Source organism: Lytechinus pictus, chromosome 16 (genome assembly GCF_037042905.1).
Source record: "Lytechinus pictus isolate F3 Inbred chromosome 16, Lp3.0, whole genome shotgun sequence".
Taxonomy (NCBI): domain Eukaryota; kingdom Metazoa; phylum Echinodermata; class Echinoidea; order Temnopleuroida; family Toxopneustidae; genus Lytechinus; species Lytechinus pictus.
In genome coordinates this window covers 25,827,603-25,971,781 of record NC_087260.1, presented here as the reverse complement: position 1 = coordinate 25,971,781, position 144,179 = coordinate 25,827,603, and the positions used below count along the sequence as shown (strand labels likewise).

The 144,179-nt window shown below is 35.4% G+C and overlaps 4 protein-coding genes and 1 long non-coding RNA gene across 5 annotated transcripts in view; 3 read left to right on the top strand and 2 right to left on the bottom strand.

Moving 5' to 3' along the window:
- The window catches only part of LOC135157031 (uncharacterized), a 7,544-nt gene extending 4,289 nt beyond the window's left edge, over positions 1–3,255 (top strand). Inside the window, exon 2 of the long non-coding RNA XR_010296113.1 lies at positions 1–3,255. This exon is cut by the window's left edge and continues 1,797 nt beyond it. This is a non-coding gene — a long non-coding RNA (uncharacterized LOC135157031).
- A 32,008-nt stretch (positions 3,256–35,263) lies between these two features.
- Positions 35,264–60,262, top strand: LOC129278622 (uncharacterized). Its single transcript, XM_054914768.2, has 7 exons — positions 35,264–35,684; positions 40,380–40,465; positions 44,243–44,422; positions 44,937–45,035; positions 47,325–47,517; positions 51,959–52,181; positions 52,611–60,262. The coding sequence occupies exons 1-7, from the start codon at positions 35,300–35,302 to the stop codon at positions 54,265–54,267; spliced, it is 2,823 nt and encodes a 940-aa protein (XP_054770743.2). The 5' UTR covers positions 35,264–35,299; the 3' UTR covers positions 54,268–60,262.
- A 6,248-nt stretch (positions 60,263–66,510) lies between these two features.
- LOC129279263 (proline-, glutamic acid- and leucine-rich protein 1-like) lies at positions 66,511–99,093 on the bottom strand. The gene is made up of 16 exons (XM_064111277.1): positions 98,908–99,093; positions 90,087–90,151; positions 89,332–89,437; positions 88,701–88,856; positions 87,273–87,404; positions 86,596–86,746; positions 84,261–84,393; positions 83,561–83,648; positions 82,926–83,020; positions 77,536–77,628; positions 76,139–76,280; positions 74,682–74,829; positions 73,982–74,037; positions 71,362–71,571; positions 68,997–69,548; positions 66,511–67,296 (listed from the first exon to the last, which is right to left on the bottom strand). The coding sequence occupies exons 1-16, from the start codon at positions 99,043–99,045 to the stop codon at positions 67,222–67,224; spliced, it is 2,340 nt and encodes a 779-aa protein (XP_063967347.1). The 5' UTR covers positions 99,046–99,093; the 3' UTR covers positions 66,511–67,221.
- LOC129272111 (piggyBac transposable element-derived protein 4-like) lies at positions 93,862–98,136 on the top strand. The gene has a single exon (XM_054909343.2). It carries the CDS (start codon positions 93,939–93,941, stop codon positions 95,250–95,252), a length of 1,314 nt encoding a protein of 437 aa, XP_054765318.2. The 5' UTR covers positions 93,862–93,938; the 3' UTR covers positions 95,253–98,136.
- A 5,375-nt stretch (positions 99,094–104,468) lies between the features above and the next one.
- LOC129279472 (regulator of nonsense transcripts 3B-like) lies at positions 104,469–124,312 on the bottom strand. The gene is made up of 11 exons (XM_064110976.1): positions 124,277–124,312; positions 114,868–114,974; positions 114,097–114,203; positions 111,845–111,943; positions 111,339–111,443; positions 110,947–111,002; positions 109,502–109,714; positions 108,055–108,323; positions 106,681–106,881; positions 105,940–106,366; positions 104,469–105,358 (listed from the first exon to the last, which is right to left on the bottom strand). Exons 1-11 carry the CDS (start codon positions 124,310–124,312, stop codon positions 104,849–104,851), a joined length of 2,130 nt encoding a protein of 709 aa, XP_063967046.1. The 3' UTR covers positions 104,469–104,848.
- Between the last annotated feature and the right edge of the window lie 19,867 nt (positions 124,313–144,179).

Sequence of the window (144,179 nt, the reverse complement as noted above, 5' to 3'; positions counted from 1 at the left end):
GTATTATTATACGATAAAATGCACAAAATAGAATTCTCATACTAGTATAATGGCGACATTATTGAAGTACGAGTATAATTACATGACAAAAGAAGATGACGCTCATAGTATATATTTTGGTCCTAGTGCAGAGGACAAGGGAGAGAGAGCATAATGTATGGGTTTCCGAAACCATGAGTTGCAACCAGGAAACCAGACGCGATGGTTTGGGAGGGATGGCCTTGACATGAAGGGACTCCCAAAATCCAATAGTGTTTGCCAAGTGTCACGGCAAAAAAAAAAAAAAAAAAAAAAAAAAAAAAATGATTATTTGGGGCTTTCGCTTTTTTGTGGGTATTTTTTCTTATATCGGTCAAATTTCAACACCAGGGGGAGGCACTGTATACTAATTATGTCAAGAAAATCGGGACAGGGGAACCCAACTTTCCAAAGTCTCCTGGTTTGGAAGTCCGGCTGGATGTCTTCCGGCAGGTTCCCCTTCCAAGAATTCACGTTCTGGTCTTGAAGCCTCTCCCCCAATTTTATTTCACACATGAGATAATCTTGTATTGAATAGATGATAAATGTAAAGAGGGGAATCCGCACCCCAGGAAATACCTGTCCTGGGATCCCGTTGGATCTCTTCCTTCTGGGAGGTCACGTGACCCGGTTTCCCCCTTAAAATCTGGTTGATTGTGGCTTGATGAATATTGTTTAGAAACTGTGTACTTGTTAAAATATTGTAAATGTCGTTTTAATGATTCTGGTAAAATCCCCCAGAGGCAATAAAGTTGAGAAACGGCAATTTCATGTTCGATCTGTATTTATTCTCGCAATAAGATTATTCGAATAAGCGAAGAAGATAGTTTGCGAGAGAAGACAGGTCTTCTCAAAAAACCAATTATTGGCAAGCCATACACGGCCCGCGAAAACAAAGCGCGCCCCTGCGATTCCGCGGGAATTCTCCAAGGACACGCCCCCAGCAAAATGTCTGTGATTGGCTGGGCATGTCATAGATGGCGCCGTTACACAGCGCCCTTGGTGACAGCCAGGCAACGGCAACGGGGGCACAGCCTCTACGCTAAAAAGAACCAATGAAATGCATTGAAAGAATTCAGGGACGTGCGCAATACGCGACAGATTTGGAAGCACATGTTCATTCTCAACTAAGCTCTGGGGGATGCAAGACGTTAATTTGCCCTCCCTCCCGCCCATTTAATAATGGTTGTGAGTGGTTGGCTATAATATTGTCAGGGTCGGAGGGTATTGTTTCTGCCTCCAAAAATGTGGTACACATGTTATGAAAAAAGATTGGATGATATAATACATGGTTGTTAATAATTCTGTCGTGATTTTTGTTTATACTCAAATCTGTCAAAGGCGATTGTGCTAATTAATCTAAATGTGGTAATAGCGAATTTTAAAGACGGGGCTCGAGATTGCTCAATGAGCCTGTTTAAGTGCAAGTTGTGCCGGTTACAGTTGATTGAAATAACCTTATATTTTGGTTGGTTATACTGTTGATAGATAACATGGATTTATTTTGGTTGGTTGGCTGGGCATGTGTTTGGATAGAATTGCATTGGTTGCATAGGCTTGTATTAGTTGACTGGATGGGCTTGATTGGCTTGTTGGTCGGATAGACTTGCATTGGTTGGTTGGGCGATATGTTTGGTTGTTTATTATCATAAGGATCCACGCTCTACAAGCAAGGCTTTTAGTGGATCCCCTCATTTCCAAACAAGTTCTTGTTAATACAATTGCCCAAATTTTCATAATTTGTCTATAGTTGATTTGTAATTACAATTGTTGTGTATTTGTGTTTATGCATTAAGTGCATATTTGATTTGTACCGTGATTTTTTTTTTTATGATGTACATGACGGAAGTTCAAAATGAACTCGTTTTTATTCGGTTGGATGTGCTTGCGCTGGTTGGGTGGATGGGCTTGCTATCATTGGTTGGTTGGTTATAATGATCATAGGGATTCACGCTCTCCAAGTAGTTATTTTAGTGGATCCCCTCATTTCCAACCAAGCTATTAATACTTTTGTACAAATTTTAAAATTTTGTCTGTAGTGGACCGGCAATTACAATTTATATGTATTTGCAAATTGTTTATGCGCACTATGATGCATATTTAATTCGTGTTTGTATTTGGTAATGATGTACGAGATGAACTGAAATTTGTTTGGTGGCTTTATATGGTTGGTTGGCTGGGCTTGTTCTGGTTGACTACAATTGCACAAATTTTCATAATTTGCAGTTGATTTGGAATTATAATTGATGTGTATTTGTGTTAATGCATTTGATGCATATTGATTGGTACCGTAATTTTTTGTGATGTACATGACGGAAGTTCAAAAGGAACTTGTTTTGTTTGGTTGGATGGGCTAACATTGGTTGGATGTTTGGGCTTGTTATGATTAGTTGATTGGTTATGATCATATCGATCCACGCTCTATCAGCAGATCCTTTAGAAAGATCCCCTCAGTTTCAACCAAGCTGATAATACTATTGTACAAATATTGAAATTGTGTCCGTAGTTGACTTGTAATTACAATGGATATGTATTGTCATTGTTTATGCATCATATCATTTATAATTGATTTATGTTTGTATGTGGTAATGATGTACAAGGTGAACTTAAACTCGTTTGGCTAGTTAGATTGGCTTTACATGGTTGGATGGTTGGATGGGCTTGTTATGGTTGGTTGGTCGGGCTTGTTATGGTTGGTTGGTCGGGCTTGATATGGTTGGTTGGATGGGCTTGTTTTGGCTGGTGGGATGGGCTTGTTTTGGTGTTTGGCCTGATTACTGAGTATTTTTTCTTATATCGGTCAAATTTCAACACCAGGGGGAGGCACTGTATACTAATTATGTCAAGAAAATCGGGACAGGGGAACCCAACTTTCCAAAGTCTCCTGGTTTGGAAGTCCGGCTGGATGTCTTCCGGCAGGTTCCCCTTCCAAGAATTCACGTTCTGGTCTTGAAGCCTCTCCCCCAATTTTATTTCACACATGAGATAATCTTGTATTGAATAGATGATAAATGTAAAGAGGGGAATCCGCACCCCAGGAAATACCTGTCCTGGGATCCCGTTGGATCTCTTCCTTCTGGGAGGTCACGTGACCCGGTTTCCCCCTTAAAATCTGGTTGATTGTGGCTTGATGAATATTGTTTAGAAACTGTGTACTTGTTAAAATATTGTAAATGTCGTTTTAATGATTCTGGTAAAATCCCCCAGAGGCAATAAAGTTGAGAAACGGCAATTTCATGTTCGATCTGTATTTATTCTCGCAATGAGAGTAAAAAATGGCTCAGAATTCATATAAAATACAGCGTTTTTCTTGTTTGCAAAACCACAAATGAAAATAAAAAAACACTATAGCTCGCTTTTTTATGAAAATGGTCTTTTTTAGAAGTAAAGCTATCCAAAAACAATTATAGTTCGGGACATTAGAAATATCTTCATAGATTAAAAGCCCTAAGTTTTTTAAAAGATAATGTTAGAACTTTGAAAACATAAATATAAATGAAAACAACTCCACAAAATTTAGATTTGCCACCGAAATGTTTTTTTTAATAACTGAAGTTATATGAAAATCATAATTTCAGATAAAGACATTCAAAATTGGGTTCAAAGATTAGGGCTCCGACTTACAAAGAACTCTGGAAATCTCATATTATCTTATGAAATACATTTATACAATATTTATTTCTGCAGTTTTGACCGCAAGGAAGCATCTGTATTGAATCTCAATAGGTTGCAGAAATGACATGCAATTCCTAGTTTTTTTTTTCTTCATATAATGAGAGTAAAAAATGGCTCAGAATTCATATAAAATACAGCGTTTTTCTTGTTTGCAAAACCACAAATGAAAATAAAAAAACACTATAGCTTGCTTTTTTATGAAAATTGTCTTTTTTTAGAAGTAAAGCTATCCAAAAACAATTATAGTTCGGGACATTAGAAATATCTTCATAGATTCAAAGCCCTAAGTTTTTTAAAACATAATGTTAGAACTTTGAAAACATAAATATAAATGAAAACAACTCCACAAAATTTAGATTTGCCACCGAAATTTTTTTTTTTTTATAACTGAAGTTATATGAAAATCATAATTTCAGATAAAGACATTCAAAATTAGGTTCAAAGATCAGGGCTCTGACTTACAAAGAGTTACGATTGAATTGAATCGTAACTCTATGGAAATCCATCAGTGTCATAATGTTTTCTACCAAAAATTTGCACAATGTCTTTTGTATACAAAGGAGAACACACCAAATTGTCAAGAAATTAGGAATTTATGGAAATACATTTATATCTAGAATTTTTTTTTAACAACATGCATTTCTTATGTTGATGTTGCTGGCTGTCCAAATTGATGAATTTTACTTATGTCAAAGACGGAGCCCAGAAGTATAAACACTCTGAACCGAAAGCCAAAATACCGGCATCAAGTCATGTTATTCGAAAAGCAAAGGTTTTATATGTCACGTGACCTTTTAAAAATGAACTCATCTTGGAGATATTCATTCGGTACCGTCAGTTTATAATTCATTGATAAATGACTTTCATTTGTAAGGTTTATAGCATAAACAATGGCCAAAATATATGTGGAGGCTTGTGCAAAAACACACAAATTGATGAATTTTAATTATGTCAAAGCAGTGATTTTGAGGCAACGTTAACTTGGCCAGGTGGGGTACCAGCGGATGGTGCCACTGGCATGGCTTGGGCTTAAATCATGAGAATAGCTATTTCAAATGTCATGTATTTATTAAATTTGCTGATAAGCTTGATATCAGCAAATAATTATGGGTGAGGGTCACGACCGTCCCAAATAATTCATGGTTCAAAGGGTTAAGGCTATCAAAAAAATAATTTTAGTTCAGGGCATTAAAAAATAACTTCATAGATTAAATGCTTCAAGTTAAAAAAAATGTTTGAAAACATTAATAAAAATGAAAAGCAAATCCACAAGATATTGCTTTGTCACTATTTTTTGTTTTCATAACTGAAGCTATCTTAAATCATCACATTTCAGGACATTCAAAAATTAGATTCTTTGAACAGGATCTTCCAGTTTTCTAAAAACTCAATGATTGAAAACATGAACAAAATTGAAGAACAACCCCACAAACTTTAGCTTTGTCACCAAAATGTTTTTTTTCTTGATAAATGAGCTTATTTGTAAATTATAATTTTCGTTCAAGACTTTTTATTCTTTTTTAATTTAGATTAGATACCTCAAGTCTTATTAAAATGCAATGTTTGAAAACAACAATTTTTTTTTTACGAACTTGCTTAGTCACCAAAATGGTCTTTTTAGAACTCTGGCTATAAAACAAATGTATTAATTATAACAAGGCTAAAGAAGTTATTCATTGCAGATAATGGTACTAGCTACTATTCCTCATATTGGGTGCTCAACAGATGCCTGATGAAGTGTAGCAGTAATGCACAAAAGTCATGATCACCATATCATTGTGGACCACCCATTGATAGACAAACAAGAATAGTAGCATGTAAAATAATCATAGTTCAGCACATTAAAAAGTTAGCATCATAGAGTAAAAAATTCAAGTTTTATATTAAAAAGCATAATGTTAAAAAATGTAACTATTTAAAAATGAAAAACAATACAACAAAATTTTTCATGCCCCGCAGATGAAGTCTGGAGGGGGCATGTCAAATTTCTAGGTTTACTTTGTCATCAAAATAGTCTTTTTCATAAATGAGGCTACCAAAAAATCATAATTGTAGTACATGCAGGGCCCCATTGTATAAAAGTTCCTATCATGGTAACTTTGCCATCCAATGGTATCTACCATGGTTACGCTGATCAACAGCCAATCACAATCAGGGATTCCATGATGCAAATTACCATTGGATGGCAAAGTTACCATAATGGTAACTTTTATGCAATGGGTCCCAGGACATTCAAAAATTAACTTTATAGATTAAAAGCTTCATATTTAATAAAGCACAAGGTTTTGAAAACACAACCAAATTTACAAACCTACTGTCACAAAATTTAGCTTGTCATCAGATCCCCGTCTTACAAAGAGTTAATTGATCTGATCAATCGCAACTATGGACGGCCAGCAATGTCAACATCTTTTATGCATGATTGTTCAAAATATTTTCTAGCTATTATGTATGTTCATGCATTCATTGTTTTCTTGAAAATTCTTAGCACTTCTTTTTGCATACAAAGGACATTGTGCGAATTTTTCTTTAAAAAAATTATGACATGTCACTGATGGACTTCCATAGAGTTATGATTGTTAGGATCAATTGTAACTATTTGTAAGACGGGGTCCAAAATGGTCTTATTCATTTTACTTTGTCACTAGCGTCTTTCAGAACTAAGGCTATCCAAACTATAATAATAAATCATGACTTTCAAAAATTAACTTCACGGATTAAAAGCTGCAAGTTTTATAAAGAAGAAAAAATGTTTGGAAACAAAACCAAATTTGTTTTGTTTGTCACAAAAATGGTCGTTCTCATAAATGGCCATTTTGGTGACAAACAAATCTGTTAATCATAAAAACTATAGTTTAGGACATTCAATTTTTTCATAGATTAAATTCATGTTTGAAAAAGTTTAAAAATATGAAAAACAACCCCATTAGATTTTGCTTTGTCACCAGAATGGTCTTATTATACTCCCACCAAAAGAAGTTTGAAGGGTAGGAATCTGTGTATGGTCAATCGGCCATTTCTGTTCCTCTTATGACATTAGAAACAAGACATATTTTCCGCATGTGTCGTAAATTGTGTTGCCATGGTCACAATATATTGTAAAAATTAGGTAAAAATCTTGCTTTAACTCAGTTTTTAACCAATACTGATAAAATTAACATGCCCATTGATGTAAAGATGTGCAAGACTTCTTTATGTGTGTTGGATGTTGTGTTGCCATGGTAACAGTATATAGGGTGAAAATTAAGGAATAATCTTGTGGTTCAAACCACTTCATCAGTTTTCAACAGCTTATGAAATTGGGCACAAACATTGGTTTTGAAGTAAATATGTTGCGAGACATATTTTGTGTGTCTCGGAAATTGTGTTGCCATGGTAACAACATATAAAGCCAAAAGTTAGGTAAAAATCTTGTAGTTTAAACTACTTCATCAGTTTTTAAATAATTCTCATGAAATTTGGCTTACTCATTTGTTGTGAGCTAAAGATGTGCAGTACATATTTTGCATTTGTCCAAAGAAAAAAAAAAAGGTTTCACCACATATGGTAACCACATATTGCCCAAAACCGGGAAACCTTATTTAGGATCCCTTTTGTATTTTTTTTGCTAGTGCTCATGAAAGTTGCCATATACATTCATCTTGGGGTGAAGACAAGATTGATTTCTAAACATGTGGGAAACCATGGAAATGGCATAGGGCATGGGTATTAATCACTTTCAATGATACTTATATATTATAACTAAATCTAGCCAAAAATCATAATTCTAATTCAGGACATTAAACATTAATTTCATAAATTGAAAATGCTTAAAGATCTATTAAAACAATTTTGAAAAAAACATAATTTTAAAATGGAAAGCAACCCCTTAAATATTGCTTTGTCACCAAAATGGTCTTTTTCTTCACTGAAGCTATCCGTAAATTGATCTTTCAATCTAAAAGGGGTGTGCATCCCCACCCCCACCTGAATCGACCAGTGTAAGATCATGTTTGTCCCGATTCTCTTGATTTTGCCCCCCCCCCCTGAAAAAAATCCTTCGGTTCTGTTGACAGTAGACCTCTGGTCCATATTCACACTTCATATCACCCTCATGCCCCTATGGGTTACTGGGCTTAAAATTTTTCTCTTTTCTTCTACTCCATCAGGGCAATCTCTGGCATTTCATGTGAAGATGATGCAGAATGTATTCTGTTTTTGAGGTCATCAATTACTCTCCTGGACCCTGCTTGTCACCTAGACTGTGAGGACCCAGGCATCAGGTTTCGACACTGGATGGATGAGAAGCAAATTTCATTGGATTAGGGTGGTAAGATAGTCATGTTTAAAAGCATTTGCCAGTATTTTTTATGGGATTTTTAGGGTTGGCCAAAAAATGTAGAATACACCCTTTTTGTGTCATGACTTCTGTAACATGGCAATATTTGGCAAGGCTGTACTTAAAATAAATTATCCAAATGGTATTCTACATACCTAGAGTAGGTTATTGGGGCTTTGTGGACTTCAGGGCTAAACGTGAGTATGCACTTGTTTTAACAAATTATTTTTAAAGCTTGCTCTAGGATTCTTAAATAAATTGCATGTTTGACAAAATTATTGAAATGTGCAGGGATCATACAATTATTCCACACACCTTCATGGCCGGGATAGTTTATGTTGTTATGATTTATGAGGAAGTTGGTGAATAACAAAGTTTTGGGGATGTTCTTTGTAGGAGTGGACTATATACAGAGGTGCATATGTCTTATCATTTTGATTAGTGGTCTGCATTTACATTACTTTAGTACCTGCTAGGTTAGGTTCTTAACTTGCATGCCTACCTGAAGAATGAACACAATCTTTGAGGCGTCACTTGCACCCTATCAGTTATCTTCCCATCAGCAGAATGAGACACCATTTATTCCTTTCCATTCTCCATCCACCATCAGATACCATACTGACATGCAGCCAGGTTTTCTTTTAAATTGGTTGTAATTCTGTCTTGATATTGAATAGTTTTGTCAGTAACCTTTTCCTTCCTAGGCTTTATAGTATTTAGGTTTAGGTTCCTTATTTTGACCATTCTATGGTTCAGAGAAAATGTTAAGTCATTATTTTCCTTTACTTTATCTGGTATGTTTCCAGACCTCCTTGATGCCGGGTTGGGCATTGGCTTTGTTACTATCTTCTTGATGCTATTGCCTTTTATTTTGTCTTAGTTTATTAATTAGTCTTCAGCTTCTTTCATCTAAATTGTTTAGTTTGCATTTTTGCATGTTATTTGCCCTTGACCTTTTGCATATTAATGAATTAGTTTGTATGTTTGCATGATTAACAAAAAGAATTGACATACATGAACATTTTCCAATTTGTATATAAATTAATTTGCATATTCAAAATTGCATATATATTTTGATTTTTGGGCCTTCTTTGTCAGTTGTCCACTTACCATTGGATCTGAATAAGGAGTCGAACTGTGGAAAGGCAGCATTGGTCCCTATCAGACAAAATTGCATCCGGCTTTGAGTGTGATAGTTTGACTTGTGTTCCAGCTCGACCAGCCCATTCCGATTGCTCGGATATGACCCAGGCAGATTCTGCCTTGGCCCTTTTATTCCAAGCTGGCTATGTCCTGGAGGAGGGGACTTTCAAGCCGAGAGAAGTCTTCCCACATTTCTGTCAATTATTGCCAAAGTTAGTTTGAAGGAGTATATAGCAATAGCAACTAGTGTTTGGTCAGGTGGCTGGTTTGGTAGTTGGTCCATTTCAAATCTTGCAGATCAAAGTACTCCCTCAGGTTTTAACCAATGCTCAGGAAATTTGACCCAAACAATGGTCATGAGGTAATTCAAAGACAAATTTTTGGAATAAATGTATGTCAAAAATTGTTTTGCATGGTAACATGTTATGGCTAAAAGAATTACCATAGTTTAATGACATGTAGGTATGATTATTGGGGATCATGAAATGTGGCACACATAGTTTTGAGGAAGACACATTTTTTTGCATGTGAAAATATTTTAGTATGAAAAACTTCCTCAATTTTTCACCAGTACTTCTGATATTTGGCAAAAAGTTTGGCCTTGTGGTAAAGATGGGCAACATTTTGTTTCTCCATATGTTAGAAATTGTGAGAACTGAAATGAAAGAGGACAAGGCACCCTTCCCCCTATATATTGGTGAGCTCTTTTCACAGGTGAATGGAAAGATGAGTGATAACTTGTGTTATTACATTAATGGTCAATTCCTGTGTGTCCGGATCCTGGTGTCTTAAAAGCCCTATTTTGACCTCATGCCACAGCTAAGCAGAATCCTTTATGGTCATGAGTCCATCGCTCCTGAACCGCTGTTTGTTTTGGTCACATCTCCTTGTAGGCCTTGTCTGCTATCTTGGTCCCGACTGAGTTGTGTAGACCCTTATCATGCCTTTCCAAACCTGGCCACCCTCAGATTTCCTGCCATGGAGGAGACAGGTGGCTTGAGCTCTCCGCCATACTGTAAAGATGAGGGGCAGCTGGATGGTCCATCTGATGACGATTCCATCTCAGATGTCATTGCTGGTAGACTTCCCCCTAATGGATGAAGAGGATGATTCATTAATTAGTGAGGAACCAAAAATGATTTTCCAATATCCCATTGCTTACTGGAACTGGGTGGTCCCTGTACATTGCCGTTGTGAATCATAGAATTTAGAAGTCAATGGTCTAACCGGAGCCTCCCCTTTTCAAGGCAGAGGTATTTACTACCCCATCCCCTCCCCACAACAATACACAACAGAATCTTTGTGCATGACTATTTTTCGGCTGGTAAGACACACACATTTTCTTCCGTTTGGACAGGGTTAGATTTAGGAAGGAGAGCTCTTCTATGGGCAAGGTTTACCCTGCAGATGAATTCCTGAGCTCTGTATACATGTATATTGGAGCTTGGCACCCACACTCACCACTCTCCTTTAGGCCTTTTGCCTAGGTTGGATGATTCTCAGGCATTCTTAGTTTTTGAGTGAAGCCTTGCTCTCCCAAACTGACTCACTCTGGTTACAACCTCTTCTTACTACCCAGCTCAGACCACTATTACATCGAAGAAATGTGGCTTATTTCTCCTCTCAGAGAGACTCCCCCTCCCGGTTGGGCAGTGTCCAGTCAATACGATGAGATTACTGGATGCAAGTAGACAAATTAGGCTCTTTGCAGCTATGGCTCTAAGACTATCCAGACAACTGACTTCAGCAAGTCAGCTTGAGCTGCTATGTACAAGATCTAGGACAGAAGAATGCCCATACCAGCTCATTTTGAGGGCTCTTTTTAATGATCTAGATTTCCTAGCCTTTGTCTCTGTAATTTCTGCCCCGTTTGAGACAGGCAGTTTATGACTGGGTGTAATTTATCTAGTTGAAGCACATGTAATTGTAATAGAAAGAGGGAGAGAATGTTTCCTTGTCTTTAGCTGTCAGAAATACAACTCATTCCTGAAACTTGTCTCAGTTTATAGCACTGTTTTGCCCAATATTCCCTCTCATGTACTGATCATCATTGGCTGTTAACTGGCCGTGACCCTACTACTCTTATCACAATTTTCTGATCAGGTGCTCTCATCTTGCAAATGCTCAATTCTATTTTAGTTGAACCCTGCTCCATTCTTACCTGCTCTCTCGCTGGCCCTGTCTTCTCGATCATACCCTCGCTTGAAGGCAGCAGCCATGCCTAGTTCGACATGTTTCTTGTGCCTCTCCGGCCCAGACACTCTGAGGGAAAAGGCTGTTAGCTTGGTCCTACTCCCACACTAGGTGAATGAGGAATGATTTGTGGCTATATATATATATATATATATATATATATATATATATATATATATATATAGCCACAAATCATTCCTCATGATTTGTGGAATCTGGGGGCCCGGGCCCAAAGCTGGGGGCCCGGGTTCGATTCCCGGCAGAGACATTTTTTCGGCATCACCAATTTTTCCAAAGGGTAGATAGCTCTGGGGAACCTTGATTTAAGCTACGCCTACCATCGTTCTCTTCATCCATTTCTTTCACACAATATTTAAATAAAAGAGTTGCCAAAGCTGTTGTACATGTATAACTTTACACATTTGTATACTTTCTCCCATACGTGTACTGTATCAAAGCAATAGCTTTGATCCAGCTGAAGCATGGCGGCTTGTCATTGTTCGAAACCCACCTTCACCCGACAAAGGAAATTATAATTGGTATAGTGTCGAAAATCTGTCTATCTGACGGTCAATCGGATCGGGGTCGCCCTAGCCACTAACCCGTCTCTGTGGTCTAGTGGTTAAGGCACCGGCGTTCAAAGCTGGGGGCCCGGGTTCGATTCCCGGCAGAGACATTTTTTCGGCATCACCAATTTTTCCAAAGGGTAGATAGCTCTGGGGAACCTTGATTTAAGCTACGCCTACCATTGTTCTCTTCATCCATTTCTTTACAATATTTAAATAAAAGAGTTGCCAAAGCTGTTGTACATGTATAACTTTACACATTTATATATACATGTATATATATATTTAATGGTTTTTAGCCAAAAAAAACCCCAATAATAATAGCTGGATTTATATAGCTTTTGTTCCTGAGGATACAAAAGCGCTTGCTATATTACTCCAGCATTAGCTCAATCTGCCATCACTGGCTCTCAGTGCATTCCCCTCTCCTGGGTCAAATGCAGTACAGTGTGGACAAATTTCTTGCTGAAGGAATAATAATAATAATCCGTTTTTTATATAGCGCTTAATACATCGGAACGACGTGTCTAAGCGCTTTACAGATATATTATTACCCCGGTCATCGGATTCAATCAGTCATTCCCGCACACAATGTGTGCACATCCTCCACTCCCTGGGGAGTATTCCAGTCAGTCGCCGGTGAGGCGCACACAGTACTGGACAAGCTACAATGACTTTCACATCCTACCGGGTACCCATTTAGCACCTGGGTCGAGAGTGGCAAAGTGTGGATTAACGCCTTGCCAAAGGACGCCAGGAAAGGAAAGGAAAACACACCTTGTCTAGGATTCAAATCCACGACCCTCTGTTTGATAGGAAAGAGTCAGAACCACTAGACCATGATGCGCCCACAGAATGTGCGGATGAAGGACACTCATCTTGTCTTTTAGGGTTCTTGCTTTTCCTAAGTGGTCAATTTTTGCAATTTTGGTGTCTTTTCTGTAGCTTGATAGTGATAGTATAGGACATAGTGTCTTACCACCTGTAATAGTTCCCCTTAGTTACTGACATCAGTGGTTTCTAGCCCCTTCCCTTCCATGGCGTAGACACCACTCAGTCTCAACTTGGTATCTCGGGGGGTATTTCATTAAAGATGTAAGCACTGACTAAATTGTCAGTGCTGGGCACTCGTCTAGGGGATCTCCCTTGTTGAATTTCTTGGATGCTATGTCACTTCCTCCTTGTAGTTTACTAGAGGGATATGCTTCTGCCCAAGACAGATTGCCTTTTTTGCCCTCGAGTCAGTAGTCTCTGCCGCCAGTTTTCATAAGCTCTTTCCTTTTGAGGACTGGTCGGCAAATGAATACTGGTACTCCATGCTGGTCTGGCATAACAGATAAATACATTGATATAAGTCAGAAAAAACAAAACTGATTTAATTATTTACATGATAGTTGGATATATCTACCAGTGCCCTTCCCCTGTCTTCTCTCTTTGTGTAGCAATATGTCCTAGATTTCTGATGGTAGCTATGTGTCTCACACTGGTGGGAAAGTAATTGATGAGGGAACATGGGATGTACAAACGTCTGTGTACATAGTTTAGTTAAGTGTGGAAAGTATGCAATTAACAGGTAAAAACATCTGAAGGGAAAACTGCTTAATTTTTTGAAAACAATCCTACTTATTATGGCAAAATAACTGTTCATAGCTAAAATGGCATCACAATTTTTTTGTTGCATTGGCAGTCCCCGTACAAGAGTATAATAACACTTATAAAAAGACCACATGAAATAAAGTTAACATGTAAATACTTGTCTACCATTTAACAAAGTTCAGTTGACTTCCATACCTCTTCTGGGAGCTCAACTGCTTCCAAGAAAGTCAAAGAATTTAATTTAAGATGTTGTTAGTTTAATCGGTCAGGCTCCAAACTACATAACAAATGTAATCAAACTTAAATCCACATAGAATTCAAAGCCTGCAGAATTCCAGATGTTGTTCTACATCTCCATTTCACCAAAAAAAATGCAAGGACAATGCATATCTATCTGGAGAAGTACTCTACATGAAAACGAGGGGGAATATCCATCTGGAGATGAACTCTATATGTAAGGACAATTCATATTCATCCACAGATGAAATCTATGTGCAAGGACATTGCATATCTATCTTGAGAAGAATTCAATATGAAAGGAGGGGGAATATCTTGAATTGAACTCCATGTGCACTAACCATGGAAACAAAAATCGAGATTTCAGACCTAAAATCGGGACACTCTACTTATGTTTTGTAAATCAGGAAAAGTATGGGTAATTGGGTATCTTCCTACATTATCCAGTGTATAGAAAAGCAATATAGGAGTACTTGTGCTATCAATTCCACTAAGATTAAAACTGATGTTAGCCGACATAAGATGATAATGATTCGTGTGCATTTTTCTTAGAATCACTTATTTTGAGTGAGATATGTTGATTCACTGTGGTCATTAGTTTGATCTTATAATATAAAGGAAATAGGAAACATGTTTAATGTAGAGGTTAATCATTTTGGGAAGAAATGGAGGCGTTGAGTATAGGGCAAGGAATTAGAGATAATGTAGTAGTTGGGAGACTTGGTTTAGAGGTTGACTGAGGGTAGAATAGCACGGGAAGAGGGATGAAGTTTGTGAAGGAGGAGCATACTGGAAGTTGGTAAGTATACTTTGTAGATTTTTATTCAATTTTTTCTTTCTTTTTTTTTAGTGTAGGGATTGATTTTACGGTACTGAAATTAGGGCCAAAAGGGGGCAAATGCATTTTTACATGACTATTTTACAACCTTGGTTCATTGAAGTTTGCATCATCCATCCAGTGTCTAACCTTTTGTTTGGGTCTTATCAGTTGTAGGCCATAAGCAAGATACAGGAGAGCATTTGTTGGTTTCAAATGCAGACTGCCTTCTGTGTCATTCGATCATGGATTGTCAGAGACTGTCCTTATGGAGTAGAAGTACAGGAGGAGGATATGGTTCCAGTAACCTGAAAGGTGTGTGTGAGGGTGAGAGCCCCAGCAAACATTGCATGATCTCATCACAACCTGATTTTGGGAGAAATACCAAAGTATGAACAGGCTAATCTTCCTTACCAAGGATTTTGCTTTTCTTGCAGTGTAAAATTTGAAGTCTTGATGAGGAAGATTTGACATAAGATATTAAAGGGGAATCCAACCCAAATAAAATCTTGTTTTTAGACAATTTGATAGCTGAAAGTTTATACAGTATCAGATAAATCATAAGGAAGTTATGAATTTTTAAAAGTTATAAATATTGGTAACCACTATACCCGTGGAGACTTCAAATTGGCCGCATATGTGATGAAATAGCGATGTAAGGCAAAGACTGCTCTTCCATGTACTCCAATACATAAAATGGCTTTAAAAAAACAAAATTCACAACTTTTATTTCAAACTATTTCTTTTTTCTTATTGCCCCAGGTGAATGGTTACATGAGAGAAAACCACAAATCCCTGATAATTAAGTACTGGCCTATGGGAAAGTTGTCCCCTTGTCATAATTTACTTACCCAGTTGCCAATTTGAAGAAATAAAGGAATATTCGTTTGATATTGACAAGATTATACTTAAAATCTAAAAGGAAATAAATTTAAAGGTTAGTTTTGAGGGAAGCTTTGAGTGATTCAAATGACGGGCATCCCTCGATTCTATGGGAAGGTCATTCCAAAGCCCTTTATGTATTCTTCCACAATCAGGTTGGTATGAGATCGTGTAGTGTTGGCTGGGGAAGTGTAAATGGTGAATGGGCTATGTCAGAGGAACTGATCTGAGAAGGAGGGGGGGGGGGATCAAGAAGGATGTTACCCATAGTGGGGAATTATTCAGTTTCAATTGTTCTTCAAATTTATCAAATTCACGTTCTAATTACAAGTCTTAATACTACGGAGACGAAACAAAATTTTAAAGGGGTATACATGCAGGAATCAGGGGGTAGGTTGGTTGACCCTTTACAAATATTACTGACTGAACTGCTTCCTTAGCTTTTGGCCAATTCTCACAAAATTTAGCACACACATTGGTCTTGAGAAAAAGATGAGAGTTACACATTTCCTGTCTGTGTTGAAAACTGTATTGCCTTGACAATATGATATGGCAAAAATTAGATAAAAACCTGAAAATTTGATAACTTCCTCAGTCTTTAACCTCTAGTTAATTTTGCAATAATGCTGCCACACAAGGTTTTGTACTGCACTGCTCAACAGCATTTTACTTTCAAGTCTTGTTTATCTTTTGAGACCTATTTTTTTTAAAGAAAATCGAACACACATCTACAAATTCTTATAATTGTATTACAACTCTAAAATTACTAAAAAAAAACAATTGTTTTTTCAACCAAAAATGATAAGTGTAGGATTATTTCTAAGTATGTTTGCTTGTTTAAATGGAATTATTTTGAGCTGCAAAGGGTCACTGAAAAAGTTAATTGTAGAACAAAGGTTTTTAATAAGAAACAAACAAATACATGCAAAATTCAGCAAGCAATAAACTGCATAGGAAATTGATACTGTTTTGGCATATTCTTTTCAGATATTTGTTAGAAATGGCAAAAAAAAAACCAGCAATAATCAGCATCTACTAGCTTTTGTAATGTGAGTTAAAGTTGAAATTGGCATATTACAACAATAAATTGTACAAAACTTACAGATCACACTACTTTTTTTCAGTTTATAACCTATTTTCATGAAATTAACACACTCATTGGTCTTAATGTGCAAGATACAGTTTTTTGTATGTGTCAGAAATTGTATTTCTTTGTTAGCAGCTTATTATGACACTATACTCAAGAAAACACATTGACGATTGAAGTACTTCCTCAGTTTGTGACAACTGCTCATGAAATTTGGCCAAAATATTCGTCTTTGGGACATGCAAGATTGATTTCCTAATCATGTTGGAAAGTTAATTGCCAAAGTAATGACATGAGGTAGCAGGTAGTAATCACCTTTAGGAATATTTCTATATTGGATTAAATTAATTCAAGGTTTGACATAACAGATACATGATTTATATTGAAAATATCACAATACTGAAATAGGAATGCCCATGGAAATGGAGATGCCTTATGTTCATTGAGTCCTTACCAAAGTCACTGGTGACAAAGTACACTTATTAAATTAAGAAGACAGTTAACAGGGGTGTCGTCAAATTGACCCTCCTCTGCAATTTTGGGTGTGATTTTTTTACAAAATTTGCGGTACCAAAAGTACTTAGCATTTTTGTAAGTGCATGTTTAACCCCAAATGGCTCAAAAGTGATTTCTTGTACAAAGTCAAAGCAAATTGTGTTATGTGAGATTATTCTTTTGCTGGTTTAAGTTGATTCATTTTATTCTATTAATGTTTGATCCCTGACAAAGCTTATTGAAAAAACAAACAACAAAAGTTCTACAAAACAAAGAAATACTTAAGAAATTGACTATATTTTGGCAATATTTTTGGAGATATATAATTTAACACAAAAGAAAGAAATACGGTTTAACTTAAAAGAACAAAAGTACAGTTTAACTTTTAAAAAAGCATTTCAACATTTAAGAAAAAAGTACTATTTAACTTTAAAAAAAAATCCACATTGACGAAAACAAAGATATTAACATGTATAGATGAAAAAAATGCAATTAAACATAATAGAAAAATACAATTTAACAAAGGAAAAAACAACAATTTAACATAAAAGAAAAAGTACAATAAAAAAAAAACGTTTAGCCTTAAAGAAAAAACGACATATTTAAAGAAAAAAGAGAACACTTAAATGAAAAGAAAGGAGATACAATACTTCAATAATTAGATATATCTAATTATGAAAAAAAAATACAATTCAACAAAAATTTGATATGTCTTATTTAAAAACAATACAATTAAAAAAAACCAAATTAACATGAAAGAAAAAGTACAATTTATAGAAAAAAAACTAAAAACATTTAATCTTAAAAAAAAAAAATTCCGGAAAAAAGAAGTACATTACTTTAATAATTAGATATATCTACTTACAAAAAAATATATATATAACTCAACAAAATTTGATATACCGGGTATCTAATTTAAAAAATATTATTTAGCAAAATAAAAAACAATTTAACATAAAAGAAAAAGTACAATTAAAAAAAACTAAAACATTTAGCCTGAAAGAAAAAAATATATATATTTAAAAAAAAAAAGAACACTTGAATGAAAAGAAAAGAAGTACAATACTTCAATAATGAAATATATCTAATTATGAAAAAAAATACAATTCAACAAAAATTTGAAATATCTGATTTAAAAAAGAATACAACTCAACAAAGGAAAAAAAACAATTTAACATAAAAGAATAAGTAAAATTTATAGAAAAAAAAAACATATAACCTTAAAGAGAAAAAGGAAATTTAAGGACAAAAGAACAAAAAAACATCTACTTACCAAAAAACATAATTAATAAAATATATTAGTTAGCAAAAGAAAAAACAATTCAACAAAAAAGAAAAAGTACCATTTATTAAAAAAAATACTTACTTTATTAAAAAAATACTTAACCTTGAAGAAAAAGTAAATTTTAAGATAAAAAGAAAAAGTACCATTTATTAAAAAAAATACTTACTTTATTAAAAAAATACTTAACCTTGAAGAAAAAGTAAATTTTAAGATAAAAAGAAAAAGTTAAAAAAATGAACCTTTAAGAAAAAAATAAACTTTGAGATAAAATAAAAAAAGTAACACTTAAAAGAAAAGAAGTACAGTACTTCATTAATTAGATATATCTACTTACAAAAAAGTACAATTCAACAAAAAATTTATATATAAAAAAGTACAATTTAACAAAGGAAAAAAAAAATTTAACATAAAAGAAAAATTGCAATTTATCAAAGAAAATATTTAACCTTAAAGAGAAAAAGGAAATGTAAGGTAAAAAGAACAAAAAAACGAAGTACAATACTTCAATAATTAGATGTATCTACTTACCAGAAAACATAATTAAAAAAATATATTAGTTAGCAAAAGAAAAAACAATTTAACATAAAAGAAAAAGTACCATTTATTAAAAAAAATACTTACTTTATTAAAAAAATACTTAACCTTGAAGAAAAAGTAGATTTTAAGATAAAAAGAAAAAAAATAACACAGAAAAAGAAGAAGTAAAAAAAAATTGAACCTTTAAGAAAAAAAAAAAAAAAATACTTACTTTATTAAAAAAAATACTTAACCTTGAAGAAAAAGTAGATTTTAAGATAAAAAGAAAAAAAATAACACAGAGAAAGAAGAAGTAAAAAAAAATTGAACCTTTAAGAAAAAATAAACTTTGAGATAAAATAAAAAAAGTAACACTTAAAAGAAAAGAAGTACAGTACTTCATTAATTAGATATATCTACTTACAAAAAAGTACAATTCAACAAAAATTTTATATATAAAAAAGTACAATTTAACAAAGGAAAAAGCAATTTAACATAAAAGAAAAATTGCAATTTATCAAAGAAAATATTTAACCTTAAAGAAAAAAAATATTAAGATTTCAAGAAAAAATAACACTTAAATGAAAAGAAAAGAAGTACATACTTCAATAATTAGATATATCTAATAAGAGAAAGAAAAAGTAAAATAAAAAAAACTATCCTTTATCCAATACTTCATTAATTAGATATATCTAGGTACAGAAAAAATACAAGTCAACAAAAATTTTATATATAAAAAAGTACAATTTAACAAAGGAAAAAAAAACAATTTAACATAAAAGAAAAATTGCAATTTATCAAAGAAAATATTTAACCTTAAAGAAAAAAATATTAAGATTTCAAGAAAAAATAACACTTAAATGAAAAGAAAAGAAGTACATTACTTTAATAATTAGATATATCTACTTACAAAAAAATATATATATAACTCAACAAAATTTGATATACCGGGTATCTAATTTAAAAAATATTATTTAGCAAAATAAAAAACAATTTAACATAAAAGAAAAAGTACAATTAAAAAAAACTAAAACATTTAGCCTGAAAGAAAAAAATATATATATTTAAAAAAAAAAAAGAACACTTGAATGAAAAGAAAAGAAGTACAATACTTCAATAATGAAATATATCTAATTATGAAAAAAAATACAATTCAACAAAAATTTGAAATATCTGATTTAAAAAAGAATACAACTCAACAAAGGAAAAAAAACAATTTAACATAAAAGAATAAGTAAAATTTATAGAAAAAAAAAAACATATAACCTTAAAGAGAAAAAGGAAATTTAAGGTAAAAAGAACAAAAAAACATCTACTTACCAAAAAACATAATTAATAAAATATATTAGTTAGCAAAAGAAAAAACAATTCAACATAAAAGAAAAAGTACCATTTATTTAAAAAAATACTTACTTTATTAAAAAAATACTTAACCTTGAAGAAAAAGTAAATTTTAAGATAAAAAGAAAAAGTTAAAAAAATGAACCTTTAAGAAAAAAATAAACTTTGAGATAAAATAAAAAAAGTAACTCTTAAAAGAAAAGAAGTACAGTACTTCATTAATTAGATATATCTACTTACAAAAAAGTACAATTCAACAAAAATGTTATATATAAAAAAGTACAATTTAACAAAGGAAAAAAAAAATTTAACATACAAGAAAAATTGCAATTTATCAAAGAAAATATTTAACCTTAAAGAGAAAAAGGAAATGTAAGGTAAAAAGAACAAAAAAACGAAGTACAATACTTCAATAATTAGATGTATCTACTTACCAAAAAACATAATTAAAAAAATATATTAGTTAGCAAAAGAAAAAACAATTTAACATAAAAGAAAAAGTACCATTTATTAAAAAAATACTTACTTTATTAAAAAAATACTTAACCTTGAAGAAAAAGTAGATTTTAAGATAAAAAGAAAAAAAATAACACAGAAAAAGAAGAAGTAAAAAAAAATTGAACCTTTAAGAAAAAAAAAAAAAAAAAAATACTTACTTTATTAAAAAAAATACTTAACCTTGAAGAAAAAGTAGATTTTAAGATAAAAAGAAAAAAAATAACACAGAGAAAGAAGAAGTAAAAAAAAATTGAACCTTTAAGAAAAAATAAACTTTGAGATAAAATAAAAAAAGTAACACTTAAAAGAAAAGAAGTACAGTACTTCATTAATTAGATATATCTACTTACAAAAAAGTACAATTCAACAAAAATTTTATATATAAAAAAGTACAATTTAACAAAGGAAAAAAGCAATTTAACATAAAAGAAAAATTGCAATTTATCAAAGAAAATATTTAACCTTAAAGAAAAAAAATATTAAGATTTCAAGAAAAAATAACACTTAAATGAAAAGAAAAGAAGTACATACTTCAATAATTAGATATATCTAATAAGAGAAAGAAAAAGTAAAATAAAAAAAAACTATCCTTTATCCAATACTTCATTAATTAGATATATCTAGGTACAGAAAAAATACAAGTCAACAAAAAATTGATATATGTGGCTAGTTAAAAAAAAATACAATTAAAAAAACACATTATCAAAAAGTACAATTTATAAAAGAAAACATTTAACCTTTAAGAAAAATTAAATTTAAGATAAAAGATAACACTTAAAAGAAAGAAGTGCATTACTTTGATAATTAGATGTATCTACTTTTCATGCTTGTTCATCATTGAGTAAGCTGATTGCATATACCTAAAATGAATTCTCAGTGCCCACGTATGTCCATTGATGACCATGTGTCCCTCGCCATAGTAATATTACTCTCAATTCATTGGAGCTGTTGTGTACTGGGCGTGTTTGTGATTATCAGTACACTCCCGGCAATTGCCTTTGAATATTGCATTTTTGTTTTGTATTTTGCCCTTTCTACTTTCTACCTTTCTACTTTTTCATTATTTAGGTGTTAGGTACCCATGTGTCTGCCAAGTGCCTTGGTGCTATTATAAGCGAGATCTCGTGACTTGCATACCGTTGCTTCAAACAAAACCTGGCCTCCCCCCCCTCGCCTGGTGCTCCCGAACCGGCCATCACCAGCCAACTGCCCCCCCCCCCCACTTCTTTGAAGGCTTGGCTCGAAGGGAACCCCTGTACCCAGTGCGGCGGAGGCTGTGTTAGAGGTGGGTTTTGTATACCATCTCTAATCTGGGCCTGCCGATGTTTGAAAGTTTGTTTTCCCCAGGGCTCCCTTCCTCCTTTGGATCTAGTTAAAATCTAGGAGGATAAGGAATGGAATCTTTGCCAGGGCCCTGGTGATTTTCATCGGCCCTGTCCTGGTTGGTCAGAGAGCTCCTTCATTAGTAGTCTATCCTCGATTGAGGAGGCCAGGATTTTGTTGCCCAAGTCCTGGCTGGGAGCTTTTCCCATTGGTTTGGCAAACCTAACTTGCTTGTGTTGTTAGCTCTCTCAGCATATTACTATGGCATAGGATGCGCCATGTGGGCGCTGTGCTCAAAGAATTTGTGTATAAATATTCTTTCTGCTTAGTTCATGAATGAATTAACATAACGGGTAGATACATTGAATTATCTCGTAAATCATAAAATCAGGTTACGGTACATTTTTCTGACTCTTTAGTTATCCTATGTAATGTTATTAAAAAGAGATCCTCTTAATACAATTCACGTAAAGGTAAAGTCGACCCAAACTTAAGTTGATTTGAATAAGATTTGAATAGGATTACAAAAATAAGATGTACAAATATGGACAAACATAATATGTCATGTTGGGGGAATCAACATCAAAATCAAAACCTCTCAAGTTTTTGAACTGTCATCATAACTAAGAGAAAGTATATGGAGCTAGTTCACAAAACTTTGACAAAATAGTAATCAAGTATCACTGAATATTCCATGCAAGTGTCAGATCACATAAAATCAAGTTGTATTTTTCTGACTCTTTAGTTATCCTTTATAATATAATATAGCGACGCTCTACAATTCACTTAAAGGTAAAGTCTATCCAAACAAAAGTTGATTTGAATAAATGGATTGAATAAAAACAGAAATAAGGTGAATATATAGGATTACAAAAATAAGATATACAAAATATGGACAAACAAAATATGGCATGTTGGGGGAGTCAACATCAAATTCATAACCTAAGCTCAAGTTTTTGAAATGTCATTATATATGGAGCAAGTCCATAAAGCTTGGACATAATAGTAATCAAGTATCACTGAACATTCGATGCAAGTTTCAGGTCACATAAAATCAGGTTACCGGGTATATTTTTTCAGACTATTTAGTTATCCTACATGTATATAATATAAAAAAGAGACGCTCTTAATACAATTCACGTAAAGGTAAAGTCGACCCAAACTTAAATTGATTTGAATAATTGGATTGAATGAAAACAAAAGTAAGGTAATTATTTAGGATTACAAAAACAACATATACAAACAAAATATCATGTCATGTTGGGGGAATCAACATCAAAATCTTAACCTAAAGTTAAGTTTTTGAAATGTCATCATAACTTAGAAAGTATATAGAGCTAGTGCACAAAACTTGGACAAAATAGTAATCAAGTATCACTGAACATTCCATGCAAGTTTCAGGTCACATAAAATCAAGTTGTATTTTTCTGACTCTTTAGTTATCCTATATCATATGATATAATATAGAGATGCTCGCTCTACAATTCATTTAAAGGTAAAGTCTACCTAAACAAAAGTTGATTTGAATAAATGGATTGAATAAAAACAAAAATAAGGTGAATATATAGGATTACAAAAATAAGATATACAAATATTGACAAACAAAATATGGCATGTTGGGGGAATCAACGTCAAAATCTTAACCTTAATCTTAATCTTAAGTTTTTAAAATGTCATTACAACTTAGAAAGTATATGGAGCAAGTCCATAGAGTAATCAAGCATCACTGATCATTCGATGCAAGTTTCAAGTCACATAAAATCAGGTTATATTTTTCTGACTCCTAAGTTATCATTTATGATATAAAAAAGAGACGCTCTTAATACAATTCACTTAAAGGTAAAGTCTACCCAAACAAAAGTTGACTTGAATAATTGGATTGAATAAAAACAAAAATAAGGTAAATATGTAGGATTACTAAAGTAAGATGTACAAATATGGACAAACAAAATGTCATGTGGGGGAATCAACATTGAAATCTTAACCTCAGCTCAAGTTTTCAAAAAGTCATCATAATTTAAAAAGTATTTTACTTTGGCCTATTTGGGGGTAATTGTTGAATTGTTGAATTGCCATCTTTACTTTGAAAGTTTATGGATAAAATTAATGAAATGTGGACATAGGGGTAATCAAATATCATTGGATCAAGTTCCTAAAACTTGGACATAAGAGTAATCAAGTATCACCGAACATTCCATGCAAGTGTCACATCACATGACTAAGGTCAAAGGTCATTTAAAGTCAATAAACTTTGGTCTATTGAGAGGTAATTGTTGAATTGCCATCTTAACTTTGAAAGTTTATGGATAAAGTTAATGAAATGTGGATATAGGGGTAATCGAATATCATTGGATCAAGTTCCTAAAACTTGGACATAAGAGTAATCAAGTATCACCGAACATTCCATGCAAGTGTCACATCACATGACTAAGGTCAAAGGTCATTTAAAGTCAATAAACTTTGGTCTATTGAGAGGTAATTGTTGAATAGCCATCTTAACTTTGAAAGTTTATGGATAAAGTTAATGAAATGTGGACATAGGGGTAATCAAATATCATTGCTTGTCTTGGACAAGACTTGGGTCACTCGATCAAGGTCAAATGTCATTTAGGGTCAATGAATATCATACGAATGGTGTTTTTGTGAATAATTATTTTATAGTCGTTTCCAAAGGCACTGCTGCTATATTAAATTGCGTAATGCAGGCGAGACCATCAGAGAAGATCCACTTGTTAATGTTATATATAATTTTTAATGTTTTTTATACTTTTTTATTTTCATACATTTTTTTAAAATTTTACCTATTTTTATTTTCTTAGATTCACTTTAATTTTTTTAAATCAAATTCATGTTCTTACTTTCTCTGTTCAGTATTTCTGAAAAAACAGTATCTACCAAGGAAATATTTAGGCGAAAATTAGCTCATTGGTAAGACATGAAGATTGTCTTGGTCTAAGCCCGGAGGGGGGGGGGCATTCATTCCATTGACAAGTGGACACCATGCGTGACCAAATTTATATATTTTTTTCATTATTTTAGTGTTTTGACACCCTTATTACATTACGTACGTAAATTGTAAACGTAAATCTTGAAATAGAGATTCTTTTTACATCTTTTTTGGTCATGCATGGTATCCACTCGTCAATGGAAGTGCCCCCCCCCCGGGATTCAGGCAATGCACAGCCCCAGGGAGGGGGGGGGGCACTCGACCAAAAAGTAGTAGGTATGTGCCGCGGGCGAGACAAAAAACGGGGGCCTTGGAGCGGGCTTATAGTAAAAAGGAGGGTCCTTAGAACGGGCTTTGGAACTACAAATGTTTGTGAAAATTGGGGTCCTTGGAACGGGTCACCTGCGTGTGAGTGTGTATGCACCCCTATGAAACGTGCATGCAGCTAGCCCGGCGGCATGGGTGCCGGGAGCTCTAGGGCAGAGGCGTTGGTCGGACAGCGCTCTGCGGCCATTTTTCACCAAAATTGCGGCTCATTGTAACAGATCAATACGGCCGGAACAGCGTATTGGAAAATATGCGAAGCTTTGGAGCGGATTTTTTTTTTTTTTCTCGATATGAAGAAAATGCTATGCTTTGGAGCATAGCATTGGGGTCCCCTCCGCGGCACATACCCACTATGCATTTTATACTTAGTGCCCCCCCCCCCCCTCGGTGCACAGCTAAGCCCAAAATGCTAAGGTGTGAGTTTGTGAATATTGACTCTAACACCATTACCAACCCAGGGTGCAGAGCAGGCATTTTATGAGACATAATGGCAGAGTTTGTATATATACCTAAATCTCAAAAGCAACCCTCATATATAATTCTGACTGACCATTCCTAATCGAGATGAGGTAATACACAGTGTCATTTGGATCACACAGTGATCAGAGTACATAGTAATCCTCTATGATCATAAAGGATTTTAAATCTGGGCTTGATGGTTATCTGTGAATCCATCCTTGATGTTAAAAGCCCTTGTATATATGATGGATATAATGAATGTTTCGACCATCTCTCACATTATGGAAATGTTAATATATTTAGGCTTATTTTGGTAGCCTACAATCTTGTCAACAATATGCAATTGTTATTATGCATAAGATAAGATAATATATATGTTATCGTTATGAAGAGTGACGTCTCCATGGTTATACCCAGCATCCATATGGAGAGATGTCTTTTTACATGATGGATATAATGTATATTTAGTCCATCCCTCACACAATGTAGACCTTGATATTTCTAGGCTTATTATGTTTAATAACCTACAAGCTTGTCAACAATATGCAACTATGCATATTTAAGATAAGATAAGCATTTATATGAGGGTTATACCCCAAATCCATATACATGTAGTGTCATTTTTTTCATGATGGATATAATCCATCTCAGACAGTAAAGACCTGATACGTGTATTTTCCGGCTAAAATTTATGTTAGCCTGCAATCTTGTCAACATGCACTAATGCTATGAGAATTATACCGAAAATCCATTTGTGTTAGTAATAGTCTTTTTCCCCCAAGACAGAATCGCATGTTTAAACCATCTTTCACACAGTGGATATGTTAATATTTGAAAGCTTATTATGTTATCATAATACAGCAAATAGCAAATATTGAGAAAAAATATGATGATATTAGCACATTTTATATACATGTAAAGTGCATGCATGTGTTTTTTTAATGCTTAAATCAGTGACATATCTGGTGACATATCACTGTATCAGGTCTCTACGTATTACCAAACAGGTATATTCTTAAATTATTTTTCTCACCAAAGTGGTGGAGATCGACACTGTGCATTACCTTTAACCTAGTTGGATGAAACTTTTCATAAAGGTTTTCCTGTTATTGTTTTTATTGCTATTATTGTTACTATAATTATTTCTATTGTTGCTGTCATTTTTTGACATTATTATGTGACTTATTATTAGTCCCATATTATTTTATTTGTTTGAATTGTTATTTCCAATATGTTATTATTATTGAATCTATTATAATTATTGTCTCTTATTTATTTATTGTGTGTCTGTTGTCCATCAAAATTTATTTTCAAATTTTTTGTGGCTTTTTTCGGTGTGTTATTTAAATACTGACTTAAATTTTGCAGAACGTTGCTATTATTACATTATTATTGAGAATGTAGGATGATTTTGTTATTCCAGATATTGTTTATTGTGGCATTATTATTTTGTTATAGTGGCATTGTTATTTTCACCTTTTATATGTGGAATTATTACTCAGATATTATTGGCATTATTTTTTGCAATAGTGGCATTTTTTTGTTATAGTGGCATTGTTATTTCCACATTTTATATTTTGCATTATTACTCGGATATTTTTTGCATTATTTTTGCAAAAAGTGGATTATTATTTTTTGGAGGGTATTGTTAGCATGTCAGATTGCCTGATGTAGTGGTTATTACTTTATTACTTTATTATGTTTTTTTATTATTGTTGGGAATTTTATTTTCATGGTACTATTGTGATTATTATCAATATTTTCAAATTTCCCACGATGGGTGCGTTGTGGTGTAAGGTTTCCGACTCTCATCTTTCAACCAGAGGGTCGTGGGTTAGAATCCTAGCCAAGGAATGTTTCCTTTTAGCAAGCACACTGTGCTGCACTTCACCCAGGTTAGGTGAATGAGTACCTGAAAAGGAGGATTTTGATTTTCCCATGATGGGTGCGCTGTGGTGCGGTGGTTCTGACTCTCGTCTTTCAACCAGAGGGTCGTGGGTTAGAATCCTAGCCATGGCATGTTTTCCTTCAGCAAGCACACTGTGCTGCACTTCACCCACGTTAGGTGAATGAGTATCTGCATGGCAGGATTATTTTCTTCCTTACACTGCAGCCCGGGGCTGCAGCACTTCAGCTATTTGGTATTACTGGTTTCATTATTATTGTTTATCCACTGTTATTACTTTATTGTGTTTTATTATTATTGTTGGGTTTTTTATTTGGTTTTATTATTATTGTTTGGGTTTTTATTTTGTTTTATTATTATTGTTTGGGTTTTTATTTGGTTTTATTATTATTGTTGGGGTTTTTATTTTGTGTTATTATTATTGTTGGGGTTTTTATTTGGTATTATTATTTTTTCACTATTGTAACTATTTTCATTATTATTAATATTGCCACTGTTATTACATTTTTTTTTCTGATGAGTAAAAGATGATCTCATGACATTGTTACCACTCCTGTCTGATTGCCTGTGTGTAGAGCAGTTATGGTGCGATTTATCCCTAAGCAATCGATGACGCAGGGAACATGGGAGGCGCCCGGTTTGGGAAACTTTTCAGCCCCTGTCATTTGTCAGTTTACTGGCAAGTGACACGGGCTGATTGCGACTCAGATCGGGCGTTCTTGCGTCATCGTTTGCTTGGAGATATAATCACACCATGACTTGTCTATACACAAGCAATCAGGTAGGAGTGGTAATTATGTGATGAATTAATCTTTTATCTCTAATTTTTTTTTACTCCAGAAACAGTTGCTCACATGGGTATATATTATTGTATTGTTTGTTATTATTTATTTATATTTCATTGTAGTTAAGTCTGAGTATGTTAGTAAGTAGGTCTCTGTATGTAAGTAAGTCTTGGTATGTAAGTAGGTATGGGTATGTAAGTAAGTCTGGGTATGTAGGTATAAGTCTGTAAGTAATTTTTATTACTGACATATTTATTTTATACACTGTATCAGTGATTTGTTACGTTATGGAGGCATTTATTGATGTTATTTTTATATTATGGTTTTATTAGTTTTGTTGCAATATTATCATGGTTAATTATTGGCATTTTTTGTGACATCGTCACCACTCCTATCTGATTGCCTTTGTGTAGAGCAGTCATGGTGCGATTTATCCTTAAGCAATCGATGATGCAGGGAACGTGGGAGGCGCCCGGTTTGGGAAACTTTTTAGCCCCTGTTATTTGTCAGTTTACTGGCAAGTGACAGGGGCTGATTGCGACTCAGACCGGGCGTTCTTGCATCATCGTTTGCTTGGAGATATAATCACGCCATGACTTGTCTATACACAAGCAATCAGGTGGGAGTGGTAACAATAAAACAATTAATTCCTTATTATTACTTTATCATTATTAAAAGCCCCTGTCATTTTGTGGTATTGTTACTACTCCTGTCTGATTGCCTGTGTGTAGAGCCGTCATGGTGCGATTTATCCCTAAGCAATTGATGACGCAGGGAACGTGGGAGGCGCCCGGTTTGGGAAACTTTTTAGCCCCTGTCATTTGTCAGTTTACTGGCAAGTGATAGGGGCTGATTGCGACTCAGACCGGGCGTTCTTGCGTCATCGTTTGCTTGGAGATATAATCATGCCATGACTTGTCTATACACAAGCAATCAGGTAGGAGTGGTAACAATAAAACGAATTGAATCTTTATTACTCATTGTTGTTATTATGAACATTTTTTTGCATTACCATGATTATTGTTTATCCACTATTATTAATTTGTTTTCTTATTGTTGTTATTGCTATTATTTCAATATTCTTAATATTGTATTATTTGTTATTCATTATTCAACATTATTTTATTATTCATTCTTATTATATCCTGTTATTTTTTGTTTATTTCTTTTATAGGGGCCATTGACACATAAAAAAATATTATTAAGCCTCTCAAAAACTATGTCTCGTGTCTTTATTCTCAAAAGGTGTATAATGAAGCAGATAAAAAGAAAAAAGAGACTTGGGAGATGAAAGCGACAAACTTGTGAAAGACATCTGAAAAAAAATGGTTGGTGAATATTAAATTTGCGTGAGAAGGGCTGTGGAAGTTTAGACATTGGGGTTTGATTTTTATTGGCAAGATGTGATATGAGCCCGGGGGGGGGGGGCACTCGACCAAAAAAAGTAGTGGGTATGTGCCGCGGGCGAGACAAAAAACGGGGGCCTTGGAGCGGTCTTATTGTAAAAAGGAGGGTCCTCGGAACGGGCTTCGGAACTACAAATGTTTGTGAAAACGGGGGTCCTTGGAACGGGTCGCCTGTGAGTGAGTGCGTTTTCATCCCTATGGAACGGGCATAGGTGCATGCAGCTATCCCGGTGGCACAGGCGCCGGGTGCACTAACGCAGATGCGATGGTCGGTCAGCGCTCTGCGGCCGCTTTTCACCAAAATTGCGGCTCATTGTAGCAGATCAATTGATACGGCTGGAACGGCGTAACGGAAAATTTTCGAAGCTTTGGAGCGGATTTCTTCTTTTTTCTCGTTAGAAGAAAATGCTATGCTTTGTTCGAAGCGGCTTTCTTTGTTCTTTTTCTCAATAAGACAAAAATGCTATGCCTTGGAACGGAAATTTGAGTGTAAAAATGGGGGTCCCCTCCGCGGCACATACCCACTATGCATTATATACTGAGTGCCCCCCCCCCCCCGCGGATATGAGTTGCAAGGAAGAGATGCGTGAAACCTACATACATGACAAGATATTTTACATTGATGGTATATGCACGCACAATTATCTATGATTATGGGCTTTGCATCATGGAATAAAAAAAAGGATTTTCAAATCACAAGAGGATCATGAAAGATCATGGGTTTTTAGAATTATGTCTGCATGGGCAAAAGGGAAATCAACCAGTTCAAAAATCAATTTTGAAATTTCTATTTTTACTGCATATGTGTGAATTGATATGGACTGAAGTATAATTTCATATTAAATAATTGAGGTCAGTAGGCATGCTTAAAACAATAATAGTGGAATCTGACATATTACTCATTTTAATCAGATATGGCACTACTGGCATTACCTAGCACTTACTTAGCACATACCTCACCCTTCGCACAGCTGCCAGTAAACTTCTATTGTAGTTCAAGGGGAAAAAATAGGTACTCAGTCCTTGGGGGCCAGTCAAATGTATTGCTGTACACATGCGTTACTAAATTATTTCCAAACACCCCCGAAACAAATTTTTCTCTCTGTGCAAAATAACCCCCTAAGCAAGTTTTTCGCGGGCTTTATTAACACATTTTGGCCCCTAAACAAGTTGTCGTCAGAATATGACCCCGGGGAAAAACGTGCCCTAAACACGTTTGGCTAGTCTGTGGAAAGCTTTGGAAAAAAATTGTTTAAATACGTTTGACCCTACGATTGACCATTGACCAGTCTTTCAAAACCACCTTTTTTTTTAATCCGTGTTTTTGATACCCTTAACGAGTGCACACACGGCCTGCGTCCAAAACTGAAAAAAAAAACCTTTAAACACATTTTTTTGGGTCACACATGTGTACAGCAATATATTAGACTGCCCCCCCTGAGGTAGTCCAGTAGAAATTGTCTGTACTAGCTAAGGTTGTTTAATACTTGGTGTTTTGTTTAATTGTAAATGGATATTGCATTAAATTCAGTTTGGATGGTACTTTGGCAACCTTGGGTATTTAAATTGGCATACTCATATAGCATAGTGTTGCTTGTATTGAATATTAAATCCTGAAAACATAAATAATACATCTTCTCTAATGTTTACAACTGTATGATGAGGAATTCTTTAATAACAGTTTTTAGTTTTCAGTGAATCAACTGTAAATAGCAAAATTGGCACTATGAGCTATAATTAGCACTAGATCTATGTATGACATGAAATTTTTTTTTAATTAAAAAAATGTTAGATACAGATGAGTGGTAGCCTAATCAAATTTGCATTTATTTTACATAATTATGGTATTGATGCTTGCATAAAAATAATTTCACAAAATTAGAAAGCCTTAAAAAAAGAGCTCAGTTTTTACTAGTTCAATATTAAAGCGTAATGAAATTATGTTGATTACGACAATTGTATTTATGAAAAATAAAACTAGGGTCATGAATGAATTGTAATGGAAATCCTTAGGAAAATTGTATGATTTATCTTTCCAGGCTTTAGTAATTGATTACATGTGCCATAATATCAGTGGTGCAATGAGCCTAATTTTTTGAGGGGGCTTAATATGGCATATCACGTAAAATATATATTGAAAAAAATTGCAAGGAGCGATCGAAGCAAGCGAGCAAAAAATTTGACTTTTTTATGACAAAAATCAAATTTTGTAATGGATTTGACATATGTTATTCAGAAAATAATATCATATTGCACCATTCTGTATTTCCTTTACTCTTTTCTTTTCCTGATCCTGAAAATTTTTGGGGGACAGAGGGCCCCCCCCCCCCCCCCCCATTTGTAAGCCAATGAACAAGATGGTTATGCTTTTTAGGCCAATGAAGAAAAATTACCCAAAGTTGCGAAGTTGGCCAATCTTAAAATATACCTTTTGAGGCAATAAGAAGTTTTTGCAACCACTATGCAGATGCTTTCAGGAACATTGAGACTCGATTGTCAGAAGCCCTAATGACCAAGCAGCCTTTGTCAAAAATCCTGTGAATCAAAACAGTATTGTGTTTCTGGACTCTTGACAAAAGATATAATTTTTTGTCAACTCTGAATCAGAGGAAGATTTGCTGTCCTTGTTCACCCATTTTCGACAATGACCTCTAGGCTGTTCATTGTGATTTCACAAGCATTTCCAATAGATTCTCAACATTCCAGAGAGCGTTTGCGTAGTGATGGTGATAAAGAATGGCAGGAACATTTGTTCTTGGAAATTGTTTGTCAGGATTGTAGCTAGGATAAAAACAATGTAATACTCTGCAATTTGCAGTGGGAGGCTCACAAGGCAGAGTGTTACAAACGTTTGCCTACATCAAAAGATTTTCCGCTCAATATAAACTGAAATATATTACTCTCGAAAACATCATTTTACGGTACAATTTCAGGGTATGTTTTGAGAATGAAAGCAAGGTTTATAAGATAAGGCTAAGCAGGAAATGATTTTGATGTAGAGCCTTGTGGGAAGACTCCACTCTGCAGAGTAGAGTATAGGTGCATTGTTTTGTTAATTTCTTAATTAAAAATGGAATTAAGAGAGAGTGCGTGAAAGGTAGAGTAAAATTTACAAGAGGAATCTATTACCTTTAAATATTCAATTTTAAAAACAAACTGCAATATCAGTAACATATTTAACGAGGATGGTTATGGGTCAATTGTTAGGCCCCTAGAAAAGAGGGATGGGGTACATCATCGATGGGCCCAAGAGTACCAGATGCGGGGGGAATAGGGGCACCCCAAATAAAATGAGGTGGGGGATTTTTTTTGCCCCTTGTTCCCCCTTAAATTTAGATGGAGATGCTTTGGACGGTGAGGTAGAGGAGTGGGAGGATGAAGCAGATAAGCTGGATACCAGGATGCAGTATCTGTCAATAACCCCAGGATCAATTGGTAAGCTTTGTTTTAGGTGGCCCTGATAAAGTTAAAGGCCGGTCCCAATAGCAACGAATTGGTTTGAATGAATAGAGAAAACAAGCCTGAAAACTTCATCAAAATTTCACTGAACTCTGATTGAAGTAATGATTTGACATAGAGTTTGGCTTATTTTCACAAATAACAGTTATATGTGTGGGTTATATGAAAATGCAAGGACTGATTATACCATACACTATTTTTTGCAGTATTTTATAAAATGAAAAGCATATACTTCCTATTGGACAGTAAGGTAGGTCTGTATTAAATCACAATTGGTTGTTTTAACAAGAATTCTACATATTCCCAGAAGAAATGTTGTATATTTAAAGGACAAGTCCAACCCAACAAAAAGTTGATTTGAATAAAAAGAGAAAAATCCAACAAGCATAACTCTGAAAATTTCATCAAAATTGAATGTGAATTAAGAAAGTTATGACATTGTTAAGTTTCGCTTAATTTCACAAAATAGTTGTATGCACATTCTGGTTGGTATGCAAATGAAGGGACTAATGACATCACTATATTTCTTTTGTATTTTATTATATGAGAATATGAAATATTCAAATTTTCTCATTGTCCTGTCGTGAAACAAATTTTCATTCCTCCCTGAACATATGGCATTACCACTGTTATAACATTTTATGGTTCAGTTAAGTTGGTCCTTAATGTCAAATTGACTAAAATGAAATATTGTATAATAAAAAGAACAAAGGAAATAGTGGTTGACATCAACTCTCTCATTTGTGCATACAACTGTTTTGTGAAAAATAAGCAGAACATTGATAACTTTCTTATTTTACATCAAATTTTTGATCATATTGTCAGCATTATGCTTGTTTGGTTTTTCTCTATTTATTCGCACAAACATTTTTTGGGGATGAACTTGACCTTTAAAGAAGACTTCAAAGAAAAAGTAAGTCGGCATTGATGGATGTTGATCAGTTCTTTCGTTTGCATACCACCCTTGTGCGTATATAACAGTTTAGTTTGTAAAATGACATTGCTTTTTCTTTTTACACCCAATTGAAATTTTCAGCATTATGCTCATTCAAGTTTTCTCTTTTTATTCATATCAAGTCCGTGCCAGGGTAATGGACTATCTATATAAGAATGAGAGAGACAGGGGTAGAGAAGTGTTGATATAGAGAGAGATTAATAGAGATAGAGAGATAATAATAATAGGAAATTATACAACGCCATCTGTCTAGAAATATTCTATTCCGAGGCGCGTTATTATTATTACCACCCCTGCTGTAGCTCGAGCTGCCTTTCAGCACTCGTGCATTCAAGGAATTAATCCTGCCGGGTACCCATTCACCTCACCTGGGTTGAGTGCGGGGTCGAGTGCAGCACAATGTGGATAAATTTCTTGCTAAAGGAAATTACGCCATGGCTGGGATTAATATAAAGAGAGAGAGAATTAAAAAAAAACTAGAGAGGGAGAGCTGGGGGGGGGGGGTCAAGAAGGGATGTATAAAGAGAGTGAGGGAGGGAGATCGAGACAGTTTGACCATGGACCTACTACAACATTAGGTCCATGGTTTGACAGACAAAACTATTTGTATTTTTGCCTCAGTATGACCTAGTTGTACATAGTTGCAACCTTTCAGAAACTGAAGGGGAATATAGGCCTACTTACTTTGGCAATGATCTGTACTTCGACGACATATATGCTTTTATATAATTCCTATCTTTTCAATTTTATTCTACAGAAAATAATTCCTTCCAATAACTCCCCCCCCCCAAAAAAAAATGTCATCCCTATTTTGACGAGAAATTTGAGTTTCTGATTATCAGTTCTTTCGATCTTTAAAACCAATGACCCCCCCCCCCCCCCCCCCCCCCTCCCCCGAAAAAAAAAGAAGAAGTGAATTCCATGAAGACTGGATAATCTAGACTACTTTTCGGCAGACCCTGGAAAGAATTTTTATTCGCTGATCCATGTTTACAAAGTTGATGCATACGTAATTGTAGTCTATTCGATTTTTCCACAAGTGCTTGCAAAGTAACATGTTAGTGCATGTACGTTGTATGCGCGCTTCGTAGAAATGGCGACTTGTTGCGAAAGACCGTGATCAATCGGTTTCATGGGGATTTTCTAGGAAATAGGATCAAAATGGCGTCTTTGAAGTTGTCAGAATGCGTTTGCCCTATCTGCTTGTGCATTTTGATCGAGCCAGTCACGATGCCGTGTAACCATGAGCTTTGTATGCCATGTTTTCGGAAGAATGTGGAACAGGCCAACTTGACTTGCCCGATGTGCCGCCTGCGTATCAGCAACTGGGCCCGCAAACATTCGGGGCGATTGATAAACGAGGAGCGGTGGAGGAGTATCCGGGAAGCCTTCCCCGTGCTCTGCCAGAGACGAATGGAGACTGGAGATGAAGGCGATGATGATGTTTTAGGTAAGTGTCCAATCAGTTTTCAGTTAAATCCCTGCACTGCACTATTTTCCTGTCTCATTTAGAAACCTACATACAATATGTACCGGTAATGGTATACATTAATAATGGCTTAATGCAACTTTGCAAGTGCTGCCACTGTATCAAAAAAAGTCATAATGTCAATGAATTGAAAATTATCACTCATCATCAGTGATACTTTTAGTCAGACATCACTGACACCTCAACTCAAGCGATGTTCGTGCAGGCTCCACTTCACTACCGCTACACTGCGCTCCACCTACCCGAACATCAAGCCCGTGAACTCGCTCTGATACTCCCGTGTGACAAAGGTAGCCATGGCATGAGGACTCCTAGACAGGAATACCCGTCGTTTCTGGGGATTTATTCAACAATTTCTGACATTTTACTATAATCCCCATTCACCATGTATTGGTGAGTGAGCCAACGCAGTTCAGCGGAACAACCAAAATACAGAGACTGAAGCTTTTGGTCTAGAGGACTCCATGATGTTTTTTTTTTAATTATTTTGACATATACTTCTCCATCATGAAGCCTTGAACCGCCAGCCATATAATATATAAGAGACTGACCAAAACAAAGATGGATTTCCCTAGGAAATCCATCTTTTAAGATAAAAATCACTCAAATGGTGGTGATTTTATTTATTTATACATCTTCCTACGTCTAATGCGTAGGAAAGTTTCAAAAATTTGTTAATAAAAATGTTAAAAATTGAAGGTTTCTTACCATACCGATCTCGTGTAGATCCCTCGATCCGTTTGTCAACAAAGCAAATACAATACATGTAGGTCTGACCCTTGAACTGCTTCATTATGACGTACATTCGATTAGTGATGTTTCAAAATGCTGTTTTTAAGAACAATTTATAGATACAAATTTCCGAAAATGATTGCTCAAGGATTTTCCAAGAAAATCTATATTTCTTTGAATAATTTTTGAATGAAATATTTTGGTATATTTCCTCATAATAATATAACGAACATTATTTGAAAGTTCTTGTGAAATAAAAAGAAATTCATATTAAATCCGAAATCAAGTTGTTACTGTACATGTAGGTGCGCCGACTTGGGGACCACCATCATAATATTAAGAACAACTTCAAGTTAAACTTTTCATCTCCACACAAAGAAAAAATCTGATGGAAGGTTGCTGAGTTGAGGGAGGTTAAGGGTACAAACTTGTAGGTACAGTGTAGCAGCCAAAAATTTTGAGGTACCTGGTACGTGTAATTCTTCAGATTTTTTCTGTGTGGAGTTCAAAAGTTTAACTTGTTCTTAAAGAAACTCGTGACATCTTTGAATTTTTAAATTTTGAGTTTTTACTTTTGTTTTGAATGTGATTGTCACGTCTTCAGTGAGACAGATATTACATAGTATAGGGGTGTGCTTTTGTCTTGGCAAGCAACAATTTTAACTTGAAAATGAATTTCTTTTTATTGCACAAAAAATATTCAGTTGATATTGTTCCTTAGAATATGTATAATCTTTAGAGAAAGTGTGCCAAAAATCACAATGGAAAATGAGAGAAATGTATTTTCTCAGAAAAAGCCTTTTTCTTGGCGAGTCATTTTCAGATTGAAGAAAAAAAGGTGCCCCCTTGTCTGCACACCCATTCACTTTACACACAATCGCGATTCACGGCTTTCAATGTGAAAGGCTGCATATTTTAGGAGTGTCACATTAATTGCCTGATTTTTCCACATGTCTGACTCTTGAGTGATATTTTTAAAATTGATTGTTTAGAATCGTGAAGATATACACATGTCAAGGGGCACTGCGTAGACATGGGGCACCTATACAGAGCTGGGGCTCAGCTCAATTGATCAACAGCCTGATCAACACGGTCACTGAGGAAGACTGGACCCTCACAAGGCCAGGTCAAATGAGTTTAGCCTTGAGTTAAGAGTCGTGGGGTTGGGGAATAATTTATAGAAAATTAGGAGAAAAGTACAAGACGATTCCAATACATATATGTTGTGCACATGTTTTGATGTTTACAACCTAAACAAATCATGCAGTTAATGGAAATGTTCATGTTAAATGCCCATTATTTCTCTTGTATCCCTCGATGTGTCACTCATAATTATTAAAGTACACAATCAAAAACATATATCATTTCCATTGAGATTATTAAAAGGATAGGTCCAAGCTATTTGACTTGTGATGTAAAGTTGGTAAAGTTGTATAAAGTATAAAAAAGAAAAGCACAACAGAGAATCTTTTATGGATTTTGGAAGGCCAATTGCGACCTCTTTATTCAGTAAAAACATTGGTTATCTACAATTCCATTAATAATGTAATATTTTTATTAATACATGACATGCTTTATGACGTACAAGACCAGACAAAACTGATTTAAAAAAAAAAGTTTGTCATTGAAACTCTGTGAATTGGAATACGCTGGACTCTCTCATCATGCGTTCATCTTGAATCTTATCAAGTTTTATTAGCCATAAATGAAATGATAGAACTCATTGTTGTAATGCAATAGCTGAAAATGTAAATGTCCATGCTGTGATGTACAGGACATTTGTCCATGTGTAAAACGAATGTGGAATGTGAAATTTCGTCAAAATTTATAATTACCGGTAACTGGATGTAAACCAAAGTACGCTGTAAGTAAGTTTTACATGGATTATTATGATTGATAATTCAATTATAGTACATGTACATGATGAAACAAAACATAATAAACACTTCGTTATAGAATAATTATGTACATGTATGGAAGATTTAATTGATAACATAAAATAAAAAGTATGCTGATATACATGTATGCACCCTTGTTATTTATTACAAAATACGAATCATAACTTTATTGTCAGCCTTTGATCAATATTCAACCACTGATATAATATCTCAGTTTAATTTATCTTTGCTTCTAATTGAATAATAAGTACCCTAATTAGAATTACATAGAAATCCTATGTATAAAGTGTGGTGTGTCCTGTACATCACACATTCCTGTTTGTCATTGTCACAAAGCTTAAAGGTCAAGTCCACCCAAGAAAAATGTTGATTTGAATAGAGAAAAATCAAACTAGCATAATGCTGAAAATTTCTTCAAAATTGGATGTAAAATAAGAAAGTTATGGCATTTTGAAGTTCCGCTTATTTTTCACAAAACAGTGATGCACAACTCAGTGACATACAAATGAGTCAGTCGATGATGTCCATCACTCACTATTTCTTTTGTTTTTTTTATTTTTTGAATTATACAATATTTCATTTTTTTACATATATTTATGACATTGACAACCATGTAGTATTAAACAATGCTTATTTCACATGTTCAGGGAGGAATTAATCGTTGTTTAACTTGACAATGAGAAGAAAATTAGAATATTTCATATAATAAAATACAGAAGAAATAGTGGGTGGATGACGTCATCAATCTCCTCATTTGCATACCGACCTGAATGTGCATATAACTGTTTTGTGAAATTAAGCGAAACTGTAAAATGTCATATCTTTCTTATTTTACAACCGATTTTGATGAAACTTTCAAAGTTAAATGCTTGTTGGATTTTTCTCATTTTATTCAAATCAACGTTTTGTTGGGGTGGACTTGTCCTTTAATTAGCTGATATAATTAAACATGAAATTAATTAAGTAAATTCACTTCCATTTTTTGATGTACATGTATTGTAATATACCGGTAAATTAGAACTCTCCAAAGTGTGAAGAAAACTGTTCAACTTTCCTTTAAATTATAATCTAAATAACATAGGCTAAATTGGGACATACAAGACTAGGTTTTGGACACCAGGTATTAAATTAACATGATTAATTTTCAAAATCAATTTTTTTTTTCTCGAAAATTTGCATACTTAACACTACATGTCCCCACAGAAATATTTGAAAATATATATTGTGCATTACACAATGTATCTGCAGATAAAAAAATGTGATGTCCCGTATGTCATGCCAATTAATGATTTCTTTGAATCATGACCTTGGCAATTCAGAAGGAAAAAAAAATAGAGGGAAAAAAGTTTTATAATGACATACAATATATTAAATTTAGGCAAAGATTTAATTTTGGCTTCAGAGGGGACAACAGCTTTGACCTGCCCATAATCAAATTAAGAAAGTGGGTTTACTTTTTTAAATTGATGAAATCATTTAAAAATGTCTTTTTAAAACATGGTATTCCAATGACCACAGCTTCTGCTCTACTAGCATATAAAGAAGAATTCCGTCCGTCAATGCATTTCGATCAAGAATTGTACGTGCATGTATTGTTTTTTTTTATATCAAAGCCTGTCAGGTTATTTGGAATTTGAAGAACAAGGACTATCTCAATGTGATTTATCTTGATTTATGAGAATATCTGTCTTCTCTGATGATCCCTTTTACAGACCAGTGTATGAAATGCAAGGCCAAATTGACAACACAAAATAGATTAACATTGTAAGAATCATCGCAAGCATACTTTTATTGAAATTTATGATAAATAGGTGTTGAATATTACCAATAAAAATAAATGAATATAAATGTACTAATATAAATGAAAAAAAATAATCTATTTGATTTATAAGTTTTTGTACTGAAAATGTTTTTACTTGTTGGATTTGGTGCTTGGGTTTTGACTCGTTTCAGGGGGTAGATGCAATGACATTGAATACATGATTGCTTCATCAGATGACTGTTATACTTTTGTTTTGAATTTCAGATCTAATGACACAGCCCCCTCCCCCTGTCATACACGTCGCTCAACCAGGTGAGATTGGTGAAGAATTCAAGAAGGAATCAGAAAAGGTAAGTAAAACATAGCTTCTGTTTATTTGTTTGTTTTTGTAAGATTCACCCAAAATTCAGAAAATCAGTACAAGTAAATTATCATAATTCTCATGAAGTTTGTATTCTTGTCATCTATAGGCATAAACAGTGCAATAGTGATCAGTAAGCACTCTTGGGAAAAACGGATATTGGGAAATGTTCTTCCCCGCCCCCCCCCAAAAAAAAAAGTACAGCCATTCCATAGACACCTGGGGTGGTATTCTAGAACACTGTAGTAACTTTTGTCATTTCTCTCCGAGATGTGACACCGATATGATTGTCGCAAATCTGTATTCTGATCATTTTCTTTTCCCTGCCATATCTTTCTTAGTTCCCGCCCATCTTTTCGGAGGCAAACCAATCAAAATCACCGCTAGGTCCCAGTGGGAGCCCTTCTAACCAATAGGAAGGCCCGGACGGCACGTGGGCGTATCCTCAAATACAGTAGCTGGCATCGCGCAACTGCGCGTATATTGATGCGCTTACTTGCAAAGAGAGACAGGGAGCTGTTAGGAAATTTCAGAAGAGAGACAGAATGGAAATTTTAGAAGAGAGACAGAATTAATGGGAAAACAGAGAACAAAAGTAGGACTTGATATTAGGGCCTAATTGTAGCATGAAAAACATGTTTTTGAAAAAAATGGTCATGGATAATGAATGAAACAAACACCACAATTCAATCTGAATAATATCATTGTATGCTTGACGTTTAGTCTGCAGGGTATCGGGGTATTTGGTACTAAAAGATAAAATTTATGACTGCTACCCTGTCATAAATTTTGTCACATTTTTGCTTGTGTTGGGATTATGCGCATTTACATGTAAGAACTGCATATTTTTGGTGCGCGCTAAAGAGAAGTGACAAAATTGATGACAATTGTAATGACAAAATTTATGACATCTACCAGAATACTGATTTTGTCATATCTCTGAGAAATGACAAAATATAGAAAAAAGACAATGTTCAGAATACTGCTCAGGGTCTTAAAATTTCAAGTTGAACCAATAAAAAGAAAAGATTCATGTTTGGCTAGGTATGTGTCCAAACAGTGTAAGCCTGACTTTTTTCACTGCTTTTCACCTACTAAAAATTCCATGTGTAAACCCCTTCATTAAAAAAAACCAATAATTTCACACGAGTCACACTATTAGATTTCCAAGGGTTGTCACGCAAGTCACCATTTTAGAATTCTTCAAAAATATAGAAAATGATTGATTTTTTTAAGAATAATTTTTCCTTTCAAATAATTTATGTAGCTCTAATGATAACATTAGTGGTAATAATGCTTACGTATATTTGGTTAATCAAGATATATAATAACAATGTACATGTACATATTTGAACAGTCCTTTAAGCTTCTGATAAGCCATTCCATGCATCTAGACAACCTAGGATTCAAAATGTAAGCTTTACCAATGAATAAAGTATTCTTATTTTGGGCTAAGTGCTTGTCCAAAAGGTGCAAATTTGATTTTCACTGCCCTTCACCTTCAAATGACTGAGTGACACCATCCTAAAGAGTAGTCAAATTTGCATAAAAAGTATGCCTTTTTGCTGTTTTTGGGACACCAATACAATATGATAAAAAACTTGTTAGTTGTCTGTAAATACATAATATTTTGTTCTGTCTTATCCTATAACCATTATAAAGTTGGTTTTTAGCATAAATATATTAGAACCAATCTTAAAAAATATTCAATACTGGAAACTCCCTTGAAATGTGTCATGCGAGTCAAAAAATATATCAATATTTTAGTTTACTTTAATAAAAGTAGTAGGAAGTATAAATTGTAGTTGATAAAAGGAGCATAAAGTCCCCGATCATACCAGCGAAAAATATTGCCACCTGTAAATCAATTCATTTTGAAAAAAAACAAACCCCTAAATAACGTCATGTAAGGCACACTAATGTTCCTTAGGGTATGTCACTCCAGTCACATTTCACAAAACAACCAAATTTTTTAACAGGACAATGATTGGAATATTTGGTAAGATGGTCACATTAAATGTTAAAATTGTATTATTCGGCCAATAATGAAATATACATGCATTTTCACTTTTTTATACATGTAAATTTGTGGGGAATATTAAGAAATTTGATGGATTTCACCCCCCCCCCCTAACAGCTCGATAACTAGAGGATGTTCAACTATACTTCTGAATCTTGGCTTGCTGTTAGGACACTTAATGATTATTAACCCCTAAAAGTTTCCTACCTATATCCCTACTACTTTTTGAGATATCAATGTTTACGGATTCATACTGTACATGTAGGTTTGCATAAAGTATCTGTTTTTGTAAATTGTGTTGCTACAATACACAAGTCCATGGGAAAAACATTGTTTTGCATTAAATGTTCCAATATCAGAGCTTAACTTTTAAAAATTCCTTTGTTTTTCAGATGCATGGGATGCAACTGAGCATAAATGTTCTGTTTGAATAAAATTTGGCCCATTTTACTGTATAAAATCATGATAATTGGTTGAACTTTTAGTCCAAAATTACCCTTTTTACACAGGATTTTCTTAGCCCCGGACTATCGCTATTCCCGTACTATCCTTAACCCCGTACTATTTTTTTTTCCTTTTCACACATGCCAAATTGTTATTGCTAACCCCGGATAAGGAATGCTTGCTTTTCACACACGAAACTCGCTAACCCCGGACTAGTGGTAGCTCATGAATATTCACGAGCAATTTAATAACACGATTGATGTCGATGAAAGTATTGAAACACGAATTCCAACTCGCTGACTTATGGCGCGCGCTTTTTCTCATCGCCGTGTTTGCTGTTCATGAATATTCATTATACTTACCTCTGATTGGACAATAGGGCCGGCTCTGTTGCGGGGCATGAATGGGAGCGCTTTGCCCACTTTCGTTTTACACTAGCGATCTTAACCCCGTACTATCGCTCTTAGCACCACAATTGCTGGGATAACCCTGCTTTTTTGCAGGGCCAAATAATCCCGTACTAAAGGTGAGGTTAGCCCACTTTGCAAAAATGCTGTGTAAAAAGAAAGTGGGCTAAGCTTAACCCCATACTATAGGTGGGGCTAAATGGCAATTTAGCCGCACCTATAGTACGGGGGTTAAGGAAATTTTAGCGTGTGTAAAAAGGGTAAATGACACTGTCACGTGAGTCACACTCTTGTGTCATGCGAGTCACATTTTCAAATGGCAACTGATTCAAAATAAAAAGTCAGGAGTATTTCCCAGATATTTCAAAATGATCTCCAGAAAATTTGATCTAAATCTGATGAATATCTTCTTAGGAAATTCCAGTGAAATACCGAAAGTCAAGAATCTTCAAATTTGAATTTTTTTTTAACAATAATGACTGAAAATTCAAAATTTTTGTTTGGCAATGTGTATTGTCATTGCTATGATTGAAATAAATAGGAAAAACAGGTCTGCAATATAAAATTTTTAAGTAATTAGCCTTAGAAATTTAAATTTTGGGTGAATGTCACGTGAGTCACAATGGAATGGCTGAGAAGGCTTACAGTATACCCCCCTCTTTTTTTACCAAAAAGTTTGGAAGAGAAAATAGAGAAAAAAAAAATTCTTGGCCCTATTTACATCAAACATCATGCATTTAGGTTTATATGTACATGTAGACTAAGTCTTTATAAAGTAAACATTCATTGCTGATTTCTTCAATTGATAATTATTTTGTAACAATTCCAGCAAGAATTAACAAAATTAGGTAAAGCCAAGTTGATTGAGGTTTTCTTTTTATAATTCATCGCCTAGGTAAAAGAGGAATATCGACGAGAGTTAGAAGATGCAGTGAAGCGTAGCGAAGAATACATCAAGGAACTTCAGAAAGAGGAGGTGAAGAGATTTGAAGAGAGACAGGAAGAGTTGCTTAGTCAGGAGAAGCAGGATGCAGAGCTTGCTAGACAACTGGCCAAGGAGGAGCCTAATGAAATGGTGAGTAGAGAAAAATATATTGCTTGCTTTCTTAGCTGACTTGTGTGCAATAAAGTCGCAACTCCGTACTGCATGTAAGAAGGATTGATTCAAGGTCAAAGCTATGGAATAAATCGAAATAAATTAATCTGAATTTTACTGTATGTATGCATTGACTGATATTCTTGAAATATGACGTAAATGTCACGTAACACGTCAGTATACTAAATAGAAGTCAATCCTCTTCTTAGAATAGAGAGTTCATTTGAAAGAAATGGAAAAGATAATTCAGGGGATTTTGAGTACAATGGGACTCTCGACTTAATTTTTAAAAATGGTTTTGATTATTTATAATTTCTTATTCATTGGTTTGTGTGATGTATCAAACTAAAGCAAATATTGTATTAGGACATGAGGAGGGTTTGAACTCTCACCCGATGTTCCCATGCCCAATACTTATGTTTAAATAAAGACCAAAACACCTGTCATCACTCACATTTTAGTTCTTACATTTGTTTTGGGTTTTTTTTTCTAGATCTATCGTGGTGAGAGGGTTCATGTGATGAGAGAACAAGTCTTAAAAGACGAGGAGCTTGCCAGGAGAATTCAGATGACTGAACAGTCTTTGTCTAATGTAGGTATCTAGTTCTTCTTTGTTCATCTAATATACATGGGCAATTCCATTAAAAAAATCAACCTTTTTGTACGTCTGACCACCATTTTTCTCAAGTTTTAATTCACTTAAAAAACTGACCAAGTCATGGTAATTTTAGAGCATTAGAGACTGTCAAAAGAACAAGAAATCAGAGACAGAAAATTTCATGAAGGTCCCACATATAGGGTGTCGGACGTACATATTTTATAGAATTGCCCTTATGTTGATTGTATGGTGCATCCCAAGGACTGTAGCTCATGGATCTGGATGGGTATGGCTCAACTTTCCTGAACAGTATAATGAGTCGGCTGCATCTTGTGAAAATATGAAGTTAAAATGAGAATTTGGGCAATGGCTTTTTTTGTCACTCATTCAAGTAATAGTTTTAGGGAATGAATTATGTACATTGTAAAACCTGTATGAGGTGCACTATAAGTAAATCATATTATAAAAATTGCTTATATTGCGCATATCACTGATAACATCACGTGTCTATTCGCTTAAAGGCCACCGCACACCTTACGACCCGACTGGTCTGCGACTGGCTTGCGACTGAGTGAGGGGAGATGTGACGTCACAGCTCTTGTCAGCTTGAGCGTCGCAGACCCGTCAGAGACAAGTCGCAAGGAAAATCGTTCGGATTTGACATGTCGAATCCTTATGACTGGATCGCAAGCTCAATCCAACTTCCAGCCAATCAGACAGCAGAGTTGCACGACGCGTATATGATAAACAACGCGCATACGCAGTAGTATTAAAGCGTACTTTCTCAGTTGCTATGGCAAAAAGCGCATGCGTGAGTCGCAGATCGGATGGCAAGGTGTGCGGTGTCGAGGCTTATGACTTCCTTGCGATACATCTCCCTTCACTCGGTCGCAAGCCAGTCGGGTCGTAAGGTGTGCGGTGGCATTTAGAAGTAGAAAGGAAGAGAAGGACACACCTGATTACAGAGGAGCATATAATCAATGATGTACATGTATATCTTATCTTACAAGAAAGAATGTCTTCAAAAGGGACTTGAATAATTCTTCAGTATTAGCTTGTTTCACAATATCAGGCAAATTGTTCCATACTAGGCAGATGATATTTTGAAAGAACGAGGGCCATATACATGTAATTGAGTATCAATTTTTGGAATTCTCGCTACCCCAAATAGGAACAAAAATCTCATAATGCGCGAGACGAGATAATTCTCACTCCGTCGGGTCGTCATCACTACTTCCGGTTCAGAGTCATGCTCGCGCGAGGTTCGCGATACTGATTCCACCACGCTGAAATCGATGCCAATAAGCGTAATATGTACAGATTATAATACTTTTTATTTAATTTGGTCAGTTTTTATTCCATTTGAATTATAAATAAAAATAAAAAATATATTTTACGTGAAAATAATTTTGATTCATGTTTTTATTTGTTTATAAAAAAATTAAACAAAAAATGAATACCTTAAAATTTTGCATTTAGCGACCGGCCTGACATCACGATCGTTTTCGACTAGATGCTAAATATATACACTACAGCATTCATTCCGTTCAATTTTTCGTCGACCACAAAATGGATAAAAAATCAGTTTCGGAACTTAAAAAAATCTTAACTGACAGAGGAATACCGTGCAATGGAAAGCGTCGGGCAGAATTAGTGACTTTGGAAGAAAAGGCCGTTAAACTGTATCGTGAAAGAGAGGGTTGTGATCACGAACTTTCCGAGCGAAAGCGACGTTGTGTTGGTGTGGATGACGACACTGTTGATCTGAATGGCAAAACAGTGCATTGGACTTCCGAACAGGAAGTTGTAATACCGAAAAGCTATCCCATAATGCAATGCACGTTACAGGGATTTTTCCCGAATCTTGGCGAAATCGCTATTTGGGGTAGCGAGAATTACCAGTAAAGATTTCTTGTTTGATCTTTTGGGCACATCTTAATCAATGAGTTCTTTGGGATAAGATCGCGAGTAACCTTGCAAGCATTGGTATGTAAGGAGTAATATCTTGTATTCAATACAAGATTTTACAGGAAGCCAGTGTAATTTTTGTAGTAGTGGTGTTATGTGTACCCTGCGCAAATGAGCAAAAGTGACTTGTGATATGATTTAGACACCAGTTGTGTGTTGCATCATATGTTTCTTGTTATTGGCAATATTTTCATCTTCCCTGTATGTCTCTCTCCCCCCCCCCCCCCCCTCCCCATATTCGTTGTCTTTTGCATTGTCTCTGATGTTTTTCTTGTTCATGTGACTTTTCATTACTTTCATGATATCCAATCATAGACCCCTACACCTAAATCCCCTGACATCATCATCCTGCCCTCATCCGGAGGCTCTTCTCGCAAGAACAGCGCTTCATCATCGACCATCAAATGCCTTAGCATAGAGAAGTTCATGTCCCCAATGAGTAGGAAGAGTAGATCCCCTGAGGGAGCAGCCATTGAGGATCAGCCATCTACTTCAGCACATTCCCCAGGTGAGTGGGTCTTTGAAAACAGAAGATTTGCTGAAAATATTTTTTGCTATGTTTACACACAGGCCTGATGCAACTTCTAACATGGCAACCTATGCAAGTTGTACGCATCATTTGTATAAAATGCGTTTTTGATAATTTGTATAGAGCTCTTAATCAATTTACAACAACTTGTGTGTACATGCTACAGTCATGGACAGAAGTCTTGTTGCAGGTACTTCTGATGAAGTAAACCCTTTCTAACTTTACCAAAAATCCTCTGATCTTTGGTAAATATGTTTCAAATTAATTATAATGACTCAAATATATCAGGTAGCAGTGGTATAACATTTAATCTAACCTTCTGATAACAGTGACATGATAATGTCAAATAGGCCTATTTTCAGCTGGACAAAAGTCATGTCGCAATTTACACATTCAGACTGAATAAAAAAAACTTCATTTCTGACATCATATCAACATCAGACTGACTGCAACACTGACAATTAACACTTTAGTATCTGCTGTGACTTCCTTTGGCCTTGATAACAGTCTGCCATACGTCTTGGGAGGGAGTCGTACAAGTTGGTTGATGTAGGCATCAGGAATGGTATAAAAGATGGCCTCACAAGCGTTCCACAACTCCCCCATATTCTTTGGCTTCGTTTTACATGTGTTCTCCTTTATTCTGCTACATACGGGCTCAATAATGTATATGCCTGGACACTGTGCTGGCCAATTTTCAAGACATATGATCTTCTAGAGCTTAAGGAATTTCTTCGTGGAAGCTGAAGTGTGACAAGGAGCTGCCCTTTCTTTCAGGTGGGAATGTAGCTGGAGGTCAGAATCTGTTGATACTTTAATGCTGTCAATGTTCCCATCTACTCTGCAGATCTTTCTTGCACCATCAGATCTGATGTAGCCCCACACCATTATTTTCCCGCCTCCAAAATTTGACAGTCTTATGGGTGTACCTCGGATCGAGACGGGTGCCACTGGGTCTTGCTACAGTGGCAGATACAAATTTTGACCAATGCGAGTATGTGACATCACCATAATGCCAAAAAAATGTGTATTATGTTCTTTTGTCGATAGTTATCGATATCGGTAAGATATTTTTAACGATATATCGACAGAGAATTTTCTTAACGATAACAGCCCTAATTTATTTATGTGTTGATGATATAAAGTTGATAAGATCTTACTATTTTGAGGAAAAAAAACCTGCCACAAATTAAAAATGTGTTAACAATTTGTACATGTTTGGAAGTAATTTAAATCAATGATTTTTTTTTAAATCATAGAGAAAGTGGAGTAAGGGGCTAAGTGTTAACTGCTTATAGGCTACATCGCAAGATCAACCTGATTTTTATTGACATGATTTCAATTGTTTTGAGTAGATATGAAGGATTTATTCATGTTTTGATGATATAAAGTCTATAAGATATTTTCAAAATTCAATTTCAATTCAAATTCAATTTATTCTTGATAATAATAAAACATCATCAAATTGTACATTCGTATATAGAAATATCATTACAAGAAAAGGAGGGCAACAAAAAGTTTACACTTGAAAATAAGAAGCCTCCAAAGAATACAGTAATTAATATATGTACACATCAGATGAAGAGGGGGGGGGGGGGGAAGCGAAACATGCTCATTCACACACAGACACATCCACCGAGACACATCGTCATCATCACACACAAAAGCACACCCGAACATCCATCATCTTGGTTCATTCATTAACAAAAATAATACATATATAAATGAGGTGAGTTTGAATTCAAATTAGGAATAAGTACTAATAATGATCTTTTTGAGTTTGCATTTAAACGAAGAAACAGTTGAACATGAAAAAAGGCATACATTGAGATTATTCCAAATTCGTGGCCCGGTAAACTTAAAAGAGTTCAGAATTAAGGTTGAAGCTGTTTTAGGGTAATGAAAGCTATTAGCAGAGCGAGTATTGTATCGGTGAAAGTCGTAGTTATATTGAAAAAGATTGATGATATTAATAGGAGCATATCTATATCTAACTGCGTGCATAAGTGTAGCAATCTTAAATTTATGAATATCGTAGACTGTCATTGTTTTTAATCTAAAAAATAATGGCCCTGATGGTGTCAGATATGGAGAATTGGTGCAAATGCGTAGTGCTTTTTTCTGGAGTTTGTGGATACAATCCAATTTAGTTATTCCAACACTGGCCCATGTTATGTTGCAATATTGAATATAAGGTAGAATCAAAGAGTTATATAGCATAATCAAATTCTTTTCAGGTAATATGGATTTCAATTTACACAGTATTCCTACATTTTTGGATATTTTGTTACAAATATGTAAACGATGATTAGTAAATGTTAATTTATCATCTAAAATTATACCTAGAAATTTGACTGTTTTAGTTACATTCAGGATTGTCGAACCTAGTTTTAACTTAACAGCAGATATATTACACGAAATGTTTGGTTTACAAAAATACATAACATTGGTTTTATCATAATTTATTGTTAATTTATTGGCTCCAAACCAGTCTGTCACTTTGCATAACTCTTTCTTAGTTTCATTTAAAAGTTCATTAAAATTACTATGTGAAGAAATTATATTAGTGTCATCTGCGAAAAGTATAAAGCGAAAAAAAGAAGATACATAACATAAATCATTGACATACAAAATTAATAAAAGTGGCCCCAATATTGAACCTTGCGGTACTCCGCATTGAACTTTATAATAAGAAGATTGATAGTTATTAAAAAAGGTGAATTGATATCTATCGTTTAAGTAACTAAAAAACCAATCCCATGCTATGCCCCGAATACCAAAATGTTTTAATTTATACAGAAGAATTTTATGATCAATAACGTCGAATGCTTTGCTTAAATCAAGGAAAATGCCAAAAGAGTGTAGATTATTTTCAACGGAGTTAATAAGTACATTATGTAAATCAATAAGAGCATGTTCACATGAGTGTCCTGGTCTGAAACCATATTGGGCATTATTTAGTAATTCGTTTTTGTTTAAATAACAAAGTGTTCTATTGTATACAATCTTTTCCAATATTTTCGAAAAACAAGGTAGTAAAGTTATTGGTCTGTAATTCGAAAAGAGATGTTTATCACCTTTTTTGTGTACAGGGATTATTTTACCTATCTTCATTTTGTTAGGGACTTTACCGGAACAAAAAGACAAGTTTATGATATGAACTAGTGGATCAGCTATAAGTTGGATAACCTTTTTGACTAAATTAGTACAAACATCATCAAAACCTGTACTATTAGTACTTTTGAGCTTAGTTACAATATTTATTATTTCATTAGCATTTGTTGGATTTAAAAATAACGATTTACTACAAGGATTCTTTAAATATGAAGTAAATTTAGAAATGACTGATTTGTCCAACTTTGAACGAGCTAATAAAGCAATATTAGAAAAATATGTATTAAACTCTTCAACAATGTCTTCATCTCTATCTATTTTATTCCCATCTTTTATGAAGAATGAGGGGAAATCAGACTTTTTGCCCTTGCCAATTAAGTTGTTTAAAATTTTCCATACCTTAGAAAGATTATTTTTATTTGCTTGTAATAATTCGCAATAATATTGCTTACGGGCAAGCTTTAGTGTATTATTTAAGATATTACGATATCTTTTGAATTTAGTATGCGATTGAACATCACGTTTAATACAAAATATCTTATAAAGTCTATTTTTCTTATTAATACATCTTAGAATAGAAGGAGATACCCAAGGTTTCCTTGGAACATATTTCTTTTTACGACATTTCTTTTGACACTTTTTATCTACAGCTTCATTGAATTTATACAAGAATCGTTCATTTTTCTTTCGCAAAAAAAAAAAACCTGCCCAAATAAAAAAAATCTTCAATCATTTGTACACATTTCAATGGAAGTGATTAAAATCGCGATTTAAATCATGATTTAAATCAACTTGATTCAAATCAACCAACCCTGCTAAGAAGGTTAGGTAAAATGTTATATCACTGCTACCAAATAGTATTTGAATCATTAAAATTGATTTGAAACATATTCATCAAAGATCAGATGATTTTTGGTAAAGTCAGAAAGGGTTTACTTCATCAGAAGTAACTGCGTCAAGGCTTATGTCCACGACTGTATAATCTTTTGTTACTCTGTCAATTCTACCCAAATATCGCAAAACTTATAGAAAATAAAAATTGAATAATTGTAGACAACCCACGTACATGTAAGTACCATATTGTGTGATATTAACCTGGCATATTTAGGAGTAGTTTTATGAAAATGTATATACTAAGGAAATACGTGCTGCTTTTTGGCTTTGGAAGGAAAGATGACAGTGAACAGTCACATCCATGATGAATCAAATTTAGTTTTTGTATGCGCCTTGAGTGTTTCTAAGGATAGATGCTTTGCTCCATAGTCATTATCATTATGATTATTTTTTTTGCTATTAATTTTTACAGTAAATGCAAGTCCTAGGAAAGAAGAAAACTCCCCTTCTCCTTCCGGTAATGGAGCGTCCATCAAGCGACGTGGTGCCTTCTCTCCTGTTGTCCTGAAGGCACCACGATTGAAGGAACTTGATGACATCCACCTCAGGGCTCACAGTACAGATAGCAATGATAGCATCTCAGATGAGATGAATCATTTCAAACCTATTCATGTCTCACCAAGGACGGCTCGCAGGTAAGGAGGATCGCTTTGAAATCAATTTTGGAATATTGCATAGGATTACGTGAAGTCACTTTGTTTCTAAAAGAACAAAAACACGATTTTGAATTCTCTACTTTGACAATCAGAGTTCAAATTTCTTAGCCTATTGTTTATTTTCCCTCACCAATACAAAAATTAGGAAGCTTTAAATATCCCAATGTTATGAATGACTTAGAATCTCTTTGCTTCAAACTCCTTATTCATGCGCATAAAGGCTGATTCCCCCCCCCCCTAAAAAAACATCATGAATGAGAAATCTGTCGTAATAAAGGTGATATGTAAATCTGTCACTTTGTTTTCTTTGTCTCATAACATTTTGAAACAAAATTCACAATGCCCAGTTGCCTGGTACTTGTAGTCATATTTTACCCAAAGCCTCTAATTTCTGTGTTTTCTACCCAGGAAACTACCAGATGGCAGAGCGGAGTCACCACCCATAGTCTTCACAACCCCAAGGAATCTTCAAAGGATAGAAGATGATGCAGACACTGCAAAGGAGACCTCAATCAAGATGTCATCCTTGCTGAAAGCCCGCTGGAAGGACATGGAAGCAGAACGGACAAACCAGGTGAATGAAACCTCTAAGGCTACCATGACTAGTCTGGCAAGGCAACTGAAGAAACAGATGTGGAGGCAGCAGAGCAGCAAGCAAGTGAGACAAGGGGATCAAGGGAATCGACAGGGAGAGCCCCCTCAGAAGAAGGCCAAAGTTGAGATGTCAGGGGCAGGGGATGCATCCTTGAGAGCCAAAGATCCTTCAGCAAACAACCTCAGCAACAGTAGCCATACCCTGCTTCAGATGAGAGTTGAGGAAACTGGGAAATCAGACACAACCTTGATAGCTGACATTGATGACATCGGCGATGCAACTGATTATAATCATAACTGCAACAATAGCAGGATACTGGATGCAAAACTTAAGTTATCACCTCATGGGAAATGTGAACATTCTGGTGACAGGTTGTCCAGTTTGGATGGTAGTGACAATGGTAATGCCAACGCAAGGGTGCAGAGAATTTCAGGGAAAGGTGAGGATGAAGTCGATGGGAGTTCAAAGACTTATAAAAAGAAAGTGCACACTCCCATCAAAGAATATGCAATGAGGGAACATACAAAGCTGCAGACCAGGGTTACAAACAGCATCAAAGACTTGTTCAGCGCAAGACGTTCAAAGTCAAAGGCATCCAATGGAGATTGTGTCAAAAATGGTTCAGAGCCTCTTCTTCCTTCATTGCCTAAACCTGAAGATGGCTTGAACACAAAATTAGAAAAAAGTTTGCCAAATGGAAATTCAGGAGATACGGACTGTAGTAGATCAAAAGCTGAGTCATTGCAGCAGACAAAAACAGTATCTAGTCGACAGAACAAAGCCAAGAGTGCCAATGGCAGAGACTCTGCCTCTAGTAACCAAAGATGTAATTCAGGAGATGGGTCAAGGAGCAGTTCATCAAAGGTTGAAGTGTCTTACGAGGAATGGCTGAAGAGCAATGAGTGTGAAACAGATTCTATGCAAGCAAAGTCCAAGGGTACGGGTACGGGTAATGATAATGTCAGTGATTCATCCACATGTAACATATCCCAGAATTTCAATTCAGTCTCCAAACTTGACTCGGGTATTATTGCTGAGAATAGTACAGCACAATTGACAATCTGCGATGATAGCTTAACCACATCGGATGATCCAGTCTTGAAGATGGCAAGCCAAGATTCTGATGTGAGCATGGCAAGTGTTGATGACGAATCAGGACATTTGAGAAACAAAAGCAATGGCAATAGAAAGGACAAAAATCGCGGAAAGGTCAAACCCAGCAAGGGTAGAGGATCTTCTCGGAAGTCTCCAAGAAAATCTGAGGAGACAATCCTGCGATACATGGAGCTCCTGGACCAGGAGCAGAAGAGACTGACGCAGGAGGATGAGGATCATCTCCTGGCAGAGAGGCTCCAGAGAGAGTTTGACAAGGAGATGAGACAGAGGGATGCTGTTGATAGGTCTAAAGGTACTGATGATGCTTATGAGCTTAGGCAACAACAAAGGACACTCTACCGCTACATGGAATGATTTCATATCCAATTCATTAATGTATCATTGTGATTGTGGGTTTGTCTTATTCCCTACTCAGTTTGTGTTTTATCCGTCTTGTACTTGAAAGAATAATCAGGGGAGCGTTTCATCAGCATTTTCGTCTGACAAATTGTCAGATAGGACAACTGTTATTGATTTTTGATTGGCTGAGAAGCACTGTTCCTTGGTAACTGTAGATAGAACAGGACTTGTCAAAGGTTTGATCCGATAGTTACCACAAGAATTGTGCTTTTCGGTTAAACATTCCAACAACTTGTCAAACAACCAATGTTGATAAAATGCTCTCCTGAGCTCCAAATTGATTCAAATTTTTTATTACATGGCAAACCATTGCAACTATATGAAGTGAATAATTGTGCTGGATCAAAAGGTTCAGCACAAGTCATACCATTTAAAAAGATGCTAAATGAATATTCATTAAGGGCTTGATGATGTTGCAAGTTACAGGTCACTGATTTTGGCTGCTAAACCTATCTCAAAATAAGCAGAGAGTGAAATTTTTTTTGGTTTGGAGTAGAAAATCTGCCTTGACATCGAGTTGGTTTTAATATAGGCAAAAATATGAGAGAAGCATGTTTTTGAAAGTTTGACACAAAGATCATAGATTAAATAATTTTTAAAGCCTTGATTTTGTGATGTTAGATGCAAGCAGGTGCCCAATTTGTCATATAATGTGAATCACTTGCGTACAGATGGGGGGACGCTCTTGCCCCCCAAAACCAAGAAAATAAGATAAAAGGAAAGAGATAAGGGTGAAATATATACTTTTCTGAATGTTGTTTCAAATTCTATCACAAACTTGGATATTTAAAATAAAAATGTTGAAATTTTGGCTCATTCGCTTTGCTCGCTCGCAACTTTTTATTGATTTTACGCAAAATGTCATATCGAGCCCCTTCAAAATTTTTGGCTCATTACACCACTGATGTGAATTGCAATTTATTAGTCGTTTAGGATGACTGAAAGTGTTTTTCTCTTGAAATCAACTAGGAATATATTGAATGCACAGGAAAATTATTTTCTATTCTACGAGAAAATAGCATCTTATGGAAGTCATAACACATACCATATTGGGAAGCTGTGCTGCTCGCATGTGATGTCACAAAATTAAAACTGAGTAAATCTGCAACATGTTGTTGATGTTTTTCCCATTTGTCTGCTTTTATTGAACCCATCTTGACATCAGGGTGAACTTTCTCTCTCAGGATACTGTTCAAAAGAAATACAAGTATGGTTGACATGAAGTTTTATGATGATGATCTTTGAAAGTTTTCATGGTGGAGAGAAATATGGAAGTTTGCAGTAAACACCATAATCCTGAAAAGGACTGTTTGTTTATCTTTCTTGGGCTGTTTGATAACTCTTAAAAAGTCAGGGTTCCCACAGTTATGGAAAATTGTGGAAAAATTTGTGGTCATGGAAAGTCAGGGAATTTTGAAAATTTGTGAAAAGTCATGGATTTGCATTTACCTCTTGGCTGTGGCAGCTTTCCAGATTGTCATGTCTCGCAACTCTCATACTCTGTGATCATACTCTGCTATTATAATTGGTGTTCATGAATTCCATTTTTTCCAGTTTTGTGACATCCCAAATTCTACATAACTCCCAGGACGTCACAGGAAGTCATAAAAAGCAGCAATTTAGTCATGGACAAGTCATGAAAAAGTCATGGAATTCTGTTTTCAAATTTCTGTGGGAACTCGGAACTTTTTAGGAGCTATCATCAAGCAGCCAGGCAAGAGAAACAAACAGTCTGTCCTTTTCAGGATTATATACATGTACACGGTTGTGTGTCCCGCAAACTTCCATAAGAAGTTTTGTGAAATTATGAGAATGAGATATCCTTTGTAAAAATAAAACCTGTCTGTAGATTGTATCTCTGGTTATTATGGTATTGGTAAATATTATAAAGACAAGTTTTTAATGAAAATGTAATGTTCATTAAGAAATGGCACAGCCAGAAAGCTCAGCAACATTTTTGTGTTCAATATGAATAGGATATGAGGGTTTTTTTTTTTTTTTTTATTGCAGAGCCGACATTTGTTTGTGGCAAGGCAACATGAATTTGCATACCAGTGATATTCCCTTGAAAAGTTAGCACAATGTAAATTAATACGTCTTGAGTTGCATGGTTGAAAAAATCTTTGATGTCATAAGTAATAATAGCATCATGTAAGGTGAATCACAATTAAATCATTACAATATGATTGTGTGCAATTTTTGTCAATTGTTTAGACTTACAGCTCATTATCATCAGCATAAGTTGGGTGATTTATCTCGCCATGACTGAACAGTATTGAAAATTAAGTGACTAAGCTTTGTCGTACCATATCTTAACAAGATTGAAGTTCTCTTTAGTTTTGGACATGTCTCACTTCCTCTGAATTGATCATCAAAGCTTCATTTCACTAGCTTAAACTCGCAAAGTTTAAAACAATTTGGGGATCATTATGAACTATATGAAGTAAGTCTCCAAATTGAAACAAATTAACATGCTACTACATATTTTAGGAAAAATACTGGTAGATATTCGTAGTCTAGTTTTTGTTTTTTGTTTACTTCTTTCTTTTCTTACACAGCTCATGGTACATGTATGGAGTATCGAAGCGATGCCGTCAGTTGCCATGGTGTCATGGCGGCCTGGTTCTAAACAAATGATCCCAGAATGAAAGCGTGTGTTTCCTCATAGGAGAAAATGGCTGCTATCGGAATGATGGCTTGCAACCTATTTTTCAGACGAGCCAAAATGTGTACAGACTCTGTTTAGTACTATGACACCATGGCAACTTACGTCACACTTCGGTACTCTATTTCTTCTTCTTGTATGACTTGGTTGTAGTATGCTTGAATGATTGTGCCAGACTGACATCCTTATACACATTTATTAACAGAAAAAGTGAATGTTGACGCTACATTTGCCAGCTGAAAACGTGATCAAGTTTTATTCTGAGCTTTATCATAATTCTATCTTTGATGGAATTTTCAGTGGAATCCTGGAATTTGATTTGCTGTTCAGCTTAGTTGCCATGGAAGTTGTTACATGCATTCAAATGTATATTTCGTTCGTAAGACAACGTTGCAACATGGTATGGGAGAAGTGCGTTACAACTATGTATTCATTTTGATGTTTTTTCAAACTTATGCTGTTTTTATTTTACCCTAAATCCAGACCTGTCCATTATGGCAATTTCCATGAAATGAAGGTCAAAATAATTTGATAACATTAAAATATCTGTAAAATATCAATATCTTAGAAATATCTGCTTGAAAAAAGAAATTGTTTATACAGCAAATCCATTATGAGTCAAATTTCTTCATGCAAATTTTGTGTTAACTGACTACGTACAAATATGTGACTGTGTGTTCAGTTGAATAGCATGCATAACAACTTATTAACTGTTAAGAGGATGAAAATAATATAGACTTTATTTTTGTATAATTGTAAATCAATGTACATACATTGCAATTAGGATTACTGAAAAATGTATCTTGAGTTGGTGAAAGGTGGTGGTTGTCTTAGCTATTTGAAATTAACATTTTATGGGATGTAATAAATTTGAAATTTTGATAATCTATTTCCAGAAGGTCAGAAGGTAACAATTTTTACAAACAAAATTAAATTCTTGAAAAACTTTTAAATGAGTAATGAAATAAGGTTTTTATCTCATACACAAAACATTCCATAGTTATAGCAATTCACTACTTCTAAATATAGATTTGTGAATTCTTCTTTCTTTGTACAATGTATCTAATAGGAAATTATTACTTGCTGTCTGCTATCTACACCTCATACTGCCAGATATATTATTTGTGGCAAGCTTGTGAATATTCTGTATTGTACATGGATAAATGAATTGCTATCTTTTTACTTTGCTTATCATTTTCAAAAACATGTATAAAATGATGTTTGGCGAGTTGAATGCAGGTTTTGCAAGTTTTTTTTTTTACATATATTTTTACAATATAGCCAATGTATATTCTTTTTTTATCAGTATTCTGCATAAATGGGCAGTTCTATGATAACAATTGATACAAAATAGCATCTTTTCGTACATTGTTATTCATGAAAATCCACACACGGGTTTAACAAATCTTTGAAAGGTGTTATGAATATATAACATTTTGATAAATCACTTCCATAAAGCCCGGCTCACACTGTGATTTGTTGCGATCCAAATTTCAGAGAAATTGTGATAACATTTGATATGGACATTCCAACTAATAAAATCAGAATAGTGGTAGGACTACTTAAATCAAAATTCAGTCTAGTTCGAGCCTCCCTGAATGAATAGAAACAAATTAAATTCCAAATCGTAATGACGTCATCAACGGCTGCGAGTTGAAGCCGATTTGGGATTTACCCCAACCATAGTGTTTGCCGCAAAGTAAAGATATGATTTCAGTATTCCTAGCATCATGCAAAACTTTATATAAATAATTTTACTTCTTGGAACTTTTATATTTAATGCAAAATGTAATTTCTTGCACAATCACGTCACAATCGAATCGCATAGTGTGAGCCGGGCCTAAGTTGAAACTAGATTAAAATTCAGTCCAGGCTTTAGTTATGCCTAGAAATTTAGAATCTTATTTTTTTTTCCTCAGAATTTACACAAGATAATTCCTCCCTGAACATGTGTAATTGTCTTTGTTGCAACTTTTTGTGATCAAGTATAGAGCTTCCTTCCTGTCAAACAGCAAAAACTTAAATATTCTATATTTTATATAATAAAAAATAATTTCACATCTTCATGTCTCTCATTTTGATAGCACCAATGTGGTCCGTTTATCAGTTCTTTGATTAAAAACAAAATTTCAAATGCCATGAACTTCTCACGTTCCATGCAAGTATGGTGATATTTTTTTCAGCATAATCTTTGTTTGTCATGTCTGTTTTTCTCTTTTTATTCCAATCAATTATTTGTTAAGATGCACTTGACCTTTACAATGCATATTTCTTAACTGAAAGCAAGTATAATGCTAGTGGTTTTGAATTTTACCTTTTTCACACTTCTTAAAGGTCAAGTCCACTTCAGAAAAATGTTGATTTGAATAAATAGAGAAAAATCAAACTAGCATAACACTAAAATTTCAACGAAATTGGATATATAATAAGAAAGTTATGACATTTTAAAGTTTCTCTTATTTTTCACATATCAGTGATATGCACAACTCAGTGATATGCAAATTAGACAGACAATGATGTCCCTTACTATTTCTTATGTATTTTTATCGTTTGAATTATATATTTATTTTTTTACAGATTTGACAATAAGGACCAACTTGACTGAACCATATATTAAACAATGCTAATTCCACATGTTCAGGGAGGAATTAATTGTTGTTTCACTTGACAATGAGGAGAAAATTAGAATATTTCATTTTATAAAATACAAAAGAAATATATGACGTCATCAGTGTCTCTTCATTCGCATTCAGACCAGGATGTGCATATGATTGTTTTGTGAAATTAAGCATAACTTTAAATTGTAACAACTTTCTTTTTACATCCAATTTTGATGAAATCTTCAGTGTTATGCATGTTGGATATTTCCCTTTTTTATTAAAATCTACTTTTTGTTGTAGTGGACTTCTAAATTGGGAGGAGATAATCTGAATTGCTACCTTTCAGAGCTCTTGTTTAAAGGATTTTCCTATTTTTCATTTTTTCTGTAAACTTATATGGGGGAATGCATTTCTTTTCTATATTTTTTCCCCATAAAATCATCCCTATTTCCAATGAGAATGGATGGAACGCCTGTATTATAGAATTGCCCATGTACATTATTTTCTTGTGGTTGGATTTGTTATATAAACTATATATCCCTTGCCAAATGCTTTCTTACATCTTCCGCCGTCGTTATGATAGTTAATTGTGATCTATTTTTGAAATATTTTTGTATGATATGATCAGTTTTTATTGGTTCATATAGAATTCTTTGAAATGAATAAAACCAATTTAAGAAAAAATGCTCGATAACTGCTTTTGTTTTATTTCAAGAAGTTTTTAATTTTAAGTGTACCAGTCATCCCAAACATTGTCATTTGTGCAAGCACTCAACTCATGGTCCTGGATCGACCTCTTAAGGTGACTGCACGCGTTACGATTGGTCTGCGACCCGATTTCAGAATAAAATGTAGTAGAATTTGATGCTAACATTGAGACTTGGAATATCTTACTGTGTAATGTTCTAAATCATCGTTTGAATACCTATGATCAAATCTGTGACTATGCTATCATCCTTAAAATAAAAGCGACTTTAATATCTAGTCGTAATGACGTCATAGCAGTCGTACGATTGGCTATGTTTTGAAACTAATTTGGCCTTTACTCCGAAATAAAGGCTTGCAATCTTTCAAAATGGTTATATTTATTTCAATTAATTTAAACCTCAAATAAAATTATATGTTCCATTCACCTTTTCAGAAAATGAACTTGAAGAAGAGATAGAGCAGGAAGAAAAGTGTGATGAGCAAGAAGGGGGGAAGGATGAAAAAGGAGACGAAGAGGTAGAATAAGAAGGAAGAAAAGGGAGTGGAATACAAAGTTTTGTGAATAAGATAATACTGCATCATTGACATAATTTACTTCACAATAATCACCTACCCACTTATACATCCAAAAATTTGGTTCATAACAGTTCATCTTATATAGACTAAATGGTGTTATACCAAGTTGATATTAGATGAAAAAGGTAGAGCCCAATTAGAAATTAGACAAAAGGGCGATTCCATACGTGTCGGACGGGACATTTTGACAACAATATTTAGTCTCTTGGCTGATTGCTTGTGCAACAACAATTTTTTGTCAATGATAAAATTATAGTGGATAGTCGTGTGAAAAACTGATTATCCCCAAAAAATGTTTAAGGGTGAATTACAGGTGAAAATGTTGCGTGACATACGGGACTCAGAAATGTCTCCTACGACACGCAACATTTTCACTTCTAATTCACCCATGGACAACATTTTTGTTGGTTGTCATTCTTTTTTACATGCCTACCTACATGTAGTACAGGTAGTACTTTATCATTACCACAAAATACATTGAAGTTCCTTGTTTGTTTGGACAGTAGGTTGATAAATGTTGTGAAAATGGCTGATTTTTCTAGCATGGAATCGCCCAAATGGTTAATGGGCTGATTGGTAATTAAACTAAATGGTTAAAATTATAACATACTGCGGTACTTTCTCTATAAAAGTTATTGGAAGTGTTCATGGGCAGAAAAGTGTATTGTAAGCACACTCATGCTTCTGTTAAAGGGCCCAGCCATTGACAAATCATGGGGAAATTGAATCAATACGAAATTTGCAAAAGGCCAATTGACTTGCATAATATAATCCGTCCGTCATGAGCGCCCGTCAAAATAATGCGATAAATGTTCAGACAGCACAAATTTGACCGAACTCGTGATGGTTATTTACTTCGGATCATCGTAGTTCCAGTTTCCAACAATCCCAATTCCTAGACCCATAGCAGGTCTCTTGATTGCTAAACCAAAATGAATAACCTCTGAGAAGTTACATGTTTCTAAGTGAAAACACAGTTTACTTTTGGTTGGTTAGTCTACTAACTATTGCTCTCCTACAGACCTCCCCAACATGCCGGCGTCTATTACATAACACTCCCAGGCATGCAGCCGAGTGAAAGACTTGAATCCCTTCTCTGTTCTGAGATTGGCCTTGATTTCCCCATGATTTGTCAATGAAAGGTCGCTTTAATGTAAGGTCTCATGTGGTTAGAGGTCAGTCTCACTCTCATTCATTATCCGTCAAATGATTATCCTTCCATATCCTTCATACTCAGTCAGACCGCAGGTCCCTATGCTAATGAGCAAAAAGGCCAGATTCATCCAAATCATCTCGTGGCTGAATCCTCCTCCTTGCAAAATCTCGTGATTCGTGAGATTTTCTTTCTCTAAGAATTTACCTGTTTTAACCTCAAGTCAAATGAAATATTATTGCACCATCAGATAGAGTAAATGTTACTCTTTCATATTGGTCATTTATTTTGTATACAATATTTTGTTAAATAAGTAAATTTCTGGCCTGAAAATGTGCCTCAAAACTGAATTTTCTTCCTCTGTTTTCTTTTGCAAATTGTGCAAAACTTTTTATTTTGAGCCTCAATGATATCTATATCACCATAAAGCTGAACTTCTGTACTTTCTCACAATGCTACTCTTGATATGCGGCACCTTTTAATCGGGTCAAGATCACACTTTTCCCACCAAGGTACAAGACGAGATTTCTGAAATTTTGTACTTGCATGAAATCCAGAGTTCTGATTGGCTTGATAAGGTTCACAGAACAACAGGCGCGGGGTATTTGAGGAGATTACCACATGGGATGTGTGACCTTCCCATGAACCCAGGCACTGGAACCGTTGGAATTTGCAGTGTGGGGTCTCTTTGACCAATCAGAGTGCAGTATTCTTGTTTTCAAGCTGCTTTATGTACTTGGCAAATGAAAAGTGTGATCTTGACCCGATTAAACCAATTCTTATTTTGAAACCTATATCATTTTAAAGCATACATATTCAGCTTTATCATGATATAAAAATCATTTGGGCTCAAACAAAAATAAAGTGTGAAAATAGCAGCTTTTGTCAGGTGAAAATAATTATTTTGTAGCATATTTTAGATCAAAATTTTAACCTATATTACAAAATCTTTGAATAAATTCAAACACATGACCTGAAAGAATGATTCTTCTTCTTTACAATGATACCAAATTCATGAAATTCGATGCACAATTAGAGCAGCAATGACCGAATGAAAAGAGGTGTTTTGGTCCGCATCAAGCTCATTAAATATGCAAAACATCTCAAGTCATGAATATCACTTGGATGAAAGAAGCCACTTTCTTGGGACCTGCCGTCTGACTGTACTCCCACACTATTATCTTGAGAATGTCACTGTTCTTGGAAATTCAACTACATGTAAATCTTTTTCAACGTTCTTTGAGATGAAGGTACTCTTATAATCAAATTTTCTACACTTGGAAGAAAAGAAAAACACAAACTGCAATGTTTTTGTCTTATCATTTATTCAGTTTTAGAAAGTCTCATTTAAGTGACTTTGGATTACTACACATGAAGTAAAACTTAAATATTTAAATGAATATTTATAAGTTTTCCTACCTAAATGTGAAACTGCACAAGATTTAAAAAAAGTATTTTTCATCACATCATTCAGGGGCCCAGGGCCGCCTTTAGCCCCCCCAACTTTTTTTCAAAAACCATGTACAAAAACGTAAAAATTACCATACGATTGTGATTTTTTGCATGGTGAGCCCCCCCCCCCCCCCCACTTTGAAAACCGTTCCACAGCCCCTGTCATTTGTGTTCTTTTCTTGCTAAATACATGGAACTAGTCATAAATGAGAGCTCATACATTTCCCTTCTAAATGAGAATAAAAGTTAAAGAAAAATTAAACCTTTGGAACAAGATAGCTTGTGCGAAAACAGAAAAATCTAAGAAACGGATCAAAGAAAGTTTGAGAAAAAATGAATAAATAATAAAAAAGCTTTCAAAGTTAAGATCATTGCAATGTAGATCTTCCAATCACCAATGCGACAAAGATGTGTGATGTCACATGTGAACAACTTTCCCATTACGTTTGTATATAATTCACTCCAACTGCCTCTTTTATCACATCTATCAGTAGATCATGCATTCTTTCTATAGGAGGGCATGTAATACACATTTTCAAAGAATACATTATGGACAAAGAGTTGTTATCACCAGAAGAAAGAGCAAAAAGAGACATCTTGAGGGTATTTTAGCGTCCATCAAGGGAAAGTTGTTCACATGTGACCCTGCATGTGACATCACACATCTTTGTCTCATTGCCAATGGGAGGATCTCCAAAGCATTAGTCATCACAATATTGAAATGCTCATAACGAAATTAACATTTGTCTGATTTTTCTCAAACCTTCTTTGATTTTTCTGTTTACACACAAGGCTACTTCTTACAAAGGTTTCATTTCCCTTTAATCAAATCTGAGCAGCAACATGAATATTAATCTGAAATATTTTTATAAACCTATAAATTCAAATACACACCTTTACGATTCTTGCATTGTAACCCACATGCAGTAGTTGAAATACCAGGTTGGTCATTGGAACAAAACGTGATATTTGTTTCCATCTATTTAATAATAACTTCCATTTGAGTACACATGTATCTCTTTAGAAAATATTTTTTTCATATTTTACTTTATAATGATGAAATCAAGAGCGCAATAATGAGTAAAGTTGGACTGTTCATGCTTTCAAGTGCTGCACTCGTTTCACAAAATCCTAGAATTTTGTCGACAGTGCAATGTAATAAAGAACCTTTAAGGCAAGTATTGTCTACCCTGTTATCTTAAAGGGGAATGAAACCTTTAGAACAAGTGGGCTTGTGTTGAAACAGAAAAATCAAATAATAAGGTCAAAGAAAGTTTGAGTAAAATCAGACAAATAATGTGAAAGTTATGAGCATTTGAATATTGCAATCACTAATGCTATGATCCTTCAATTGGCAATGTGACAAAGATGTGTGATGTCACATGTGAACAACTTTCCCTTTGATGGACTATAAAATACCCCCAAAATGTCTCTTTTTGCTTTTTCTTATGGTGATACAAACTCTTTATCCACAATGTATTCTTTGAAAATCCATGAGAAGAATACATGATCTACTTAGATCTGATAAAAGAGGCAGTTGAAGTGAAACACATACCAAAGTAATGGCAAAGTTGTTCACATGTGACATCACACAACTTTGTCGCATTGCCAATGGGAGGATCTACATTAAAATAATTACTTAAACTTCAAATGCTCATAACTTTCTTATTATTTATTCAATTTTTTCAAACTTTTTTTATCTGTTTGTTTGATTTTTCTGTTTTCGCACAAGCTTTCTTAATCCAAAGGTTTCATTTTCCTTTAAGGCTTGGTCCCACTGCACTTACGGATGCAGAGAGGATGTAAAACTGAAAAGAATCTTTCCATCCGTTGGAAAACGTTATGTATCCCTTGTGTATTCTTTGCATACGTGTTTCATACGCTCTATATACATCAAGCATCCGTCCACTGTGATTTCATTGTTCGCCCATTTTGTCCATTGTCTGGAGCGGATGAAAATGGATGGAGCCACCCCAAAATTTTGCTTGACTGCTGTATCCGATATGAGTACGTTTTGTGTATGTCGGCCAGTGGGACCACGCATTTAGCCGGACCACCTGACATCCCTCTCATAATTTCTGGAGAAATCAGTGTCTTTCTGAAATGAGCAATATCTAAAGGCAACCGCACACCTTACGATTGGTCTGCGACCCGATTTCAGAATAAAATGTAGTAGAATTTGATGCTAATATTGAGACGTAGAATATCTTACTGTGTAATGTTCAAAATCATCGCACGAATACCTAAGTTCAAATCTGTGACTATGCTTTCATCATTTTTAGAATAAAAGCAAATTCAATATCTAGTCGTAATGACGTCATAGCAGTCGTACGATTGGCTACGATTTTAAACTAATTTGGCCTTTACTCCAAAATAAAGGCTTGCAATCTTTCAAAATTGTTAAATTAGTATTCTTTCAATTAATTTTAACCTCAAATAAAATGATATGTTCCATTCACATTTTCAGAAAATGAGCAAAATGCGACTTGTTCCAAAATCGGATCGCGAACAGTCATAAGGTGTGCGTTGGCCTGAACAGTCATTTTTATCCATGCTAGAAAATCGACCCCATTGTTCTCCTACATTCGATCCCACAGTGACCCAATTACTCTTGTCATACAAAGAGAACTCACATTGGGTGATTTCAAGTTCGGTGTTGACCTTATGGTGTTGGTGTTAGGTCAATTTTTACGTGAGTATATATATCACCAAACATAAAATGAAGATGGTCCTGAAAAGTCACTCCCTAGTTGAGGTGTCAATAATGTGATCTAGCTCAGTTTTACAAACTCAGAATAGTTTTTGGAGCTAGGGGGAGCAATCCATATTGTGCTTCCAACACCACTGCCAATACTGGACTTGAAATCACCCATTGTTTTAACAATTCTGATTGGTTACTGATACTTTTAACAAAAATTTGCATGCAGCGATAATCTTGCAAGGCTATTGCCATTTTTTTAATTATAATATAAAATTATTTCTTAAGTAAATATTAAATGTACTAAACTACCTACAGAAACCAATTAAACTGTTGGATGAAGTGTAAAAGGCATGTACAAATTTTAATTAAACAGGGACGAAAAAATGGGGGATTACAAATAAAATGTTAAGTTGGGGTTGTTTTCTCGCCAAAAACAAATTATGAATGTAAGAATGACCCAAGTCTATGACGATTTATTTTGAATAAATCAATAAAAATTAAATGACTTGAATGTTAGTCGGCTTTTCGTTCATTTTGGGCATTTCAAGGTAACTGTTGAATTTTAGGATATAAAAAAATGACACAAAAGATGGGCTCATGTATATTTATTTATTTTTGTGTTCTTTAAGACAGGATGGTCTCTTCATTACATAAAAACCGCTTGTCAAGAGAGCCCAATGTAGGCAACCATTTCTCATCTTTAGCCAATAGATGGACTTGTGTCATTCTTAAATTCATATACTCAACTATATATTTTATGTCAGTTGGCATAGATGTATGATGTACATGTACAGTTGTGCTCAAAAGTTAGTGAACCCCACCACGAAATGCACTCCTTCATGCTGAGTGTTGAACGTAGACAACAAAACTACAGTGTTCTGTGAACCCAGAGAAACAAACTTCATTAAATGTAATATTTTTATCACCTGATTTCACAACTAAATATCTTAAACATGGCAGAACATGAACACTTTAAGTATGTCCATTTTCTTAGGGTTCACTAACTTTTGAGCACCACTGTAAATATGCCTCTCCAACACAAAGTAATGATAAGTTAATCTTCATCTGGAGGAGCATCAATGAATGCAGACAGCATGGATTCAACCTCCTCAGTAGCTGGCTTCTTTACCTGATGAAGAAATAAAGAGAGAGGTACAGAGAGAAATAAGAGAGAGAGCAAGGAGAAAGTGACAAAGAAAGAATAGAGAGAGGGGGATGAAGAGAGAGAGACAGACAGAAAGTGATAAAGAGGGAGAGAGAGGATAAAAAATAGTCTTTCAATGCTACATCACAGTGTAAATCTTTTGAGACATCTGTTTGACACTTAAATGACACACATGATGATAGTGTTGTTCAAAACTAAACAATCAATTAATCAATCACTTACAATACTAAGGTAACCAGCATTATGATAGTATTTCTCTGAATTTTTTTTCAAATGTGTTTGCAACAATCCCCCATTACTACCATATTGTATATTGTTATTCTGTTCAATGACATCTATGTCACACACAACACATTATCATACAGTCAAAGAGAAGGCTATAACGTACTGAAAGTTTTGGCACGTTTGCTCATCAACTCCAGTATCGCAAATCAATGCAAATTAATACTTGTCTATTCATCCCACAAATCAGGGCGCGACAAACCCGCTTGCCCGGGGCAAGTGAAAATGACGTGCGGGCAAGCATTTCCCAGTCAATTGCCCAATCGGGCAAGTGGTTGTTTTGGATATAAAATGTAAGTAAATTTCAATATCTTTTGGATAATCACAACTATCTCATATAATGTCAAACCAGTCAAAAACAGTGGAAACTGATGTAAAATCAGTGCCAAATACAGATAATTTATCGCCAGGTACCCCGTTAGAAGAACCGTGCCATTGCATCTTATGTTCTATGTGCGCATGCACTACTATCTTGCGCAATTTGCCAATGCAACCCCCCCCCCCACAAAGAAAGGAACAAAAATTCACATTTTGCATCTTTAAATCCATGAAATGGCCATCTATTTTCCATATTACCTTGAAATTGTTTTGATTTTCCAACTAAAGAAAAAATGAAGAATATTCAGCTCTTTCTTGATTCTGATTTTGATGATGTAACACTCGGTAAATGTATTTTATTATTGTAGTCCCACATGTAGACTTTCATGGTGTTGACCAAGTGTACAACGATCAAAAACGATCAACAATCGTTTTCAGTTAATGTTGCACCACCATGAAAGTCTACATGTGGGACTACAATAAAAAAAAATTGACCGAGTGTAACAACATAAAACGATGAAGAAAAGACAAGAGAGAGCTGAATATTCCTCATTTTCTTGATAGTTTCCAAATAAATCAAAACAATTCCAAGGAAATATGACAAACAGATAACCATTTCATGGATTTAAAGATGCAAAATATGAAATATTAGCAACTTTTGGCAAAGATTTTTTTTTCAACCTTAAACGCCCATTTATAAATAGCAAAAAGTGTTTTCAAAATAAACATAATGACTCATGCCTACTTTGCTGCAAATCAACTTTTAAATGTGTGTTCTTTACTGTACATGATTCTCAATTGTTGTTGTTTTTGTATGACCTTCAAAAGTAAGAGCAGTACCGGTCATCATAAAAAAATAATGAAAAACATAGAAAATCATAAAACAAATTGGGCAAGCAGTTTTTTCTATCGGACAAGCAAAATGTTGGGCAAGTGATGAAAAAAAAATTGTAGAGGCCTGCATAAATAATGCTTGCCGTCTATTTAATTTTCAAAGATAATTCTTCCCCATATTAACAGTAAAACATGGAAAAAAACTAAATTCTTGGTGAAAATATAGTTACCTGTAGACTTGAAGATGTTTCCTGTTTTCTTTTTCGACTGGACGTTCCAAGTTTTTCCTCTACTTCCGCTCTCTTTCCTTCTGTCTTCTTACCATCATCCTTCTCCTCAACTTCCTCCTCTTCATTTTCATTCTCACTATCTGTTGTGACATCACTAGTCATTGACGCGGATGCCTTATCAGTTTTTCTGCTATCAGGTAAAGTATTGGATATTTCCCGATTGTGTTTGGCATCATCCTGTATTGAAACATGTCGATGCTCATCAGCGACAGTTTGTAAATCACTATCAAGCAATGGAGAAACTATCTGGACCTCACACTCTTTGGTGGAAGACACTATCCTTTCACTTGGATATGTTTTATCACCAGAGTCTTCAGTTTCCATGGCAACTTGTTCTTCCTGAAGGGTGGAAGTACCTGATGCAGAACTGGGCACAGCTTGGAGCACCAAGGAGGTGGGCGGGGCCTGGGATTTGGCGCAAGGTACGGGAGGTCTCCGGGGATGAATGATGGTGTCGCAGATAACGGCAGCTTCCCTGCACGCACTAGATACCTGAACACAAGAAGATCATAGAGGATGTGAGAACTACATGTACATGTACTTGTATTTACAAAACCTGTTTAGGTACCAAATTCACAAAGGCGGTTTCAATGGCCGCCAGTGTTTATACAGTGTCAGTGTATTATGTGCAATTCATATTCATCGTTATTACTTTAGATCATAGTTTATTATCAAATCATCCAAAATCAATCAAAATCTATCAAAATTTTGTTTACAATTATAATGTCTATATTTTGATGTTAATAGATGCTCTTTAGTGTTTTCTTTCAAATGCCTTTAGAAAAATAAGTTTTTTTTTCATGCTTAAGCGAACACGGAACATTTTTGTCAGGGGTTCAAAAAAAGGCTTGCGCCAAAATGGCAGAAAATGAGAAAATATTGATCATCAGGCTTCTTGCTAGTCAGCAGAATCCTCTTAAACTTTTCATTATCTTTGTCATAATTTTTGAATTATTCTGTCAAAATTCATTTGCATATCTATTGATTTACTTGAATTTTTTTGTTGGGATATCTTTTAGCACTGAATATTCCTTCATAAGGGGATGTGCTTTGTTAATGTTAGAGCTTGTAATTTACTAAAATCATTTCATTTTGTGCTACAAAGGTCATGGCACTTGAAAAACATGTTAAACAATACTGCCCTGTCAAGCACACAATTTAACTTTTTCAAGGAATTAATGGGATTCATGTCTTTCAAAGGCATGTTGCACATAATAAAATGATTTTTTTAATAATTTACAAGCTCTCCCCATTAACAATTCAAATCTCCTAGCTTGGTATGACAAAAAGTTTTTTTTCTTACTTATGAAGGAATATTCAATGCTAAAAGATAACCTGTTTGTATTAACACAAAACAATTCAGGTCAATGTAGGGAAAATATGAGGGCGATGGGCGGCGAAATCGCTCTAAAATGTGCAAAATGGAATGCTTTTGGGGCTTGAGGCGACGATCTTTTCTAAAGTTGCCGCAATATCTACCCCATCAATATTCAAGAAAATTAAGAAAATCAATATTCTACATACATCATAATAGTGAGATATGCTTTCAGAGCATAATTACTCATTGGGGAAATAGTACCTCTTGAAATTAAAGAAATGCCCCCAAAAATCATCCATCGCCCCAATATGGCAAAAATACCCCCTAAGAATAAAAATTCATTCCTTCCCTGATTCAAGTAAATCATCAATATATTCCCATTTTCCGCCAGTTGGCGCAAGCCTTTTTTTGAACCCCTGACAAAAATGTTTCGTGTTCGTTCAAAGCATGAACAAAACTTGTTTAGACAAGACTTAAGAGCATCTATTAACATAAAAAAATAGACATCATAATTTCAAACAAAATTTTGATAGACTTTTCAAACCTGTCCCATAAATCCAGTATATCCATTTGGCGAGTCGAGCACAGAGTTCATTATTTAGGTCCTCTCTGCACAAGAATCTGCATTTAGGACCTCTCTGCATCGTTCGTTTTATACACCCCCCTCTCCCATGTTACCGAGTTGCCCTGAATGCTATATTTGATCTAAATTCTAGATAATTCTAGATAATTCCAGACCTTGCATTATCCTGCTCTCTGAAATCAGAGTGCAGGATAGTACATATAGTATGACGTCAGAGCAGGACAGAGCATTTTGGGAGCCATAATGCAATTCGCAAAATATCATGTGATCCGATTTGGACCAATCAGATTACAGAACATTCTTGGGAGTTGTATAACATAAGATAGTTACCCGCAAGTCACGCGCCAAGCTAGCACTGATCAATGTGACAGGGCCTTAAAAAAGAAAAGAGATTGTACACCTACATCTATACTCCTGTCATTCTTTCCCTCTTTGAAGATAGCCACAGCCAGGTTGAGGGGTGAAGGGGCCTGGGGGTGGGGTACCAGTACCACTGATTGGAGTATCCCATACAGCTCCTTCCTACACTCACAGCAGGTGTACGGTGATGGAATGCTGGATGAATCACAGCTCTGGATCTTAGTCAAGAGAGGGATGATAAACTGGTAGACATCCTGTATTCAAGATTAACATTGAGAAATATTGAATATGTTATATTAAAATAATATCAAGTTCATGTACTAACTATCACAGATTCCTTAACCACAATTCAACATTATGATCATGTAGTATTTAATGTATGCCCCAAAGCAACATTTATACCAAATGTAAGGCCAAAGAAAAAAATTGTTGTATTGGAGTAACGGGTTACTGAATACTAGGGTAGGTAGAACGTTTTTTTTTTCTTCTTCCAATCTGCACATATACCACTATTTATACTAACACACACACACACGCCTAATAGTCACACTCATACATGTACATGCATTCATACAAACATAAACTCACTGAAGACTGGTTCATTTTGCTATAGATTTATTAAATGTTTCCCCATATAGACCCTAGCCTGAGATAAGCACTGCCTCCAACACACAACAGACCAAGGTACCAGCTAAATAGGGGCTATTTGCAAATTCGCAACACTAAACAGGATTTTAGGCCCTAGTGTGCCCTTGACCTTCACAGAGTAAGGCACCATGTTGACGTAAACAGCTCCCCAGCAAAGTACCTAGCGATATCCAGGCCATGGGCTAGGTGATAGGCTGCGGCTAGCCATCGGCTCCACTAGCTAGAGAGAGCTGCAGATACAGCGATACGGAGAAGGGGCTCTAGACAAGTCGCCCTCCGAAAGGTCGCTCTATTAAAAACGTACATGAGAGCATCTACTCTCACGAGTAGGGAAACAAGTCAAGTCACCCTCATGAACATGAGGGTGACTTGTCCTAGGCTGACCTCTCTTGAGGGCGAACTGCTCAAGATCCGGGCGTAGATATCGTCCCAATATTAAGCGGTATTGGGTGTGGCATGCTCATGAATACTAAATACATCTCTATGGTACTCATGAAGAATACTCTTGCCAAAGCCACTTGAAACAAATATTTTATGGCGGGAAAATAGCTATTCTGTCTGCAACACTTCCAGGTTTTCAACACGGCAAATTCAATCACAAAGTCAGCACGATACCCAATGTCGATAGCAATAGAAAAAAAAGAAAAAGTAAGGTCAGGGATATTTTTAGGGTAGGGCGAGTTACGCCAATACATTTTTTTTTGGGCGCGAGGAGCATGATAACAGTGTGATTCTAAGCATTACTGTTTTTCAACAGATCAAGTAGCCATAGTCTTTATCAGTATTATATTCACTTGGTCTAGCGGTTGGTTTTCTTGGACAGCCTACTATCACATGGCACAAACCCATTTGATTTACTATTTGATTTGGTCTAATTGCATTTTGGTCCATACTACACCTGGGCCCCGTAATGCAAAGGATAGCGATTAATCAGTAATTTGAGAGAAAAAGGATAGCGATTAATCAGTAATTTGAGAGAAAATTTATCATTTGTTCCTTATCAGGCTACAGAGCAGAATGTGCATGCAACAATGATCTTGATAGGCCGTTTTATTTTGCAATTAATCAACAACCTTTGTGTTACAGGCTCTGGGGGCCGTTTTATAAAGCTGTTCGTAAATTAAGAGCTACTTTAAGAAAGACTGGGGAACCTTTCTTGTGGTAAATGATATTCACCACCATCAAATGTCCATTGGTGATTATTTAGCATGTACGAAAGGGTCACCAGTCATTCATAAAGTCGCTCTTTACTTACGAAAAAGTTTTTGAAACACTCACCTGGTCTAATACACACTTGTCTTATTCATATTTATAATATGTATAATATTATTTTGCACGTTGTTTACATGTATATAAAAATATGATTTGATTCCCACACAGTTCATCCAATCATATTAAACTAAATGGTGTCAGACCAGATGGATATTCAATGAAATAGGTAATAATAATAATAATAATAATAATAATATAGGGTATTTATATTGCGCACATATCCACCTTGTTAGGTGCTCAAGGCGCTCCTATATTACCCGGCTAAGCTAGGCGTTCATAGCGCACACAACTTTTTAAGGAATTACTTCCTACCGGTACCCATTTACCTCACCTGGGTTGAGTGCAGCACATTGTGGATCAGTTTCTTGCCGAAGGAAATTACGCCATGGCTGGGATAATTAATTTCTAGTGAGGTAAAGCCTCACTAGAAATTTGACAAAATGGAAAAGGGGTAAGTGGCAATTAGACCAAATCGTTGGTAGACAAAATGGCTGTAGACATACTAAGATTAAACCATGCTGGATGCTCAAATGGAGATTTAATAGATGGAACAGGTGAAGACGTAAAGTGGCAATTCACATATCATACCAAATTTCACTGTTCCTTTTTTCTATTCTTCTATCAAAAAGGAATACTTATCAGGACTAATATTTTAGCAAAGGAGCCTATATATTTTCCGAGAGGACAGCCCCCATTTAAGGTATTTACATCTTCGTCAGTTATATTGAAAATTCTTTTACTTACTTGATGAAGGTTTGCTTTCAGTTTGACTCCACTTGTCAGCATCAACTGCCGTAATGCTGGAAAAAGAAAATAAATTATTAATCATCGTACAATCACTACATGATCAAGAATATTAAAGATCTGTGTTACAAGCTAAAGCTAATATAATCCTAGCGATAGCTTCACTTGAATTTCCTAAACTTGAACATAAAATAGAACTTCTGATTCACGAAGTTACATACAGTGACCTTCAGCTGATTCTAATTGGCATGATAATCTTGGTGAACAAAGTTCCCACTTATTTATTCTGTTTCCAACTCAATGGCCCGTATTCTGAAGTCAGGTTTAACGTAGACCAAGGTCTAACTCTGTGCTAAAATTATGGGAAGACAAAAGTGTCAAAATTTTTATTACTTTGTACGTTCTTATGTTTACTGTGCTCTTTCTGATTCATTGATGGTGAAGACAATCATCTATTAATACTTCCTGGACAATTATGAATGATTTGAGAGCCAAATGAGCTGAAAAAATATGATATCTGTACTGTTATTGATTTATGCAACAGTTTGCTGTCCATACGTAAACCACAACTGTAAACCTGAGTCTAAGTTAAACCCGACTTCAGAATACAGACCAATAAATCTACATTGATAGAAAATATTTTTGTCATCTATAATAATTTGACACACAAAAGTTGCTCCTATTCAAATCAGAATCTCACCTTGTAATGCTGTCAAACAGAGTACCCTGTCTAGGTACTGGTCAGATTGTTGACCTCTGGATGATAGGTCACTGCTCTGTGAACTCTGACCCTTGACCTTTACCTTGCCTCCTTTCTTCTCACTCTTCGCCTGCGCACCACTCGTCAACTGTAGAAAAAAAGACAAAAGTGAAATACAAAATAAAAACTGGGAATCTCTAAATTTCCATAATCAAACCTATGAATAAATAACAGGATGTTTGGCGTAGTAGGTTTCAAGGTACACCATGTATCTTTCTTAGGCAGGGTGTTTGGCTCTGCCTCTGAACATGTATTTTTCATGTAAAATCTCAAATATAATGATCTGTGTCTTAACATGTGTACATGTATAGTGAAGGCATTATTCTGAACTTGCCACTCTTCTCTGTACCGGGTCAGAAGTGGACATGTCCTTCTCCTCCTTCTAATCTTCCTCTTTTCCCCTTTCTCTTCTTTGTTTTCTATAATCATCACCATCATTATCATCATCTTAATCATCTTTAGGCTTGTTTTGGTTTAGTATTATCATGCACTGTGGTTGTGTAATTTTGCATCACATATTATTTAATGCCATAATTTTTTTATTATTATATATTGTATTTTGTGTGTACTAACAGCCAGACAATAATTTTTATGCCAATGTTAATTTATTTTACTTAAGCATGACAATAATAATAATAATAATAGGCATTTACATAGTGCCATAGTGCCATCTATCTAGAAATAATCTACTCCGAGGAGCATTGTTTATCATTATTTTTACCCCGGCCTTAGATCAAGATCGAGCTGCCTTTCAGCGCTCAGTGCATTCAAGGAATTAATCCTGCCGGGTACCCATTCACCTCACCTGGGTTGAGTGCAGCACAGTGTGGGTAAATTTCTTGCTGAAGGAAATTACGCCATGGCTGGGATTCGAACCCACGACCTAAGTTTCAAAGTCAGAAGACTAATCCACTGGGCCAAAATGCTCCACACAGTAAATTTTGAGTATCTGAATATCATCATTATCATCATGATTATGATCATTATCATCAACATCAACATCGTCGCCATTGTCGTCATCATCATCATTATGAAAATGATCATCGTCTTCATCATAACCATTATCACCACCACCATCACCATCAGCAGCGTCATCATCATTGTCACCATCATAATCATTACAGTCACCATAATGCCCATCATCATCCTCATCATTACCACCTTCATCATCATCTTCATCACCATCAGCAGCGTCATCATCACCATCATCATCATCATCACCATCATCATCATCATCATCATCATCACCATCTTCATCATCATCATCATCACCATCATCATCATCACCATCATCATCATCATCACCACCATCATCATCATCACCATCATCATCATCATCACCATCACCATCATCATCATCATCATCCTCATCATTACCACCTTCATCATCATCATACCTTTGTAGTGCTCACTGGTGGAGTAGCGTCTTGTATGCATTGATGTATCAGTTTTTCTCCTGCCATTGCAGCAAATCCAGACGATACCCCAGCAGTCTTGAGCCACGTCCCAATGGTCCGGTATACTTCAGCTCGTAGGTTTCTGGAGGAATATCAAACAAGATCAAACTGCAAGAATACAACTACCTATTACAAAAGCATTACTAGATCCATTCTACATGTAAACTAGTATAAAGTGTTCAGTGTAGATCATGGTAGCTCATACAGACTGTCTATTGACTCTGAACTACAATGTACAGTAACATGTTAGTTAAAAAACATATACAATGGACATTACTTCAGATTACTTCAAGTAGAAATGAATTTACTTCCCTCTCAAAAAAATTCCAAATTATCAACATTATCATCATTACTGATTACTTATATGGCCCTTTTCCCCATAATACCCAAAGTGCTTACAATGAAATAATTAAAAGGAATTATACAGTGCGTCCCACAAAAAACGAAACTGAGATTTAGCGATGATTTATCATAACTTAATCATAAATCATAAATAATATAGCCAAATGACCTACCATTGTAAAGCTTAGAATCTCTTCTTTCATCTGAAATTATTAAGATTATTTCTCATTTACGCATAACAAAGTTCTGGTTATTTGAAATAAGGCTTGAATTTCAATAATTTCATAAAATTAAGAGGTTTTACAGGCTAGCGGTCAGCCTCACTCGACACTCCGTTTTGTTGACGATCACCCATGCATTAAGTCTTTTGTTAACCATGCGATAGCTTGTGCGGGAAACCGATGAAAACACGTTTATTTAATGAAATTATGGAAATACAAGCATTGTTTCGAGGGAACAGAACTTTTTTACTTCTTGACCATTTTCTGTGATTAAGGTATCAAATAAAAGAGCAGATATTGAACTTTTAAGCCATGTGGTTTTCTTTTTGAAATTCAGATACCCCCCGCCAAATGAGTTTTTGATATCCTTTCTTCAAATTGTTTTTGCTCACTCATGCCTGAATGAGGAATAATCTAAATAATTTCAGATGAAAGAGTAGATTCTAAGCTTTGCATTGGTAGGTCATTTGTCTATTTTATTCATGATTAAGTTATGATAAATCATCGCTAAATCTCGGTTTCGTTTTTTGTGGGACGCACTGTATAATGCTCAAACTACAAACTACAAAAGAGACAGATATTAATGCCTTTCTGAACATTGCTAGTGATGGAGACTGTCCTATTATAAGAGAAAATCATTCCAGTATTTTGAAGCTGACACAGTAAAAGTTCTATCAGTAACTAACATACAAGTTTATGAATATGTGAGATGATTTTTTTTAATCCTACAAAATACAAATGATATTCTTCAATTAGAAAATGAACCAATATTACCTGAACGGTTTTACCATGGCCTGTGAATGAGTCCATCCAAGCATTTTAAGGAAGATCTGGTTTATTTGATGATTGTAGTGATTTATACAGCAGCTGTGAGAATAAAACAGAAAGAATTAAATCATACAAGATGCATTCCCACTGTCATTATCATATTTTTTTACAAGTACTGCATTAAATCTACCATCCTGTACATCATATTCCATCTTGTCTTGTCTAATTTATTTTATATACACTATCTGAATCGTTGTCTTGTATCTATATTTTTTGTATAACATGGGTATGATTATATTTGTCATGATTGTATTAATTTTGTATAGTGCATAAACATGTTATACGAAGCTTGACCCCATTAGTATTTTTCAATTATTTTATTGAACATTGTTAATTTTTATTTGTATTTGATAAATTTTAATCAGTTATTTATTTCAGGGGACTCACATAAACGAGCGACGCTTTCCAGTGAGTTCCCTTTTTCATTTCTGTTGTTCATACTCTAATTTGTTCCTACTACATGTAACTTTGTCAATTTGTTTGAAATGAAGAAGAATAAATTCAATCAATCAATCATCACAGAACTGTAAGGAATCTTGGAATAAGTTTTTTTTTAAATACATTTTTTTACATTGTTTTATTAAATATTACAGACCTTAAAAAATTATACAACATATAACAGATGCTTTTAAGAAATTTGATGTAATTTCATATACAATCACTATTAACCCTTCCGGTGCGGCAGGCCCACATATGGCCCAATGGTTATGCCACTCACTCAGATGGCAGGCCCATATATGGCCCACAAAAGGAATTTATTTTCAGTTCAGGAATTACCCATTAAGTCGAACTGACTGGAGCTAGAAAAGTGATGGAATTATTTTACAGATGACTAAATAATACTTTTGTGCAAAAAAATCACATGCTTCCAATAAAAAATTTTTGAGAACATTTCTTTTTCAAAATCAGTGACTAAATTTTTTATGCATTTTTCTCGTCGAAATCCGAACACAGATTGTTATGCAGGAATATCGGGCTGAAGCAGACACGTACGAGTGCGTGCACAAGCTAGTCCCATAATCCTTTGCGTGTTCCATATAACAACACCGCTAACACATCGCGCGAACTGGAACAACGATTATGTCTCGACGATTATTTTCAACGTTATTTTGCTTTTTTATTGTATGATTGCACAGTAATTTCATCTCATGAAAACTGTTTTTGTTGTCATCTTCGTGGCTGTGAGTGTAATTGTAAATTTGCGGGCAAGACGTCTATGTCCCGAAGACAAGTGGTTAGCCCCACTGTGTGGCTTCTCCAGCAGGCAGACATCGCCTCTTTTGAGTTTGATTGATGTTTGGAGTAAAGTCTGGTAAGTGTCACATTTACATGTAAGTTATAGTGTTGCTTTAATATATTCATAGTTACACGGCACAGGGGCAAATCTTGCATATTATTATTACATTTTTGTAATATTTTGATGTTCAATGATTCTTCAGTACTGACCATTTACCAAAGCTAAAGACAGGCAATAACAATATGTTATGAAAACAGTTACCTGTACACGCATGTTATCATGAATGTATACTTGGTGGGGTAATGATGGGCACATCCCCACTTTAGGTTTTCTGATTATATTACATCATTATTGTGTATGATATGTCTCCCTTTTAATAAAATAAGTTGCAGCAATGAATGTACATGTATATGAAATGCATTATTTCAGTTGTCAATCCATTTTATTTTTCAACCCTTGGAGGACAAAATTGGAATAAACATGATTTCATGTAAATAAAATACAAAAGAACAAGTGGGGAAGTTAGCTCACTGTATAATCTTGAAAACATGGACATAACTCAGGACTGTTTCACCAAGGTAATGCAATGGTTCATAAAAGTGTCATAACTTTGGTGTTCATTGTCCAATTTTGATAAAATTTTAAGTATTTTGTTTGCCTGTAGATCTTTATCTAATTTTTTTCTTCAAACCATATTATTCTCAGCCTGGAGTACCCCCTTTAAAGGGTTAGAGATTTAGGGTGCAATTGCTATATTATTATTTTGTCTTTATAAATGCAATAACCATCTATGTACAAGCTTTTGTTTTGAAAGTTACATTCATGTTATTCTGCTTTTTACTGTTTCTGTTTTACAGGATTCCTTTCTTCAGTTCTTCTTTGCCCGTCAGGATGCCGAGGAGACGGTACTTGAATGAGGATGAGCTTAGGGAAGCAAATAGACTATATCACCTCTGACCAAGTTAGTGAAAATGGGGACGATGACTATCTTCTTAATTTGGAGGCGCAAGAAGCTGTATGGAGTTTGTCAGATAATGAGTCGGAGGAAGAAATGGATGTTGATTCCGACCGAGAGCTTGACCATGGGAATGAGATTGGTGATAATGGTGATGCTGGAGGAGTCAACAATGATGTATGGCTAAAGGCGTTCAGCGAGCGAGTTGGCCCATCATTACAGGAACCTGATAGTGAGGCAACACCTTATGAGATCTTTTCTGATTTTCTTACCGAGGACATTATTCATAAGATTGTAATTGAGACAAATCGATACGCTGAGCAGTACTTCGCAAGTAAAGGTGGAAAGGATAATCGGTCACCCCAAAGTAGAGCGAGGAATTGGAAGCCAGTAAATGCCGGGGATATCAAGGCTGTTATAGGTGTTATCATGTATACGGGACTTGCTAGACTTCCACCCTACACCTTGTATTGGAGTAATGACACCCTTCTAAACTTTGGGGTGAAAAAGACAATTTCAAGAGACAAATTTTTTCAGATCTTGGCATTTCTTCACTTGGCAAACAATGAGGAGGCACCACAGGGAGATCAGGCTGACAAACTCCACAAGATACGGCAGTGTGATGAAAATTCTGCCCAGTAATTTTGCAGTGCAACCCGTCTCATTCTAAAACAACAAAGGCAACAAATGTCTTCCCAAAATCGACTTCAACTGCTTAACTGGCAAAGTCTTTAAGTCTTGTCGTGCCTACATTATCATAACCTTTGTAGTAAAGTCCCTTCTCCGTCTCACTTTTTGTGACGATGTTCAAGCTTACATCCATGTGGTTACAAGGCGTCTGGATGACCTCTGTTTTCGGCATCTTAGAGCTTGCAAAAAGCGACTCGCTAATACGGCCCTATTTCTATTCTGTGGGACGGATACGCAATGACGTTATACTGGTAAGCTATGACAATTGGTAAAACAGTCTTCAATCTCACATCTCTTCTCATGACCTCATTAAGTTAATATTGTATGTAAATCTGATGAAGACATTTCTCAAATCAATATATCCAAGTCTATGTTAAGCTCAGTTATATTTTGTACTGATTAATGCAGATTTCATATCCATGTATCTCTATAATAATTATAATATTTTGTAATCACTGTTAAGCTTTCTTGCCATCGTCATCTATACTCTATTTGAAGAGTCATGGTCAGTACAGTAAATTCATCCTTTAATTTTCAGTATATTTAGTACCATAATTATCAACTTTAAGATTTAGTACCATAATTATCAACTTTCAGTTCCAATATAAAGATAGTAAATTAAGAGGCTTTTTATAGGAGGAAATTATAATTTGTTAACAAATTTTCGGCATTACTCCTATTTGTTTCAGATCAGTATGCTCGATCTGTAAATGAAAATCATAAGATCAGTATGCTCGATCTGTAATGAAAATCATAAGATCATAAGTCAGAAAAAATTGGAACCAGTGGGATTCGAACCTGCCATCTACTGCTTTCCGGGCAGCGACTCAACCACCAGGCTATTCTGGTTCACGGCTAAGCCACGATGAACTGGAATTCAAATACCCTCGATCCTCTTCTTTCTGACTCATTAATATTCAAATACCGTCCGCCGTGGACAATAGATAGTAAATTAAGAGGCTTTTATAGGAGGAAATTATAATTTGTTAACAAATTTTCGGCATTACTCCTATTTGTTTCAGATCAGTATGCTCGATCTGTAAATGAAAAATGAATAAATGTATATCCATAAATTCATTGCTTTGACAATTTGGTGTGTTCTCCTTTCTTGTTAACAAATTACAATATAAAGATGTTATACATGTATATGCATTAATAATTACCTTCATTTTTGTTATTATGATATATTCCTAAATTTTAGTTTTACATTCACTTCCCTGTATACTGATAACCTTATCCTTAGACCCATTTGAATATAATATTTAGTTGAAATCGGACATCTACATTTAATGCAATTATTTTCAATTTGATAATCCCTATTCATTTTCTGATTCTATTATTTTTATGCAACTCCTAATTCAATGTTTCCAATTCTGTATAAATCCGACTGCCCATATCGGAAATCCTCTTAATACTGCTTATCTATTAAAGTTCAGTACATACCTCGCACGATTTCACATTTTGTTTTATAACATTATATTTCTAATTTATGATTTTCTATCTTGAATATATCTTTTTTTTTCTTTATTATAAAGGCGTAATATTTACTTTTTGCCTTTATTATGTATAATAATGCCCACAATTGTCATAGTATTTTTCTTCATGCTATATTTTACCAGTATTCCCAGAGCATCGGTTGGTTGGGCAGAGGGACCATCAGGTCACAGTGATTAAGTTTGCTCTCCTCTTCCCACCAACTGATGCACTGGGAAAACTGCGATCAAATATTGCACGTGACTGTATTTTTTTGTCAGTTTATGTACTGATTGATATTGCTTGGTAATCTTGAATATGTCTTTCGAAATATTTCGAAAAATCTTGGGAGAAAATGTCAATTTTAATTTTTATGGATGAACAGTGAAAATTAGCAATAAAATTCTAAGTATATCAGCATCATCTTTCCTAATTTATATATAAGCCCTGGATTGTATTAGGCCTAATCCATGACTCAATAAAGCTGGTAGACATATTGTGTGGCAACAAATCTTCGTAAACCACGCTTTTAATAAAGTTAGCAGACGACGCATTGTGCTTGGAATAACCGGAAGTGAAACAATAGTCAAGTCAGGCCCCCGTGAACAAATCGTGCGTGCTGCAATGCGTGCGACCCATTTTGTACATGAACCAATGGAGAAGTAAATCCGAAGTCCGAAAAAAGGTCGCATTTATTTGTGCTTCTAATATTTGTGATTTTCAAGCATGCTGCGTCAATTGAAAGATGATATTCTACTCTGTAAATTCTATGTAAATTTTTTTTTGTTTTGCTTACTTTGAAGAAAAATACAAGTGATTAAAAATGAAGCTACCCACAAATTTGGACAAAGTTGTCAAAACGTGAAAACGGCTTCGTCAGAGGTGAGTGAATTCGGAAATACAGCCCCGCACCCAGAGGGTTAATATCTATAAACTTAAAATCATAAAACAATGATTCCAAGAAATTGCTTCTAAAATTACCTTTCAATTAGAGCCTTTAGAAGTTGTAAAGTAGCCTGATGAATTCTGGGAAGGACGAGGGCTAACATGGATGATTCTGAAGTTACATGATCATCCTTAGGAAAATAATGAGAACATGTTCAATGTGTAAAAGTAAAAACAAGCCGTTCTTTCAATGCCAAGAGAAGAAGCTTGAAAGATTGAAGAATATTTTAAATAACTGTAAATGACTGACGACATGGTAATAAAAACAACAAAAGTTGTGCAACTCCTTGTTATCAGCAACATTCAGTTATTCAAGTACATCTTTCTACACAATAATTCTCATTACATTGTATGATAAATTCTTAAATTTTCACCTATTGTTTCATAAATTAAAACATTTTTCTTTTACAGCTCACAAGAATACAATCAAAGGTGGAATAATAAAACCAATAAACTTGGAGTTTAAGAAAGGTGGTTTCCTTTTAATGTTCCAACGAGGATCCATGAATTTCAAGGAAATAAAAAAATATGATCTTTTCATTTTTACAGGGCAGTGATGCCTAAATAAAGAATGAACTAGTATAATCAAGAAAATCAACACTTCTATCTAGCAGTAGGAAGGAGTCATATGTATAATTACAATTTTTTGATAACTTAAATATCAATCTTACCAGTGTTTTGCCTGTAACATCAAGAGCACTTGAAATATAATCTAACATTGATTTCACTGGGATGGAAGCCTTGGCAGGGAATTCATTTCTGTTAGGAGGAATGAGAAGATATTGATGTGAATATGATTTTAATCAAACATAATGCCTTTCGGATGGTGATATTAAAAATGGTCCCAAGATGTAAATTTATTTATTTATTTATTTCACATCTTTATACAGGGTAACCAATTCAGCTATACACACTAAAAACATTAACAAAGATAAAAAGCTGGTTTGCAATCGGGCCCTGCTAATCAAAATACATACAAATTATAATGGTAAATATATACAGTACATAATATGCAAAATAGACAAGAAATAAATGATCACATTAGAATGATACTCATCTGTAAAATGTCTAATCACACACATACATGTAAACATTCCAATAGACTGGACTGAAATGAAAAAAATATATATCTTAAGTGTTCAGAAGACATTGCAAAATACTGGAAGATGAGATATAAGGAACATCTCTGTAAACAGAGTAATAAAGAAAACAATCAAAAACCTAAAACAATCAAACATTAGGGATAATAGGATATATTATCAAACAGCTAATAACAAAATATATATTAAGAGTGAAAGCTGTGATATACTAAGCTAACACAGCAATATAGAAGACAGGATGAAAGAATGGAAAATGATATATTAAAGATACCTTAGCATAATCTGAAGACATTTTGTAAGTGATTCTATCTGATTGGTGAGATGAAGGGTTCTCATTGGTTCTTCTGTAGGAGCGGGGCTGAGAGATATGGGTTCAATACCCTCTTCAGAAGAAGGCTCAAGATCTAAGGAAAAATAAATATGCAAACTGAATTAATACATTAACAAAGAAAGTTAAGATGCTAATGTGAGAATATATTATATTTAACATGAGAGTAAATGGAGGAGCCGTGGTGTAGTGGTTCTTACTCTCGCCTTTTTAACAGAGGGTCATGTGTTTGAATCCCACCGCGGTCTGGCGTCCTTTGGCAAGGCGTTAATCCACACTTTGCCACTCTCAACCCAGGTGCTAAATGGGTACCCAGTAGGATGTGAATGTCAATGTAACTTGTCCAGTACTGTGTGTGCCTCACCGGCGACTGACTGGAATACTCCCCAGGGAGTGGAGGATGTGCACACATTGTGTGAGGGAATGACTGATTGAATCCGATGACCGGGGTAATAATATATCTGTAAAGCGCTTAGACACATCGGTCCGATGTATAAAGTGCTATATAAAAGCGGATTATTATTATTAATATATTGTGCTTAACCCTTAACATGCCATGAACACATATCTGTGCTTCCACTGGAGTGCCACAAACACATTTTCGTGCAATGGTCATACAGCTACATGTATTGTTATGCCTATTGCATTTTGAGGAGTGCATTGCATGCACGAGTGATTCCATTGTTCAGTTCAACTTATGGTCAAGAGCTTTAACGTTATTGTCTCATTTAAATATAGACTCTTTGAAAAAAAGTGGCACTCGCTGATTACAGTGAATGGCACATAAAGAGTTAACTATGTCTAGCCAATTAAGGTACAGGATCATTTCATGAGCTCATTTGACACTCACATCATTAATTACTGTCTGGGAATAATGACTAACTATTTAATCTTGAGGAAGAACACAGAAAACATGAGACGCATACAATTTAAACAAATTTTGATATTTTCAATTTCCTGTAGTGGACAGAAGCCAGAGCTGTGGCCTCTGATAGGCAAAGGTGGAGACGTTCGATAAAGACCCTATGTGCCAATAGGCATCTGGAGGATAGGCAGCAGGTAACAGGTACATGTAGTGTTAGCACTGTGTTGGGAACATTTTCATAAAGTCAGAACCATGTCTTCCTCACAGAAATCCTTCTAGCGGCTATTCATTACCATTCCTCATATTTCCTCAAAAGACAAAATAATGGAGTAGCAGGAAGCCGCTATTTAGACACAATTTGCCTTTCTAGCAGGATCACTGCTACAAGATAAACTGTGGTCAAGTTGCCTTTATAGACCATGGCCAAAGTTAAACTTAACTTCTAGATCTATGATGAAAATTCACCATGAATTTAACCCTATCTAGGCCGGGGTATTTTGGGAGTTCATATGGCCGGGGGGGCCTCCCAGGCCCCCCTTGAGATCTCGGCCGTCGACCGCGCCGAAAATTGGCACGCGGTTTGTCTGGGACATTATCTACAAAATTGTATAGTAATTTATTTCATGCGAATTGGTATTAAGTGATTATGCTAATTTATGCGTAATTAGTATGCGAAATCATATTTAATCCTCTAACTCCCTAAATAAAGCTCCAAATGTTCTAATTTTTGGTATAGAAACTCTTTGTTGTGTTCTTAGCAATTTTCCATGAACAAATTTGCGATATCAGATCATTTTTTAATGTATTTTATTGTTTTTTGCAATTTCTTATGTATTTCTTTGTTTTTTTACCTTTGGTTTTCATTGTTTTTTCGATGTAATTTTTTTGTGGACTCTTCTGAGTTCATAAAAAGCATTAAAAAAAGACCAGCAAAACTCTAAATAATCATACAATTGTGATTTTTGGTTGAAAACTCAATTTGCATTGACTTTATACACAAAATCATTTTAATGAGCAATTTTTGGTCTGACATGCACTTACATACATGTTGCATAATTTCGGAACCACATACCCGGGTGACACAAAATTGGTCTCAAAAGTTGCGCAAGACCTGAAAGTAAAAAGTTAGCGAGCGGCGCGGTCAAAAAATTTCGTTGAGGGGGGGGGGGCCTCCGAGGCCCCCGGCCTAGATAGGGTTAAACAACATCACTCAAATTAATTGGGCACTTAAGTCTGGCTATAAATCCTATCCTAATAATGACCAATCAACAATTTCAAGATAGCTTGTTTTCCTACAGCAAGATTATTATCATTATTTAAATCATCATCATCATCACCATCATCATTATTATTATTATTATAATCATTATCATTACTATCATTATCATTATCATTGTTATTATCATAACTTACCTGATGCATATTCTTCATAGAGCACTGCAAGCTTCGTTCTGAGTGTGTTTAATATCAACATGGAGTAACGCTTGAATGCCTCTGTGTATTTGATGCCTCCAGATCCACCTCCTCCTAGCCGTGCTAACAATGGATAGCATGTTTGTGCCAACTGAAACAAGAAATTATCCCAAACTTTGAAATTACTATTCATTCAGATGTTTTAAACATCCCTAAATATAAATACCTTGATAAACGTACAGATGACTAAACAATTATGTATAAATCATGTATTCACTGCCGACTATAGAATAGATACTCCAAGGATTTTCACATAAAATGCATTTCCGAATTCACTTCAACCTTGATATTTTGTGCTCTGTGGAAGGTTAAGATCGGATAAATACTTTCTATAAGTTTATCTGAACTTCTGCTGAAAAACACTCTATTGTTGGTTAGAGCTGTAATAAAAGAAATAATCATCGGGTCATTTATAGTGCATAACACATAGCGCAGCATGTCCCTAAGCACTTATGACAGAACAGACGCACTGTAAGCAGTTGTGTGATGACCTTTCATAATTGCAGAGTATATTTAAAAGAAAAATGCATCAAAAATACTGGTGATTTTTTTGTATCTGCAGTAGGCAGCTTTGAGAAAACAGAGAACAACCAAACTTTGATCGTAGAGACAAATACCTTTTGAATGTCGGGATAGATGGAGTCTAGATGTGGAGTGATCATTGCTTCAAGTTTGTAGCTGATTGCACCGCAAGGACCAGGAAAGCATTCCATACACACAGCAAGGAGGCGGAGACTAGGAACCAACCACTACATGAAATTAGGTTCAGATTAAAAAGGAATATCACATAAGCATTTGATAAAATCAACAATTGACATGAAATTACACACTTCAAACAACTTTCCAATACTTTTGTTTCTGGTACTACTTAAAAGTTGAGGAAAATATTTCCAGAGTTAGCCATTATTTTCTCAGCAATCTTGCCCCTTCGAAGAAAGATTATTGGATCCATCATTCTTTCCTTCACCTTTGCTTGGTAAGACAAAATTAAAACCCAATGATTATAATCATTACACTGATTATACTTAACCCTAAATAGACAGGGCTATTTCGACGCTGAAGAAGACTGGGGGGGGCTGATTCAGCCCCCCCCTTATGATCTCGGCCGTCAATCGCGACGAAAATTGGCAAGCGCGTTACCCATGGCATTACAAAACTATAATATCAAATTCTGCGAAAAATCCCATTGCTCATTTATTATGTTAATTTATGCATAAAATCATAAGTTTGCTCTAATTAACAAAATAATGCCCCTAAAATGCTAATTTGTGTTTCATATACTCTTTATAGGCATCTGATTAAATTTATTTTAAAGAAATGTCACTATCACATTTATTTTTTAATGTATTTTATTGTTTTCTAAATTTCTTATGTATTTTTTTTGTTTTTAGACTTTTTGTTTTTTATTGTTTTGTCAATGGAAATTGTCAGAGACTTTATTTTGACTCCAAACAAGATAAAATTAATTGATTTTAAGCAGTAAAAGGAAAAATATGATACATTTTATGAATTTTGGCTAAAAACACTATTTGCATTGGATTTGTACACAAATTCACGTTTTTTTAGCAATTTTGGGTCTGCATGCACTTACGAAATGTTGTGTTATTTCGGAACCGCATACCCGGGGGTCCCAATTTTGGTCTCAAAAGTTGCGCGAGACTTGAAAGTAAAAATCCAGCGAGTGACGCGGTAAAAAAAAATCGCGCGGCGGATTTACCGAGAAAAATGTCTAGGGGGGGGCTGAATCAGCCCCCCCCAGTCTTCTTAGGGTTAAGTTGTAATAATGTTATTTATCCAGGGTAGCTACTTCAGCTCTAATGAACTGTCCTTCCACCATGCCCTGCACAACATAACATGTTATTATTAACTCTCTCTCTGTCATAAAATGCAGAGCTTTTGGCTAGGTGCCAGAGGGTCCCAATTTTTAAAAGTCTTTGGAATGACTTGGCCAGGTATCGAAACGAAACCTCTGTTTATGAGAGGTTGCTTAACTGACTTTGCCATCATTGACAAAAACTGCTATGACATGGGACTTGATACGTTACCTCCTCTGACTCAGCGTTGAGTAAGGTTCCCAGTAAACCAGGGATGTGGTTGATTGCAAGATCTCTGGTGATTTCATTGCTCTGAGATGATGCAGCCTTGAAGATATCCACCAGGATTCCAGATGCGATCTCTACTATGCTCGGAGTTTGGTGAGGCTAAAAAAAGAAGGAAAAAATACATATACATGAAGTGATGTAGATTACATACACAGAGATATATATTTTATTTAACCAACAAATGTACCCATGGATGCAATGCTAGATTACGAAAAACTGCACTGAAAATGTGATGGTAAAACCTCATTTTATTTTGGTGGTTGGAACTGCCTGCTTACCACCTCTGCCCCCCCCCCAAAAAAAAAAAAAAACCCAAGGAGGTCAACTGTGACTCCAATTTTCGAAAGAGTAGCTTTGAAAGAGTAACAAAATTATAAAAAGCAATCAAAAGAAAAAAACATGACGAAACATACAATGATAATTAGAATAAATAATCCCATTTTTATAAAACAATACATCTGAGCGAAGCCTCTCAGCACTTTACATATGTTACTACCACTGTCATCAAACCATTACTTGCTGCACACAATGTATGTCTTTCTCCACTCCCTGGGGAGCATTTCAAGTGACTTACCTGAAAGATACTGATGAGGAGTCTGACCCAAGTCACACAGCATTCTGAAAAGGTTTCCTGAGAACATTGCTGTATAATGGCTCTTAAGATGACAAGACCTTCAAGCCTGGTAACAGAAGCAAAAACCATGGTGATTAGTTGGTGATGTCATAATGAACTTGCCAATTAGTTTTTCTTTTCTTCTTTAAATTCTTTTTTAATTATTCTTCTGAAGTGCATTATTATCAGTATATTGTGGTGGTGGTTATTATTATTATTATTATCATTACTATCAACATCAGAATTATTATTTTTATATCATTAGCATGTGTACAATTATCTTAAAGTTGTCTGGATTCACCTTCCATGTGAAATGTAATAATTTGCTGATGCAAGCCTTCGCAAAAAGCACAGGATTATTCATTGTTACTACATTTCTGGCTATTATCTAGTAAATAGGAAATACTTGTGAAGAATATCTTTGGGACATAGCCAGTTATTCCATTCTAGGTGGCCATTTAATAGCATATTTTACTTGGTGGATGACCTAATAACATCAAATTCCCTCTGTAAAAAAATGCTTGAACATTATGATATGAAAATAAAGTTTCAAGGATGCCACTTAGATTAAGAATTAATAAAGTTAGATAGAATATATTTCAAAAAGACCATTTGGTAGTAGGTAGACAAGTCTTGTGATATCCTTATGACATGTATGATGAGTTGGAAAAGTAGGAATTTCTATTTATGTCTTGGAATTCCTTGATTTTGATTACCTTGATGCAGATGTACTCAGGTTGGCATTGACTTGACTGATCCAGTCGTGAAGAGTTCCACGTTTCTACAAAACAGAAAAAAATAATTCTTAATTGCTAGACCACGAGACATTTGACAATGCAAATACAGTATACCGGTAAACATAATGCACCTACGTGCGTGAATGCAGGGCCAAATAATGAACGATGTGCGAGAGGAGCCAATGGATATACCGCACCAAGGTCCGCAGGACCAAGTGCGGTATATCCAGTTGGCGAGTCAAGCACAGAGTTCACTATTTAGGTCCTCTATGCACAATAATACTTGCATTGTTTGTTTTATACACCCCCCAACCCTCATCCACGTTACTGAGTTGCCCTGAATGCTATATTTGATCTAAATTCTAGATAATTCCAAAACTCGCACTATCCTGCACGTCAGAGTGCAGGATAGTGCATTTGGTATGACGTCAGAGTGATGGATAGTGCATTTTGGATGCAATAGTGCAATTCGCTGAATATCATGTGATCCGATTTGGACCAATAAGATTACAGAACATTCTTGGGAGTTGTATAATACACCCTGTTTGAGGGAAGAATCACATCCCTCTGACTCTATTAATACATGATAGGAATCTACTCACATATTCCTTGAATCTGGTTGTACAAAAAAAATCAAGCAACCAAATATATAGTGTTGCCGTAATGTTCAAACTTAACATAACAAGTAATTCTTGTAAAGTCCCATCTAAATGTCATCCATACGAGCATTCATTTATCAAAAAAAATAATAATGCATACTCTTGCACAACTTTCAATCAGACAGGTAATTGCCAAGTACCTGAGGTCAAAAAACTTTCATACCTGTAGGAACAAAGATTGATTCAACATAAACTCCCTACATTGACATACCGCCGTGCATGAGGGGATATGATTGAAACTTACAAGTTATTTCACTGGTACGACCAGAAGGTAGTGCCGGATTTGGGTCATGTGCATGGGCCTACCAGAGGTCATGATCAAAATTGTTTATCCCAAGATCAGTCACTGAGAAACGTAAGAAATCTTTTTACATAAGAATGAGAAAACCTTGGAATAGTAAATGAATTGATTATTGCACCCAGTGTCCACAGCTTTGAGAATGGACTGGACAAGTATTGGAGACGTGAACCAGTGAAATTCAAGTTTGACAAGACTGTGTTCAAAAGAATCCTTAAAGATCAAGTTCACCCCAGAAAAGTTGATTTGAATCAGTTAAGAAAAATCAAAAAAGCATAGCACTGAAAAATTTCATCAAAATCGGATGTAAATTAAGAAAGTTATGACATTTTAAAATTTAGCTTTATATCATTCACAAAACCGTTATATGCACAATTCAGAGATATGCAAATGAATCAATGAAGTCCTTCACTAACTATTTTTTTTTTAATTATACAATAATTCCATTTTTGTATTTGACAATAAGGACCATCTTGCCTGAAACACACAGTGTTAAAACAATGGCAATTCTACTTCTTCAGGGAGGAATAAACGTTTGTTTCACATGACAATGCAATGAGGAGAATATCAAAATAATTCATATTTCATGTGGTAATTAAAAACAAAATAGATAGCGAGTGGATGATGTCATCGATATCCTATTTTGCATACTGACCAGGATGTGAATATATAACTACTTTGTGAAATCAAGCAAATCTTTGTAATAATAACTTTATTTTCCAACCAATTTTGATAAAATTTTCAGTAAAATGCTTGTTTAACTTTTTCTCTTTTTATTCAAACCAAATTTCTGTTGGGGTAAACTTGTCCTTTAAGTTTTCACAAATAAGTTGATTGGATCGATCATCATAAAAGTACCATAATAGTATTAATGATAACAATAATGATAATAATATTTGAATAATAATAATTATGAGAAGTATTCTGGACTCAAACTTTTGTAAGCAATTTATTGTATCTGCTTCATACCTGAGTAACTTATTTGTTTCTGTTTTGTTTTGTTCATGCATGTCTAATGTACTAATATGTGATGAATCACACCAATATGAAGGACAAGTCGGATTTTCAAATCCACTTTTATAATAGTTATTGTTCCCCATTTCATTACCTTTAATATAATATAACTTGAACCGTAAGAGTAAATATAAGTGGAAATATTAGCCTTTGAATGAGAGACGAATTGGGTTCTTGGAAATCAAAATCAAGAGAAAAACGTGTGTAAAGTTTGACTTCCGTTTTGACTCAGGGCCAGGAAAAAAATCTACTTTGTAACCGCTATGCTAACCGAAATGCCCTAGCAACCGCTTGCCAAAAAGGTGAAACGATTGACCAATGAGGAGGCTTCAACCGCTGCGTTGAGAACAATAATCAAATAGGGCATGTGCAAATGCGGCATGACAACGGCGATGCTGAATTTGGTTTTAATGTCTGTGATTATACCAAGAAGGTTATAGAAACTTCTTGATTATACAAAGGATTTATGTCTTTGTTTTCCATATATATGAATATATAACAGAGATAGACCATACTTTTTTTTATTTTCCCTCATGAATTTACATTTTATGAATGCTTATATTAGATTGAGACAGTGAGAATAATTTGCTCGATCTCATCTATTATTGATCAAACTTGTTATCAGGCATATCACATGTTTGCTCCATCACTCTATTGTATAATATAAGCATATACTGTTTTGAAATATCAAGCTTATGTTTAATGTCTTGTCATGTTGACGAGTAAAACAGTTAATTATGCACCTCTTAAAAACATGCCTTTGCCACATTATTTCAACATGGACCCTACAACAAATTTCAGGAACACGCATTCTTGGTCCACCAATATGGAGTCTTCTAAATCAACTTGCTATAACTCTTCAATGCTTGATAGTAACAAAAATATTGTGGACTAAAATTGTTGGGTATAAAATATTTTTCATGACACTTTATTTTTAATATATTGATTTATCATATTAAAACAATAATAAACATTTTATTTCATATTTATGGTGACTTTTCCTCCCTTTTTTTACCAGTAAAGAAATATCACCAAACCAACACTATATGGAGGCATAAGCTTTCTTCCGATACCTTACAAAGCTTAGGATATGGTTTGTTGACAAAAAAAGTTCTAAGGGAACAAGACATCAAAGTATCCCCGTTAGTCATCCTTGACAATGGGTAATCTCTCCCATGACAATCCCCCACAAGCGAGCCCTTTTTGACAATGGAGTCAGGTTGAAATCAACCTAGTCCTGGTCACTATCAACATCCTGCTTCGCGAGAATGAAAGGGAAAATCACAGGGATTATTTTTGTCTTCTTTGTTTTGTTGCCACAAGACAGTTAGAATAGGAGAGAACTTGATTGATCTTTATTTTTTCAATGATAGTTTACTGTAATGTTTATCAGCCATGCATAACAAATCATTCAATGCAACTGTTTGCATAGGCACATCCAGGGGGCCGACGGGCCCACCCCCCCCCCCTCCTCCCCCAATCTGCGGAGCAAGAAAAAAAGGAGGATAAGAAAGAAAAAAGAGGGAAAGAGAGGACGAAAAAAGAATAGGAAAATGAGTGATTAACCCTATATCTGTACCGGGCCGATCACGTCGGCCCAATACATGCAACGGCTGTGCTCAGGCCGATATGATCGGCCCTATGTTTGATTGACAGGCACCGCTATGTGCGTGCGTCAAATGAAGTTGTAAGACGGCATATGATTGGTCGATATATTTTCAGAATAATAAAGTATGACCTTATACGTTTCAGACGATTAGACCAATCAGAAAACGTGTTTCTTTTTACCTTTGTCATGATTTTTTTCCCGTCTTGTCGAGGGCTCGTGAGCTGGAGTGATGCGAAGCGAGTTGACCATACATGCAATTGTGTGCGTGGGGCATTGGCTGTTATGATTGCGATGATTTTCAAACTGTTTGTGAACGAGTGAAAAAAGGGAGAATGGATACCCCGTCGACGTCGTTTGATCGACAAAGACCAGGTTTGTTCGACACATTCAGAATCAATGACAGTGACAATGATAATGGATTTTCTGATATGGATGTGGATTCGGTTGAGGGAGACTTTTCCGAGACAGAGTTGAGCTTGAGCGGAGGTTCGGATGCCACTGCCAGCGACGACAACGCTCGTCCAGCGGTACGGCGGCCGCCACCAACCCCGCAGGCTCGGGCGCATCCTCCTGCTGTCTCCCATTGGATTAGAGTTACACCACCAGAGGTGCAGCATAACGATGCCTCACGCCCAAGCTTCACTGTCAGGAATCCAGGACCAAGACAGGTACCAGCTCGCAACTCAGACCCAATAAAGTATTTTGAATTGTTTTTTGACGATGACATGATGGTGCACATTACTCGAGAAACTAATCGATATGCAGACGCCTTTCTCTCAAACGCGGCAATTGTTGAGTGGATTCGTAGTCATCCCCATTCCCGATTCAAGAGATGGCCAGCAGGGGGCATCACTGTTGCCCAGCTCAAGAAGTACTTTGGGCTCTCTATCAACATGGGACTTGTTGTGAAAAAGCGGCTTGACAATTATTGGTCCACGAAACTCAGCCAGCTTACACCGTTTTTCAGCAGTGTGATGCCATATTCGGAGTTTGCACTCATCGCACGTATGTTGCATGTAAGTGACAAAACAAAGGAAAAGGAAAAGGATGATGATGGGTATGACCCCTGGCAGAAAGTCAGGCCGGTACTGGATCGACTGAATGATGCATTCAAGAGGCACTACCTCCCTCAGGAATTCGTCAGCGTGGATGAAAGTATGATTGGTATGAAGAACCGTGTCGTATATATACAGTACATGCCCAATAAACGCCATGCAAGATTTGGGATCAAGAAATTTGAGCTATGCGATGACAGGGGTTATGTGATCCATGTGGAGCTGTATGCAGGCAAGCATTTTGACATCCGCCACGATGAGGGGCAGGCCCACGCGGTTGTAATGACCCTTATGGAGAAGGCTGGCTTGTTGAATAAAGGGTATCACTTATTCACTGACAATTTCTATACGAAACCAAAGTTAGCAGAGGCCCTCTATGCGAAAAAGACTTACCTCACAGGTATCTATAATTTTTCATTTCTTTTAATTTTTTTAACAATTGTTTTTACATTTTTTTTCTTTTTTAGAGGCATGAAAGGAAGAAGTTGGAGATTATCTCCCTCATGTTGAAGTTATCATAAGCGTACAGGACCAATTTTTTCAAGGGGGGCTGAATATTTTTGCCCGAATATCAAAACGGGAGAAAACGTTTGATGACCGGAAAGAAAGGGTTTTTCGGGCGGAGCTTTCCCGAATGTGAAGTGGTTTTTGCCCGAATATCGGTGTTTGAAAAATCCTAGGAGGGGGGGGGGGGGGGCTGCAGCCCCCCTATGGCCGTACGCTTATGGAGGTTATTGTACACTCCTAAAATGGGATGAGATTTTTTTTAATTGAAACAATGCTACTGTAACTTAGTTGTAGAAATCATTTATACTAAATTTTATAATTTATTTTTGTAACCTAATACATAAAATTTAGATTTTGAGGATGAAAATTTAGTAAATACTAATAAATCACATTTCTTTCTTGGGAATAATTTGTTTCTTTACATTTTTACCTTTTCGTTCCAGGTACAGTCCGAGCCAACTCCAAAGGGATGCCACCGGAGGTAACTAAGGCAAAGTTGAAAGTAGGGGAGACTGTGTACTATCGAAAAGACAAGATACTCGCTGTTTCGTTCAGGGAGAAGCAGAGTCAAAAGAAGCCGGTGATCCTGCTATCAACTCATCACCATGCCGAGGACATCACGGTTGAGAAACGGGGGAAACAACGTACTAAACCTACCCTCGTATCATCATATAATAAGCACATGGGAGGCGTTGATGTTTCTGATAAGATGATTTACCATGTCGCAGCTGAGAGAGCGTGTCATAGATATTGGGTAAAAGTCTTCCGTAACCTGATGGACATCGCCCTTCTCAATGCATACCAGATCTACTCCCTGAACACCGATCAGCAATATAAGCTTGAACGCTACGACTTCACAGTGGCTGTTGTGGAGGCATGGTGCAGCACTACAGTAAATGTTGGGGATGCAAACCAACTGCAGACCAACATTGCAGAACATCGTCTTGTTCTTCTACCCGGGAAGAGGGAACGTGATTGTGTTGTGTGCAGCGATCGTAAAGCGAAGCAGCGGAGGAGGTCTCGCCATTGGTGCCCTGCTTGTGGTGTGGGATGCCACGAAAAGTGTGAGGATCGCTTTGAACATGTTCATCGACAAGCTCGTGGTCGTAAAAGGAACGTCGAAGAGGTTGATTCAGACTGAGTAAGCACTGACTGCTTCCGTTGTATGAAATAGAGACACACAGAAGAGATAAACACCGACTCTCAATAAGGATTGGAAGAAATAGACTATGCCAAAAATGTTTAGACAAAGCCAAAGATGTTTCTTTATGTTCATGTATTTTTATTTTTTGTTCATGCCACTGTCTGAAAGCTTTTCCACTCAGTACTTGATTTTGTCCACCATTTGAGATCCTAACCTTGCCCTGAAGATTTTGAAAAAGCAATACTTGTAAATAACATTCATGTTTATACATGCATATATTTTGGAAAGGAAATATGATTCTTTTCTCAATGTTTTGAGGTGATTCATGATGGATTCATCTCTATTTTTTTATGCATGCATGCATTGTACTGTATGTTTTGAAAGTGTATGAATACTGCCTTTCTACCATCTTTTACTCTGGATATCCAATTCATTCACCTTGACAAGCACAAATTAGTCAAAATCATTCTTTTGAAAAACCTGTTTTGTAAAGTTTTTACCTCAGAACTTCATGTGATGTGCTCTATGCTATTACTTGTTATCAGGTTATTTATACAAAGTATTTTGACAACTATTCTTGCCCTAAAATTAAAGCTATTTTGGCACACCTCTCATTTTTCCTACACGTATAAACATTGTTGGATTTAACATGTTTTTGAAGATGTATTATTATGCTTATTATGTTGAAAATCATCTGATAATGATGCAGGTGGACATACTTCCTCAGTTGTGCTGTTTTTCTGTACTGGGATGTTTTGGTTTCACTTTGAATTCTACATGTAAGTAAAAAGTTTACTCTACGAAGAGTCCTACATGTACTTTCCAGATTCATTTATATGCCGTACCTGATGTACTCCATTCTAATTCGTATTCATATTTAGTGGCACAATGTAGATTGTATACCTCACTTCTTTATTTATTTTCGTGAACTATTCTTGCCAAGTGCAAATGATTTGGAAACACTACTCATTCCATTTTTTCGGCAATACTGTGAAGATGCAATTTTATGCTTTGTTATGTTTACATTATCTGATATATATTTCTAGTTGATAGTTTTTCATGAATATATGTAGTATCATGCTGATATCATTGTTCACCTTGAATTATTCATATAATAAGTGAAGTGTTGTATCTTTATGACCATTGCTTTCTTGTTTATGATGCAAGATATTGAAAAACAAACTCAATCCTGCCTTTTTGAGTATGAAATTGAGTTCCATGCATTTATCTGATTTAAATGTTTGTGTCAGAACATAACCCGTGTTATGATTAGTCATTGAGTGGCTAATGGATCTACTGTACATGTATGTAAATCATTCTTGCTACAAATTATACTACTTTGAAAACTCTGATATTTCCACAAAATAGAATTAACATTTTTGGTGAGCTTGAATTTTTTTTTCTTCTTTCATCGATATTGAAATTTTGAAAGTTGTTTCAAGTATCGTTTGTAAAATACCTTGAATTATGCAAATTAGGCCATTCATTGTTCTCTTTTTGGTAGTAAAATTATAAATGCCAAGAATTTGATTGAAAACACACAGTTCATTCACTCCTTGATGCTCAGGAAACTCATAAGACAGTACATCAACATGTAAATACAAAATATGAGGCTAAATCATTTTTTCATCAAATTTTATTACGAACATCGCCACAGTGAATCATAAATAACTTGAAAACAACTCAGGCTATGATAAAGATGTTGTGTTTTTCTGAAAGCTGAATAAATTTTCTACAATTTGAGTACCACTTTGTGAGTGTTTCATTTTTCTAAAGGTGCCAAATTTGTGTGGTCAGGTGGTAATTGCTGATGAAATATAATAAACTTGAACACATGAGGGCGCCCTTCACCAACGTTGAGGGCACACTTTTTATATAAATCAAAGAAAAAGAAAGAATAAATTATGACCTTCAAAATGGTATATTACATGACATGAAAGCATTCCAACAAGTAATAAAAATCTTATTTTAAACATTTACACTCATATTCTATTGTATTCCTCTGACAATCTAGCAACATTGTGTGTGACAGATATAGGGTTAAATTAAGGTCAGGGAAGATTTGGAAGATTAAAATCATTTCATGTCACTATTTTCACGCTCGCATTGCCTGTTCGATAAGATACTGTACATATCCTGCTCAATAGGCTGATATGTAGCTTAAAATATCAAGTTTTGAAGTCAATATTAATATGCACAACATATTTCAGTTCTGAAATCGGGCTTTCGTTATTTTGTTTGATTTTTTATTTTAATCAGCCTGTGCCTCGATGTCAGGATTTGTGTCACGATAGACCTTCATCCATATATAATCGTGGTAAGTGCATAATTTCTGTTTCCACATTTTATTAAGATTACTAATGAGATCCTAATCTACCCCAGTGTCTCCCTCGTTTTGCAAGGTCGACCCCAGGGAGCTCCGGCCCGAGAAGCGTGCCGGAGCTCCCTGGGTTAGTACCGATGATGACGTATCACTGGGTTTATTTTGTCATGGAAATTTGGTTTACTACATACCTTTCCCGAGAAAATCAATGTATCCACTGAATGGTCCGCTGAATGCCTTGCTATTAACTTCGATGTTTGCTTTGCATTTGATCCATGAACGTTTTGCTGCAGAAGTTTGCTCGCGTTTTCAAGAAGTTTGTGTTCCATTTCGACAGCTCAGCTCCATACACCACTAATGTCACAATGCAACACACGTGTTGCAGTGCATGTAGCTTAATATCCAGTCGTATTTTGATGTTCTATTTCGAATTTTTGAATTCATACTTATTTATAAAATAATTATATACTTTTTTACAATAAAATAAATGTATCAGAAGCAAAATGTGTATTTTAATCAATAAAATGCTGTATATTAAGCTCTTGTATTTTCACAGATAAATGACTAAGACTGAAAATAAAGTAAGATAAGGGGAATTCCCCCATATAGGCGGTGGGGCGGATATAATTATGAATTCAAGTAACACGCCCTTGTAGCACTCGTAGCTTGATTTTTTATATGTAATTCATTGTAAATTTAAATTCATCACTTGAGATATTCCAATATTAGTTGTTGTTTGGATAGCCTTTTATTTCAAAGTCATGTTGGTATTTATATGACTTTTATATTAAATAAAAGTTCAGATGCAGGTAGATAAAGAAAATAAAACGTTTCGTATTATTCTTTTTCCTCGATCCCAATGTTATAGAGGATCACCCTGAGGAAAAGTTTATTCTAAAAATACCGGGTAAAAAAAGCAGAAAAAATAATAAAAATTAATAGTCAAGGTTTGAGGAAAATAAATTAAAGAATAAGGAAGCTATTCAAATTCTAAATTCTGGATTTGCGAAGTCATTAAGGTTCTAACTTGCATTTGGGCATGGATATTTTGCATCTTTTAATACCCTTATGTTCTCTCCTAGCTTCACTCTCTCTACCACTCTTGTCCTTTATTTAATTATGTGTCTCTTAAATCAGGGGCGGCGGAGCGAAGTTGAAAGTGGGGGCACAGGGCAAAAAGGGCACCCTTCCTTTCGGAAAGGGCACTATCTTAAACATGGCCGTATGCAGAAAATTTTCGCTTGGAATGGGACGTAAAATTTTTGGAAAAAACTCGAAAGCGAGTAGCGACCGAGCTTATCACGAAGCCGCTTTTGCATTTTGTTAAGTAAAATCGATAGATTTTGTGCCTTTTCGGGGGGGGGGGGCAACGGCCATGATCTTAAAAACAAAGAAAAAAATGACTTAAGCTACCCCACTTACATGACTGATGAAACTTAATTATTTTTTACAATTTTTTTCAATTATTACGCACTTGCTTGCTGAAGAAAGGAGAACGGCGCTAAAGAAAAAAACCGGGCACTCATCCGCATGTCGGGCTCTTGTTTTCAAAGCACGTATGGGGGAAGCTCCTGGTTATCTATCAGACATAATCAATAATTATATTCATATGGGCAATACTAGATTCCTTAGATCATATGCTGACCAATACCTCCTTAAACACAGAAGAAGTTTTAGTTCATATGGTGATAAAGCATTTGCTAATTTTGTGCCCAAATTACGGAATAAACTGCCTGTAACACTAAAATCTGCTGACAAGTTTAAAACTTTTAAATCTCTGCTTAAAACACATTTATTTGCTCGTTTTTTTCTCCTTATGTGATTTTTTGTGTAACTATTGGTTTAGATATTCATGTTTAGTTTTCTTTCGTAAGTTGGTGTTTTGTTATAGGGTTTAGCTTAGGCCTCGTGTTTTTAGAGCCCTTGTGAGTTATGAACCTGCCGGATTGCCTTCTGGGCATGTTCCTTAAACTGCGGGTGAAGAGGGCATTAAGATCAGGCACCAGTCCCCTTAGATATATTTTTATGTGCTGTTTAATGTAATTTCATTATTATTATTATTATTAGTTATTTATTGTAAAGCGCTTTGATCATATTTTTGGTAAAGCGCTATATAAGTACCTGTTACGTATGTATGCATGAAAAATGGTGGTTTTTCAGGACAACTTATCTGATATAAAGAACAGGCTCCTATGAGAAGGCAAAGGGTCACTCGTTATCACATAAAACATGTCCTTCTCATGTTAAAGGGGCACAGAACACGATCCTGAAGGGCAGCTTTCTTTGGTAAAAAGGGGCAGTGATTTGAGAAAGGGTACTTACAAGAAGGCAAGGGAGCACTTTCTCAGACACGAAATGGGTCGTTCTCAGGTGAAAGGGCATAGAACATGTTCGTGAGGGGCACTTTTCTTGGGGGAAAAAAGGGGCAGCAATTCGAGAAAGGGCACATAAAAGAAGGCAAGTTTAGCACTTTCTCAGACATAAAACGGGTCCTTCTCAGGTGAAAGGGCATAGAACACGTTTGTAAGGGGGAATTTGTTGGGGTAAAATTTGGCACTGATAGGAGATATATGGCACTTGCTAACACATAAAACGGGTCCTTTCTCAGGTGAAAAAGGCACAGAACACGTCCGTGGGGGGGGGGGGGGGCATTTTTTTGGAAAAAATGGCACTTATACGAGACAGGGCACTGGTAACACCTAAAACGGGTCCTCTTCCAATGAAAGGGGCACAGTACACGTTCGTGAGGGGGCATTTTTCTTGCATAAAAGGGCACCTTTTCAGTGCTTCAAAAAAGGGGGAGGGGCACTGTGCCCCCGGCCCCAGGATTGCCACCCCTGTCTTGTATCCGAGTTTCCATCATATTCCATATTCTTCTCTCCTGATTCCAGTGACAGCTCTAATACCCCTTTCATAAACCTATCCTCCAATTAGCCGCCTAATAGTAATGCGGATAATTCAAGAAAAATTGCGTTCACAAACTCCGAAAATTATCCGCATTATTTTTACGAGCGCCCGTCCTGAAAAAGGCGGATAATCGTCATGACAACTGGACACGCCCCCTCCGATGCGGTTGTGTTGGAAAAGGGTGACCTTGTGACCGCACCATGGCAATTATCCGCATTATTTGGAAATATCTTCATAAACTCAAAATCTTGTCCCGATGCTGCTATTATGCGGATAATTGCAGCATCAAAATATTGCGGATAACTCTGGTCCTCCTCCTATTTTACGACCAAATTATGCTGCTATTAGCCGCATAATTGGGTTTATGAAAGGGGTATAAGACTTTATTTTACCGGAGAAAACAGAGGGCAGGAGCTGGTCTTCACTCTTTTTCACAGTTTTAAGTTCTGATTTTATTCATGACAAAGGGATTCGATCAGATATTTATTCAATTGTTTTTATCTGTTGATTACTTGCTAACTTTCTGTTGATGATTTTATTTTAATATTCAGATTTTGATTTTCATTATAAAGGATTTAAATGAATGAAAACATGCAATAGATGGCAAAAAGGATCAACTGAGATTATAGGCAAGTTTTTTTTTTTTACATTTAGAGTAAACTTTCATTGGCGGGAGCACACTTTGATTAGATTTTGTTTTCCATATATTTTCAAAAATGCAAAAAAAAGTTGATATTTCAGAGTTTGCATCAAATCTATTATGCTTCTAACCCACTCCCTTTTGGATTATCTGTCCATCCCATCCTTATACCCTCTTGATACCTTTTCTCTCAGTCTCTTGTCCACTTCCCTCTTTCTGATGAGCTTTATCTTCCTTTCATTCATTTTTTTCCTACCGGTCTACCTTTAAGATCTTGTACTCTCCCTTTTTCTTACTCTTGCATGCATCTCTCTCCATTTTTTTTTCAATTTATTCCATTCCCCTCCCACTTCTTCTCTTCCCTCACTTCCCGTCTTTATCATCACCTGTACGTTTCTCTTCCCCTCTATTGGGGTGTTGCAAGACACTTACGATCAATTTCAAGTCAATTTTTGGTCCCTAAATCAATCATATGTCTTGCAATTAATTACAAATGTTAATGATTGATTGCTAATCTGCTACTTGAAACAAGAAGTGTAATCTAATTTGCTAAAACCAACGTTGATCTATCAGTTGTAAAATTGCAACAGAATATTTGCAATTGATTGCAAATATTTTCTTGCAACACCCCTGTCTGTCCTTTCATCTCCCCCTCATAATCTCTCTCTCTCTCTTTGGCAGGGAATATACATGTACATAGCTGTCTGAAATCAGACTGAATCAAAATATTTATACCATATTCATGTTGGAATGATGATGACATTTGCTCCAGCAATAATTGTTCCAATGGAAAATTTGAAAAACAAGCCAAACTGAAATTCACCCTGATGTAAAGTTTGTTTTGATGAGCTATCAAAATGAGAGACACATGATTTTTTTAAATTAATTTATTAATATATATACCTATTTATTTATTTATTATATTTATTTATTTTTTATTCATTTACTTATTTATTCATTCATTTATTTATTTATTTATTTATTTGATATCATGGGGGGCAAAAATAAAGGCAAACACAGTTTTGAGATTTTAAATGTACATATTGTAACATCACATACAATACCCTTACATGAAATAAAATTTTAATGAATTGTAATCTTTATTGATTCATGATTAACTAAAAAAATCATAGAAGCATGAAGGAAATTATGTGTCTCCTATATATATTGAAGGAAAAGATACAATAACTTTTTTTTTCTGAATAAATAGGCTCTTTCAGGAATTCAATTCATATGGCAAATGGGATAGCTGCTTGCATGTAATGTCACCAAATTATCCTTTGGATTGCTTGCAAACTATCTTTTGATATTCTCTCATTTTTCAGCTTTCATTCTAACCAACTTGACATCATTAGATGCACTTTCCCTTAAAAAACCTAGGCTTACCCTCAGCCCAAGCTACCCATAAGTTTGAAATAAACTTATATCACACACACACACAAAAAAACACTAATCATATATCTTCCTAGAAATTGAGACAGGACCAATTTCAACTGGAGCAAATATCGGATCATCAGGGACAAGTTGCACAAAGAGTTGCATTTAAACACAAGTCCCAAATGCACGCTTTTGATTGGTTGAAAATCAAGTTGTGTTTGATTGCAACTCTTTCGGCAAAAGGCCCCATTTTGTGAATAAGCCTCATTCAGACACGATGTAATACAGTTCAGCAACATTTTTCATTATGCACAGATGTGGTAAGACAAATCACACCACTTGTGCTCATAAACATTAATTGCTTCAAGTCTAAAAAATAGTCTAAATTTGCGGGGAGAAACTCATGATGTCATGATTTCAAAACGATATCACCTCCTAAGCAACCAAACACTGGCTTTGTATATAAAAAAGTTGCTGAGCTTATGGGGGTCATGTGTTAACGAGACTTTACATACATTAAGCTTCTAATGCATACACAACAACACAAAATAAGAACAAGTTTCCAAGGTTGATATAACAGTATAATTACAAATATAATGTATGAATCCATTGAGTTGCACATTACAGACATTCATGTACCAAGATATCTCTATACTTGCCAATATATCACCATATTGGGGGAGATTTCAATTCGGGAAAAAAAGAGAGAACTGCAAAATTTTTGGTGTCAAAAAGTGATTGGTAAAGAAATATTGGGGAAAAACCTATTTTGAAAAAGTTCAGGGGATGACAGGATTTTTTTTTTTTTTTTTTTTTTTTGAGGGGGGGGGGGCAAGATTACCAAAGACAGGGATGCCAGTCAGTTTTACTCACTGGGCCTGAAAAGAAGCCAGAACATGTTAAAAGCCCATATGTACTGTACAATATAAAGCCTGAAAAAGCTTGAAATGATAAAGTTGTCAGAGCCTGAAGACTGGCATCTCTGCAAAGAGGAGTGGTTTTACAAAGCTGCAGGACAAACCATGATCTCTTTTTCTTCTTCATTTTTGTTTTTCTTCCCTCTCTTTGTGTGGATCAATTCATATATCAGGAAGGAGTGTCAAAACAAAAGATTTGAAGAGTTCCAAGTTTAGAAAGCTCGACAAATATATATACACACTGAAGAATTAAATATTCTATATTCAGTTTTTTTTTACATGGCAGCTTGATCATTCCTTTCTATCCTGGTTTTTACTCGCTGGAGGATCTGATTTCCCTCTATCTCTGGGTCTATCATCCCTATAGCTCTTTCCTGATGATGAACCTTCTTTTCTTCCTCCTCCACTACCACTACCACCACCCCTCCCTTCTCCCCCAGCCCCTTTCCAGCTCCCCTCTTTACCCCTATCCCTACCACCATAACGGTCTCTATCTGCACCCCTACTACTCTCCTTGCCCTGGTCCCGCCTTCCCCCACCCCTATCTCGATCCCTATCTCTATCTCTATCCCTGCTTCCTACTCCTCTGCTCCCCACAGCTCCATCCTTCGTTCCTCCAATGTCCTTCCCACCATCAGACTTGTCGCTCTTCAGAGACGAGCTGCTCCCACTCCGGGGGACCTCTGATTTCTCCTTAGTATCGCTGGCCCTTGAGGAGTCGGAATCCTTCATGTCATCCTCGCTCTTCTTTCGGACCAGTGACCTTTGACCTGGCTGGTAGAGTGCGATCGCAGGTCGATCCTGTTTCAAGAAATAAAAATAGCAGGGATAGCTTTAATTTGGAAGAATATCCAGCATAAAATCATCATAAACATCACTCATGCATTACAAAAATGGGTTTGGTATGGTGGTCATATCTGGCATTTTTCATTCAGAATCATGGTCTTAGCAGGCACTCTATCATTTCAATATCATTTTTCCCCAGTGACAATTTGTTACTTAAATTTTATAAAATAAAGAGATCAACTACATTCCAATTTTATCATCTTGAATTTAAGAATTTTCATTGCAATCCCCTTATTTTCATGAAAATTTTCTTTCCTTCAGAGGCCAATGGATTTAGCAGCAAATGCATATATAGTAAAGACTTAAGAGTGATTTTCAGTCCAGTGTAGTATTTATATATAATACAATGCCTGGATTAATCTCTTACAAGCTTAACAAAATATTACATCTGAATCGTGATGTGTCTCATGTGAGCTAATTTGCAAATCTAATCTGAATTCAAGATCTACGTTTAAAAAAAATCAATGAAAAATGTTGCCCAGAATTTTTTTTTAGGTCAATTCTTTAAAATAAAATGAAAATGAAAATCAAAGTACCTTGTTCCTGATCCTCTGTGGTTTCTTTTCCTCCTTCTTCTCCCCCGTTTCATTCTTTCCTTTCTCCTCCTTCTTTCCATCCTTGTCATGAGCCAGTGATGGTGAGGGGCTTGATGCCGATGATGATGTTGACTCCTCCTTCTTAGAATCCAATGCTGGACCCCGCTCTTTCCTACCACCACCTCCACCACCGCCAGCAACTCCACCCCTTCCATCCCTCTTTCCGCCCCTATCATCATGTCTCTCCGTCCTCCTTTCCTGCTCCTTGCTCCCTAGTCTACCGCTATCCCTCCTCTCTCCTACCCTCTCTTCTCTTCTCCTGTCATCTGTTCTGTCCTTCCCTTTCCATCCGTCTTGCGTTCTGTCTCTCCCCTGATCGGAGTCTCGTCGTAGTCTCCCACCGTCTCCCTTCTTATCATCCCTGTACCTGCACGATGAATGATCAATCAGAAGAGGTGATAGAGGGATAATCTTTCAAAGTGGTTTGATTGTCATCAAATTTCTACCATGTTTTTTTTTTTAAGTTTATGAGATGGTAGTAGAATGAACTTTGCTACAAAATGGAAAGGAAAACATTTCCCATGAAAAAGTGAAGTACAATTACCACAAAATAGAAGATTATTTTGAATGAAGAGCTAAGAAATAGAGTTCAGAATGTTTCCTGAAAAATCAATAGTTAAAATGTCAATTTGCACAATTCATTATTCATCAAATTTAATAAAATCTAGTCCTTTAGCTCACCCATCATCTCTTCTCGTCCTATCTTGAGATTTCAAATCATCTCTTTGTGAACCTCTGTTTCTATCCCTACGTCCTCCATCCCTCGGATCATCCCTTCTTCCACCATCTCTACGTTCATCTCTCCGATCATCTCTCCGTCCGCTGTCTCTTCCTCCTTTGACATCTTGATCCCTAACTCGGTCATTGTAAGAGTCATTTGACCTGGAGATGACAAAAACAAAAGGTCCAAAGCTGTTATATGAATAAACTCTTATATTAGGTGCAACTACTGTAGTTTTGAATCTTGAATATGTTGCACCCAAAAAGCTACATCATCGGCTTTTCAGGGTGGAAGTAATGGCGACAATGTGTGTGCATATAATGTGTATAAAGTAAAAGAAGCAAGACGATTGTGAAGGTGAAGGTGAAGACAAACTATACTAACTCAAGTATAACATCATATTTGATCAGCCATTGTTCCTCAAATTGGCAACATCAAAATTTTTATTTCATTGCTTCATTTTTCCTTTTACCATTTATGCCATAAGAATAAATAGAGATTGACAGAGCATGTCTTTACAAACCGCTATTTTCACTGATTGCAGAATGTCTACCGGTAATTATGTTTTAACATTCATTTACGATTGATCAAAACCCTCATATATGCCTAAGCTGGCTCAGCCTCTTACAGATTACGGTCTAATCACTTTACCAATTTCAGTGATTCATTTTCATTTACAAAACCCGTAGACTGGGGCCGTTTCGTAAAGCCGTTCGTAAGTTAAGAGCGAATTTAAGAACGACTGGTGAACCTTTCTTATGCACATAACCATCGCCAATGAATGTATCATTTACAACAAGAAAGGATCACAAATCATTCTTAAAGTCGCTCTTAACTTACGAACAGCTTTGTGAAACAGGTGGGTGCTTCATAAAGCTGTTCGTAAAGTTACGCACGACTGGAACATGTTCTTAGGTCATAGATCAATTATACAGGGATATCATTTAGCAGAAGAAAGGATCACCAGTCCTGCGTAAAGTCATTCGTATCTTACGAACAGCTTTATGAAACACCCACCTGGGTGTTTCATAAAGCTGTTCATAAGTTAAGAGCGACTGGAGATCCTTTCTTGCGGTAAGTTGTATATTTATTGGTGATGGTTTAGCGCGCAAGAAAGGTTCACCAGTCGTTCTTAAAGTCGCTCTTATCTTACAAACAGATTTATGAAACGGCCCCCTGGTTTGTTTAATTTTTTTCTCTATCTCTCAATGCATTTTTGTATATTGGTTGAAATGGTAACATCCCAGCATACCTCCATGACTTTTCATGATTTTCCTACTATCATCTCCAAAGACATTAAGAAACAAAGCTACATATTAAAAGTAAGAACTTACCTTGAGCTACGGCTATCTTGATTTCTACCTGACGGCGTATCTCTTCTCTTGTCCTTCCCAGCATCGCGATTCTTCTCTCTTTCCCTGGTCCTCTCCTTCTCTCGTTCCCTCTCTCTGTTCTTCTCTCTCTCCTTGTTTCTTTCCCTTTCCTTCTCTCTTTCTCTGTCTCTTCCTTTCTCTGCTTCTCTCTTCTTATCTCTGTCTTTCTCAGACTGTGAGTCCTTGTTGGTGAGTTCATCTTTGTTTTCAGTAGGTGGCTTCTTCAACAGCTGCAAGTAAAAAAACAACAACTACTGAATAGCTATTAAGTTGTTCATATGCATTATGACTGCATGATATTGCAGATTTTGAGTGTATCCTATCATTGCCATCTATAGGAACCACAATATACTGATATACCATCCCCTGTGTACAAATGTCAAACATTTTGAAGTAGTGTTCATGTAACACAATCAATAAAAAGGTGACTAACTAATAATATTATAAATTCTGTATTTACGTTAAACTGAAACAAATGACATATCAAGCAAATTAGTTACCAATTGTTGTTTTTTTAACTACCAAGCGGAAGATATACTGGGATAATAATCATGACATTGTATTGATTTCAGTGTAGACAGCTATTAGTAATGCTTACGGCCCTGTGAGTTGCAAATCAGACTTGCGTGCATGATACTGTCAATGAGGGTGACCTGCAGGTAGCAGAATTAGTCACATGCAAGGCTTAAACGTAACGATGTTACAGGAAATGAAATGTCATATTAGCTACTTGTCTTTTACCATTGCATTGCAGTAGTTGTACAGTTTTTGAAGGTGTGTATATGACTGCAATGCTGTAAAAGATGAAATTAAAAGTTACCAGATTGATGAATGATATGACAGGGAATACTGATCCTTATCTCTTAGTGGGCCATATTTCTCATGATTGGTTGATTTATTTGTGTGACACACACGTATGTACCTATTTTACTGAGTCACAAAGATCAACCAGGTAATATGAGCCTGTATTACCTGTTTGGCCGTTTAGCTGTTATTGTTTTAATGTTGTTTCCATTGTTATGCGCAAGCCCAGTGCTGATTTCAACCATGTAATATGAGCCTGTATTACGTGCGTATTCAAGCATAGCGCTGTGCACTATTTACGCATCAATTTCAATGGCAAAACGCACATTTTTTTTTACTGTCATCATTGTGATATCACAAATGACTTCCTTTCAAAAATCACTCTCAAAATGCAGGGATTTGCAATTTTTTAGTTATTCTATTGATTTCCCCTATTCTGCAATAATATAAGGATGCACTTAAAGAGATGAAATTGTTGCACCCTGCTTGTTCTTACGAAATACAGGAAATATCTATCTCTGGCCTCATGGAATATGGAACCAGAACGTAGATATTTGCCGTATTACGTGAACAAACCGGGTGTAACTAATATTGTCACGCTTACTGTTATCTTTGTTTCTGGTTTCCCTTTTCCTTTGTCTTTCTCTTCCTTCTCCTTTCCACTTTTTTCTTTATCTTTATCCCTTTTCTCTCTTTCCTTCTCCCTTTCCTTCTTGCGTCGTTCCTCCTCTTTCTTTCGTCTTTTCTCCTCCTCGAGCTTGAGACGTCTCTCCTTCTCTTTGCGACGTCTCTCCTCTCTCGCTTCTTCTCTGGCTTTCTGTTGACAATAAAGAAAAGCATAATAGTAAAACTAAAGACCAATCGATGTACTGTAAAGTGATTAAATTAAAAGGTTAACCTGAAAACATATTGAACCTAAATACCACTCATTTAGTTACTATCTTACATCTTAAGGTAACTTGTCAAAGTCTATGTTGCGTCTTTTAGCAAGACACTATGGCCCGTATTCTGAACTCAGGTTTAAATCAAACCCTGGTTTAAAGTTGCGGTTTAAGTATGGACAGCCAATTGGGACACAAATCCTTAACAGTTCACATCCAATTTATTAACTCATTTGATACTCAAATTGTTCATAAACGTCTGGGAATGATAATTGAAGAATTTTGAAGTATTTTTTTTTTTCAATATGAAAGCAAAAGGAAACAAAATAGTTAACATAAGAAATATAAATATAAACATAATTTTTTAATTTCTGGCTTTCCATAATTTTAGCACAGGGTTAGACCATGGTCTAAGTTAAACCTGACTTCAGAATACGGGCCTATGCATCTTTTCATATTTGTCTATGATGTAAGGTGAGGGTTGGTAATGAAAAGCCACTAGCCTGTAGTGGAATTCCAGACTCTGATCTTTGACAAGATTATACTAAGATTATGTCTATACATAACCCTACAATAGAGCTTGAAATAGGTTGTATTGCAGGAAAGTGTATATGGATTAACAGATGCTTTAAGATTTATTGGAGGAGAGACCTGCGGGTCATAGTGATTCAGTTCGCTTTTCGCTTCCCAGGCACATGTGATGCCAAACAAATAATAATAACTTTGGTATGGAAATTATCTAATGCTCTTCTATCACAACACACTCAAATGTGATGATATTTGAATGGCGGTATGAATAATTGCAGAAGGGGTTTATGGTACACTAAGGGTGACTTCAAGTTCAGTGTTGACCTATTGGTGTTGGTGTTAGGTCAATTTTTTCACGAGTATAACACCGATGAAGATGGTCCTGAAAAGTCACTCACTAGTTTGTGAGATGTCAATGATGTGATCTGGATCAGTTTTACAAACACAGAATAGGTTTTGGAGCAAGGGGAAGCAATCCAAATTCCAACACCGACACCAACACCAATGCTAACAGCGGACTTGAAATCACCATATGTGTTAGGTCCTGGAAAAGGACTAAGAAAAGTGGATAGACAGGTAGGAGAAAAAATACATTCAAATGTACCATTATAAAATATTTGCTTAGGGTCAATGCACTTACAATTCTCTCCAACCTCTTCACCTTTAAAAATTCAATCAGTGGTGTCATTACTTTCCCTGCAAAGTAGAGATAAGAAGAGGGAAGAAAAAGAGGAGAGAACACAAAGTGAAAATACGCCTGCAGCTATGTATGCATACATTCAAATTAAAATCATTTGAACTTTCATGACATTAATAATAACTCAACGTTGAGAGGTCCTCTACATCAGTCTCCTTAAAACCCATAGAGATTTATAATGATATCCTTTTAAAAATCAAAAGTTTACATATATTATAAACCAATAGAAAACAATGATTTCACTGAAAAAGTCACAGCTGAAAATTTAGTCAGTGCTGACAACTTTTATGGAATGCTCCAAAATAAAAATAAAAATAATAATAACTTGAAATTACCAGTTTCTTTGGATTTTGTCTCAATTTCCTCCAACATGGTTTCTGCGCTAGGAAGATGCTCAATCTCTGCGTTGAGTGTCTCCAAGAACTTCTTGTAGTCAGCGTCTACACAGAGGGAAAAACAAACAACATAAGATAATGCCGATGCTACAGACACACAAATTAAATCAACTCCAAACTGAAAAATGGCATGCTTTTGAAAATAACAAAAAAGGGTACTCCAGGCTGAAAATTAGGTGAATAGAGTGGAATCAAACAAACATAACACTGAAAATTTCAGTAAAATTGGACTAGGAACAGCATAGTAATATTTTTTTTCAATGTCAGTGAAACAGTTCTATGCATGTCTTCATGAATATGAAATGAAACAGCTGATGATGTCATATCCCCACTTAATCTTTTGTATTTTACTATATGAAGTTGTGCTAATTCAAATGTAAACATGTATACCCCACTCTCCTCATCTTTTCCATCCCTTTCTCACTCTTCTTTTGCCCCCTTCTCACCTTCTTCAATTGTCCCGGTTCTTGCATCCACTTTCTTTCCAATCACTTTAGGAATCTTCTGGTATGGAGCAAACTCAACCACTGCTGGGTACACCAAACCTAATAGCAAAGGAAAACAGAGTTCACTTTCAATTTAATACAATAATAATAATAATAATTATAACAGTATATTCACCCAGGGTAGCCATTTCAGTTCCGAAAACTGTTCTCCCAGCGGGACCTGCTATTATTACCCCGGCTAAGCTAGGCTACCTATTCGGTGCATGCAGCTATTTGAGGAATTACATGTACTTCCTGCCGGTACCCATTTACCTCACCTGGGTCAAGTGCAGCACACTGTGGAGGAATTCCTTGCTGAAGTAAATTACGCCATGGGTGGGATTTGAATCCACGACCCTCTGTTTCAGAGTCCGGAGACTAATCCACTGGGCCAAGAGCTCCAGTGTAATCATCACTTGGTGCTTTAATGATTATTGTGCACATTTTCAATGCTCTACTCCGAAAAGAGATTAGCAGGCTTGGCCACATATTAATTGCAGGGAAAAAAATAGACTGAGATATGAAAGCAATCATTTTTAAAACATTGAGGGAAAAGATGGGAACTAATCTTTCCAATTTCTCCAAAATACAAAAAAAATCCAGTAAATTTAATAAAATAATTATATATAGTTTAAATCAGCTTCAATTGTTTGGCAGTGCAACAACAATAATTTTTTTTTACAGCTGAGGAACAAAAGAGAGATGCAGTTATTCAGTTAAAATATAAAATATTATACTGTCAAAAAAATTTGACATGGTTAGTTTCCCATGATATCAGCACAGATTTAGACCACAGCTTTAGTTAAAGAGAAATTCCAGTAGTTGCAGTAAACACTGATTTCATGAGAAAGTCTGTAAAACAAGGCTTAATTGTCAGTATATCATCGAGGATCTAGATCTGGTACAGTTACATAAACCGAACTTTGTGAAATCTTGAAATCTACGCTGAAAAATGTTCACGCTGAAGATCACCAACACAGATAAGCGCACGTGGGGCAGTGTATAATTATTGCTTTGAGTGTCGGGCACGACGCTTGACCCGAATCCTGTGCTTATTTGTTGATTTCTCAGCAATTACACAATTTCTTCCAGAATCCTTTGGCACATATGTTTTATTTATACAAACAGACACTTTGGTGGTCATTTTATTGGATTCTGTACAAACTAATTTTGATATCGTTACCAAAACTGGCATTTACAGTACCTTTAAACTTGGTGTTGCCACTTGTTAAAAAGAATAATTCTAATTTCAAACATCAGCAGTGAACACCTTCCTTAAAATCAATACTATGCAATGACATCACAAATGCATTTCAGCTTTTTTGATACAATATCTCCATGGAACAAGATGAAAAACATCCACAACCAAAATTAGGTGGGAATCGGTCCATCAAAGATATGGCTATTTGACCACCTACATGTACATACTTAGCCCAATTGAAATCAGTGTAAACTTGCCTGACCAGTACATAACTGCATGTAATTTCTTGGTTAAACCATTTGGAATCAGACCAATTTAAAATAATTTCAATGGTGCTCATTAGGTATTAATTTTTACCATACATTGGGATACTTTGAACCAATTCATATTAAAGGACACGTCCACCCCAATAAAAAGTTGATTTGAATTTAAAAAGAGAAAAGCCCAACAAGCATAAGACTGAAAATTTCATCAAAATCTGATGTAAAATAAGAAAGTTATGGCATTTTAAATTTTCACTGAATTTCACAAAACAGTTATATGCACATACTGGTCGGTATGCAAATAAGGGGACTGATGACATCACTCACTCACTATTTCTTTTGTATTTCATTATATGAAATATTCTAATTTTCTCCTCATCGTCCAGTGAAACAGAGTTTTATTCCTCCCTGAACATGTGGTATTACCATACAAACATTTTATGGTTCAGTTAACAATAAAAAACAAAAGAAATAGTGATAGACATCTTTGACTCTCTCATTTATATGTCACTGAGTTGTGCATATACATGTAACTGTTTTTTGAAAAATAATTGAAACTTTAAAATGTCATAACTTTCTTATTTTACATCAGATTTTGATGAAATTTTCAGCATTATGCTTGTTTGATTTTTCTGGGTGAACTTGACCTTCAAATTTGGTATGTGGAGGTTTCTTCATGATATATATAAAAAAAGCTGAAATATACAAATTTGAAAAAAAATGCTGAAGTCAAACCACCATGAACTAACCTTGTCCATTGACAAACTCATGTCCATCCCAAGTATCTCTGAATGGGATGATATCCTCTTCCTTCTGGAAATTGATGTATGCACGGGAGTATGCATGCTCACCAAGACTGAAACACAAAATCAAGAACAATCATTTAAAACTCAAAACCAAGGTAAAGTGTCGTTACTATTGTATTCTTTTTATTTAGCCGAATGCTATTACTCACGTATGGAATGACCAGATACAATAACAAAGATACAAAATTTAAAAGCCTTGAAAATAACACTTCCAGAGCAACATGCTATGCTGTTCCTGCATAAAACTATTATCTTGCCTTATCACTGCTATCTACTTGATAATGCAACGAAATAACAAGCTCCAAAATTACGAATGAGCAATTTAACAATTTAAAATTTTACACTTATCATTATCACAGGATTTTTTATCTTCAACTCATATATATTTCATTGTCAAACTACGCGAGAAAGAAATAAAATAATCGATGCCAATTTTGAGGCATGTACATATATATATACTTCTTTGGGTTGAGTTACTGACAGGGCTTGTTAACCAGGACTTTGGACTGCAACTTTGACTTTGATTTGAGAGTTCTATGTTCTTACAATATCAATTACTAGTGACAATGCAAGACCTTTGTCAACAATATTACTGTCAGTGTCACTTGACAGAGATGAAGGGAAGTTCAGAGAAGTATTTGTTTTTATATAAATATTATATGGAACTGGGAGTCCACGCTACATGTATTTTCAAAGTTAAATGTTGCATCTTACCTTCTATCAGCTTTGACATAGTAGAAATATTCATTGTCAGGAAAGGGATTGACAATATCTCGAAACTCTTCTTCTGTTAGGGCGGGTGGTAGACAGCGAATAACAACCTGACAGAACAACAAAAAATAATAATAAAATAGATCTATTGACAAAACATCTGTAAAGAAAGGAAATTATTTCCCCGACTGTTACATCAACAGCGCTGTACTCTTTAACAAATATATTTTACATTTCTTTGTCAAAATAAGATTGATTCTCTGGGCCATACACAAGTGAGCATATAAAAAGGCAAAGCTGTCACTTATCACATATCTCAAGCTTCTGTAGTGAAATTCTTTTTTTGGTATGTTCAAGGATAGTAGAATGGAAGAATATTTGTTTTAAACAGTCATCAATGATGAGTGAACATCAGGAGTGAGATTAACCTAAATATCATTGTTTGCTTGAAAAAAAAAATCTAATAAATAAAGTTGCCATGGCTACCAGGATATTATTACGCCTGAGTCATGTCAGAATTTTTTTGTTCAGGAATCCGCCGGTGTTGCGTCGGTTTAAATCCGGTATCCCGATAAATGAATTCACGAATGGGGAAAAACAAAGAAGTCACAGATTATACAATATTGATTTCATTTGTAAACAAACATTCATAAAAAAAGATGAGAAAAATTTTATGAGAGGACAAGGGAAAAACTTGTCAATGTTTACGTGGCCATCTTGTTGTCTTTGTAGTAGCTAAACTAAGAGACGCATATAGAGTCTGCCGCCCTGTATATGCATCTCGTAGCTTAACTACTAACAAAGAGAAGATGGCCACGTAAATATCAGCAAGTTTTTTCCCTGTCTTCTCATCATATTTTTCATGGTGGTCACCTACATTTGAAAAAGAAACCTGGGTTATGATTGGTAAGATTGAATAAAATATAATCAATAATTATGTTAAGATATTCAGAAGAAGAAAATGCAAATTATTTGTTATGTATTACATTGTTTTATTGGAATACTGGAAAAGAAAAAATAAAACCAGAACCTGCACACATCGGACGGATTGCGGTATTCCGTCCGTTCCAACCTAGTTTTGGTACTAATGATGAAAAAAAACTATATCATAATATGACTGGAGTGGAGTCTGGACCCAGGCAGGCCTAACAAAAGTTTTATCACATACATGTAGGCGGATCCTATTATTTTCATGTATTCCATAAAGTTTTCAAAATATCCCTTTTCGGGTCTGATTGTCAAACCGTATCAGCCAGCGCTCCACGCTCGTATTTTGATTGGCGAGTTATGTATGTCTCAATATTGATTATATAACAAACTACTTAAAATCCCCTTTTCTTGCAGTTTATCAAAAATTTCGGCTCACGATTTGCGCTCGCATTAACAGTTAAAAATATATTAAGTGATGCATCCTATTCATAATTACAATAGTGCTTTAAAATTTCCAGTTTTCATGCCATAATATCATCAGATTTAGATTAAGATCCCCAATTACTCATCCTTTCCATGATTTACAAAACATGAATAGAGTGTCTCTTTTTTAGGTCTAAATCTCAAAATTTTTAAAATTTTCATTCTTAAGGTAAGAATGTCAAAAAAATTTCAGCTCGCGCTTCGCGCTCGCATTGTTTGATTGTTTAAATATGCAACGTCTTCATGACTAACTGCAAAGAAGTCTTTAACAGGTACCTTTCCATTAGTTCAAAACGAGTATAAAAAATTTCTGCTAGCGCTTCACGTTCTTGGTAATTATTTTGTTGCATACACATCTTTTTCAGGATTATAAACATTGCCCAGAATTTTCAAATTTTAGGAAAAAATACTTGAATTTTTTTTAAAAATAGCTTGTGCTTCGCACTAGCATTATATAAATAAGGATTATAATGATTAATAACAATTTTATATACCGCAAATTCGCAAATTGCCTCTAAGCGGTTAAGAGAAAGGAAAATGAAGTATAAAGGAAATAGAAATGCTTTGCACAACAAAATGTATCAAAAACAATTTACAACTTTTCTCACCAGATCATGGATAAAGAAATACCTATTATCCCTCTATATGGTTATTGCATATCCATGTATAATTTGCTGTAAAAACGTATACTACAACCAGAATGCACTTTTGTGTGTCAATTGCACCAAATGGTGTCATCTTACATGCTCCCGAGAGAATATGAATTTGTTTTTAAGTGCACAGGACTGGATTTGCCCTAAATGTTATTTTAATGAACTACCTGGTAACATTTTTGATGAAGATAAAAACACAGAACCATTGGATAATACATTGTTAAATAATCAAAGAGATGGAAATGATGTCGATACAGAAATTGAATTATTTCGTTTTGAAAAGGGGATGAGAATTGCTCATTTGAACTGTATTTCATTAACTAAAAATCTAGATGAAATAAGATTACTTGTAAAGAAATCTGACATGGATATATTGACATTAAGTGAGACACACCTAAACGAGAATATATGTGATACTGAGATTGGTTTGGATAATTTCGACATCATAAGGAAAGATAGAAATCGCTCAGGTGGTGGGATAGCTATATACATAAAAAGTTCCATAAACTATTCAGTGCGGAATGATATAACTGAATATGATCTGGAAATGATTGTACTGGAAATCAAACGGTTAAAGGTAAAGCCATTCTTTGTAGTTGTGTGGTATAGACCCCCTAATTCTAATGTTGATAAATTTAATTTATTTGAAAATGTACTTCTCAAATTAGATAGATTAAAGCACGATTATGTTATTCTCGGTGACATAAACTGTGACATGTTGGCAACTCGTTGTTCTTGGCAAACTAAACACCTACAAGAACTAATGGATACCATGGGATTGGCCCAAGTCATAAACTCACCGACAAGGGTTACCGCCACAACCTCTACGTTGGTAGATTTGATACTTACTAATAACAAAACTAAAATAAGAAATGTAAAAGTTATACCTATTTCACTGAGTGATCATTATATGATTTGTTGTATTTGGGGTAAACAATCACAACACAAAGATGACGCACATAAATATAAATTGTCAAGGAATATTGGAAAAATTAATATGACACGTTACGATGAAGATATAAGATCAATTTCCTGGGAATCAGTTTATAACTCTATGAATGTTAAAGATGCCTATAATTTGTTTGAAGATGCATTAAAATGTATAATTGATAAGCATGCCCCACTTAAACGTACTCGAGTAAAGAAGATTGAATCACCGTGGATTAATGAAGATATAATTCAAACTATTCGTAAACGTAATGAAGTAAAAAATAAAGCAAAGCATACCAAATCAGATCATGATTGGGCATCGTATCGGCGATTGAGAAATGACGTCACAGCAAAGATCCGTAAAGCGAAGAAGGATTATATTTCTACCTCAATTAGTAGTAGCAATGGTCAATCTACAAATGTATGGAAATCTTTGAAGTATCTTATGCCTCAGAAAAAAAATGGATCTAAAATTGTAGAAATAAAAAATGATGGTATAGAACTTCATAACAAAACATCAATTTCGGAGGGTTTTAACCACTACTTCTCAAGCATAGGAAAATGCATACAAAATGAGATAACTCTAGATAATACTGGAAACGGTGATTTTGAGTCGAATAATGTATTTCCAAACAACGTAAGTCTTTCAGATTTTAAAATAGTTACTGAAGAAGAAATTAAAAAGGTAATTAATAATCTTGATTGTAAGAAGATGGGGGGACTTGATGACATACCAACATCACTAATCAAGCCAATTTTAACCCACATAGTAAAACCGCTTTATTGTATCATAAATCTTTCATTACGAACTGGTGAAATACCTCCCCAATTGAAGATTTCTCGGGTCACACCTGTGTTCAAAGGTGGTGACAAAACTGAAATGGGAAACTATAGACCCATCTCTATATTGTCTGTATTCGCTAAAATCATAGAGAAGATTGTATTCAGTCAAGTGTATGAATATTTGAATAAGCACTCTCTACTTTGTACACAGCAGTCGGGTTTTCGACCCAAACATTCGACTATGACAGCTTTACTCAATGTTACAGAAAGCGTTCTTGATAGTCTGGACAAAGGAACCCTTGTCGGGCTAGTCGCTTTGGATCTAACAAAAGCGTTTGACACAGTAGACCACCATATATTGTTGAACAAATTAAAAAGAAAGGGCATTGATGGACAGGTTCTGAAATGGTTAAAAGATTACCTTATTGGACGTCGTCAATGTACAGTTGTTAATGGTGTTAAATCATCCTTTGATGATATCGTTTGTGGAATTCCCCAGGGGAGTAATATTGGCCCACTTCTCTTTGTGTTATACATAGATGATCTAACAAGTATTCTTAATCATTGTAGAGTGTCCCTTTATGCAGATGACACGTGTATATATACAGAAAATAAAAATGTGAACGTTCTTGTAAACAACCTTAATGATGATCTTATTGCAATTAACAAATGGCTAGCGAATAATAGACTGGCGTTGAATATAAAGAAATGTGAGTTTTTGTTGATTGGGAGTAGACATCGAATAAAAAAAATAGAAGTACCCAATGTTTTTATAGGACCTAATGTTATCAAAAGAGTCACTCAAATGAAATACTTAGGAATTTTGATTGACCAATACCTTGACTGGAGCAAACAAATAGAAAAACTGAAACAAGACGTCAATAAAAATCTGTACCTACTCAAAAGAATCCGACCGTTTATAACTAAACATACAGCACTGATATTTTACAAGAGTTTAATACAAAGCAAATTTGATTACTGTGATATAATTTGGGGCAACTTAGGAAAGGTTTTGAGTGATAATTTACAAAGAATTCAAAATAGAACCCTCCGTTGTGTATTAGACGTGAATTGGATGTACCCATCCGAACATATATTTCAAGAATTAGAAATTAAAAGATTATTAGAAAGAAGAAATGTACGCACCTTACAAACAATGTACAAGATAATGCATGGTATGTTACCAGAGAGCATTCGTAAACAATTTATTTTAAGTGATTGTAACTACATGCTAAGATCATCGTCTCTAAAAATCAAATTACCCTTAGTTAAAAGCAATTATAAGAAAAGAAGTCTACAGTACAGGGGGGCCAGAAGCTGGAACGCACTACCTAATGACTTAAAAGTAACTAGTTTCAACATATTTAGATTGGACGCCAGAGTGATGTAAACTTGTTTGTTCTGTTTGTTTGTTTTTCTTTGTAATATTGATGATATTTTAATTGTATATTTATTTCGTATTATGTATCTTAATTGTATATACATGTAATGTGATTTTAATATGTACGCACGGACGTTCAGAAGAACAGCCATTGGCTGAAGTTCGTTTACCGTGTTGAAATAAAAATAAATGAAATACCATCAAATGGGCTAATAAACACATATGATCAATTTAAGATTTAAAAAGATGAGTTTTAAGCATAACTTTAAATGTATTAACACAGTTTGCATTGCAAATTTGTAGGGGGAGATTGTTCCAAAGAAATGAAGCTGCATAAGAGAAAGAACGCTGACTGTATTGTTTGTAAGTATGAGATCGAGAAAGAGATTGAGAAGCAGAACATAGAACTCGAACTGGCTGATACCAAGGAAGGAGTTCAGAAAGGTATGAAGGAGCTAGACCATGATATGACTTGAAAGCAAGAAGAAGAATTTTGTAGGTAATACGAGAATAGGAAGCCAGTGGAGTTTACGAAGCACAGGAGTAATGTGGGAAGAACGAGGGACACAGGAAACAAGACGAGCCGCGGTGTTTTGGATGCGCTGGAGCTTTGAGGTTATTTTTGTGGAAAGGCCAAAGAGAAGGGAATTACAATTATCTAAGCGATATTATGATATTATATATTTATGTTGGTTTATACGAATAAAGCTTAAGAAGTGACATTAGGACTAAATCCACCCCTTCAAAGAAACAAACAAAAAATCATCTTCGTGCGGCCGATCAGGGAAAATATGGCTGGAAAATAATTCTGCCCCCCCCCCCATTGGCGAAGGCTGGATCCGCTCGTTATCACCATGCACCTCTACGATACTGTCACTGAATATGAGCATTAAAACTAAAGAAAAACAAGTGATGAAATAGGTCTACTCCAAAATAAATTTTCATTTCTGACGTCTGAGAAAAGACGAAAAGTTATAAAAGGTCTAACGTTACACTCGACTATAATATCAACTACAGACACTTTTCTATCCAGAATTCCAGAAAAGAGTTAGTCGACAATCATGTTCAGAATCTCCAGGGGCCTGTTGCATGGCAAGATGAGCGATACGTAGAAAATAAAACACAAATATTTTAAAAATTATATGGGCCCCTTATGGGCCTAGATTACCTCGGAGAAGTTAAAATAATATCCGTTTTGCCGTGAAATTGGTGACAGCCCCCATATAAAAATAATTTGGCACCATCCCAGATAAAATGCATCAGACTGCAATCGAATGGAATGACCCCCAAAAATGTTTAAAGGTCAGTGTAGCTATATTACCCAAAAATTAAGATAACAATAAATATTGGCGAATGATACATCAAATGAAAGGTCTTTGCATTAGAAATGCAACAAAGAAAATTTGGCACTTCGTTAAGGAGTTATGGGTAATTAAAGATCAAATTTTTTAAACGCATTCTGCCGCATATTCCTGATGCCTCAAAATCTTTGCGATAAAACATTTTAGGTTTGAAAATTACTCGACGTCATTCCAAGAATATTTTCCCTCAAGTCTTGCGCAACTTTTGAGTCCAAAATTATGGTGCTCGGGTATGTCATTTTAAAATTACGCAACATTTAGTAGTACATGTCAGCCCCCAAATTGCTGAAATATGTGATTTAATTTTCAATATGTGAGAAAACGTCTTTGATATCAATTGTTTAAAAAAAAAAATTGTTAGAAATGCCATTAAGAATACGTACGGCAAAAATTAGCACTCTACAAGCTTTAATTACTGAATTAGAACAGAAAATATGATTTTATGAATAAATTAGCATATAATTATTTCATATAAAATGAAGTATATACATGTAAATATATATTCAGTGGAGTTTAGCTCTACAATCAAGTACATGTAGTTGATGTCATTTTTCTACAATCTTTTACATTTTTGTTGCCATATCATGATCTTTTGCAGAGAAATGGGGGAGCATATTCATGCTAATTTTTTCATGAGATTATGTTTTTGGCTGCCAACACTCATTTGCATGTTGCACTGTACATGTACCTCGATGACTCCAGCAATGCTGAATGTGGATATGCTGTGTATGCATGTGATCATGAGAGTGGCTGACTGATGCAAGTACAAAGTGGGGAGATTCAGGCTTTATGCGTGAGGAGGGGAGAGAGCCGGGGGGGGGGGGGGGCGGAGCAAAATATGAAATATGGTTTTGTGTATGTTGTGTGTACCTCGTTGTTACTATGTTATGCTTATGCTCTATTATTTTTTTCTTCTTATTTTTCTTTGTTTTTTGATGATCCTTCAATATCAGGATTTTATATCAATAAACTTAATTTGAAAAATTTGAATTTGTATGACTGCGTATTACAAGCTGTGTAAGTTTTTTGTTCAAAGGCTGCAGTAGAGGCGGGTCCAGGATATACCTGCATGAAGGGGGGGGAGTAAAAAAAAAAGGACCCCCTAAATTTTCTGTTCATAACCCTTTTTTCCCTGGGTCCCCCCTAGATGGGCCCCCCCCCTAAAATTTTGGTTGATAACCCTATTTTTTTTTCAGGTGGACCCCCCCAAAAAAAATTTGGGGCTTGCCGCCACCAATAAAAGGGGGAGGGTACACGTGTAAAAGCAGCATTTTACATTAAATTTTTTTTTTACAATGGCTCTCAAGGGGGTGGGTAGGATGTGCCCCCCCCCCCCTTTGGATCCTCCACTGGTCATGTACAGGGCATGCATTTAAATTGGGGGTGCCCGGGGGGGGGGGGTATAACTAACCTCTGGTGTCAAGGGGGCACAGCCAGCCCGTGCCCCCCCTTGAGAGGCACAATTAAAATTTAAATGCTGTGAAAACTTAAGTGTGCCCCCCCCCCTTTGAAAGTGAGTACTTTTTTTTTGCTTGTCAGATTTTTTCGTAGAAGAAATGTACTTCATTTTTGGTTGAAAACATTTTTTTTTGCTTTTTCGTCGGGAAAATGTGCCCCCCCCCCCCATCCTTGGAAAATCCTAGATCCACCCCTGGTGTCAATACTATGTTTGAAAAGAGAATAAGAGATATACCCCTTCCATCCCTGATGTAACCCATTTGCTGTCAAAAATATATACTTATTTGAAGAGGGGGCTGACATACCCCTTTGTCTCCTTTGGGCTTCACACCTGATGATTGCGCATGACTTGTCATTGTATACATGCACACACACACACGCCACATGTAGATTACGTGTTTTACAGGCGCCGCGACCACTGCCCTTATGGGCAGCCAAAAGGGTCAAAATTAATAATCTCAAAAATAAAGAGACTCTCAGAAATTAATACATTACTTTGGACGACTTTTGGCTGCCCATATGCACTAGCTAGCGACACACAGTCACAGAGCTCGATCACGATCCGCTCGGTCTATTCATTTCAATTCATCTCATCACTGCACAAGTTCAATGCGACATTTGTCATTCATTAGAGGTACGAATTGTTATTTATATCAAACAACCATTTCAAAAGGGTCATTATTAATGCCGGTTCATCCTCGCTCAAACTCAAGAAAAATTATGATTCATTAGTCCGACATCGCCTTGCGTTTTAGATTTGCGGGCGATAAGCGACACATTTGTGAACTTGGAAAATAACCATCGCCCGAAGAAAAAACCTTCCCCAATTCATACATCGGCATCAAGAAAACGTCGCCTGAGAAATAAAAGATAAATAAAGGCCGAACAAAAATTGTAAATATTCATGAATTATGCAAACAACAAATCACTTCAAAAAACACAATTTTACTAACCCCTTTCGTATTTCCAGCATCAAAACAACTTTTCGAACTCGAAATCATGTTCGCAAAGAAAGAAATGTGATGTTTCATCGAATGGCGATGATATGAGAGAGAAAATAAAACCCGGAAGTCAAATCTCGTGAAACTCGATATTTTCAAGATGGCAACTTTTTTTGGGATGTACGAGTGACAAGATCGTCTATGTAAAATGGATTATTATGGACCTCAAAGTACACGATGTAAGTTTTAAATGTAATAATTTTGTGTAGTACAATATTATTTTCCCGTGCATGTCTTTTTTATTTTATAAAAAGTTTGATTGTAGAAATTATGTTTTTGATCTCGCCAATTTAACACGGTGACAGATACAAGAATGTCTTAAAGTCGAACCGGCTGCGATAGCTACATTAATAGGTCAGTGTGGCTTGCCGTAAACGCATTTTCTCTCAATGCCGACGGTGGCGGGCGGTGTGCAAAGAAGACCATACCTACGTAGGGCATGTCTGGAGGTGTCTTTCCAAGGACCATTCTTCGTATTGCCTAAATCAGCTTTGTGAAACAGTTGAGTGATATCTCAAATCTTCATAAATCAGAATGGTTGTACGGACTATACGAAAAACCCTTTCATGCAACAGGCCCCAGCAGTCCAGGCCGCGAATATTTTTTCCGTACATGGGAACGCTATGGCGCATGAATTATTCATAAGTTGAGCTAAAAAACTGAAGTGCGCAGGCGCTTGGACTTCCAGATCGTTCTAAAGCTTCATCAATTTGTACATGAACGAATGGACGAGCACTCTCCCCGTCAGCTTTCTCAAGTTTCGATTTCTCTCTTCGCCTCTCTCTTACAATCTCCCTTCCTCTCTCTGTCTTCACACACGCTCTCTGTTTCTCTATGAATCATGAATGAACTGACTCGCCGTAATGTCCTCGTCACCCCCTCCATCTAAATCTATTTTTCTTTCTCTATGATAGCCAAGTTCTTTGCCCCCCCCCCCCCCGTCTAGCATACAATCTCTCTCCCCCTACCCAGCCTCTCTCGCACCATCTCTGTTTCTTTTCATTCGATTTCAATGAAGTTCTAGCATGAACTTAAATTAACAAGCAGATTGAAACTTTGTTTTAAGTATGAAAGGAGTTTCTGTCATTCGGCCTCAATTTTGACAATCTATTCTCCAAGAAAAGACCTTTCATCTACTTTGTCTCTTGAAATGCACTTACCGTAACTTTTACGGATTTTAAACATCAACGAAATTGACGGAGATGAAAAATAAACCCTAAAAGATTCATTAAAACGCTAAACTGACAAAAAATGTCATGAAAATAGCAGAAAAATAATATATCGATGAAATGTAATGTTAAAAAAAAATCAAATTTGATTGTGCCTTCCGTATATCGCTCTACAGGCAAATCATTTTACTCCCGAAAAAAAAGATTAATCATCATGAATCCTTGAAAAATTGAAATATTTGCATTTTAGATAACATCTTGTCATCTTTTGAACAATCTTGTGTGTGTGTGTGTGTGTTTTGCACCAGACTTTTCTTCAGGGTGAACTTATTTCAGCGATGCAAAACGGGTCGTTGCTTGGCAATTACTTGGCAACACTCAGTGAAACAATTGCATCGCAAACATTATCTTATAAAACAATACTATAAATATATAAATATAGTTATTTATGCTAGGGCATTTTTAAACTACTCTCCATTAGAGAGCGCCATACCTGGGGCGTTTACAGCCATGATTCTCAAAACTTGATCTTCTTCAATTGATTTTTTTGTCCATGATGTTGCTCTTACTTAGTGTTTTCAATCTATTTCTTTTTTTAAAGTTGTTTACATCTGCTGCCCTGCATATCATTAATTACTTCGTGATGAGTGCTTCATCTAATAGAGTGTTTATTAAATAAATGCATATTTCGAATACATTGTATAAATAACAGTTTTGGCCTGTTGTGTAAATATAGGAACGGTGTATCTTATGCAGTATATTGCTATTACTTACCTTCTCCACTTCGATCTTTTGAACTTTTGATTCAATTAATAATAATATTATTATCATTGTCATTATTATTATTATTATTATTATTATTATCATTATCATTATTATTATTATCAAGTCCTGTTTATACAGGGAATAGCCTGCAGACTGTTCTCCCAGGCTGGGGCCCTGTTACATGTGTATAAGTAAAGAAAACAATAAACAGAACAATACAACAAAAAGAAAATAGGCCTATAGAAAAATATTGTGAGTTTTCAAAAAGACAAAATAGAAATCACTTTGACCCTAGCGGTTGAAAAATTAATCAACTATGTCTGGTAAAAGCAAAGTGAATTAAGGGGTTCAAACCTGGAAGATTACACGACTTAAACTGCATGTAAGTAGCGTCTAATATTATCTAGATTGGTTAGGTTTAGATTAGGACAAGAACCTTTTTATTAAGAAATAAACCTAACGTGATTCTGTAAATCAATATAGCAATGGAAAATAATATTCAGAGTGAGAAATTTACATTTGAGACCCGTGGTTTTCTTGACAGTTGAGGAAAACTTCAGCTATGCGAATATTTAGATCGACAAATTTGAGGGGGGAGCGAGGTTGGATGGAGGGAAAAGGCGAGTTGGAATAGAAGGGGAGAGATTGCGAGAGGGAGGTTGAGAGAAAAAAAAAAGAGTAAGGGGGGGGGTGTGACACTAGAGAGAAAGGAACAGAGATTGAGATGGAGGGGGGGGGGTTAGTGAGGACATTATTTTTTATTATTATTATTTATTTCCGTTTTATTTCAGCAGGGTAGCCCTTTCAGTTACAAAACGGCTCTACCAAGGGGCCCTGCACAATAAGAAAGACCAATACATATAAATAACAATTTACACACAAAAAACTTCAAACTAAATACTTAACTACAAATATTTACTCAAGTAAAATCACATTGAATCAAAATTAAAGAACTTAAATCACATACAAGCATTAAGTTTAAATTAAATCTAAAATAACACAACTATAATATTTACATTAAATCAAAGTTAACACTGCTTTTTAAAATTCGGAGTTAAGAGTTAAAATTCTAGATTGTTTCTTAAATATTGGAAAAGATGTTATAGTTTGCATATTCTGGGGTAAACTGTTCCATAGTTTTGAACCATAAAAAGATTTCTTGTAATACTCTGTTCGAGGAGTTTTGATTTTTAATGGGCAAGAATGTGCATATCGAGTTTGAAAGTTAATATCACGATAAACAATAATTTCCTTTAAATATGTTGGAACTAAATCATTAATTAATTCAAACATGATGAGGTAGGTCTGATACTGTTGTCTTTGTACAATGGTTTGCCAGTTTAATTGGGTGCGAAGAACATTGGAAGGTATTGAAAATCAGCATTAAAAATCAAACGAGCATACTTGTTTTGGAGTTTTTGTATTTTCTTAATATTGCACTTACTAGTTCTGCCCCAAATAACGATACCGTAATATGTGGCAAGATTAATGCATTATATAACATGATTAAAATATTTTGCGGAATATTGTGCTTTATCTGTCTGATACAACCAATTATTCTTGAAATCTTCGTAAATACTTATGTTTGTTCCATGAAAAACAATCATCAAGAACAACACCTAAATATTTTAGTTCATGAACCTGCTCGATAATTTCTTTTTTATATTTTATAATCAAATTAGCATTTTTAACTTTCCTTTCTGACCCAATCAACATACTTTTGCATTTCTTTAAATTCAATTCTAAGCTATTAGATTCTACCCAGTTACATATCTTGGTAAATTCTTTTTGGAGTAATTTATTCAGATTTATTTATTATGCGAGTCCGTTCATTCATGTTTCATAAATAAACATCGAGTGCAAGAAAGAGTGAGGGGAAAAAGAACTTGGCTATCATAGAGAAAGAAACAGAGATTTAGAGGGAGGGGGATGAAGAGGACATTACGGCGAGTCAATTCATTCATGATTCATAAAGAAACAGAGAGCGTGTGTGAAGAGAGAGAGAGGAATGGAGATTGTAAGAGAGAGGCGAAGAGAGAAATCGAAACTTGAGAAAGCGTCGGAGAGAGTGCTCGTCCATTCGTTCATGTACAAATTGATGAAGCTTTAGAACGATCTGGAAGTCCAAGCGCCTGCGCACTTCATTTTTTTAGCTCAACTTATGAATAATTCATGCACCATAGCGTTCCCATGTACGGAAAAAATATTCGCGTCCAGGCCCAGGGTCACTCACACTATTGCGAGGTTAGTATATGCTATACGAACCTCGCACAACCTACACGTTTTTGTAGTGGATTTTAGAGTTGTCGTTAACATCGCTTCATAACGTGAATGATGTTAGCCGAAACCCATTCCGCTACTCACCAGGGCTTTTTCTGGTAGAAAGCGTTCCATTTTCAATTTTTAACATATTTTTACTTTAAAAAGGACACAAAAAAGAGCAAAATCGCTTACCTCCACCTGGAAAGTGGCTTCGCACGTCTCTTCCACGGAAATAAAAGGAAGGTCGTTGGTGGCGCTAATACAGTTCACAACCTTAATCCAGCTTGGTGGTATTTTTAAAACTAGATTCATGATTCATTGTATGCGCAATTCCAATAATTGTTTGATAAAATAGAGACCCCAATAAATGCAATAACTTAAAAAACATACTCTTTTATTATTTTTGCTGACGATAATACTTTTTGGAAAATATTCAAAACGATGACAAATTAAACAAAAAATATAGAAAATTCTATGTACCTTGAACGAAGCCCCGTAAGTGCTACCGTTCGTTTGTCAATTAACGTTCCACCAAAGTCTTTACAGTAAAAAGATTGAACACTTTGCCGACTTCGCGTAACCGCTTTGCATCGATTTAAAAGAAAAATCAACGCTTAAATGACACATTTTGAGGGATATTCATCAAATTATGAGGAATTGACTTCACATCGTTTGGTAAGTTTCGTAGGAGCACTCATCCTACGAACGAGGTTATAATATAACCTCGTTCTCGGCTGTATACCTCTCAATAGCTAAAATATACATTGCTCATTTTCCCCCCATCCGTTGCCCAAAGCATCGCGAATCAGTTCATACTTGAACTGATCCGTTGATGCAAACTGTTATTTTGACGGATATGACTTTAAATTAATAAATATGATATAAAAAATGAATAAAAACTCACCGATTTCTCTACGTGAACCTCATCCAACTGCCTCCATTACGTCTATGGTGTTCGACAGTGACAAATCGAAAAATAAAAAAGATCTCACGAAACCATAGAGGCTCATCAACCCGTTTGGACCACTGACCGTTGAGGTTTCGACGAAACTTTGCTCGTAATGCATTCTGGTAAAGGAAGTCTTGATAGCCTCAATCAAGACAAATTTGCAATTTTGTTTCGTATTGATACAAAGTCAAAAGTGATACTAGTATTTGTGAAACTGAAATGAAATAAGACATTTTTGTATGAAATAAAAAAGTAAAGGAGAAATTCAGTTGTTTCGATTTTGTTAATTTTCTGTTATGAGACTCTTAATGAAGAAGCCCCTTATTCTTTTCTGATTAATGAACCTGACGATAGAAATACTTTTAACAAAGTTAGGCATTAATTTCCAAATTATTAATTAACAGGAGTTCGGAATAACAAACTTTACTGTGGGTCTAATCAGGAGAGAATCCAGGATTTTCCAAAGGGGGAGGGGGTGGTTTCTTTTACAGAAAAGGATAACAAGCCCCCCCCCCCCTGTGAAGGAGATTTATGTAACAAATAATTTCACAATTATGATAACAGCTCCTTGCTATACAGTATGAAGTTTCAAGTTTGTTTTCATTGATTTAAAATCCAAACCTAAAGGATTTTCATAAAAAAATGAATAAAAAAAAAATCTCTTACCACAAAGGCCTATTTAGGGGCAGATCAAAATTTTCAAGGGGGTGGGCGGGAAAGTTTCAAGTTAATTTAATTGATTTAAATCCAACATAAAGGATTACAATCAAATGAAATTAACAATTTATACAAATTATCAAACAAAATGGATGCAAAATAAATCTGTTCTATGGCTTTCGAGGGGGTGGGCACGAGCCTGATGTGCCACCCATCCTGGATAAATAAAATAAACTCATTAAAAAAATTGGAACGTAATTATGTTCTGTTTTATCACTTTGTCTTGAGTTTCTTGCCCCTTTCATTCTTTTCACATTTGACCCTTTACCCATATTAATTCCAGGACGGTACAAAATGTGGGCTTACAAAAGTGATATGATGATGAAAATGAATATTCCACAACAATATGAAAAATAATAGAAAACCAAAATTATAATATTAATAATTAACCCTTACAATGATAGTACTCAACAAAAAGAGAGGGATCGGGGGATCGAGAGAAGAAGCAATAACCCCCCCCCCAAAAAAAAAGGCATCATATTTCCTTTCACCATACGACAAGATACAGTTCATTATAGAATAAACTAAGCTGATGGCGCTACAACAATTATTCTTGTGTATAAAATAATAAAACAAAATATTGTGTGTCAGGGGAGAAAGAGACTACTATCGCTGGATCTCGGAGATCCGAAATAGGTATCTGTGGTGAGAAGCATTTTTATACAGCTCTGTAGAGGTCAGTGGTGTGGTCGCTTCCGTTAGCATTCTTTAATTGAGCACAAGAGGGCGCATTACATCCTCTACGTAGAAGTCTATGCGCTGCTGAGGATCATGACAAATTTCATCATACATTCCGACGATTTCCCGAAGAGTCTTCAAATAAATGACAATATATCGTTGAGTCCAAGATAAATTACAGCAACAACGAAAGGAAGATCCACTCATGGGATCAATGCATCTCGCGTGCGAAGGATTCATATGCACATGGTGCACGCGAATCTTTCACACACTTTTTACTAAAATAACTATGCCATTCCTTTTTAAATAATGTTTCTAATTGTGCTATGACACTTACCGAACCATATGGATCGTTTCTTGACTTCTCTTTGGTGTGTTTTTTAATAAAATAAAAGCATTTTCTTGTGATCTTCACGTAGATGCCGCAGTATGAGCGCGCGATATTATTCACAAGACGTTTGTTTACGATCTGCAGCTTGTACTGCTAGCTGCATTTTAGACGCTCAGCATTATTTTCCTGTTTCTGTTGTAAAGAGTCGCCTTGAAATGAAGAAAAATTGTGTCACATTAATTTGTTAGTTTGTTTCCTATTTTTTTTCAATTTTTTCTTCTTCCTCACTTTTTTCTTCTTCCTCATCTATGATCAAAGGTGAATACCTTTTTTTGATATCTGTTCTAAAAGCTGGACATTTTAAATATTTTGTTCAAGTAAATAAATCAACAGGATAGTAATCAAAATGCGATAGAGCTGCCCGAGCTGAAAATTCTGATGATACAAGGACTTGAAAATAAAACATTCTGAGCACTTTTTATAACCATAATGAGGAGACATATATATATATATATATGAAATAAGCTAACACGAAAAAAAGACGTTTGGGGACTGTTGAATAAGAATTCATGAGTGGGATAGGTAACTATCTACTGTATTCTTGTTCGTTTTCTATTATTATTTGTGCGTTGTGTTTATTTTTCTTGAAGCACCAAAAGGTGGACATGTCCGCTAAAATATATTAATGAAGTCACCATTATTATCATAAGCTAACGGATCAAAATGCAAGCGTGAAACGTGAGCTTCTTTTTTTCTTAAAGGAGAATGAAACCCTTGAAACCAGCTGAATCCATATCAAAGAGAAAAATCAAAGAAACATATTGTTGAAAGTTTGAGGAAGATTGAATGAATAATAAGAAAGTTATGAGCATTTGAATATTGAGATCACTAATGCCATGTAGATCCTCCCATTGGCAATGCGACCAAGATCTGTGATGTCACACACGTACAACTCCCTCATTACTTTAGTACTTATTTCACTTATATTCTCACTTTTATAGAGTCTATCACAAGGTGAGATGTTCTTTTTATGAGAGGACAAGTACAGAGGTTTCACAATATTATATCATTGATGAATCGTTTGTCATATGATTAGAATGAGCAAAAAGATATGTTTTGGGGTATATTTTCAGTGTCCAAAAGGGGAGAGTTGTTCATCTGTGACATCATAGATCTTGGTCGCATTGCCAATGGGAGGATCTCCATAGCATTAGTGATCTCGACATTCAAATGCTCATAACTCTTCTATTGCTAGTCCTATTTTACTCAAACTTTTGTTGATGTTATTCTTTGATTTTTCTGCTTTCACAAAAGCTAACTTGCTCCAAGAGTTTCATTCTCCTTTAATTCAGTCTTAACGATACTTTTTCATCATATTTTAAAGGTGAATCTCATGATTCAAAATGATAAATGCTTGTCGCATGGGCAGAAATAGCGAGACCAACAGTTATTTTCAATATTCTGAACTGCATTCTGGACGTTGTATAAGCACCTTTGTATAACAATTAAAATGGTGGGCCTTTTTACCTTACAAATTATGCGAGCGCTGAATTTTTGGACATTTAAACCTCAACAAATGGACATTCTAAGCATTTTATAAATATGAACAACATCATAAATGTCACTTACAAAAATGATGCCAGCGCGAAGCTCGTGCTTATAATTTTTGATATTGATGACAGGACTGTATCTAAATGAAAAATAATGCGAGCGCATTTGCGCTTAAGATTTGAATTTCGGACTTTATGAAAAGTCCGACAGATTACCTATACTTTTAAAAAAGGAATTACCTCCAGAATTCAAGCGCGAAGCGCCAGTAGATTTATGTTGAAGTATAGACCTAGAACAGGGACGTTGAACCTTTATAATCATGAAAAAGACGGTATTTTTATGAATAAAATATGGAAGTCCAATTTTGTTTTAGTGTTAATATTTAGATCTTCAAACTTGACATTTTCCTATCCCCTTCATCATTCTCTCCCTTTCCCCATTTTCGTTCTCCCTTCTTTTCTTCTCTCCCTTTCCCTTCCTTTTTTCGCTTTTCCTTTCACTTAAAGTTTTCTTTCCTTTCTCCCTTCCCTACTCTTTTCTCGCTCTTTCCATTTTTCTTTCCCTCTCCCTTCCCCTCTTTCTTTCCTTTGTTTTCTTTCTATTTCATTGTCTCCTTTTCCCTCTCTCTCCTCTACCTTTCCCCCTCCCCTTTTCCTTTCCCTTTCCCTCTCCTTTTTTGTGCAAATATTAACACGAACATCTTGCTTCCTACACACACACACACACAAACGCCCGCAATCTAACACACGTAATGCGAAACGATCGGGACATTATCATTTTGTTCATATATATATATATATATATATATATATGTATATTTTCTCAATGAACCTTTTCATCTATTTAAAGCTTTGAAAATTATTAAACAATGATTCCATAGGCGAAATCTCAATGATCATTAGGAAGGTACCCATTTTCATTTTATGTCATTGTGATTATTCCATACTAAGGCAACATATTTTGGATATAAAAATATGTGAAGGAAATGTTCCTCTTCTGTTTTATACACTAGCGTACCTACGGGGGGGGGGGGGAGTCTGCACCCCCCCCCCCCCCCGATGAGCCACAACCCATACAAAAGACATATCCCTGCCCCCCTGAGGAGCTTGAAAGACCTTTTTTGCCCCCCCCCCCCCCCCGACGAGCTTGAAAACCTTTATTGTCCCCCCCCCTTTTTTTTTTTTTGCTTGTCAATTTTGTTTTTCTGGTAAGAAAACGTTTATTTTTTATTGAAGACCTTTTTTTTTTGTTTTTTTGCTTGTCAATTTTTTTTTTCTGGTAAGAAAACGTTTATTTTTTATTGAAGACCTTTTTTTTGTTTTTTTGCTTGTCAATTTTTTTTTTCTGGTACGAAAACCTTTAATTTTTTTGGCGGCCGATTTTGCCCCCCCCCCCCCTGTGGAAAATCCTAGGTACGCCACTGGTTTTATACTTTAACAGAAAACATTTTGTTTTCATTGGAAAATCTCTTAAAGGTCAAGTGCATCCCAGAAAAAAATGTTTGAATAAATAGAGAATTATGAAACAATTAAACGCTGAAAACTTCATCAAAATCGGATGTAAAATAAGAAAGTTATGACATATTAAATTTTCGCTTATTTATCACAAAACAGTTACATGCACAATTCATTGATATCTAAATGAGAGAGTCAATAATGTCACTCACTATTTCTCTTTTATTGTTCGAATTATACAATATTTCAATTCTCACGACTTTGACCAAATAGGACCCTCTTTAAGTATATACATGAGATGCAACCAGTTGATTTTTGGTACAATTTCCTATTATGCGCCGACGACTTGAATCGAGAATGTTCGATAGGAAAAATTCGCATTTCGATTGTTGTTTGCGTAATTTCCACCGCAGTACAAAGGATGACTAAGGACGGACCGAGCGAAGTATCCTGGTTGAGATTTGGAGGTAAGCGATAAAAACACTTTTATAAATAAGTTCCTATTCCTTTTTAAAATGAACTAAATCATACGATCAAGATTAACATAGTGGAAAGATATTGAAAGGTTTGGCGTTTCATAGTCCCTCACATTCGTGTGATGAATGAAAACGTCAAAATGCACTATGAAATCACATGCGTTGTGCGAGGTTAGTATACTAACCTCGCATGTTGTGTGAGTGAGGAAGATCAAAGTTTGGTTCGGGGGGAAAGACTGGTAAGTCAAACTCTCTTAAGTTTTACATTTTTATAACAAATTTTGTCTATGACTACGCCTCACATACCTCTAGTCCCATCCCCTACCTTTTGCTGTATGGCAAATGGTCGGGGATGACGAGTGCGTAGGAGGACTTCATTCTGTAGTGTAAGTCCTCGTATTCATTTTTCATAAAGTAACGTTATTTGTTGAATGCGCCGTGTCTTCTTTCAATTATTCTGTAGTCGGCGGCAGAGATGTAGGCCTAGCCATGGGTAGACAGCTGGCAGCCGTCTGTTTCGAGGAGTTTTTAAACTTTTTTTTTTTTTTTTCCTCCTCGTACACAGACGGCTCGCTAGCGTGCAGCCACCATTAGGGGACTTGCAATGCAAAATCCCCCCGTCAGGGCTCTTCAATTTTTGTCTTTAATGAATAAAATTTTTGAAAATTAATGCGACCAAAATGCAAATTAATATTCCCTCTTGGCATTAATTGCCAAAAAACGGAGAAAAATCAAGTTAAAAGGAACAAAAACAGTGACTTACCTCGGCTGTCGCGCAAATTCACTTCCCCGTTTTATCCGATCTTAAGTACATAAACATATGGCCATTGAGTCCCCTGTACAGATCGCGCTAGAAGTAACTTCGGTCTCTGTATTTGGTGAGTGAAGCCAACGGAGTTCAGCTGAACAACCAACATAACAGAGACCGAAGCTTTTGGTCTAAGCCATGGGTGGCCCGGGCCAGGGTTCCCAATCACCCAAATAATTATTATCGGGAAAAATAAAAATCTTGCTTAATTTGAGCCCTGCAAGGAGGAGGAGGAATGAATGCGGTGTGTCGGGGAGGAGAGATTACGGGCCGCCGCAAAAAGATGGGCACTGGAGCACCGCAAACTGCAGAGGGGACGGTCGGGTCGCGCGTTTCCGTTTTACACCCTGGCGAAGGCATTTTCCGCAAAAATAGCCACAAAGCGACTAGTGAAGAGTCTACACACGTCGCAGGTTGCAGCGTGCGATACAGGCGAGCCCCACACCACCGCATGCAATCTGCACAGTTACTGATCAGAGCATAGAGTTCCTCGGCACTTCATGTTCAGAGAGCAGTCATATGAGTGAAATCCGAACATGCTTTTGCAGTTACGTTTTTTTAATGAAAAGTTATGAAAAAGTTTGTTTTTCTAAATATAAATTATTAACTAAATGAATAGAATGACAGACAAAATAAAAATAAACAGATACATGTAATAGAAAGAAAATTGAAGTTTGATGGATTGATACACTTAGATGCCGAACGATAGATATAGAAGACTGATAGATAGAGACATAGATAGATAGAAGTAGAGAGAGAGAGAGAGAGAGAAAGACAGAGAGATGGATAGATAGATAGATGGGGGGGAGAGAACTTGAGAGATGGAGAGATGTTATAGATAGATAGATAGATAGATAGATACAGTATTGCTCGGAATAAAGTTGACACCCTTCCGAAGGGTCACGCATCTACCGCGAGACAGGCGTGAACCAAAAAATTACCACCAGCCGATTTCGCGCGTGAAATTCACGCGTCAATTTCACGCATGCAGCTGGCAGAAGAGAGGCCCAATGCTCACGTAAAACACGAGATTTTTTCAGATTTGATCTCTATTTGTCCATGTAGTTTGCGCCTCAACTCTAGGCACTTTTTGGTCAAAACACGACGCAATCCCGATGCAATCCCGTCAGTTTACTGACGGATGGTCTATTATCACTTGGTCTAATCATCAGATGGGCTAACAACATTCGGGCGAAACCCACTTAGTCCAATTCTCTTTTAATTCACCATCCCGTCATTTGCACTTCAAGATATTCAACCCGATAGACAGCGGGTTGAAAATCCTAAATTCCCAATAGACAGCGGGTTGAAAAACTGCCTCAAGCGCGCGCATCGGACGAGTCCCCGCTAGAAATCCATGTGCCCAGCTCCTGACCGAGTGACCCAGTTATAGTTACATCTTTGGCTTAAAGGACGAGTAGATTATCTTTCCACTGTTTATTTATGGAGCTAGTTCCATGGTTTATTTTTCAGTGTTTATGTTATCAAAGACGTCTTCCGTTTAAAGGACAAGTCTTGCTTTTTATGCAGGTTCCCTCATATTTCACTCTTTTAAATTGTCTTTAATTCCAAATCGCTATTTTCTTTAATTTGAATTAAATGTTATGCCTTGTCTGATTTGTATTCTCATAAGTTTTCTGATATTGTTTTCATAATTTTTTTTGTACTTGTGAAATATGTAAAATCAAGTCAAATCAAGTAGATAATCTTTTTTTATCTTTTTATTTTTTATCTTTTGTTCTTCAATTCTGTAATTTTAATCAGGTACGTATTTCATTCAAAAGAACGAGTATTTTCATCATTTTTCTATTCATCATTCAAAGAAGAAGATTCGCTTTCCATCATTTTCTGTTCATTGTTTTTGTGTTTTTTTTAATCAGTAATACATCGTTCATTTAAAGGACGAGTTGATTTGCTAACCATCATTTTCTGTTTATCAATTCTTTTTTTTTTCAATTTCCTCACTTACGTCTTTTAATCAAAGATTCGCTTTCCATCATTTTTCTGTTCATACATTTTTTATTTTATCAGTTACGTCGTTCATTCAAAGGACGAGTAGATTTGCTTACCATCATTTTTCTGTTCATTGATTGACCCTTTTTTCATTTAATCAGTTACGACGTTAATTCAAAGGACGAGTATAATTCAGATTTGAGTTTTATTATGAAATTATGAAATAGAGATTTAGAATCAAGTTAGAATTAATCATAGTTATAGAACATTTAAATAATAAAAAACACAACCTATGAGATGTGAAATCCATTAAGAATGGAACAGATATTAATAGATTTGCTAACCATCATTTTCTGTTCATCAATATTCTGTGTTTTTTTTCCATCACTGACGACTTTTATTCAAAGATTCGCTTTCCATCATTTTCTGTTCATTAATTCTGTATTTTTATTTTATCAGTTACGTCGTTCATTCAAAGGACGAGTAGATTCGTTTTTCATCATTTCTGTTCATCATTATTCAGTTTTTTTATAATTTCATCACTTACGTCTTTTATTCAAAGAAGATTCGCTTTCAATAATTTTTCTGTTCAATTCTTATTCTGTATATTTTATCAGTTACATCGTTCATGGCAAGAACGAGTTGATTCCCTTTCCATCATTTTTTGAGTTCCATCAATTCTGTGTTTTGTTTTCATTGTTCATCAGTTACGTCTTTTATCTAAAGAAGAAACGCTGTCCATCATTTTTTGTTCAACAATTCTGTATTTTTGTTTTATCAGTTACATCGTTCATTCCAAGAACGAGTAGATTCACTTTCCATCATTATGACGTTCAGAGGACGAGTAGATTTGCTTTCCATTTTCCTGTTCATCAATTCTGTGTTTTAATTTAATCAGTTTCGTCTGTTTATTCAAAGAACGAGTAGATTTGCTTTCCATAATTTTCTGTTTATCAATTCTGTGTGTTTTATCGGTTACGTCTTTTATTCAAAGATGATTCGCTTCCCATCATTTTTCATTTTTTCGCTATCAATAACAGTTGATTTTATACCCAAAGATATTAATTTACAATATCATCATCATTTGTATATTTATTCTCCTCATTCAATTCTTCTTATGTCTTTCACTTCTTTTTGTTCCTGTTCTTCTTTCTTTACCTTTATCTTTAACATGTTCATTCGCTCATCCACCATATCATCTGTTGCTTCTCTCTTATCCTTATCTTCTTTATCCTTCATTTCTTTCTCTTAGCCGTCGTCTTCTTCCTCCTACTTCGCCCACTTTTCTCTTCGATCGGCTATCTTGAACCCCCCCCCCCTTCCCGGAAAAAGAATACCCGCAAGTGGCCCTGCTTTAAATGCCTAGCATCAGCACTTTCTGAAAAATCTTATTCAGTCGTCCCCCCCCCCCCTTTGTATATTCCTTAAATTTTTTTTTTTGCATGTTAGTGTTACTCTGTTCCCTTTCTCTCCGTCCATCATTCCAGCAACAGCCTCCCCCTATAAGTAATATATCGTCTTTTTACGCCCGCCCGTATAAGACGAGACGTATCATGGTATCACGCTCGGTATCCGTCTGTCCCTCCATTCGTTAACATTTCCTTATAAACATGATAACTCCAGTTTAACTTAACCCGAGGCTTATATCATTTGGTGTGTATATGATACAAGCGTCAAAAGGTCAGGGTCAAGTCACCACCTTCCACTTTTCTTGCTTGTAATATACTCCATTTTCCGTGTAACCCGAGCGAACAAAAAAACATTGACAAAATATCAAAAAAATGTTCGCTCAAACATGAAAATGTTTAAGGGAAATGTTAAAATCATATAAAATGTATGGTTTTCTCAATGCTATAAAACATTTCCCTAACGTTTAGCATTTAAAACGTATTTCCCTAATGTATTTTAGTAATATTAATAAAATGTTGCAATGATATATTTTTACGAATTGACTCGTTTTAATCCATGTGCATATTATCTCTTGCTAATTTGTTTATTTATATTCATTTTATGTTGCCCTGTGTACTGTTCGTCTATAACAGACAACCTGGACTTATTGTAATTGTTTCTCGTTTTATCAAGAACAGGTGATTTTATACAAAAAAAATATCATTGATTTTCAATATCATCATCATCCTCCCTTCACATCAACATCTTCCTCCTTATCATTTTTATCATGGCCATCATCGTCACCCTCATCACCACTCCGGGCCCCCAAATGCCGACCATATTGGACAATTTGGGGGTGGGCATTGATCATAGACTGGCTTAATCACTGATCAGTGGGCCGGCTTAATACATGTTCTATTCAAACAGTTACACAAAAGATCATTGTGTAACTTACAGTCTTCTCATTGTTAGCTGTTCTATAATCTTCACACCTCTATTCATTGTCCACAAAACGCGCGAGACGGTGTAATTAATTGACCCCAGTCAAGTCCACATATAGCTAGGGTTGTTCAATTCAACCACGTTTCAAGAGTAATTAATATACGAGTAGACATTCCTGATCTTATCTAATATCTGTATAAAATAATGTACATATTAGATAGGGAAGATTGATACTGAAGAAATAAAACAATGTAAGAGTCTTGTACCGTCATACATGTATGACTGATGGAACGATTGAAGTTAAAGAAAAGAAAAGGCGAGAGAAGAAAGGAAAGAATGATCTGAAGAAATAAAATAATTAAATGTATATAGACTTAAAAGAGATTGAACAAGAACAGTATATAGAAGAATAAAAAATAAGACAATAACAATTGATAGTGAATAAAATAAAGGGATAGACGTAGAAGATATTCAACAAAAAATTAAGAGCGATAGAAGAAAAGAGGACTGGAACTATTGATATTGAATAATAAAATAAAGGGATTGACTTAATAGAGATAAAGAGAAATTAAGATATAGATATATAGCAGGCGTATGTGTACGTGTAGAACAAGACAGGTTGATACTGACTAAATGAAAGCAAATGATGGATAAATTGGAACGACTGATAATGATTGAAGAAAAGGAATACATGTAACCCACCCCCTCACCCATGCTGATGCCAGGCCGTCCTCGACTATACCCGATGTTCAAACTATAACTATGTTGTGCATTAAATGAATAAGGTAAGTTTATCTTTCCACATTTCTAGCTGATTGTTTAACTTTAATCATTTTTCATACACATTCATGAAAAACGTACTGCGCAATTTAATGTCATTTAATTGGATATATTTCTTTTTTTTTTATTTAAGTATACTGCCACTTCCTGACATATTGTTTCCATTACTGTTTTATTGCTTGGTTTTCCCTCATTCGCTCCCTCAATAATTTTAATCATATCATATCACTACTGAAGTTTAGGGGTGGATCCAGCTTTTTCAACGGGCCCGGGGGTCTGTATATAGGCCTATGCTTATTCAGTAAAATCTTACAAGTTGATAAAAAAAATGGGTTTCACTCCCAAATGAAGGTAATATATTCCACGAAAAATCTGAACAGAAAAGCAAAAAGAAACCTAAACGAAAAAAAGGTCAGTTCATGGCCGTATGCAGCGGGAGGGGGGGGGGGAATATTGAAAACTTAACATTTTATTTTTTTATACAAAATTCATTAAAGGCATGCACGAAATGCTTCAATTTCCCTTTACAAAATGGAAAGACGCAATGACAAGCTCGGTCACTTTTCTCACTTCCTTTCAATTTTTTATTTTATTTTATGCATCTTGCCCCCCCCCTACCTGCGAATAATTTCTGCATACGGCCATGGGTCAGTTCACTTATGTATGTCCGATATTTACCACAACAAATATTTTAATGACTCTCGATGGAAAGGGGGAGGGTGCTTATATGCCCCCCCCCCCCCGATCCTCTACGGCTCAAATTCACATTTTTTTAATCTCAAAATTTTGCTTGTTTCGATTTCAAATGGGATTTTCAATTTCAGAAAAATTTTCGTTAGTACTTGTTCCCAATCTTTATAAAGTTCTCGCTATGCCTCTTTTTTTTTAACTTGTTTTTTGTAGTATTTCTCGTTGATATTAGGCATAATCTATTCATTTTATTTTACTCCTAAATCATACCATAATTAAAAGAAAAAATCCATCTCGTGCGAGTACTCGTTTATGCTTTTGCAGATACCGTACCATAAATGCACGAGCTCGAAAGAAAATCAGATTGCTCGATCTAAGTTACAACAAAATCACCAAATAGAAAGTATTTCGTGCTTTTTGTGCTATCCCGGTGATTGTTACTGAATCTACACTCATTCTCTTCGGTAAAATGATACAGGTATTGTATTTTTTAATGATGGACGTCCATTTTAGAGACAAAATCGGAAGTATATGCACTGTCACTGTCCTCTCTGCCTCTGCTCACATGTTGGTACCGGTACTGGTACCGTACGATGCCTACCTAGCCTTAGTAGTCTGGTAGGGAGGTAGGGTTCCCATGCACCCGAATGATATATTTTTTTAACCTACATTTTTGTAATCCTTAAGATGTTTATTGAATGAATTTTGATGTTCCCAAAACGAAATATTGTCCCATGGGGTTCAAATTCAAGATGGCGTCCAAAATGGCCGCCATATTCATGGGAGTTGGATTTTCGTACATAGATTCCGACACAAACATTCATTTGCCACAAAATTAGTGTCATATGAAAGATAAATAAATTTTCTACAAGTTGATACTATTCATGGGTGATGAAATGGTAATTCGGCTGAGATTTTAATGAGAAAAGTACAATTTTGAGAATTTTTTCCAAAAAATTGAAAATTTGTGAAATACATGATTTACCATAAATCTAAGGAAAATAAAGAAATCGCCTCGAAAATTTCTAGAAAACTTTCCTAGTATACAATTATTGAGTGGACAAAATTCCAAATTGATATCATTATTAGTCACAAACTTATTATGTCTCAAACTTGAAAATTCAATTTTCAGAAATTTTGCTTTTTTTACTGCATATCGGAGACTTGGATATATTAATGTATATTGTCACATTTTCAACCCAGAAAATGGAAATAGGCCTTCATAAATGCGAAATTATCTATTATTTTGTTGGTAAAATTTACTACAATCCCTTTATTCTTCGATTTCAAGTCGGTTGATATAGTTTTTAAAAGAATTAAGACTTGGCCAAAATGTGTATGTTTTTGGTAAAAAAAATTGCACATGCACTGTTATTGATCAGATTTATTATGAATATCAGTAATAAATGCACAATCTCAACATTCGATATGAAAGATGATGTATCAATGAGAATATTGGCAGGCTTCATGCCACCATGAGTATCTTCATTTGCTTCAAATAGAAGGAAAATATGCTGAATGTATTAAGCGATTTTGCGCTAAAGTGAGGCCAAAAAGCAACCTCGGTGTGGCAGTCACACCTATGAAAACGATTGCAAAGTGATGAATGGTATGCCATTCAAATAATACAATAGCTCTGATCAGCCTTTCGCATCGATTGTGTTGGTATGACTAACACATCGTAATGTACAGTATAGAATGTGCATGGTAATAGAAATGTATCTGATTCAGAAGGATGTAAAGGGAAAAAAGGTGTTTCTGTTACATCATAAAGAAATGTGTTTATTGAAGTCTTTTGGAAACATTTATAAGATACACTAGCACTGCAGGTAATAGAGATGAAGTTCTGACATATCAATACATAACTGAAAGGAACATGTCAAAGCTACCCCCACCTTATCTGTATTTTGAATCTATGGCCTGTATTCCAAAATCAGGTTTATTTTCCAACACGTTCTAACTCTTTTCTAAATTTATGAAGAGCCAATATTCTGTTTATTGTATATCTCTTATGTTTACAACTCTGTTCCGTTTGCTTTCATAATGAAGGAAAAAACCTCAATTATCATTCTCAGACAACTATGAACCATTTGGGGGTCAATATTAATGGAATTTGCTCTCCACAGTAAAAATCATTGGGGGTAATTCTGTCGTCAGTCAAAAAGTGATCATAGTTGAAAACCATAACTAAGAGTTGACTCAAGTGCTAACACTATATCATAGTCCGTACGCCAAGGAAATATAAAGTTCAAAGTGGGAATCATTAGTGAAACAAACACCTGTAAAACTTGAAGCTTATGGTGAGATTCCAATTAAATAAAAGGTACACTAATTTGACATAAAATGTTACAGTCCAAAATGGTCAACATAGACATTCTATGTACCAGATGTCAAGGTTTCAGCTATCCTTGGGTTGTTAGGTTGCACTGACCTTGGAATTATCACAATTTACTCAATGTACAATTATGACACACCAACACCTAACCCTAAACCTGAACAAATACTTATCACAGTGATGAGGACCTCGAACAAGCATTTCCAGAGCAGTTCGATGCTATTGGTAGTTTCAAAGGAACAAAGATGCTTCATGTCAAGGACATCGCTAAACCTACCATAGACTCACCACGCAAGTGCAGCACATTAATTGAAGGACAAGATCAACGTGGAGGAACACGACAAGAATCGGTACTTGTTCATGGAGACGCTAAAGCAAGAAGGCTCAGTGTTCAACAGCTCCAAGTGCACAATCAAGAAAGAAGCTATCAACTTCTTTGACTTTAAGTGCACTAGATCAGATATCTACTCAGATCCTAGCAAGGTAGAAGCCAACACATTACCCAAGTACTATTACCCAAGGACGAAGAGGATGATGTTCAGAAATGCCTAATATTGTTCAAATACCTAGCAGCATATATTCCTAATTTGTGGGAAAAGTCAGCACCACTTCGATAACTTCTCCACAAGGAAGTACCGTTCATCTGGGACGATGATCATGAACATTCCTTGTACAGCCTGAAATGTGCAGTATCATCAGGTGCATGCCTACAGTTCTATGACTCAGAGAGAGAGGCCTGTCGAGATGGATACATCAATTAAAGATCTAGGAGCATGCCTTGCTTCAGGATGGTAACCTGCTGCGTTTGCATCCAAAGTCTTTCCACTGCACAGTCCAACTACTCAAACATAGAGGGAAATCTTAGTCCTAATGTTTGGTATCAAACGCTTCTATAATATCAATTCAAGAAGGCATTCACAGTCATAATCAATCACAGACCACTGAAAATTATATGGAAAAAACTCTTACAAGTGCACTGCCGCATCTACAGCGATCGCTTATAATCAAAGTCCAAGGAAACAGGTTTCAAGTCAATTACCGACCTGGAAACAACATGATTCTTTCCGATTCATTGAGTTGACTTTG

Excerpts from the sequence above, each read along its gene's own strand:
- LOC129279263 (XM_064111277.1), bottom strand. The coding sequence starts at position 99,045 with ATGGAACACAAACTTCTTGAAAACGCGAGCAAACTTCTGCAGCAAAAC. Across the intron at positions 90,152-98,907 it reads CATTGATTTTCTCGGGAAAG|AAACGTGGAACTCTTCACGA; the intron begins GTATGTAGTAAA and ends TCTGTTTTGTAG. Across the intron at positions 74,038-74,681 it reads CTGTTTGACAGCATTACAAG|CATTACGGCAGTTGATGCTG; the intron begins GTGAGATTCTGA and ends TTCTTTTTCCAG.
- LOC129279472 (XM_064110976.1), bottom strand. The coding sequence starts at position 124,312 with ATGGTCCTTGGAAAGACACCTCCAGACATGCCCTAC. Across the intron at positions 114,975-124,276 it reads CACCTCCAGACATGCCCTAC|GTTGTTATTCGCTGTCTACC; the intron begins GTAGGTATGGTC and ends TTGTTCTGTCAG. Across the intron at positions 111,444-111,844 it reads AACCGGGACAATTGAAGAAG|ACGCTGACTACAAGAAGTTC; the intron begins GTGAGAAGGGGG and ends CCCTCTGTGTAG.
- LOC129278622 (XM_054914768.2), top strand. The coding sequence starts at position 35,300 with ATGTACGTTGTATGCGCGCTTCGTAGAAATGGCGACTTGTTGCGAAAG. Across the intron at positions 45,036-47,324 it reads CTGAACAGTCTTTGTCTAAT|ACCCCTACACCTAAATCCCC; the intron begins GTAGGTATCTAG and ends ATCCAATCATAG. Across the intron at positions 52,182-52,610 it reads TCACCAAGGACGGCTCGCAG|GAAACTACCAGATGGCAGAG; the intron begins GTAAGGAGGATC and ends TTTTCTACCCAG.
- LOC129272111 (XM_054909343.2), top strand. The coding sequence starts at position 93,939 with ATGCAATTGTGTGCGTGGGGCATTGGCTGTTATGATTGCGATGATTTT.